The sequence below is a fragment of the Salmo salar genome, chromosome 09 (assembly GCF_965601325.2).
Source record: "Salmo salar chromosome 09, fSalSal1, whole genome shotgun sequence".
Classification (NCBI taxonomy): domain Eukaryota; kingdom Metazoa; phylum Chordata; class Actinopteri; order Salmoniformes; family Salmonidae; genus Salmo; species Salmo salar.
In genome coordinates this window covers 94,065,001-94,197,500 of record NC_138299.1, presented here as the reverse complement: position 1 = coordinate 94,197,500, position 132,500 = coordinate 94,065,001, and the positions used below count along the sequence as shown (strand labels likewise).

At 44.3% G+C, this 132,500-nt stretch overlaps 4 protein-coding genes across 5 annotated transcripts; 2 read left to right on the top strand and 2 right to left on the bottom strand.

The window, feature by feature from the left end:
* Window positions 1–14,901: 14,901 nt before the first annotated feature.
* LOC106612185 (ankyrin repeat and SOCS box protein 12-like) lies at window positions 14,902–19,181 on the bottom strand. Its single transcript, XM_014213130.2, has 5 exons — window positions 19,016–19,181; window positions 17,263–17,422; window positions 16,543–16,725; window positions 15,797–16,325; window positions 14,902–15,586 (listed from the first exon to the last, which is right to left on the bottom strand). The coding sequence occupies exons 2-5, from the start codon at window positions 17,416–17,418 to the stop codon at window positions 15,453–15,455; spliced, it is 1,002 nt and encodes a 333-aa protein (XP_014068605.1). The 5' UTR covers window positions 17,419–17,422; window positions 19,016–19,181; the 3' UTR covers window positions 14,902–15,452.
* Window positions 19,182–22,789: 3,608 nt separating this feature from the next.
* LOC106612177 (zinc finger C4H2 domain-containing protein) lies at window positions 22,790–34,686 on the bottom strand. 2 transcript variants are annotated; one of them, XM_045724160.2, is made up of 5 exons: window positions 34,512–34,686; window positions 33,336–33,507; window positions 24,768–24,940; window positions 24,513–24,675; window positions 22,790–23,435 (listed from the first exon to the last, which is right to left on the bottom strand). In XM_045724160.2, the coding sequence occupies exons 1-5, from the start codon at window positions 34,562–34,564 to the stop codon at window positions 23,322–23,324; spliced, it is 675 nt and encodes a 224-aa protein (XP_045580116.1). In that variant the 5' UTR covers window positions 34,565–34,686; the 3' UTR covers window positions 22,790–23,321. The 2 variants fall into 2 exon arrangements, with proteins under 2 accessions (XP_045580116.1, XP_014068596.2); XM_014213121.3 differs by having other exon boundaries at window positions 34,341–34,682.
* A 10,970-nt stretch (window positions 34,687–45,656) lies between these two features.
* On the top strand, window positions 45,657–57,964 carry LOC106612182 (moesin a). The gene is made up of 14 exons (XM_082955519.1): window positions 45,657–45,683; window positions 45,935–46,018; window positions 46,341–46,436; window positions 46,552–46,674; window positions 51,906–52,057; window positions 52,449–52,532; window positions 52,711–52,857; window positions 52,985–53,081; window positions 54,905–55,068; window positions 55,154–55,284; window positions 55,410–55,570; window positions 56,131–56,223; window positions 56,377–56,589; window positions 57,287–57,964. Exons 1-14 carry the CDS (start codon window positions 45,657–45,659, stop codon window positions 57,449–57,451), a joined length of 1,737 nt encoding a protein of 578 aa, XP_082811645.1. The 3' UTR covers window positions 57,452–57,964.
* Window positions 57,965–59,307: 1,343 nt separating this feature from the next.
* LOC106611952 (progesterone receptor) lies at window positions 59,308–105,594 on the top strand. The gene is made up of 9 exons (XM_045724163.2): window positions 59,308–60,545; window positions 62,644–62,777; window positions 63,447–63,563; window positions 82,841–82,969; window positions 83,188–83,397; window positions 96,784–96,928; window positions 97,266–97,396; window positions 97,481–97,632; window positions 103,785–105,594. The coding sequence occupies exons 1-9, from the start codon at window positions 59,680–59,682 to the stop codon at window positions 103,950–103,952; spliced, it is 2,052 nt and encodes a 683-aa protein (XP_045580119.2). The 5' UTR covers window positions 59,308–59,679; the 3' UTR covers window positions 103,953–105,594.
* The last annotated feature ends 26,906 nt before the right edge of the window (window positions 105,595–132,500 follow it).

Sequence of the window (132,500 nt, the reverse complement as noted above, 5' to 3'; positions counted from 1 at the left end):
AGGTAGGCAAGTTGAGAACAAGTTCTCATTTACAACTGCGACCTGGCCAAGATAAAGCAAAGCAGTTCGACACATATAACAACACAGAGTTACACATGGAGTAAAACAAACATACAGTCAATAATACAGTAGAAAAATAAGTCTATATACAATGTGAGCAAATGAGGTGAGATAAGGGAGGTAAAGGCAATAAATAGGCCATGGTGGCGAAGTAAATACAATATAGCAATTAAAACAATGGAATGTTAAACTTAATTAATTAATTAATTAAAGTTTAAAAAAAAAAAATTAAATAAAAAGTAGTACAATAAAATAACAATAATGAGCCTATATACTGGGGGTACCGGTTAGTAATGAGACTATATACTGGGGGTACCGGTTAGTAATGAGACTATATACTGGTGGTACCGGTACCGAGTCAATGTGCGGTGGTACAGGTTAGTAATGAGGCTATATACTGGTGGTACCGGTTAGTAATGAGACTATATAGTGGGGGTACCGGTTAGTAATGAGGCTATATACTGGTGGTACCGGTTAGTAATGAGACTATATAGTGGGGGTACCGGTTAGTAATGAGCCTATATACTGGGGGTACCGGTTAGTAATGAGACTATATACTGGGGGTACCGGTTAGTAATGAGACTATATACTGGTGGTACCGGTACTGAGTCAATGTGCGGTGGTACAGGTTAGTAATGAGGCTATATACTGGTGGTACCGGTTAGTAATGAGACTATATAGTGGGGGTACCGGTTAGTAATGAGGCTATATACTGGTGGTACCGGTTGGTAATGAGACTATATACAGGGGGTACCGGTTAGTAATGAGACTATATACTGGTGGTACCGGTTGGTAATGAGACTATATACAGGGGGTACCGGTTAGTAATGAGACTATATACTGGTGGTACCGGTTAGTAATGCGACTATATACTGGGGGTACCGGTTAGTAGTGAGGCTATTTACTGGTGGTACCGGTTGGTAATGAGACTATATACAGGGGGCACCGGTAAGTAATGAGACTATATACTGGTGGTACCGGTTGGTAATGAGACTATATACAGGGGGTACCGGTTAGTAATGAGACTATATACTGGGGGTACCGGTTAGTAATGAGGCTATGTACTGGTGGTACCGGTTGGTAATGAGACTATATACATGGGGTACCGGTTAGTAATGAGACTATATACAGGGGGTACCAGTTGGTAATGAGACTATATACAGGGGGTACCGGTTAGTAATGAGACTATATACTGGTGGTACCGGTTAGTAATGAGACTATATACAGTGGGTACCGGTTAGTAATGAGACTATATACTGGGGGTACCGGTTAGTAATGAGGCTATATACTGGTGGTACCGGTTGGTAATGAGACTATATACAGGGGGTACCGGTTAGTAATGTGACTATATACTGGGGGTACAGGTTAGTAATGAGGCTATATACTGGTGGTACCGGTTAGTAATGAAACTATATACAGGGGGTACCGGTTAGTAATGAGACTATATACAGGAGGTACCGGTTAGTAATGACACTATGTACTGGGGGTGCCGGTTAGAAATGAAACTATATAAACTATATAAATAAGTAAAATCAGCAGGGGATCAAATACTTTTTTCCCTCACTGTACTGGGGGTACCGGTTAGTAATGAGACTATATACAGGGGGTACAGGTTAGTAATGAGACTATATACAGGTGGTACAGGTTAGTAATTAAACTATATACTGGGGGTACCGGTTAGTAATGAAACTATATACAAGGGGTACAGGTTGGTAATGAGACTATATACAGGGGGTACCGGTTAGTTATGAGACTATATACTGGGGGTACCGGTTAGTAATGAAACGATATACAGGGGGTACTGGTACCGAGTCAATGTGCGGTGGTACAGGTTAGTAATGAGACTATATACTGGGGGTACCGGTTAGTAATGAGACTATATATTGGGGGTACCGGTACCGAGTCAATGTGCGGTGGTACAGCTTAGTAATGAAACTATATACAGGGGGTACCGGTACCGAGTCATTGTGCGGTGGTACAGCTTAGTCGAGGTAAATTAGTCGAGGTTAGACACACCTACAACTTGTTTATTCATCAACACCAGCCCTTTCACACCACCGTCAACTATTTTCCTCATAGTTTGGACTGTAAAAATAGCAAAGATATTTCTGACACACCCCAGGACCTATAGCGCTACTACCAGCACTAAGATTTACCACTGGGTTAGGCTTGTTAAAATAGAGCCCTGGATGTGTGTCAGAACTGTGTTGATCTGTGTTTGGTTTGGTGTGTCACGGTACTGTACTGTTCTGTGTGTGTGTTACATCGTGGTTTGACAATAACTGTGTGTGTTACGTGGTTGGCACAAGGTGAAGTACTGCTCTTGAATTTTCAGATTCATTGTTAGATATCATCTTGAGAAAGAGGGCCTTGTTTTATGGACATGGTTTGAAAATGATAAAGGTATATCATTCATTAGAGTTTTGTTTACTGTAGAGATAATGTAACAAGATGCCATGGCAACTGATAAGAAATCAGAACTACTATGATTACCAATGGCATTAGAACATGTTGATCTAGTATGTTCCATTTTACTCTCAAGGCTCTCCGAGATCTCCATAGAGAAACAGTGTCTCTAATCAGTTAACAACACAACGACACTGTGTTTTTCAAGATGCCATGGCAACTTTTCAATTTTCCATCATCAAATATTGATTATTCACGGTTTGATATTGGCTGTGGAGTAGTTGTTGTGATGCTCCTAGATTGTCGTCCAACAGCTTTCTGTTCTTTTCAATCTATTTTGATCGCGCTTACTTTCCTTAGTCTTGGGGTGCTATTCAATCAAACATGTAATCAGCAAAGCCGGAATAACACTTGTCTCTCCATCGCCAGTGGAAACGCCGGATTTCATATTTGTGCTGGAAGAATGTTATTTTTCCGGGTCCTCGTGTTTGCCTGATTCAGGGATTGTTTGAATAGCATCTCTAGTTTTCACTTGTGTCATTACTAGAGCAGAGATGTGTATTTTCCATCCTCCAGCATCATCATATGATCATATATCATATCTGTCTAATATTATATGCTACAACAATAACACAGTGATGAACAACGTAGTACATAGTTGTAGTTGCCTGTTTGTTGTGAAAGCATGACTAAATGTTGTGTACAATGTTCTGTTTCTGATCCGATACTGACCATGTTTCTCTGGTTATCCACTTCTCCACCCCTTGACTTCTGCTCTCTGCCTCTGCCCCCTACTCTGCTCCTCCTTCCTGCCCCCTACTCTGCTCCTCCTTCCTGCCCTGTTCTCTGCTCCTCCTTCCTGACCCCATACTCTGCTCTCTGCCTCTGCCCCTACTCTGCTCCTTGTTCCTGCCCCGTACTCTGCTCCTCCTTCCTGACCCGTACTCTGCTCCTCCTTCCTGACCCCTACTCTGCTCCTCCTTCCTGACCCCTACTCTGCTCCTCCTTCCTGACCCCTACTCTGCTCCTCCTTCCTGACCCCTACTCTGCTCCTCCTTCCTGACCCCTACTCTGCTCCTCCTTCCTGACCCGTACTCTGTTCCTCCTTCCTGACCCATACTCTGCTCCTCCTTCCTGACCCGTACTCTGCTCCTCCTTCCTGACCCCTACTCTGCTCCTCCTTCCTGACCCGTACTCTGTTCCTCCTTCCTGACCCGTACTCTGCTCCTCCTTCCTGCCCCGTACTCTGCTCCTCCTTCCTGACCCGTACTCTGTTCCTCCTTCCTGACCGCTACTCTGCTCCTCCTTCCTGACCGCTACTCTGCTCCTCCTTCCTGCCCCGTACTCTGCTCCTCCTTCCTGACCCCTACTCTGCACCTGCCTTCCAGGTGTGAACAGATGCGTGCCCCCTCCTACCCCCCTCCCCAGGACCCCCTACCCCTGGGACCCCTTGGCACAAGCAGAGGTTTTTGAATTCAGTCAATCCAAATGAGGTCAGTCTCTTTTCTGGCTCAACAATTTTACTTGATTAACACCTTTAAGAAATAGAGAAACAGACCCTTTCCAAGGACCATCTATTTTTTCTGAGAAACACTCAAACTAAAATGTTTGGAGGATTACATCATCGTCATCCTGTGAAGAAGAATTGAGGAGGAAAAAAGAAGCACTGAAGGAAGGACCAGTGATGTTTCATTGTGAGTTTCATTGTGAGTTGTCACCCAGGAGACGAGAACTATGGATTCTAACTTCTTCACTTCATTCTAATTCCACTGTTCTTAGTTCTGAGTTCCAATGCTTCTCTCCTCCAGTAAACACAACTGTTCCCTACTGAACTGTACTGTACAGGAATCTACTACTGTTCCCTACTGAACTGTACTGTACAGGAATCTACTACTACAACCCTCAACCCCACCATCGTCATCTGAATGTCCTGGATTCATGGAGATAGCTTTTATTTTGTTCTTTTCAGGCTCTGGCGTTTTTCCATATTTGAAGTAAGCATATTTAATGTTCCTTTACCAGAACTAGTGAGTCCACCTACCTACAGTACAGTATGATTGTGTAGATGACAGGTGTTGTGTTGACGTGTGTGTCTGTGAGGATTATGTTGTTGTGATTGTGGCCTGAGGTGCACTGTAACTATGAGGCTGAAGTGGCATCCTATTCTCTACATAGTGGGGTAGGGTGCCACTTTGACTGACAGGAGAGCCGTTGGCTGGTTCTGGTGTCTCTCTCTCTCTTTTCTCTATCCCCTCTGTCTATCTTTCTGAAATAAACAATACAAAATTAACAGTAAACAGTACACTCACAAAAGGAATAGAGACGTTTCATATGTCATATTATGGCTCTCTCTCTCTCTCTCTCTCTCTCTCTGTCTCTCTCTCTCTCTCTCTCTCTCTGTCTCTCCCTCTCTCTCTGTTCCCTCCCTCTCTCTCTGTTCCCTCCCTTTCTCTCTCTGTGCCGTCTCTCTCTCTGTTCCCTCCCTCTCTCTCTCTGTTCCCTCCCTCTCTCTCTGTTCCCTCCCTTTCTCTCTGTTCTCTCCCTCTCTCTCTGTTCCCTCCCTTTCTCTCTGTTCTTTCCCTCTCTCTCTGTTATCTCCCTCTCTCTCTGTTCCCTCCCTTTCTCTCTCTGTGCCGTCTCTCTCTCTGTTCCCTCCCTCTCTCTGTTCCCTCCCTTTCTCTCTGTTCTCTCCCTCTCTCTCTGTTCCCTCCCCCTCTCTCTGTTCCCTCCCTCTCTCTCTGTTCCCTCCCCCTCTCTCTGTTCCCTCCCCCTCTCTCTGTTCCCTCCCCCTCTCTCTGTTCCCTCCCCCTCTCTCTGTTCCCTCCCTTTCTCTCTGTTCTCTCCCTCTCTCTCTGTTCCCTCCCCCTCTCTCTGTTCCCTCCCTCTCTCTCTGTTCCCTCCCCCTCTCTCTGTTCCCTCCCCCTCTCTCTGTTCCCTCCCCCTCTCTCTGTTCCCTCCCCCTCTCTCTGTTCCCTCCCTCTCTCTCTGTTCCCTCCCCCTCTCTCTGTTCCCTCCCCCTCTCTCTGTTCCCTCCCCCTCTCTCTGTTCCCTCCCCCTCTCTCTGTTCCCTCCCTTTCTCTCTGTTCTCTCCCTCTCTCTCTGTTCCCTCCCCCTCTCTCTGTTCCCTCCCTCTCTCTCTGTTCCCTCCCTTTCTCTCTGTTCTCTCCCTCTCTCTCTGTTCCCTCCCCCTCTCTCTGTTCCCTCCCCCTCTCTCTGTTCCCTCCCTTTCTCTCTGTTCCCTCCCTCTCTCTGTTCCCTCCCTCTCTCTCTGTTCCCTCCCCCTCTCTCTGTTCCCTCCCTCTCTCTCTGTTCCCTCCCTCTCTCTCTGTTCCCTCCCTCTCTCTCTGTTCCCTCCCCCTCTCTCTGTTCCCTCCCTCTCTCTCTGTTCCCTCCCTCTCTCTCTGTTCCCTCCCTCTCTCTCTGTTCCCTCCCCCTCTCTCTGTTCTTTCCCTCTCTCTCTGTTCCCTCCCTTTCTCTCTGTTCTTTCCCTCTCTCTCTGTTCTTTCCCTCTCTCTCTGTTCCCTCCCTCTCTCTCTGTTCCCTCCCTCTCTCTGTTCCCTCCCTCTCTCTCTGTTCCCTCCCTTTCTCTCTGTTCTTTCCCTCTCTCTCTGTTCCCTCCCTCTCTCTCTGTTCCCTCCCTTTCTCTCTGTTATCTCCCTCTCTCTCTGTTCTCTCCCTCTCTCTCTGTTCCCTCCCTCTCTCTGTTCCCTCCCTTTCTCTCTGTTCTCTCCCTCTCTCTCTGTTCCCTCCCTCTCTCTGTTCCCTCCCCCTCTCTCTGTTCCCTCCCCCTCTCTCTGTTCCCTCCCCCTCTCTCTGTTCCCTCCCTCTCTCTCTGTTCCCTCCCTCTCTCTCTGTTCCCTCCCCCTCTCTCTGTTCTTTCCCTCTCTCTCTGTTCCCTCCCTCTCTCTCTGTTCCCTCCCTCTCTCTGTTCCCTCCCTCTCTCTCTGTTCCCTCCCTTTCTCTCTGTTCCCTCCCCCTCTCTCTGTTCCCTCCCCCTCTCTCTGTTCCCTCCCTCTCTCTCTGTTCCCTCCCTCTCTCTCTGTTCCCTCCCTCTCTCTCTCTGTGCCATCTCTCTCTGTTCCCTCCCTCTCTCTCTGTTCCCTCTCTTCTTTTTGACTATGTTTTTGTTTAATGAGGCTCATCTAGTTGGATGTCTGCCATTATCCATGATGTTACGGCAGGTCAGGGAAGTAATCAATAGCCGTAACATCAATACAACCTTTACATATTCTACTACGCACCAAACACTGTTGACAGGGTAAAATCATCGCGTCCAACCACAGAGGCTGAGTGTTGGGTCACAAAGGGTTTCCTTTGAACCAGTTAAAACAGACAGACCAGATGAAGCATCACTGTGTACTGAGCTGTAGACAGGTAGAACGTCTGTCTGTCTCACCTGTCTGTCTGAGTACTGAGCTGTAGACAGGTAGAATATCTGTCTGTCTCACCTGTCTGTCTGAGTACTGAGCTGTAGACAGGTAGAATGTCTGTCTGTCTCACCTGTCTGTCTGAGTACTGAGCTGTAGACAGGTAGAATGTCTGTCTGTCTCACCTGTCTGTCTGAGTACTGAGCTGTAGACAGGTAGAATGTCTGTCTGTCTCACCTGTCTGTCTGAGTACTGAGCTGTAGACAGGTAGAATGTCTGTCTGTCTCACCTGTCTGTCTGAGTACTGAGCTGTAGACAGGTAGAATGTCTGTCTGTCTCACCTGTCTGTCTGAGTACTGAGCTGTAGACAGGTAGAACATCTGTCTGTCTCATCTGTCTGATTCCTTGACTGAAATGACAAAAATCACAAAATGATATGACAGATTAAACACGTCTTTCATTTGGTTCAGCTGTAAAATAATTAACATTCACAATGAACCAAATATGTTTTTTTTATAGCTTTGTTTAATCTCCATATGTTGAGAAAAGCACAGCCAACCATTCCCTTGTTTTAGACATAACTAAGAATACTGCACTAACAGGGATGGCATCAAACTGCTGTCAGCTTTCAGTTCAAGTTCTGAAGTGTTTTTCAGGGGGAGAATGTTGTACACTAGAGAGAAATAACCACTAGATGTCTACGTTTATAGGTCTACGTTTTGTTCTTTCAAAGTTAGAATTTTAAGTGCATAAAATCTCTCATATTAATGATTTTCCAAAAGAAAGTGTAAGCCATGTTCATACTTAGAAACAAATACAAGAACACTTTTTATATCAGATGATACCAGTTGATGGAAATCAAGTACAGTATACCAACTTGTGCAATGTGATATATCGTTGTATCTCCAATACTCACGACAATGTGATATAAAACAATTATTAGAGTTATATTATATTATAGTTGTATGTCATTTTGTTTGCCTTATAGGCCCTATATGAATTAATTATTGAAAAATTGGTGTGTAATTTATGTTTTTATTTCAGTAAAAAAAAGTTAATAAAATGATGATTTGATTTCTGGTATCTCTAGAAAGTGTTCCTAGAATAATTGCTTGAGATCAGTGGTGTCCAAGCCTCCTCCTGGAGAGATAACTTCCTCCTGGAGAGATACCATCCTCCTGGAGAGATTCCCTCCTCCTGGAGAGATTCTCTCCTCCTGGAGAGATACCTTCCTTCTGGAGAGATTCCCTCCTCCTGGAGAGATTCCATCCTCCTGGAGAGATTCCCTCCTCCTGGAGAGATACCCTCCTGCAGGATTTTATTCCAACCCTGCTCCTACACACCAGACTACTAACCAGCTGGTCCCCAAGACCTTGATTATCTTGAATCAGGTGTGTTAGAGCAGGGCTGGAACAAAAGCCTGCAGGAGGCTAAATCTCTCCAGGAGTTAGGTTGGCCACCCCCTACAGTAGGTTTTACTACTTTACTAGCCAGGTTGCCAGATTGGTTTTTACTTCATCTGCTATTATAACACAGAGGAGTAAGCTGAAGCAGAACAGATCTGGCAACATGGCTAGTCGATAACCTCATGTCCAGCAGAAAATATCCCTCCCCCAGTCCAGCCCCACCAGAGCCCTAATGCACAGTAGTAGATTTACCATATGTTACATAGATGATGATACACTACTTGGAAAAGCCAAGAATCCATCGTACTAGTAAATGTTGGGTAAGATATCTTCACATAGCCCCGAGCCACGTTCCACTGTTGAAGCAGAAACAGTGACAGACATCTAACTGTGCCCCACCAAAGATGCTTTCTAACAGAGATGCTATCTAACAGTGATGCTATCTAACAGAGATGCTATCTAACAGTGATGCTATCTAACAGAGATGCTATCTAACAGTGATGCCCTAACAGAGATGCTATCTAACAGAGATGCTATCTAACAGAGATGCTATCTAACAGAGATGCCCTAACAGAGATGCTATCTAACAGAGATGCTATCTAACAGTGATGCCCTAACAGAGATGCTATCTAACAGAGATGCTATCTAACAGTGATGCCCTAACAGAGATGCTATCTAACAGAGATGCTATCTAACAGAGTTGCCCTAACAGAGATGCTATCTAACAGAGATGCTATCTAACAGAAATGCTATCTAACAGTGATGCCCTAACAGAGATGCTATCTAACAGAGATGCTATCTAACAGTGATGCCCTAACATAGATGCTATCTAACAGAGATGCCCTAACAGAGATGCTATCTACGAGAGATGCTATCTAACAGAGATGCTATCTAACAGTGATGCCCTAACAGAGATGCTATCTAACAGAGATGCCCTAACAGAGATGCTATTTACGAGAGATGCTATCTAACAGAGATGCTATCTAACAGTGATTCCCTAACAGAGATGCCCTAACAGAGATGCTATCAAACAGAGATGCCCTAACAAAGATGCTATCTAACAGTGATGCTATCTAACAGTGATGCTATCTAACAGAGATGCTATCTAACAGAGATGCCCTAACATAGATGCTATCTAACAGAGATGCCCTAACATAGATGCTATCTAACAGAGATGCTATCTAACAGTGATGCCCTAACATAGATGCTATCTAACAGAGATGCTATCTAACAGAGATGCCCTAACAGAGATGCTATCTAACAGAGATGCCCTAACATAGATGCTATCTAACAGAGATGCTATCTAACAGTGATGCCCTAACATAGATGCTATCTAACAGAGATGCTATCTAACAGAGATGCCCTAACAGAGATGCTATCTAACAGAGATGCCCTAACAGAGATGCTATCTAACAGAGATGCTATCTAACAGAGATGCCCTAACATAGATGCTATCTAACAGAGATGCTATCTAACAGTGATGCCCTAACATAGATGCTATCTAACAGAGATGCTATCTAACAGAGATGCCCTAACAGAGATGCTATCTAACAGTGATGCCCTAACAGAGATGCTATCTAACAGTGATGCCCTAACAGAGATGCTATCTAACAGAGATGCCCTAACAGAGATGCTATCTAACAGAGATGCTATCTAACAGAGATGCCCTAACAGAGATGCTATCTAACAGAGATGCTATCTAACAGAGATGCTATCTAACAGAGATGCTATCTAACAGTGATGCCCTAACAGAGATGCTATCTAACAGAGATGCCCTAACAGAGATGCTATCTAACAGAGATGCCCTAACAGAGATGCTATCTAACAGAGATGCTATCTAACAGAGATGCTATCTAACAGTGATGCCCTAACAGAGATGCTATCTAACAGAGATGCCCTAACAGAGATGCTATCTAACAGTGATGCCCTAACAGAGATGTTATCTAACAGAGATGCCCTAACATAGATGCTATCTAACAGAGATGCTATCTAACAGAGATGCTATCTAACAGAGATGCCCTAACTGTGTCTTCCAGCATCCCACAAGTGATTACTGGATCTAATCCATGTCTCATGCAGCAGAGATGAATCAGGCATGTGTTCTCTTTCCCCCTCCAGTGTATGACTTCTCATCTCTCTGGGCCCATCCAAAATGGCACCCAATTCCCTATAGGGCTCTGGTCAAAAGTAGCGCACTATATAGGGATTAGGATACCATTGGGGTTGCAGCCTCTGTGCCTGTGAGCGGGAATTCCCAGTTTTAGAGAAACCGGCAAGACAGAAACATGACGGGCGGTAGCCTGGGAGCCAAACTGAATATCGTTCTGAATATTAACTCTGAATATCCACTAAATATCACGCTAAAAATCACTCAAAATATCACTCTGAATATCACTCTGAATATAACTATAAATATCACTCAAAATATCACTCTGAATATCCCTCGAAATATCACTCTGAATATCCCTCTAAATATGACTCTAAATGTCACTCTGAATATCACTCTGAATATCACTCTAAATATCACTCTAAATGTCACTCAAAATATCACTCTGAATATCCCTCTAAATATCACTCTAAATGTCACTATGAATATCACTCTGAATATCACTCTGAATATCACTCTGAATATCACGTTGAATATCACTCTAAATATCACTCTGAATATTGCGTTGAATATCACTCTGAATATCACTCTAAATATCACTCTGAATATCACTCTAAATATCACTCTGAATATCACTCTGAATATCGCTCTGAATATCCCTCTAAATATCCCTCTGAATATCACTCTGAATATCACTCTGAATATCACGTTGAATATCCCTCGAAATATCACTCTGAATATCCCTCTAAATATCACTCTAAATGTCACTCTGAATATCACTCTGAATATCACTCTAAATATCAATCTAAATGTCACTCTGAATATCACTCTGAATATCACTCTGAATATCACGTTGAATATCACTCTAAATATCACTCTGAATATTGCGTTGAATATCACTCTGAATATCACTCTAAATATCACTCTGAATATCACTCTAAATATCACTCTGAATATCACTCTGAATATCGCTCTGAATATCCCTCTAAATATCACTCTGAATATCACTCTGAATATCACTCTGAATATCACGTTGAATATCACTCTGAATATCGCTCTGAATATCCCTCTAAATATCACTCTGAATATCACTCTGAATATCGCTCTGAATATCACTCTAAATATCACTCTGAATATCACTCTGAATATCACGTTGAATATCACTCTAAATATCACTCTGAATATCACTCTGAATATCACGTTGAATATCACTCTAAATATCACTCTGAATATCACTCTGAATATCACGTTGAATATCACTTTGAATATCACTCTGAATATCCCTCGAAATATCACTCTAAATATTACTTTGAATATCACTGAATATCACTCCGAATATCACTCTGAATATCACTCTGAATGTCACTCTGAATATCACTCTGAATATCACTCTGAATGTCACTCTGAATATCACTATAAATATCACTGTGAAAATCAATATAAACATAATGGTGGGAGATGACTCTTTAGTTAGTCAATATTTGGTTTATTTACATTTATTTTATTTTCCAATTCAACGTCCACAGTTTTGAGAAGCTAACAGAACAGTCATATTACCTGTGACTAGCAGCTAGCTACATGTGCATACTGTATAAACAACAGATCATATATTATATTACAATATTGGTATTTTGCGTTGGAGACAGCCTCAGTACCAGAGACCCAGTTCTATCCTCAGTACCAGAGACCCAGTTCCATCCTCAGTACCAGAGACCCAGTTCTATCCTCAGTACCAGAGACCCAGTTCTATCCTCAGTACCAGAGACCCAGTTCCATCCTCAGTACCAGAGACCCAGTTCTATCCTCAGTACCAGAGACCCAGTTCCATCCTCAGAACCAGAGACCCAGTTCTATCCTCAGTACCAGAGACCCAGTTCTATCCTCAGTACCAGAGACCCAGTTCCATCCTCAGTACCAGAGACCCAGTTCTATCCTCAGTACCAGAGACCCAGTTCTATCCTCAGTACCAGAGACCCAGTTCCATCCTCAGTACCAGAGACCCAGTTCTATCCTCAGTACCAGAGACCCAGTTCCATCCTCAGTACCAGATACCCAGTTCCATCCTCAGTACCAGAGACCCAGTTCTATCCTCAGTACCAGGTAGATGCATGATGTTTATGGCATCCAAAGTTCTGCATGACATGAGATGAACTCTTTGAAGATTTGGTTTTCTCTTTTAACAACCAACCTGCTTGTCATTACTTTACAACCTTCCACTGTTTCATTCCATGTAATGATCTGATGTTTTCTCTAGGCCATAATATACTGTTTCCCTCTCCCAGGGGATTATATTTATTCATGGCAGACAACAGTAGAGAATATCAATCCACTGACATGCCATAATAATAGTATTATAACACTGGATTGTGGTTTGCTATCAATCAATAATGAATTAATTGATTGGTGGTTAACACTATTAGCATAACACTGCTGTAGTTGATACTTTGATAAATATTTGTTTAATTTGATCAGTTAGTTCTCTGCCATGCACTGACCATTGATAGAATATCCTACCACTCCTGCAGAACAGATTCAAGGTAAAACGGGTCATTGTTTTCCTATGGCAACAGCACACCAAATAGTAGATCTATCTACTGTATATGGTGTTAGCATGTATTTATGCTGAACCAATAAGAAACCTGGTAGAAGGAGCTATATGTGACCATCATCGTGGATATATTCATGTCAGCAGCTCTACTCAACACAGTCATGGATTCTTTGAAGTGCATTTAGGAGACACACTATTTATTTACCTCCCAATAAATGCACAAATATTTATGAAATGTAATATGGTATATTATGTTGATATTAACATTATATGTTTGTTGTTGGTTTAGACATGGACAGTATAAGCCCTCGATTCTGTTGTTGGCCGGGTGAGTCTATATTTAGGGCTGAAAGGAAGTAGAAATCTGTAGCAGACATTATACATACGATGCACTGGTTTTGTCCCAAATGGCATCCTATTCTCTATATAGTCCCTATAGGCCCTGATCAAAAGGAGTGCACTATACAGGGAATAGGGTGCCATTGGGACATACACACAGTCATCATTACAAATCCTTGTTGCTTTTCTCTAGTTGGTTATACAGTAGTATGTGGTTTCAGAACAGTCAGGGTACTAATGTATGGACACTGAAACAGATAACAAGACAAGTAACAAGTTTAGTTGGAGCTACTAGGCTTTTCACTGTACATTCACATTGTCATCTGGGGGGTTGGGGGTGACGACTCTGGTATGACTTCTATTTTATCTGTCAGTCTGAAATGTCATCACCATGTTTGTACAGTACAAACAGCAGGGACATATATTTTCTCTCTGGCCTTCGATTATGTTTGTTTTGATTGGTTGTAGAAATAGAAAAACCAACTCTGAAACTAAGTAATGCCTATTCAAATGCTGAAACTGTGAATGTGGAGTGTGGAGAAGTCTATATATTTTGATGTAATCAAAGAGCACTGGGAATTATTACATTGTATTTCACTGTAAAAACTGAACCACTTCTGATATAACTGTAGTTGAAATTAAAACCTCTATATACTGAACTGTGTCGTAAGGTCAATGGAGATGTTAGACAGGATATCCTCATCCTGTAATGTGATGTCATATCCTGTGTGTGTACGAATTCTTCTGTTCAAATAAGGCAATGTCTTCTTCCTGTTTGTTTGCTGCTCCTTTGACTGACTGGGTTTAAACCTGTTTTTTTTTGGTACTGGTATTTTATTAGGGTCCCTATTAGCTTTTGCAAAAGCAGCAGCTACTCTTCCTGGGGTCCACACAAAACATGAAACATAATACAGAATGACATAATACAGAACATCAATAGACAAGAACAGTTCAAGGACAGAACTACATACATTTTTTAAAAGGCACACGTAGCCCACATATCAATACATATACACAAACTATCTAGGTCAAATAGGGGACAGGCGTTGTGCCGTTGCTTATTTGTTTTTTGCAACCAGGCTAGAACCTGGGTTTGACTGACTGGGTTTGAACCTGGGTTCGACTGACTGGGTTTGAACCTGGGTTCGACTGACTGGGTTTGAACCTGGGTTCGACTGACTGGGTTTGAACCTGGGTTTGAACCTGGGTTTGACTGACTGGGTTTGAACCTGGGTTCAACTGACTGGGTTTGAACCTGGGTTTAACTGACTGGTTTTGAACCTGGGTTTCACTGACTGGGTTTGAACCTGGGTTTGACTGACTGGGTTTGAACCTTGGTTTGAACCTGGGTTTGACTGACTGGGTTTGAACGACTGGGTTTGAACCTGGGTTTGACTGACTGGGTTTGAACCTGGGTTTAACTGACTGGGTTTGAACCTGGGTTTGACTGACTGGGTTTGAACCTGGGTTTGAACCTGGGTTTGAACCTGGGTTTGAATGATTGGGTTTGAACCTGGGTCTTTTGCACTCCACAAGACTATGTCACTGAGCTAAAGCCCCAGAATTTACTCAGGGAACTAACTTCAGTCTTCAGCAAGGTCACTCATAATGTGAGCGAGATTCCACAAATTACATTGTTTTTAGCTTGACTAAAGATTACTTTCAAACGGTGAGCAGTGATTTTATAGATGGAGAATACATTTACAGTGGTAGTGTAACACCTAGAGGTTACTCATGGTTTTACACTTACAAAACGTTTCTCCTGAAGCGCTGTGCACTCATATAACTGCCCAGGAGAGGGCAGTGTCTTCACCATGGTTTCAGTAGACTTCAACCAATTTCCAATGATTACATTTACGCACAGTTTGCTGAATTCAATCACAGAGATTAAGTTAAATAAATATGTCTCTTCTAATTAAACCTCTACAACTACTCAAAGGCAAAATTGGCATAATTATTATTCACACTTCCAATAAAAACAGAACAAACTGGACTTTGCAGCCCATGATGCACTCAGTAGAGACAGAAGAAGGTATGAAATTATCACACTTTTTGTTTACGTTTTGCAGAAATCCTCCTCCATATTGCTTTCACCTAACATGTGTTTTCAGAACAGTGGAGATGAAGCAGAGAAATCCACTATTGAGACACAGCCATATAGGGTATCCATTTGTGACATAATCTTCATCATACAGAGTTCAGAGGTCAGGAGATAGAGGTCAGGTGAGATGTTTCAGGTAGTTCCTCAGTATCTGGGGAATGTCCAAGCGGTCTATGGACGTCATTTTATTAACCATGGGGAGGTATCTCCGAATCGCAAGCCGTGTCTGTGACATCAGAGTATTGGGACAAACTGGAAACAAAACAGAGGAGAGGTTCCTTATTAATTCAGTGAAATTCGAGAAACGCTCCGATGTTCTCATCATTAACAACCATCAATCAGTTAGAGATACAGAACAGACTGAATATGTGAGAGTCAAATATGTAACAAATGTATAACTTTGGTGCAACAAACGTAACGAATCTGTAACAACTGTTTAACAAGTGTGTGTGATGTTCTCACCTCTCTCCTTGAGCAGCAGCACCACCGCTTCCTTCTGCTTGGTGCTCTTGTCAATAATCAGCGTGGGCAGATACACGTCTGCCCCAAAGTCTATGAGCAGCTGTATATATTCCACTCCACAGTCATACCTCAGACACATCTCCAGCACCGTCTTGGGCTCTTTGATCCTGGCCAGCATCTTCTCTGACTTACAGTTATAGTTAGGATTGGCCCCGTGGAGCAGTAGCAGCTTAAAACAGTCCAGGTGTCCATATACAGCGGATATGTACAGGGGTCCCCTGCAGGCTGTGGCGTTGGAGGCCCACACAGGGACTTTTGGCCAGACATCGACCTCGGCTCTGAACTGAAGCAGCTCCCTGAGGACCTCCACGTCTCCCTCGTGGGCGGCGGTCAGCACCGGGGAACAGTTGTTGTACGGGCTGCCATTGGGGTCGGCTCCAGCCTTTAGTAAGACCACAACACAGTCCAGGTGTTTACCACTGACCGCTGTAAACAGAGGGGTCTGGGCCTTCACATCTAGACTGTCCACCTGCAAAACCAATCAATCACCAAAAAATAATTAATCAATAGGCTAAATTACATTTATTTAGAAAGCCCTTTTTTTTACATCAGCAGTTGTCACAACGTGCTTGTACAGTAGCATAGAGTAAATGACCGTTGTTTAAACCACCGTATAATAAACCATGTCGGGAGTAGGCGTCTGGGTGGGAGAAGCTAGCCCAAAGTCTTCTATCGGCATATCTCACCTCCGCTCCATGCTCCAGCAGCACTTCCAGACACCTCAGGTGGCCGTGTGCTGCGGCAGTCCGTAGGGGGGTAACAGGGATCCCCCAGCCGCTTCTGCTGTTGATACACCTTCTGTAGCTCTCCTGGGACAGCAGCTCAGCTAACACCACCACGTCATCACTGCTCACTGCCTGGTTCAGAGCCTGGGGAACAGAGCAGTATTATACCTCCACTTACCACAGACACAGTGTTATTGGGCTGCACTTCTGGGTAGTGTTCACTACACTCAAAACAAAACACAAACAGGGAGATACTATCTGAACTTGTTCAATAAGATATTTTTACTTTATTTATCTAGGCAAGTCAGTTAAGAACAAATTCTTATTTTCAATGATGGCCTAAGAACAGTGGGTTAACTGTCTTGTTCAGGGGTAGAACAACAGATTTTTACCTTGTCACCTCAGGGATTCGATCTTGCAACCTTTTGGTTACTAGTTCAACGTGCTAACCACTAGGCTACCTGCCACCCCATCAATACTATATGCTCGTTGACGTTTTCTGTTGGACATCATTTTGAAACTCTTTGCTACGGAGTCTCCTAATGAATACGACCCTAGTTAGGTCACACCCATGTAGACTTGGGAAGTCACCCCAGTGGGTGTGATGCTGTGGAAGTCTACTGATGCTGTCTCAGTGATAGGTTGCTAAGTTACAAAGCACTGCAAGCTCATTGGTTGTACCTGGCAATGCTCATTTTCCTCCTCGTCCTCTTCCTTGGACTGAAGCAGAGAGAAGATCTTGGAGACATCCATTAGACTCATCTTGAGAGGGTTGGTGGCTGTGTTGATACTGTCTAGGACCATACTGTTACTATAGCTATAACAGTTACAACTCATCCATCTGAGGAGAGAGAGAGAGAGAGAGAGAGAGACAGAGCGAGACAACGGTAGAGAGAGGCAAAAAGAAAGAGAACAAGAGAGAGAGAGAACGGTAGAGAGAGAGAGAGAGAGAGAGAGAGAGAGCAAAAAGAAAGAGAACGAGAGATAATGGTAGAGAGAGAGAGGGAGAGGGGGGAGGGGGATATAAATCATTCAATTAATGAATAAACTTTATAGATCCTAGTAGGGAAAATTGGTGTTGTCACCAGCATCAGGCACAGACATGGAGAATACAGACACACTTGCAGGGCTAAACTGACTGGGTTTGTACCAGCCAGGGCTCATCTGTGCTTCCGGACAGGAATAGATAAAAGATAATAGACCGGGAATAGACAGAGACAGGGAATAGATAGAGACAGGGAATAGACAGAGACAGGGAATAAATAGAGACAAGGAATAGATAATAGACAGGGAATAGATAGAGACAGGGAATAGATAGAGACAGGGAATAGATAATAGACACGGAATGGATAGAGATAGGGAATAGATAGAGACAGGGAATAGACAGAGACAGGGAATAAATAGAGACAAGGAATAGATAATAGACAGGGAATAGATAGAGACAGGGAATAGATAGAGACAGGGAATAGATAATAGACTGGGAATAGATAGAGACAGGAATAGATAGAGACAGGGAATAGATAATAGACAGGAATAGATAGAGATAGGGAATAGATAGAGACATGGAATAGATAGAGACATGGAATAGATAGAGACAGGAATAGATAGAGACATGAATAAATAATAGTCAGGAATAGATAGAGACAGGGAATAGATAATAGACAGGGAATGGATATTAGACAGGAATAGATAGAGACAGGGAATAGATAGAGACAGGGAATAGATAGAGACAGGAGTAGATAGAGACAGGGATAGATAGAGACAGGGAATAGACAGAGACAGGGAATAGACAGAGACAGGAGTAGATAGAGACAGGGAATAGATAGAGACAGGAGTAGATAGAGACAGGGAATAGATAATAGACAGGAATAGATAGAAACAGGGAATAGATAAAAGACAGGGAATAGACAGAGACAGGGATAGATAGAGACAGGGATTGATAATAAACAGGAATAGATAGAGACAGGGAATAGATAATAGACAGGAATAGATAGACAGGGAATAGATAATAGACAGGGATAGATAGAGAACATATAGAGCCCAATGCACAGTTACATATTAACCTTTTTTCAAATTCTGTTAATTTACTCTCAGACATCTGCAAATGTTTTATTAGGAGCCAAGTGGGATGAACACTTGTTGAAATAGAAATTTCTATATAAGAGTTAAATTAGTGAAAGTCTTTGTCATATGAGTTAGCAGAAAGGGCATAATGTTGAGATGGATTAAGAAAATGAAATGTTTCTGGATATTTTTCTCTATTTGCGTAAACAACTATCATGGAAAATATGATAAAAGACAACAGATTTGGGGACTGTTAAAAACATCCATCCCAGACAGAATCCTATTCCCCATTTAACTCCTTCTATAGCTACCATGATCCAAAGACCCAGAGCCACACAGCAAATGGTGGTTAACAATGCTTTCCACTTACCTCCCCCACAGGGTCACCAACCAGTGATCTCTCTGCCAACAATGTTACTCAGGACCTTGGTAGTAAACACTTTCCACTCTTTAATAACTCCATGGTCCGTTGGTCACGTGGAAGAAGAGGAGACTCCAAGAGGAATGTGTTGCTGTATCCACACAGGGACTAGGGTCTGAGAGCTGAGGCGGGGGTGTGTGTGTGTGTGTGTGTGTGTGTGTGTGTGTGTGTGTGTGTGTGTGTGTGTGTGTGTGTGTGTGTGTGTGTGTGTGTGTGTGTGTGTGTGTGTGTGTGTGTGTGTGTGTAAAACACAGCTGACCAGAGAGGGGGTCTGGCTGGGTGCTGCTGGGGGGATAATTTTAGGCCCACAGATAAACTTACCTAAACTTCCATTCTTGGAGAACTGTGAGGGTTATAATTAGACTGGTGATAAGACTGGTGACACTGACACTCAGGCTTTGAGTTGGGTTGGTGGGCAGGGGCCTTGGTGGGTCACGGCCCTGGTGGAGTTGTGAGGGTTATAATTAGACTGGTGATAAGACTGGTGACACTGACACTCAGGCTTTGAGTTGGGTTGGTGGGCAGGGGCCTTGGTATTCCCTGGTGTTTCACTGTATCCTGAGTAAAGATTACATGATATGGCAGCACTTCTAGAACTGATGGTCAGTAGTAGAAATACACGGCTAGACTACCGTACCAGAAAACATGTCATCAGATGTATTATGTGTGATCTGAAATCAGATAGACTTACTACAATCTATTTTCATTTTGGCTTGCCATACTCACAGAAAGTAACCACTTAGGTTACTCAGATCTTTAATACAGTGTCAGTGTGTATTTGAATCCTATAAGAGAAATGCTTTGTGCTGTATTGTGTCTACGAGTAACAGGCCTGTCTTCACCTCCATTTCTTTAGTTTACACTGTGACTGGAAACCATCTTATAGCCTGTGTGCAGCTGTCTGACTGTCAGAGAGGCTGCTGTAGACTGTCAGCTGTTCACACAGCCCTGCCCTACCCTCAGAACCTTGATCAGCTGTTCACACAGCCCTGCCCTACCCTCAGAACCATGATCAGCTGTTCACACAGCCCTGCCCTACCCTCAGAACCATGATCAGCTGTTCACACAGCCCTGCCCTACCCTCAGAACCATGATCAGCTGTTCACACAGCCCTGCCCTACCCTCAGAACCATGATCAGCTGTTCACACAGCCCTGCCCTGCCCTACCCTCAAAACCATGATCAGCTGTTCACACAGCCCTGCCCTGCCCTACCCTCAGAACCATGATCAGCTGTTCACACAGCCCTGCCCTGCCCTACCCTCAGAACCATGATCAGCTGTTCACACAGCCCTGCCCTGCCCTACCCTCAGAACCATGATCAGCTGTTCACACAGCCCTGCCCTCAGAACCATGATCAGCTGTTCACACAGCCCTGCCCTACCCTCAGAACCATGATCAAGAAGAGCTCTGCACAGGTATGGCATGCATCTTGCATTCTTTTCCAGCATGCCACTAGATCTACACATTCCATTTTGGAGGTGAAATCTGTTTCCGCCTCTCAAAAAACACAGGGAAGGAAAATCATTTGATGTAACCATTGTTTTCTTATAGCTTAGATGACTTTGTCCTTATAACTGAACTGAAAGTGTAGCCAATTAGTTTAGTTATGCCTGTCTACATTATACGTTTCTACAATAAAATATATGCAGGCAATAAAGTATACTATAGTATAATATTATAACGTATCATGATTAACATTACATTTTGTCATATAAAATAATGTAAGCAGGCAGATAACTGAGGTTTGCCAAAAGTGTTTCAAAATGTGAACTTTTCATTTTTTGGACCCTCTTCATCTATCCCACTCCACTACACCAGGTGGCGCTGAATAATCATTGTTAGCGGCACTGCGCTTGCAAGAAAAAAATGGTTGCTCTGTTGTAGTTTTGGGTGTGTAGCTGGCTAGCTAAAGTATTTTTATTCTAATAGCTAGCTAAATCATCACAAAGTTTGGGGATACACAATTGCGTCAACATTTTCTTTCTTTCACGAACAAGGTTAGATTTGTACTTGTACTTTGTAGTTTTGTGCACTTTACTATATTCATTGAGGCTAAACGTTAGATAAAATAAAATTATAATAACAAACGTCTGCAGCCGTAAAGCTAGCTAGCTAGCATCAATCTGACTTTCGACAACGCCTCTCGTTACGTCATTCAGTTGTACGTCAGTTGATCAGAAAATCCTGACAGTAATATCACATAGTGGCCACTGTTTTTGATATGAGGTCGGTTTATTCAACCTTTGAAAGCTGAAGTTACGTTAAAGAACTCGTACTGTTAAACAAATGCGGCGCCATGTTGGCGGAAGTTGTGTTCCCTAGACTGGAAGTGGCATTTCCGGTGGCGTGAAAAGGGTATTTTTCTTGGCCCTAGGCATGGAGGTGAACTAGGCACAGGAGATCTACTGCAGGAGAATAACACAGGTCAACAATCAACTGAACCCAGAAACTGGAAGGAGAGAGAGGCAGGGGTAGAGCAGCCCTCAGGGGGAGGCAGGAGTTGTAGAGTGAGACCTGTAGGAGGATGATCATACAATGTACACAGAATACAGAAATTACAGCAGCAAGTGAGAGGAGAGAGAGGCAGAAGGAAAAAAGGCACTTTGTCAGGGTATAGGAACTATATATGTTCTGTTGGGTCTCCTCTGGCTTAGTCTCATTGTATTTATCAGCCGTATCGCTCTATGGGGGCTGTAGCAATGTGTGTGTGTGCAGCCCTGTCCCTGAACAGGGTACAACACACACACACCTCTGCCACAGGGTACAACACAACACACCTCTACAACAGGGTACAACACACCTCTACAACAGGGTACAACACAACACACCTCTACAACAGGGTACAACACACCTCTACAACAGGGTACAACACACCTCTACAACAGGGTACAACACAACACACCTCTACAACAGGGTACAACACAACACACCTCTACAACAGGGTACAACACACCTCTACAACAGGGTACAACACAACACACCTCTACAACAGGGTACAACACAACACACCTCTACAACAGGGTACAACACACCTCTACAACAGGGTACAACACACCTCTACAACAGGGTACAACACACCTCTACAACAGGGTACAACACACCTCTACAACAGGGTACAACATAGCTCTACAACAGGGTATGACACACCTCTACAGCAGGTTACAACAGAGGAAGACAGACTGCACATAGAGTGCAGGCTCTTCATATGTAGTGTTCCTTCATGCTTCTGTCTTGTCAATACATTCCCATCTTAGCTATGTTATTATTTTCAGTTTCTAGCATTTCAGGACAATCTAAACACCCAGCAAGTCCCTGAAAAAAAAGATGTTGTGAAGTAACCTGTGTTCTCATGTGTTGTCAGACGCTGTGTGTCTGTTCAGAGAGTTGCTAAAGGGCCTCCCCAAGCCCTCTGACGCCCCAAGTATGATATGGGAACAACTGCTTCCCTGGGGAGAGCACAGAGCAATCTGGGGTTACCTTGGCGACAGAACAGGAATCTGGGGTTACCCTGAAGACAGTACAATAACTGAGCTAAAGATATCCTCATGCTGGCCGTGTGACTGAGCATATCAGAAATGGCACCCTTTTCCCTATGTAGTGAACTACTTTCGCATCGAGACAGCTGAATGTGGAAGTGGATTGCAGCCTGTGACCTACAGTGCCACTGATCATCTCTATTATAATGACATTCATCTTCGTCTAGGAGAAAATACAATTCCAACTGCAGTACAAAACAGACATTTATTTTTGAATTCTTGTATTAAAGTTTCACATTACAACACTGTTAAAAACAAATAAGCGTCATGGTTTTCTCAGTCCTTGACTGTTCCTTATGTGTTCAGTAAACATTAGAACAACTTCCTGGGTTATACACTGCAACAATGAACCCACTTTCATATCATCACAAACAGTTACAACACAGTCATTATAGTTCAGCCATGGAAAGTGTTCATGCAATGCAAACATGCGAAATACAGAGTAACAAGTAAATTCAGTCAGTTTTACATTTCTAATGCCTGAACCAATCACAACATGGGTACAGTTACAGTATAATGGTTTGTATTATTGCATATAACATGGTTAAGGTCTATTAAACCTTAACAATGACATTTCAACACTTTAGTACCATTAAAATAACACAACACTTAGGATAATGATGATAATACTAAACGTAGGTTCCATGGCATGGAGAAGGTTATGAAGATATGTATTACTGAATTACAGATGTGAAATGTAGCAGTATGAGGTGTGTGTCTACTCGTCAGGCTTCCTCTTGGGTTTCTTGGGGTTGCGGGAGCGACTCTTGGCCTTACACAGTGGACAGATAGGAGCGTTACGATGGATCTGCTGGTGGCATGACAGACAGGCCTGGAGAGAGGACAGGGAGGACAGAGAGGACAGGGAGGACAGAGAGGACAGGGAGGACAGAGAGGACAGAGAGGACAGGGAGGACAGAGAGGACAGGGAGGACAGAGAGGACAGGGAGGACAGAGAGGACAGAGAGGACAGAGAGGACAGGGAGGACAGAGAGGACAGGGAGGACAGAGAGGACAGGGAGGACAGAGAGGACAGGGAGGACAGGGAGGACAGGGAGGACAGGGAGGACAGAGAGGACAGAGAGGACAGGGAGGACAGAGAGGACAGGGAGGACAGAGAGGACAGGGAGGACAGGGAGGACAGGGAGGACAGGGAGGACAGGGAGGACAGAGAGGACAGGGAGGACAGGGAGGACAGGGAGGACAGGGAGGACAGAGAGGACAGAGAGGACAGAGAGGACAGAGAGGACAGGGAGGACAGAGAGGACAGGGAGGACAGAGAGGACAGAGAGGACAGGGAGGACAGGGAGGACAGAGAGGACAGAGAGGACAGAGATGTTATAGTGTGTCATTACTCATCAGTACAGTGTCATTATTGTGTAGGTACAGACGGGGGAGGAGGGTGTGTACCTACATAGGAGGGTGTGGACCTTCATAGGAGGGTGTGTACTGTGGACCTTCATAGGAGGGTGTGGACCTTCATAGGAGGGTGTGTACTGTGGACCTTCATAGGAGGGTGTGTACTGTGGACCTTCATAGGAGGGTGTGTACTGTAGACCTTCATAGGAGGGTGTGTACTATGGACCTTCATAGGAGGGTGTGTACTATGGACCTTCATAGGAGGGTGTGTACTGTGGACCTTCATAGGTGGGTGTGTATTGTGTACCTTCATGGGAGGGTGTGTATTGTGTACCTTCATGGGAGGGTGTGTATTGTGTACATTCATAGGAGGGTGTATACTATGGACCTTCATAGGTGGGTGTGTATTGTGTACCTTCATGGGAGGGTGTGTATTGTGTACCTTCATGGGAGGGTGTGTATTGTGTACCTTCATGGGAGGGTGTGTATTGTGTACCTTCATGGGAGGGTGTGTATTGTGTACCTTCATGGGAGGGTGTGTATTGTGTACCTTCATGGGAGGGGGCTGTTGTCTGAAGGTGGCAGTCTGGCGGGCGTCTTGTTTCCGGGAGACCTGGAGCTGTTGGGCCGCGGCAGCCGCTGCTGCAAGGGATTCTGGGATTGTGGGCTCATGAGGCTCCTTCTGCCACTCAGCCTTCTGTTTCTCAAAGTAACTATGGCAACAGAGATAGAAGATAGGACAGAGAACAAGTTGATGTGTGTGTGAGGGCCTGTGTGACCGTGTGTGTATAATATGTGTACTGACTCCAGAGAGAGTTTCTCCTCCTCTTCGTTGAGGTTGGGCAGTCTGTGCAGGCCCAGGGTCATCCTCAGGGCGTCTACATGTTCCTTCAGGGGTTTGTACTCATCATGGAGCCTCCGCGTTGTCTCCAGCAGCTTGTTCAAGTCATTCTCCGACTGCTTTATAGTGCTCTCCATCTGGGGAGAAGGAGAGAGATGGAAGGGGAGAGGAGGAGAGAATGGGAGAGAGAAGGAGGGAGGAGAGAAGAAGGAGGGAGGAGAAGGGGAGAGAGAGGAGGTAGAGAGAGAGAGGAGAAAGAACCTTTAATAGTTTATTTTTCTGTAATTCTCAACCCAATTTCAGCCTTTGCCCAATCCCTTCACATTTTCCAAAAGTGCTTTCAGGTGAGAAGTTGTGGGTGAGGGAGTTGTCCAAACACAACTCTGGACAGTTATCTGACAGTGTTGAGGTACAGAGTTCCTGACATCTATTACCAAACACAACTCTGGACAGTTATCTGACAGTGTTGAGGTACAGAGTTCCTGACATCTATTACCAAACACAACTCTGGACAGTTATCTGACAGTGTTGAGGTACAGAGTTCCTGACATCTAGTACCACTTGTAGTGTAAATTAGACATCTAGTACCACTTGTGGTATATACGCATTAGCTCTTTTTCCAGTAGTCAAATGAACTCACAGATTGCTCATTGGGTACTGTATAAAAACCTACAACTACTACCAGGGTGAACCCTCTCACAGGTACACTTTCACTTTTCAGAATTGGAAGTGTGTGGGCATGGGATGACTATTGTAAATAAAAAAATCTGCCCCTTGTGTCACGACTACTGCCGAGGGTAGTTGCTCTCCCTGTTCGGGTGGCGCTCGGCGGTCGTCGTCACCGGCCTACTAGCTGCAATCGATCCCCTTTTCGTTTTTCTGTTAGTCATGTCTTTATTAGTTGCACTTGTGTTCTATTATGTAATTAGTGGTGTTATTTTAGCCCGCCTCTCCACCTGTTCTGTGTGCGGGCTTGTTACGTATTTTCACTGTGTTCGTGTTGTGTATCGTGTTGTTGGACTTTGGGTTTGTTACGCCCTGTTGTGTTTGGGCATTTTCCTCTTTTGTGGTAGTTATTAAATATATATTGTACCAAACATTTTTCTGCCTCCTGCGCCTGACTCCACACCCACGACGTCCAAGCGTTACAGAAGCCCGCACCAACAACATGGAGTCAGCAGAAGCAGCCACCACTCCTCTACCATCGATGGAAGAACGGGTCCTCCATCACACCACCGTCCTCCATCGGATTGGGTCAGCCATGGACCAGATGATGGAGAGGATGGATCGATGGAGGAGGAGTGATCTCCTCCCTTCACCTCCGGCTCACCCGACGAGTCCACCTACTCCACTCCCTTCCCCGTCTGGATCTGGGGCACTACGTCTTACGCCTCCGAGGGAGTACGATGGAGCAGCGGCAGGGTGCCAGGGATTTCTATTACAACTAGAGTTATACCTGGCGACCGTGAGGCCGGCTCCCTCGGGGGAGGAGAGTGTGAGCCTCCTCATCTCCTGCCTGACGGGTCGAGCACTGGAGTGGGCCAACGCTGTTTGGAATGGACCAGACCCATTAAGGAATAACTACTCTGAGTTCACCCGCCGTTTCAGGGCCGTATTCGATCACCCCCCAGAAGGACGAGCGGCGGGTGAACAACTGTTCCACCTCAGACAGGAGATGAGGAGCGCGCAAGACTTTGCCCTAGAGTTCCGGACCTTGGCGGCTGGGGCTGGGTGGAACGACAGGGCCCTAATGGACCACTACAGGTGTAGCCTCCGGGAGGATGTCCGCAGGGAGCTAGCGTGTCGGGATACTACACTCTCCCTAGATGAACTCATCAACATGTCTATACGACTGGACAATCTGCTGGCTGCCCGCGGGCGTTCAGAAAGGGTCCTGTCAGTTCCATCTCTTAACCTACCTACGCCCATTCCTATGGAGCTAGGGGGAACCGCGTCAAGGGGAACCGGAGGAGGGCGCCCCTCCTGCACCAATTGTGGTCGACAAGGACACACGGCTGACCGGTGCTGGGTGGGTCCCTCTGGGAGTCGAGAAGGCAGGCAGAACACTCCTCGTTCATCCCAGGTGAGTCAGCACCACACTCACCCAGAATCCTCTGTTGGTCACATGTTTGTCTTAATTTTTTTTCTTGATTTTGCTCCCTTTTCCCAGCATAAGGCGCAAGTCGATTCAGGTGCAGCTGGGAACTTTATGGATAGCGGACTCGCCCTTAAGTTAGGAATTCCGCTGGTACCGTTAGATTCCCCTTTCCCCGTGCACTCCTTAGATAGCTGGCCATTAGGGTCAGGGATGGTCAGGGAGGCCACGGTGCCACTGGACATGGTAATGCAGGGGAATCATAAGGAACTAATTCGTTTTTTTCTTATCGATTCACCTGCGTTTCCAGTGGTGCTGGGGGTGCCCTGGCTAGCCAGTCACAATCCCAAGATTTTGTGGAAACAGGGGATTCTCCAGGGATGGTCAGAGGAGTGTTCAGGTAGGTGTCTGGGTGTTTCCATCGGTGCCACGTCGGTGGAGAGTCCAGACCAGGTTTCCACTGTGCGCATTTCCCCTGTGTATGCCGATTTGGCTCTCGCCTTCTGTAAAAAGAAGGCGACTAAATTACCACCTCATCGACAGGGGGATTGTGCGATAGACCTCCAGGGTAACGCTGCGCTTCCCAAGAGTCACGTGTACCCATTGTCCCAGGAGGAGACGTTGGCTATGGAGACATATGTCACGGAATCTCTGGTGCAGGGGTACATTCGGCCCTCCGTTTCACCCGTCTCCTCGAGTTTCTTTTTCGTGAAGAAAAAGGGGGGAGGTTTGCGTCCGTGCATTGATTATAGAGGTCTCAATTCCATTACAGTGGGGTTCAGTTACCCGCTACCTCTCATTGCTACGGCGGTGGAATCATTTCACGGAGCGCGTTTTTTCACGAAACTGGATCTCAGGAGCGCGTATAATCTGGTGCGTATTCGGAAGGGAGACGAGTGGAAAACCACATTTAGTACCACATCGGGCCACTATGAGTACCTCGTCATGCCATAAGGGTTGTAGAATGCTCCAGCCGTCTTTCAATCTTTTGTCGATGAGATTCTCAGGGACCTGAGAATGAGTGATTGTGTATATCAACGATATCTTGATTTACTCCTCCACACGCGCTGAGCATGTGTCTCTAGTACGCAAGGTGCTTGGTAGACTGCTGGAGCATGATCTATATGTCAAGGCTGAGAAGTGTGAGTTCTTCAAAAGAGCCGTCTCCTTTCTGGGTTATCGCATTTCCACCTCAGGGATGGTGATGGAGTGTGACCGCATTAATGCCGTGCATAATTGGCCGACTCCAACCACGGTGAAGGAAGTGCAGCGGTTTTTGGGTTTTGCCAATTACTACCGGAGGTTTATCCGGGGTTTTGGTCAGGTGGCGGCTCCCATTACCTCACTATTGAAGGGGGGAACGGTGCGTTTACGGTGGTCAACAGAGGCGGACAGAGCCTTCAACCAGTTGAAGGCGCTGTTTGCTGATGCGCCCGTGTTGGCGCACCCGGACCCCTCTTTGCCGTTCATAGTGGAGGTGGACGCATCCGAGGCTGGGGTGGGTGCCGTTCTATCACAGCGCTCGGGTGCGCCACCGAAACTCTGCCCCTGCGCTTTCTTCTCTAGGAAGCTCAGTCCGGCGGAGCGGAACTATGATATGGGGGACCGGGAGTTGTTAGCTGTGGTCAAGGCTTTGACTGTGTGGAGACATTGGCTTGAGGGGGCTAAACACCCTTTTCTCATCTGGACTGACCACCGGAACCTGGAATATATCCGGGCAGCCCGGAGACTGAATCCGCGTCAGGCATGGTGGGCCATGTTTTTCACCCGATTTCAGTTTAGGATTTCGTATAGACCAGGCTCCATGAACACCAAGGCTGACGCGCTATCCCGCCTCTATGACACTGAGGCCCATCAATCCTACTCCCATCCTTCCAGCTTCTAAGCTGGTAGCACCAGTGGTATGGGAGGTGGACGCGGACATTGAGCGGGCGTTACAGATGGAGCCTGCGCCTTCTAATTGTCCTACAGGTCGTAAGTACATTCCACTTGGTGTCCGTGATCAATTGATTCGATGGGCTCATACGCTACCCTCGTCGGGTCATCCTGGGGTGGCGAGGACAGTGCAAGGCCTTAGGGGGAGGTACTGGTGGCCCACCTTAGCTAAGGACATGAGGTTTTATGTCTCTTCCTGTTCGGTATGCGCCCAGAGCAAGGCTCCTAGGCACCTGCCTAGAGGGAAGTTACCTGTCGGTGGACTTTCTTACCGATCTTCCCCCGTCTCAGGCGAATACCACGGTTCTGGTAGTTGTGGATCGGTTTTCTAAGTCCTGCCGTCTCCTCCCATTGCCCGGTCTCCCTACGGCCCTACAGACTGCGGAGGCTCTATTCACCCATGTCTTCCGGCATTACGGGGTGCCGGAGGACATCGTTTCTGATCGGGGTCCCCAGTTCATGTCCCGTGTATGGAGGGCGTTTATGGAGCGTCTGGGGGTCTCGGTCAGCTTGACCTCCGGTTATCGCCCCGAGAGCAATGGGCAGGTGGAGAGAGTGAACTAGGAGGTGGGTAGGTTTCTGCGGTCGTACTGTCAGGACCGGCCAGGTGAGTGGTCGAGGTACTTACCATGGGCTGAGTTGGCGCAAAACTCACTCCGCCACTCATCCACGAACATGTCGCCTTTCCAGTGTGTGTTAGGCTACCAGCCGGTCCTGGCACCATAGCATCAGAGTCAGACCGAGGCTCCAGCGGTGGAGGATTGGGTGCAGCGCTCCAAAGACACCTGGATGGCTGTCGAGGAATCCCTGAAACAAGCAGGATGACGACAGAAGAGGGGCGCTGACCGCCACCGCAGTGAGGCCCCCATATTCGCACCAGGAGACAGGGTCTGGCTCTCGACCCGAAAGCTCCCCCTCCGCTTGCCCTGCCGAAAGCTGGGTCCGCAGCATGTAGGGCCCTTCAAAGTCCTGAGGAGAATAAACGAGGTGTGTTATAGATTACAACTCCCTTCTTATTATCGTATTAACCCCTTGTTTCATGTGTCTCTCCTCAGGCCGGTGGTAGCTGGTCCCCTACAAGACGGTGAGGTGCCGGAGGTCCCTCCGCCCCCTCTGGACATCGAGGGGGGCCCAGCGTATACAGTACGCACCATTCTGGACTCAAGACGCCGGGTGGGGGGCCTGCAGTACCTCGTGGACTGGGAGGGGTACGGTCCGGAAGTGAGGTGCTGGGTGCCGGTGGGGGACATACTGGATCCATCACTGTTAGAGGATTTCCATCGCCTCCATCCGGATCGCCCTGCGCCTCGTCCTCCGGGTCGCCCCCGAGGCCGGTGTCGGCGCGCTGCAGGAGCCGCGCGTCGGGTGGGGGGTACTGTCACGACTACTGCCGAGGGTAGTTCCTCTCCCTGTTCGGGTGGCGCTCGGCGGTCGTCGTCACCGGCCTACTAGCTGCAATCGATTCCCTTTCCCTTTTTCTGTTAGTCATGTCTGTATTAGTTGCACCTGTGTTCTATTATGTAATTAGTGGTGTTATTTTAGCCCGCCTCTCCACCTGTTCTGTGTGCGGGCTTGTTACGTGTTTTCACTGTGTTCGTGTTGTGTATCGTGTTGTTGGACTTTGGGTTTGTTACGCCCTGTTGTGTTTGGGCATTTTTCCTCTTTTGTGGTACTTATTAAATATATATTGTACCAAACATTTTTCTGCCTCCTGCGCCTGACTCCACACCCACGACATCCAAGCGTTACACCTTGTGAGATTACAGCACACAACCATTGAACTATGAGCCAACTGTTTTAGCAGGTTGCAACGCCAATCAGCCGTAGCAGTTGAGAAAAAATACAATGAGTTGATTTGACCACCATTGTCATCTATTTCTTGTTACGATGGCTGTAGCTACGAATATAAACATGATTTTCATAACTTACAGTGGCAAGAAAAAGTATGCGAACCCTTTGGAATTACCTGGACTTCTGCATAAATTGGTATCTGATCTTTATCTAGGTCACAACAATAGGCAAACACAGTCTGCTTAAACTAATAACATACGTTTTCATGTCTTTATTGAAAACAATGTGTAAACATTCACAGTGCAGGGTGGGAAAAGTATGTGAACCCTTCGATTTAATAACTGGTTTGGCAGCAATAACCTCAACCAAACGTTTTCTGTAGTTGCGGATCAGACCTGCACAATGGTCAGGAGGAATTTTGGACCATTCCTCTTTACAATACTGTTTCAGTTCAGCAATATTCTTGGGATGTCTGGTATGAACTGCTCTCTTGAGGTCATGCCACAACATCTCAATAGGGTTGAGGTCAGGACTCTGACTGGGCCACTCCAGAAGGCGTATTTTCTTCTGTTGAAGCCATTCTGTTGTTGATGTACTTCTGTGTTTTGGGTCGTTGTCCTGTTGCATCACCCAACTTCTGTTGAGCTTCAACTGGCGGACAGATAGCCTTTCATTCTCCTGCAAAATGTCTTGATAAACTTGGGAATTCATTTTTCCATCGATGATAGCAAGCTGTCCAAGCCTTGAGGCAGCAAAGCAGCCCCAAACCATGATGCTCCCTGCACCATACTTTACAGTTGGAATGAGGTTTTGTTGTTAGTGTGCTGTGCCTTTTTTTCTCCACACATAGTGTTGTGTGTTCTTTCCAAACCACTCAACTGTAGTTTCATCTGTCACAGAATATTTTTCCAATAGCGCTGTGGAACATCCAGGTGCTCTTTTGCAAACTTCAGATGTGCAGCAATGGTTTTTTGGACAGGAGTGGCTTCTTCCGTGGTGTCCTCCCATGAACACCATTCTTGTTTAGTGTTTTACGTATCGTAGACTCGTCAACAGAGATGTTAGGATGTTCCAGAGATTCCTGTAAGTCTTTAGCTGACACTAAGATTCTTCTTAATCTCAATGAGCATTCTGCGCTGTTCTCTTGCAGTCATCTTTGCAGGATGGCCACTTTGTTTTACCGTGGACTGATGAACATCAAGGCTTTTAGAGATACTTTTGTAACCCTTTCCAGCTTTATCCACGTCAACAATTCTTAATCTTAGGTCTTCTGAGAACTCTTTTGTTCGAGGTATGGTTCACATCAGGCAATGCTTCTTGTGAATAGCAAACTCAAATTTAGTGAGTGTTTTTTATAGGGCATCTCCAATTTCATCTCATTGATTGGACTCCAGGTTAGCTGACTCCTGATTCCAATTAGCTTTTGGAGAAGTCATTAGCCTTGGGGTTCACATATTTTTTCCAACTTACACTGTGAATGTGTAAATTATGTATTCAATATAGAAAAGAAAAATACAATAATTTGTGTGTTACTAGTTTAAGCACTTTATGTTTGTCTATTGTTGTGACTAAAATGAAGATCAGATCAAATTTGATGACCAATTTATGCAGAAATCCAGCTAATTCCAAAGGGTTCACATACTGTTTTTCTTGCCACTGTACATCATTTTTTTTCTTCATAAAAGCACATAGATGTGTATGAAACGGTAAACAAAAACGTAGAATTTGGTCATATGCGGAAATGTGCCTTACTGCCTTTTGAATGTTGTGTAACGTCAGTAGTCTGGTCAAGGAAGCATCATGCTAAATATATTGGCACACTCCACTTACCAAGACCATTGCCAAATAAGGCACACAGTTACCTGCTTTTATAGTAAGCCTTGAGGTGGTACCACCCAGCACATCTAGAAAAGAGTGTATTTCATACCAAACCCCTCCCTTGAGATGATGTATAGGAACCTTCTCAAGGTGCCTCTACATCACGATTCCAGTGGTAGAATTGAACCGCAAACTATATTTACTACTAAAAGACCAAAATACACTGAGTGTACAAAGTATTATGAACACCTGCTCTTTCCATGACACAGACTGACCAGGTGAAAGCTATGATCCCTTATTCATGTCACTTGTTAAATCCACTTCAATCAGTATGGATGAAGGGGAGGAGACAGGTTAAAGAAGGATTTTTAAGCCTTGAGACAACTGAGACATGGATTGTGAATGTGTGCTATTCAGAGAGTTAAGACACAAGATTGAAATGCCTTTGAATGGGGTATGGTAGTAGTTTGTGTCAAGAACTGCAATGCTGCTGGGGTTTTCACGATCAACAGTTTCCCATGTGTATCAAGAATGGTCCACCACCCAAACGACGTCCAGCCAACTTGACACAACTGTGGGAAGCATTGGAGTCAACATGGGCCAGCATCCCTGTGGAACCCTTTCGCCACTTAAAGTTCATGCCAGAAAATGTGAGGCTGTGCTGAGGGCAAAAGTGTGGCGGGGTGTAACTCAACATTAGGAAGTTGTTCTTAATGTTTTGTTCACCGTGTATATCACTTTTGCAATGAACTTAAAAATTAAGAACTGAATGGATGTGTTTCACTATAACTAAGCCTAAAACATCTGGTTTTCCATGAAAAAAAACAGATCAAATAGTCAAATAGTGGTTTCTGCCTCTCCCTCTCACACACTCTCTCGCTCTCTCTACGCACCACATTGATATCAGCGTGTATGAGTCGTAGCTCCTCCACATGGGCCATCTTCTCCTGCATTAGGAGGTCCATCTCCTGTTTGTATTCCTTCAGATGTTTCTCCTCAGACTCTAGGGACTCAAACTCTGACTTCAGACGAGACTTGATCTTCTGCATCTGTACCGTCTTATTCCTGAAATGACAGAAAACACAGTTTAACCAATGCATTACTAGTTAGTTATCACTGTAAAACAGTAGTTACCAATGTTACACAGTAGTTATTACCAATGCACTAGTTACCAATTATACAACATTAGGTAGTTAACCTACCACCGGGCTATTTACCAATGCAGTAGTTACCAATTACACAACATTATGTAGTTACCTACCACTGGGCTATTTACTAATGCACTTATTTTGATTACAGGGCAGAGGGCACAAAGACAACGTTCTGTCAGTTCAACTTCCTGTCACTCAATCATGCTTCACAAACCAATTGCCCTAAGGTATCTTCTATTGTTTCTCCATTATTTAACCTGGTTAGTCTCTTCAGATAAATATCTATTTTTCAAGAGACCTGTTTTCTGTTGCAATCGATTAGTTTATTGTGAAATAAGGAGAGATACTATTTGTCATGGGAATAAGTAATATAATGCATGCATATCCGACATAGAGATGGACGTGCACCACATGACATAGTTATAAGTGGTGTAATTATAATTGTTTTATACTGATGTCACTGATGCGAAGCTATACAGCGGCACATCTGTTACAATGTGTACATTTGTAACTGGTTCCAACAGAATGAACCATGGTTAGCCAATTAACTACCTGGCTAATGACAGAAAGCTAGCTAGCTAAGTAGCCTGATAGCCGCTAATCTGGCAAAGCACTTCGCATCTGGATTTTTGTTGATGCAAACAGCTGGATTGATTATATATAATGCACAGCTACCAAGCTATTCTGTAACATGTTTTTTGTAGATCCTTCAAAACAACAGTAGAACGGTCACCTCCGCTTGCTAACCTTGCTCGAGGCTATGTCGGCACATATAGCTAGCTTCCTCGCCCAATAACAAAGCCAAGACGCTAATATCAGCTGGCGAGCGCATTCTTCTGTCTGATCTTTTCCTGAGCCATCCAGCTACATTTACCAGATGTGGTTTCTTTGAAGAAGAATATATACACTTTCTTTTACCGTATTTCCATAATGTTTTCTAGTTTGCACATTATGTCCTGTTCGTCCCCCATGGTTTTGTCTTTAAACCCTGATAAATTAGATCTTATGGAAGGCCAGGGTGGTCTGCCTCCTTGCTGATAAAAACAATACCGTCAGCTGTAACATTCGCTGTGAATCACCACGCATGCGCGGAGAAACAGTGGCTAAGTGTATTGTACTTCCGTGACCCCAGCTGGAAACTGTTATATTGTCTCAGAGACAGACAGACACTGTCTGATTAAAAACGGATTACATTGTTGTTATAGCCTTTTAATAGAAACGGTTGCATTGTTGTTATAGCCTTTTAATAGAAACGGTTGCATTGTTGTTATAGCCTTTTAATAGAAACGGTTGCATTGTTGTTATAGCCTTTTAATAGAAACGGTTGCATTGTTGTTATAGCCTTTTAATAGAAACGGTTGCATTGTTGTTATAGCCTTTTAATAGAAACGGTTGCATTGTTGTTATAGCCTTTTAATAGAAACGGTTGCATTGTTGTTATAGCCTTTTAATAGAAACGGTTGCATTGTTGTTATAGCCTTTTAATAGAAACGGTTGCATTGTTGTTATAGCCTTTTAATAGAAACGGTTGCATTGTTGTTATAGCCTTTTAATAGAAACGGTTGCATTGCTTGAATGTAATCCTCTTGATGATGGTGTAAACGGTCTAAACTCTACATTACTCATAGTGTAAAGATGCTTATATATATATATATATATATATATATATACACTGCTCAAAAAAATAAAGGGAACACTTAAACAACACAATGTAACTCCAAGTCAATCACACTTCTGTGAAATCAAACTGTCCACTTAGGAAGCAACACTGATTGACAATAAATTGCACATGCTGCTGTGCAAATGGAATAGACAACAGGTGGAAATTATAGGCAATTAGCAAGACACCCCCAATAAAGGAGTGGTTCTGCAGGTGGGGACCACAGACCACTGTTCCTATGCTTCCTGGCTGATGTTTTGGTCACTTTTGAATGCTGGCGGTGCTTTCACTCTAGTGGTAGCATGAGACGGAGTCTACAACCCACACAAGTGGCTCAGGTAGTGCAGCTCATCCAGGATGGCACATCAATGCGAGCTGTGGCAAGAAGGTTTGCTGTGTCTGTCAGCGTAGTGTCCAGAGTATGGAGGCGCTACCAGGAGACAGGCCAGTACATCAGGAGACGTGGAGGAGGCCGTAGGAGGGCAACAACCCAGCAGCAGGACCGCTACCTCCGCGTTTGTGCAAGGAGGAGCAGGAGAAGCACTGCCAGAGCCCTGCAAAATGACCTCCAGCAGGCCACAAATGTGCATGTGTCTGCTCAAACGGTCAGAAACAGACTCCATGAGGGTGGTATGAGGGCCCGACGTCCACAGGTGGGGGTTGTGCTTACAGCACAACACCTTGCAGGACGTTTGACATTTGCCAGAGAACACCGACATTGGCAAATTCAACCGCTGGCGCCCGGTGCTCTTCACAGATGAAAGCAGGTTCACACTGAGCACGTGACAGACGTGACAGAGTCTGGAGACGCCGTGGAGAACGTTCTGCTGCCTGCAACATCCTCCAGCATGACCGGTTTGGCGGTGGGTCAGTCATGGTGTGGGGTGGCATTTCTTTGGGGGGCCACACAGCCCTCCATGTGCTCGCCAGAGGTAGCCTGAATGCCATTAGGTGCCGAGATGAGATCCTCAGACCCCTTGTGAGACCATATGCTGGTGCGGTTGGTCCTGGGTTCCTCCTAATGCAAGACAATGCTAGACCTCATGTGGCTGGAGTGGGTCAGCAGTTCCTGCAAGAGGAAGGAATTGATGCTATGGACTGGCCCGCCCGTTCCCCAGACCTGAATCCAATTGAGCACATCTGGGACATCATGTCTCGCTCCATCCACCAACGCCACATTGCACCACAGACTGTCCAGGAGTTGGTGGATGCTTTAGTCCAGGTCTGGGAGGAGATCCCTCAGGAGACCATCCGCCACCTCATCAGGAGCATGCCCAGGCGTTGTAGGGAGGTCATACAGGCACGTGGAGGCCACACACACTACTGAGCCTCATTTTGACTTGTTTTAAGGCCATTACATCCAAATCCAGACCTCCATGGGTTGATAAATTGGATTTCCATTGATTATTTTTGTGTGATTTTGTTGTCAGCACATTCAACTATGTAAAGAAAAAAGTATTTAATAAGATTATTTCTTTCATTCAGATCTAGGATGTGTTGTTTAAGTGTTCACTTTATTTTTTTGAGCAGTATATATATGCTTCTGCCACACACCCTATATATATTTTTTACAAAATAACAACTACATGTTGTAATGATCGGACTCTTTTTTTTCAATTTTTGCCTAAAATTACATACCCAAATCTAACTGCCTGTAACTCAGGACCTGAAGCAAGAATATGCATATTCTTGATACCATTTGAAAGGAAACACTTTGAAGTTTGTGGAAATGTGAAATTAATGTAGGAGAATATAACACATTAGATCTGGTAAAAAATAATACAATGACAAAAACTTACGTTTTCCCCAAAAAATCATCTCCATCTTTGAAATGCAAGAGAAAGGCCATTATATAACTTAGGAGTCTAGGCGCAATTTAGATTTTGGCCACTAAATGGCAGCAGTGTATGAGCAAAGTTTTAGACTGATCCAATGAACCATCGCATTACTGTTCAAAATGTTGTATCAAGTCTGCCCAAATGTGCCGAATTGGTAAATTGATACATTTTCAAGTACGTAACTATAGAGAACATACATTTTTATAGTTTACACACTCCCAGGAATGTCATAAATGATGGATAATTAGCTTCCATATGGAAAAGACACTAACCTTCACACATCTAGATGGGGGGGGGGGGGGCGGAAGACACATCCGGGGTTCAAACTGTAGAACCCAGTACCTACATTTGAATATGAAAATTGATTTTATCAGACAAAACACTACTCTACATTTTTATTTCTGGGACCCTAAGGATGACAAATCAGAGCAAGATTACTGAAGTACATTATTTACCTTCAGATGGGAATGTATCAAACCAGTTACCATGATAAAAGTTTTTTGTTGTTGTGCACTCTCCTCAAACAATAGCATGTCATTTTTTCACTGTAAATTGGACAGCGCAGTTAGATTAACAATAATTTAAGCTTTCTGCACATATGTCCTGGGGAAATGTTCTTGTTACTTACAGCGTCATGCAAATCACATTAGCGCACGTTAGTTCAACCGATCCCGTAGAGTTTAAAAAAGAACAATGAAAGAGACATACAGTTGAAGTTGGAAGGTTACATACACCTAAGCCAAATACATTTAAACTCAGTTTTTCACAATTCCTGACATTTAATCCTAGTAAAAATTCCCTGTTTTAGGTCAGTTAGGATCACCACTTTATTTTAAGAATGTGAAATGTCAGAATAATTGTCACGTTCGCCGTAAGAAGGAGACCAAAGTGCAGCGTGGTAAGCGTACATCTTACTTTATTTGATGAACACCAACAAAAACAACAAAATACAAAAAAAACGAACGAAACGTTCTGCAGGGCTAAATACAGCGCAATGCAAAAACAAGATCCCACAAAACCTCAGTGGGAAAAGGCTGCCTAAATATGATCTCCAATCAGAGACAACGAAAGACAGCTGCCTCTGATTGGGAACCATATCAGGCCAACATAGAAATACAAAACATAGATATACATAATCTAGAATGCCCACCCAAATCACACCCTCACCTAACCAAATCGAGAAAATAAAAAGGCTCTCTACGGTCAGGGCATGACAATAATAGTAGAAAGGAGGCTTTATTTCAGCTTTTATTTCATTCATCACATTCCCAGTGGGTCAGAAGTGTCAGATCTGCTTCTGCCACACACCCTAGTTTCCTTGACCTGCAGCCACTCCTCCAGTACACTCTCTCTCTCCCCATCTCTTTCTGTTTGTTTGTGATTGTGTGGTTGGAGACAGGTGTGCTGGAGCCAGAGTGGATCCTCACCAGCTGCAACCCGTTCCATAATCAAGACCTCTACAAATACTCAGTCCTGCCACTTCCACTCTGCCAGATCGTAATCTCTGCTCAGTCAGTTTATGATTCTAGCTATTTGTGATTATTCAAGATCCTGTTACCCTGCTGTGTCTGTTTCCCTGCCTGATGCTGTTTATCCTCTCACTGCAGTTTTGCTGCTCTGACTCTGTCTCCTGTTCCACATCTCACCACCCTGCTACCCTGTTCTGGACTCACCACACCACCACTCTATTGGATTCCTCTCCGGACCTGTTTCCCCTGTCCCAACCCATTACACTCCAACCTCAGCCTCCACATCTAGTTTCCTACCACTCATCTGAGCTAAACCGGATCTGCACTCCATATCTCCCTGTGTTACAATAAATACTTTGGTTCATTCATCCCTGTTTCTTGGTCTGAGTCTGCTCTTGGGTTCCCCTGTGCTGCTCCACCTAACAAGAAGTTTACATACACTCAATTAGCATTTGGTAGCATTGCCTTTAAATTGTTTAACTTGGGTCAAATGTTTCGGGTAGCCTTCCACAAGCTTCCCACAATAAGTTGGGTGAATGTTGGCCATTTCTCCTGACAGAGCTGGTGTAACTGAGTCAGGTTTGTAGGCCTCCTTGCTCGCACACGCTTTTTCCATTCTGCCCACACATTTTCTATGGGATTGAGGTCAGGGCTTTGTGTTGGCCACTCCAATACCTTGACTTTGTTGTCCTTAAGCCATTTTGCCACAACTTTGGAAATTTGCTTGCGGTCATTGTCCATTTGGAAGACCCATTTGCGAACAAGCTTCAACTCCCTGACTGATGTCTTGAGATGTTGCTTCAATATATCCACATAATTTTCCTCCTCATGATGCCATCTATTTTGTGAAGTGCACCAGTCCCTCCTGCAGCAAAGCACCCCCACAACATGATGCTGCCATTTGGCTTGCATCATTTTTCCTCCAAATATAACGATGGTCATTATGGCCAAATAGTTTTAATTTTTGTTTCATCAGACCACAGGACATTTCTCCAAAAAAGTATGATCTTTGTCCCCATGTGCAGATGCAAACCGTAGTCTGGCTTTTTTATGGCGGTTTTGGAGCAGTGGCTTTTTCCTTGCTGAGCGGCCTTTCAGGTTATGTCGATATAGGACTCGTTTTACTGTGGATATAGATACTTTTGTACCCGTTTCCTCCAGCATCTTCAAATCAAATCAAATCAAATGTATTTATATAGCCCTTCTTACATCAGCTGATATCTCAAAATGCTGTACAGAAACCCAGCCTAAAACCCCAAACAGCAAGCAATGCAGGTGTAGAAGCACAGTGGCTAGGAAAAACTCCCTAGAAAGGCCAAAACCTAGGAATAAACCTAGAGAGGGACCAGGCTATGAGGGGTGGCCAGTCCTCTTCTGGCTGTGCCGGGTGGAGATTATAACAGAACATGGCCAAGATGTTCAAATGTTCATAAATGACCAGCATGGTCAAATAATAATAATCACAGTAGTTGTCGAGGGTGCAACAAGTCAGCACCTCAAGAGTAAATGTCAGTTGGCTTTTCATGGCCGATCATTGAGAGTATCTATACCACTCCTGCTGTCTCTAGAGAGTTGAAAACAGCAGGTCTGGGACAGGTAGCACGTCCGGTGAACAGATCAGGGTTCCATAGCCGCAGGCAGGACAGTTGAAACTGGAGCAGCAGCAGGGCCAGGTGGACTGGGGACAGCAAGGAGTAATCATGTCAGGTAGTCCTGAGGCATGGTCCTAGGGCTCAGGTCCTCCGAGAGAGAGAAAGAAAAAGAGAAAGAGAGAATTAGAGAGAGCATACTTAAATTCACACAGGACACCGGATAAGACAGGAGAAATACTCCAGATATAACAGACTGACCCTAGCCCCCCAACACATAAACTACTGCAGCATAAATGCTGGAGGCTGAGACAGGAGGGGTCAGGAGACACTGTGGCCCCATCCGATGATACCCCCGGACAGGGCCAAACAGGAAGGATATAACCCCACCCACTTTGCCAAAGCACAGCCCCCACACCACTAGAGGAATACCTTCAACCACCAACTTACCATCCTGAGACAAGGCCGAGTATAGCGCACAAAGATCTCCACCACGGAACAACCCAAGGGGGGGCGCCAACCCAGAGAGGAAGACCACGTCAGTGACTCAACCCACTCAAGTGACGCACCCCTCCTAGGGACGGCATGGATTAACACCAATAAGCCAGTGACCCAGCCTCTGTAATAGGGTTAGAGGCAGAGAATCCCAGTGGAGAGAGGGGAACTGGCCAGGCAGAGATGGCAAGGGCGGTTTGTTGCTACAGTGCCTTTCCGTTCACCTTCACACTCCTGGGCCAGACTACACTCAATCATAGGACCTACTGAAGAGATGAGTCTTCAGTAAAGACTTAAAGGTTGAGACCGAGTCTGCATCTCTCACATGGGTATGCAGACCATTCCATAAAAATGGAGTTCTATAGGAGAAAGCCCTGCCTCCAGCTGTTTGCTTAGAAATTCTAGGGACAATTACGAGGCCTGCGTCTTGTGACCGTAGCGTACGTGTAGGTATGTACGGCAGGACCAAATCGGAAAAGATAGGTAGGAGCAAGCCCATGTAATGCTTTGTTGGTTAGCAGTAAAACCTTGAAATCAGCCCTTGCCTTAACAGGAAGCCAGTGTAGGGAGGCTAGCACTGGAGTAATATGATCACATTTTTTGGTTCTAGTCAGGATTCTAGCAGCCATATTTAGCACTAACTGAAGTTTATTTAGTGCTTTATCGGGGTAGCCGGAAAGTAGAGCATTGCAGTAGTCCAACCTAGAAGTAACAAAAGCATGGATACATTTTTCTGCATCATTTTTGGACAGAAAGTTTCAGATTTTTGCAATGTTAAGTAGATGGAAAAAAGCTGTCCTTGAAACAGTCTTGATATGTTCTTCAAAAGAGAGATCAGGGTCCAGAGTAACGCCGAGGTCCTTCACAGTTTTATTTGAGACGACTGTACAACCATCAAGATTAATTGTCAGATTTAACAGAAGATCTCTTTGTTTCTTGGGACCTAAAACAAGCATCTCTGTTTTGTCCGAGTTTAAAAGTAGAAAGTTTGCAGCCATCCACTTCCTTATGTCTGAAACACAGGCTTCAAGCGAGGGCAATTTTTAGGGCTTCACCATGTTTCATTGAAATGTACAACTGTGTGTCATCCGCATAGCAGTGAAATTTAACCTCTCTGGGCTAGTGGGACGTCACCGTCCCACTCTATTCAACAGCCAGTGGAACAGCGTGGCGCGAAATACAAAAACCTAAAAAATGCAATCATTTCAATTTTCCAAACATATGACTATTTTACACAATTTTAAAGATAAGACTCTCGTTAATCTAACCACATTGTCCGATTTCAAAAAGGCTCTACAGAAAAAGCAAAACATTAGATTATGTTAGGAGAGTACATAGCCCAAAATAATCACACAGCCATTTTCCAAGCAAGCATATATGTCACAGAAACCCAAAACACAGCTAAATGAAGCACTAACCTTTGATGATCTTCATCAGATGACACTCCTAGGACATGATGTTGTACAATACGTGCATGTTTTGTTCAATCAAGTTCATATTTATATCAAAAAACAGCTTTTTACATTGGTGTGTGATGTTCAGAAAATGTATCCCCACCGATAACTTCCGGTGAATTTACTAAATTACTCATCATAAACGTTGACAAAATACATAACAATTATTTTAAGAATTATAGATAAAGAACTCCTTTATGCAATCGCTATGTCAGATTTTAAAATAGCTTTTCGGCGAAAGAACATTTTGCAATATTCTGAGTACATAGCTCAACCATCACGGCTAGCTATTTTGACACCGGCTAACTTCGGGGCACACTAAACTCAGAATTAGTATTAGAAAAATTGTATTACCTTTGCTGATCTTCGTCAGAATGCACTCCTAGGACTGCTACTTCCACAAGAAATGTTGTTTTTGTTCCAAATAATCCATAGTTATGTCCAAATACCTCCGTTTCGTTCGTGCGTTCAGGTCACTATCCAAAGGGTAACGCACGAGCGCATTTCGAGACAAAAAATTCAAAATGTTCCATTACTGTACTTTGAAGCATGTCAAACGCTGTTTAAAATACATTTTTATGGTATTTTTCTCGTGAAATAGCGATAATATTCCAACCGGACAATAGTGTATTCATTCAAAGAGGAAAAGAAAAAACAGCGTGGTCTCATGAACACGCATATCCAATCTCTTAGTCACCAGGCAGACCACTGAGAAACTGAGCTACTGTACTCTGCCCAGAGACAGGAGACGCCCCAATCTGCTTTCTGGAGGCTTTAGAGAGCCAATGGAAGCCTTAGAAAGTGCTACGTAACCCCACAGATACTGTAGTTTTGATAGAGAACCAAAAGAAGAACTACAAATTCTCAGACAGGCCACTTCCTGCTTGGAATTTTCTCAGGTTTTTGCCTGCCATATGAGTTCTGTTATACTCACAGATATCATTCAAACAGTTTTAGAAACTTCAGAGTGTTTTCTATCCAAATCTACTAATAATATGCATATTCTCGTTTCTGGGCAAGAGTAGTAACCAGTTTAAATCGGGTATGTTTTTTATCCGGCCGTGAAAATACTGCTAGTTTTTAGAGAACAGATTTTTGTCCTCTGATGTCCTTGGGTAGGCAGAGGGAGTCTGGAAGGGCATCAATGAATCTTTGGGTTGTCTGAGAATTTATAGCACGACTTTTGATGCTCCTTGGTTGGGGTCTGAGCAGATTATTTGTTGCGATTGCAAACGTAATAAAATGGTGGTTCGATAGTCCAGGATTATGAGGAAAAACATTAAGATCCACAACATTTATTCCACGGGACAAAACTAGGTCCAGAGTATGACTGTGGCAGTGAGTAGGTCCAGAGACATGTTGGACAAAACCCACTGAGTCGATGATGGCTCCGAAAGCCTTTTGGAGTGGGTCTGTGGACTTTCCATGTGAATATTAAAGTCACCAAAAATTAGAATATTATCTGCTGCGACTACAATGTCCGATAGGAACTCAGGGAACTAAGTGGTCCTTTGCTGTTGTTCTGGGATTGATTTGCACTTTTCACACCAAGTACGTTCAACTCTAGGAGACAGAACGCGTCTCCTTCCTGAGTGGTATGACAGCTGCGTGGTCCCATGGTGTTTATACTTGCGTACTATTGTTTGTACAGATGAACATTGTACCTTCAGGCGTTTGGAAATTGCTCCCAAGGATGAACCAGACTTGTGGAGGTCTACACATTTTTTTCTGAGGTCTTGGCTGATTTCTTTTGATTTTCCCATGATGTCAAGCAAAGAGGCACTGAGTTTGAAGGTATGCCTTGAAATACATCCACAGGTACACCTCCAATTGACTCAAATTATGTCAATTAGCCAATCAGAAGCTTCTAAAGCCATGACATAATTTTCTGGAATTTTCCAAGCTGTTTAAAGGCACAGTCAACTTAGTGTATGTAGACTTCTGACCCACTGGAATTGTGATACTGTGAATTATAAGTGAAATAATCTGTCTGTAAACAATTGTTGGAAAAATTACTTGTGTCATGCACAAAGTAGATGTCCTAACTGACTTGCCAAAACTATAGTTTGTTAACAAGACATTTGTGGAGTGGTTTAAAAACAAGTTTTAATGACACCAACCTAAGTGTATGTAAACTTCCGACTTCAACTGTACATAGAACTAGGAATAAATGCCTTGAGTGTTGGGTTTAGTAAGTACTTTTACCTTGGCTAGTGGCAATGTGGTCTAGTATTAAGGCAGTACTACAGTATATTATCCACATTGTCTTATCATATATCTCATTTGAACTCATCGTATTCTAAAGGTGGATGTGTAATCAGTGTCTTGTGTGCCACTTTGCGGTGGACCTGTGAGGGTCAAGTGTTAGTACACCACCCTAATCCATCTTGAGTTAGATTCCTGGGCTGCCATTGGATTATTCCTGAGAACACAACAATGGATTTTTTGAATTCACCATAATCCCATTGAATATTGCAAGCACTTTCATATGACTCTGTGGAGAGGAAGCTAATGCCTAAAGAAGGACCTCTCAGGAACTTAATAACATAGTAGATTAAAGACCTACAAATGTCTTCTGTGAGTATCCATTTATTCTCTTTATCCTACAACATCTAGATTGAAGTTAAGATGTGGCTGTCTGTGTAAGATTAGGGTGAGATTGTGTACATTTAGCATTTGACAATAAGACAAGGCCAACTTTTTCCCATAGTCATGTCTCTACTCTCTGTGAGACAGAATAATGGGCTACAAAAGTTGATTCTAGGACAGATCTGTTCTGGACACAGTGCTTGGTTTCTTGGCTGTTTTTGTTGTTTGATGGATTTGTGATTTTGTGAGTTGTGATTTTCAGCCATTTGAAAGGCTTACCATGTTACTACCCTGAGTTATACCGTGTTTGTTAAAAGTGAAGTGTTTGTTTGTTAACCACTCAAATCAGACACAAATGTTTTTTAGAATTTTGAGCTTCAACACAACAGTACATCGTTCTGTGTGATACTTGTAGTACTAGGATTTCACTAAATTTTGAAACTCAATCTTTTATATCTTAGCACTTTTGAGTAATATAAACATTTTACTTGTAGAAACATTCCATATTTTTTGTGGTTGAAGTATTCTGGCCAGAATAGACCGATATGATCAACATTAAACATACGAGAATTGGACTTATGGGCCTCCCTAGTTGGCCTGGCCCGCTCTGATCTCTGCTGTTTCGTAACTTTATTCCAGTTTGCTCCATAATCAGTGTTAAAAACCACCTCAGAAAACCTAGCAGGGGCTACCTGGGGAAGATTAGAATTTATTAGAAAAACATTATTGTCCACACAATGTGGAAACTTTCACTAACATGATTGACATTAAAACAATGACCGCAACAATAGAAACCTACACTACAGTTCTGTGTGGATCATGGGATCCTAGAATAAACCTTCCCCTGTTCTGAGAATACTCTCAACTCTATTTTGTTCTGAGAATTCTCCCTAAACAATATTTCACGTTTAAAAATACCTTGTGGGCTTCATGTTTTGATTGTAGTCGCCTACAACCACTTGCGATTGGATGATCCTGCAGGTTGAACAGAAAAATGTAAGAAACATAATTATATTATATTTTTGGGGCCTTTTACCTCACAAAAAACCTAGCACACCATTTTACAATCATAGTAAGAGACATACAATTTGCTTAGCCCCTTAGTACATTGCATGCCTATCCCCTATTATAAGCCATACTACCCATTATACTAACCATTACTCTAGCTATGTGTTGTAATAGGCTATTAAGTTCTCTCTCCTCCCATTCATACTCCAGTTTGTGTCTATGTGAATGCCCTCTGGTAGATCAATGTTCGCGTCACCACCATGGACGCTGAGCTGGAGTTCGCCATCCTGTCCAGCACCACTGGCAAACAGCTCTTCAACCAGGTACATACATACATACATACATACATACAGACAGACAGACAGACAGACAGACAGACAGACAGACAGACAGACAGACAGACAGACAGACAGACAGACAGACAGACAGACAGACAGACAGACAGACAGACAGACAGACAGACAGACAGACAGACAGACAGACAGACAGACAGACAGACAGACAGACAGACAGACAGACAGACAGACAGACAGACAGACAGACAGACAGACAGACAGACAGACAGACAGACAGACAGACAGACAGACAGACAGATCTCTGTTTCCCACACTATGGACAATCTTCTTCTTCTTCATTGTTGTGTAGATAGTGAAAACCATCGGGCTGAGAGAGACCTGGTTCTTTGGCCTACAGTACCAGGACAGCAAAGGCTTCTCTACCTGGCTCAAACTCAACAAGAGGGTGAGTACATCCTCACTACTCTGCTCAGACAGTAACAACATACAGAACTGTCTCACACACTTCCACGTTCATTCATTCACTTATTTACTCACTCATGTTGTTGCAATGTTCCCAGGTGACAGCTCAGGATGTACGCAGGGAGAACCCTCTGTTGATAAAGTTCAGGGCCAAGTTCTACCCTGAAGACGTAGCTGAGGAACTGATCCAAGAGGCCACGCAACGACTTTTCTTCCTGCAGGTCATACTCACAAGCGCACACACACATGAGCTGGCCAGACACACACACATACTGTACATCAAATCAAAAATGATTTGTCACATTCACAGGATACAACAGGTGTGAACAGTACAGAGAAATGTTTACTTACAAGCTCTCCTCAACAATGTTCAACCCAATCAAAGTTGCCCATCTCTGTTGTAAATAATCAGAATTCATGTAAACATTCGAGTTGATCTCTTGGCACAACTTATGGGGTATGTTGAGCATAGGGACAGGGGAAGTTGAGCAGCCTTGGGGGTAAGTCAAATCAAATCAAATTTATTTGTCACATACACATGGTTAGCAGGTGTTAATGTAAGTGTAGCGAAATGCTTGTGCTTCTAGTTCCGACCATGCAGTAATATCTAACAAGTAATATAACCTAACAATTTTACAACAACTACCTTATACACACAAGTGTAAAGGAATGAATACGAATATGTACATAGAAATATATAAATGAGTGATGGCCGAACGACATAGGCAAGATGCAGTAGATGGTATAGAGTACAGTATATACATATGAGATGAGCAATGCAGGGTATGAAAACATTATATGAAGTGACATTGTTTAAAGTGGCTAGTGATACATTACATCAAGATGGCAAGATGCAGTAGATGGTATAGCGTACAGTATATACATAAGAGATGAGTAATGTAGGGTAAGTAAACATTATATAATATAAAGTGGCTAGTGATAAATTGATTACATCAATTTTACCATTATTAAAGTGGGTGGAGTTGAGTCAGTATGTTGGCAGCAGCCACTCAATGTTAGTGATGGCTGTTTAACAGTCTGATGGCCTTGAGACAGAAGCTGTTTTTCAGTCTCTCGGTCCCAGCTTTGATGCACCTGTACTGACCTCGCCTTCTGGATGTTAGCGGGGTGAACAGGCAGTGGCTCGGGTGGTTGTTGTCCTTGATGATCTTTATGGCCTTCCTGTGACATCGGGTGGTGTAGGTGTCCTGGAGGGCAGGTAGTTTGCACCCGGTGATGCGTTGTGCAGACCGCACTACCCTCTGGAGAGCCTTCCGGTTATGGGCGGAGCAGCTGCCGTACCAGGCAGTGATACAGCCCGACAGGATGCTCTCGATTGTGCATCTGTAAAAGTTTGTGAGTGTTTTTGGTGACAAGCCGAATTTCTTCAGCCTCCTGAGGTTGAAGAGGCGCTGCTGCGCCTTCTCCACCACACTGTCTGTGTGGGTGGACCATTTCAGTTTGTCCGTGATGTGTACGCCGAGAAACTTAAAACTCTCCACCCTCTCCACTACTGTCCCGTCAATGTAGACAGGGGGCTGCTCCCTCTGCTGTTTCCTGAAGTCCACGATCATCTCCTTTGTTTTGTTGACATTGAGTGTGAGGTTATTTTCCTGACACCACACTCTGAGTGCCCTCACCTCCTCCCTATAGGTTGTCTCGTTGTTGTTGGTAATCAAGCCTACCACTGTAGTGTTGTCTGCAAACTTCATGATTGAGTTGGAGGCGTGCATGGCCACGCAGTCATGGGTGAACAGGGGGTACAGTAGAGGGCTGAGAACGCACCCTTGTGGGGACCCAGTGTTGAGGATCAGCGGGGTGGAGATGTTGTTACCTACCCTCACCACCTGGGGACGGCCCGTCAGGAAGTCCAGAACCCAGTTGCACAGGGCGGGGTCGAGACCCAGGGTCTCGAGCTTAATGACGAGTTTGGAGGGTACTATAGTGTTAAATGCTGAGCTGTAATCGATGAACAGCATTCTTACATAGGTATTCCTCTTGTCCAGATGGGTTAGGGCAGTGTGCAGTGTGATGGCGATTGCGTCGTCTGTGGACCTATTGTGGCGGTAAGAAAATTGGAGTGGGTCTAGGGTGTCAGGTAGGGTGGAGGTGATATGGTCCTTTACTAGTCTCTCAAAGCACTTCATGATGACGAAAGTGAGTGCTACAGGGCGGTAGTCATTTAGCTCAGTTACCTTAGCTTTCTTGGGAACAGGAACAACGGTGGCCCTCTTGAAGCATGTGGGGACAGCAGACTGGGATAAGGATTGATTGAATATGTCCGTAAACACACCAGCCAGCTGGTCTGCGCATGCTCTGAGGACGCGGCTGGGGATGCCATCTGGGCCTGCAGCCTTGCGAGGGTTAACACGTTTAAATGTTTTACTCACGTCGGCTCCAGTGAAGGAGAGTCCGCAGGTTTTGGTAGCGGGCCGTGTCAGTGGCACTGTATTGTCCTCAAAGCGAGAAAAAAAGTTGTTCAGTCTGTCTGGGAGCAAGGCATCGTGATCCGCGCCGGGGCTGGTTTTTCTTTTGTAGTCCGTGATTGACTGTAGACCCTGCCACATACCTCTCGTGTCTGAGCCGTTGAATTGCGACTCCACTTTGTCTCTATACTGACGCTTAGCTTGTTTGATTGCCTTGCGGAGGGAATAGCTACACTGTTTGTATTCGGTCATGTTTCCGGTCACCTTGCCCTGATTAAAAGCAGTGGTTCACACGTTCAGTTTTGCGCGAATGCTGCCATCAATCCACGGTTTCTGGTTGGGGAATGTTTTAATTGACGCTGTGGGTACAACATCACCGATGCACTTGTTAATGAACTCGCACACCGAATCAGCGTATTCGTCAATGTTGTTGTTCGACGCAATGCGGAACATATCCCAGTCCACGTGATCGAAGCAATCTTGAAGCGTGGAATCCGATTGGTCGGACCAGCGTTGAACAGACCTGAGGGTGGGAGCTTCCTGTTTTCGTTTCTGTCTATAGGCTGGGAGCAACAAAATGGAGTCGCGGCCAGCTTTTCCGAAGGGAGGGCGGGGGAGGGCCTTATATGCAGTGCGGAAGTTAGAATAACAATGATCCAGGGTTTTGCTACCCCTGGTAGCACAATCGATATGCTGATAGAATTTGGGGAGCCTTGTTTTCAGATTAGCCTTGTTAAAATCCCCAGCTACAATGAATGCAGCCTCAGGATATGTGGTTTCCAGTTTACATAGAGCCCAATGAAGTTCTTTCAGGGCCGTTGATGTGTCTGCTTGGGGGGGATATACACAACTGTGATTATGATCGAAGAGAATTCTCTTGGTAGATAATACGGTCGGCATTTGATAGTGAGGAATTCTAAGTCAGGTGAACAAAAGGACTTGAGTTCCTGTATATTGTTATGATCACACCACATCTCGTTAATCATAAGGCATACACCCCCGCCCTTCTTCTTACCAGAGAGATGCTTGTTTCTGTTGGCGTGATGCGTGAAGAAACCAGGTGGCTGTACTGACTCAGATAGCGTGTCTCGAGTGAGCCATGTTTCCATGAAACAAAGAACGTTGCAGTCTCGGATGTCTCTCTGGAATGCTACCCTTGCTCGGATTTCGTCTACCTTGTTGTCAAGAGACTGGAGATTGGCGAGTAGTATGCTCGGGAGCGGTGCGCGATTTGCCCGTCTACGGAGCCTGACCAGAAGACCGCTCTGTCTGTCCCTTCTTCTACGGCGTCGTTGTTTTGGGTCGCCGGCTGGGATCCGATCCATTGTCATGGGTGGTAGGCCAAACAGAGGATCCGCTTCGGGAAAGTCGTATTCCTGGTCGTAATGTTGGTGAGTTGACGTTGCTCTTATATCCAATAGTTCCTCCCGACTGTATGTAATAAAACCTAATATTACCTGGGGTAACAATGTAAGAAATAATACATAAAAAAAACAAAATACTGCATAGTTTCCTAGGAATGCGAAGCGAGGCGGCCATCTCTGTCGGCGATGGTGTCCTGTGACAGTGGTTGCTGGTAGGTCAAAGTTGCATTCATGGAATGAGGGTGTGGTGTATGGTATATCTTAAATGTATGCCTACATTCATATTGAGGCCCAGAGGCCCAGGTACATGTTCGTTATCTTTTTTGGCAATGTACTGTCGTGGAATTCTAATCAATAATGAGGAGAGACAAGGTCAATCACCAATCAGGATATTACTTTACTCAAAAGATATTAATAAAACAGCGAGTGAGAATGGACGACCCAACACTTTTGTGTAGCTCTGACATAGAACGAATACAAATATATTTTATAGCAAAGATACTCCCTCTTAGACTACATGACAAACAACAGATGTGTGGAATGGGTCAAAAGGTGAGACTTGATATATGAGAAAGGAGTTTCCCCCAGCCAGATAGCATTTGCTGTGAAGACTGTTCTTATTGTATAGAAACCAGAGTTTGGCCCGAGACAAGGTTCCTCATCACTATCCTATCATACCCGAGCCGTCTCTCCCCTGTACCTTACATTACACAAACTCATTCTAGGAAATGCATGCTGTAGGTTTTATCATCAACCAATTAAATCAATTGTCAGTGAATAAGCCTCAGAGGCTCCTCTCAGGTCACACAGACACAGATGAGGGAGTACTAATAGAAGCCTATTCTATTGCATAAAACAACCACTCGATGCAACATAATCTTGCAATTTCTCCACCATAGACTGAATGACATTGAAGAGGTACAATGTTTTTATCCCTTGCTGCTGCTCTAATGGACTTATTGCCTTCTCTCACTTCCTTGGCTGCTCTCTGAAGAACCTCAAGGGGGACTAGAACTCTGCTTGTTTTACGTTTGTATACACGGGGCATGAGGATGTTTGCTCTTTAACAATAAAAAAAGTACTATCTTGAGTTCATATGCATGATACATTGCAAAAATACTATGCATATTATACATAAAACGGACAAAATGTAATCATCATTTGTATGGGGTACGGTGGCCATTGGCTCAACTTACTCCATGACCATTGGCTCAACTTACCCTAAGGCAAACATTTTGACTATATTAACCCATACAGCTACAAGGATGCACTTTCATGCTAGGTTTAGGACCTCATATTGTAGCTTATAGAGACCCCAACTGATCTATAGAACATCTTAAAACGATCTATTTTGATTTAGATACAAGCATCATGAAACCTATAGCACAATACTTACATTTGACTTTGTGCAAAATAAATGCTGGCCATAACTTGCTTACCACTTTTTCCATGTGGTATCTTCCTTCACAGACTCCAAGAAATGATGACCTCTTCCTAAATATTTGGTCACATGATTCATTTTATGTATGGTTTCCTAGAAACAAGGGTGGCTCCACTTACCTCACTCTCCCCTACACATACATGTATGTGTATAAGGATGTACACAGGTCAGACACACACACACACACACACAAGCTGGTCACACACTGTTTGTCACTGCAGGTGAAGGAGGGTATCCTGAATGATGATATCTACTGTCCTCCGGAGACGGCTGTGCTGTTGGCCTCCTACTCTGTTCAGACCAAACATGGAGACTACAAGAAGGACTACCACTTTCCTGGTTACCTCAGCAGGGACAAGCTGCTTCCCCAGAGGTGTGTCGTCTCTCCCCGTCCCCCTGTGTGACATACCTCAGCCCACAAACAGAAGCTAAACTGGTGAAACTGTCCACTGAATTTGTTGATGTTCTATGATAATTTTGAAGAGAGATCTATTCCAAGTCTCCCTGAACGTTCCTCTAATTGTTATCTTTCAAACTTAGATCAATGTTGCGGTCAATTCCATTTAATTTAGCAGACACTCTTATCCAGTGAGACTTACAGGAGCAATTAGGGTTAAGTACCTTTCTCAACAGAATTTTTCACCTAGTCAGCTAGGGGATTTGAAACAGCAACCTTTTGGTTACTGGCCCAACGTTCTTAACCGCTAGTTTACCGTCCTCTCTCTACCCCCTAATTGAACCCTTCTTGTGTCCTCTACCCCCAGGGTACTGGAGCAGCACAAGCTGAACAAGGAGCAGTGGGAGAATAGGATAAAGGTGTGGCATGAGGAGCACAAGGGGGTGCTGAGGTAAGACCACATGTCCTCTCTACTCACAGTCCAATCCAAGTTAACACTTCTATTGCACTGATTGTATGTAGAACGTGCTAAGCATTATGTTAGCTGCATTCTCACAGATTGTCTGTGTGTGTCTGTATCGGTGTCTGTATCTGGTCCTGTACATGTGTTTGTTTCTGTCTGTCCCCAGGGAGGATGCCATGGTGGAGTATCTGAAGATAGCTCAGGATCTAGAGATGTATGGAGTCAACTACTTCAGCATCAAGAACAAGAAGGGTTCAGAGCTGTGGCTGGGGGTAGACGCTCTGGGCCTCAATATATACCAGAACACTGACAGGTAGGAACCTTTATTTAGATCTGAATTCGCCATATGTTCATCATGATATTAGACTACTTTTCAAGTCTGAAAATATTGGATAAACTTTGATTTTGGAGTGAACTATTCTACAGTGTTTTCTTTATAGGATGACCCCTAAGATCGGCTTCCCATGGAGTGAGATCAGAAACATTTCCTTCAACGACAAGAAGTTTGTTATAAAGCCCATGGACAAGAAAGCCCCGGTACATCACCTCTGTTTCTTTGTCTGCTGTATATTTGGTTATAATTCAAACCTCTGATACAGTGAGGGAAAAAAGTATTTGATCCCCTGCTGATTTTGTACATTTGCCCACTGACAAAGAAATGATCAGTCTATAATTTTAATGGTAGTTTTATTTGAACAGTGAGAGACAGAATAACAACAAGAAAAAATCCAGAAAAATGCATGTCAAAAATATTATAAATTGATTTGTATTTTAATGAGGGAAATAAGTATTTGACCCCCTCTCAATCAAAAAGATTTCTGACTCCCAGGTGTCTTTTATACTGGTAACGAGCTGAGATTAGGAGCACACTCTTAAAGGGAGTGCTCCTAATCTCAGCTTGTTACCTATATAAAAGACACCTGTCCACAGAAGCAATCAATCAATCAATCAATCAGATTCCAAACTCTCCACCATGGCCAAGACCAAAGAGCTCTCCAAGGATGTCAGGGACAAGATTGTAGACCTACACAAGGCTGGAATGGGCTACAAGACCATCGCCAAGCAGCTTGGTGAGAAGGTGACAACAGTTGGTGCAATTATTCGCAAATGGAAGAAACACAAAAGAACTGTCAATCTCCCTCGGCCTGGGGCTCCATGCAAGATCTCACCTTGTGGAGTTGCAATGATCATGAGAACGGTGAGGAATCAGCCCAGAACTACACGGGAGGATTTTGTCAATGATCTCAAGGCAGCTGGGACCATAGTCACCAAGAAAACAATTGGTAACACACTACGCCGTGAAGGACTGAAATCCTGCAGCGCCCGCAAGATCCCCCTGCTCAAGAAAGCACATATACATGCCTGTCTGAAGTTTGCCAATGAACATCTGAATGATTCAGAGGACAACTGGGTGAAAGTGTTGTGGTCAGATGAGACCAAAATGGAGCTCTTTGGCATCAACTCAACTCGCCGTGTTTGGAGGAGGAGGAATGCTGCCTATGACCCCAAGAACACCATCCCCACCGTCAAACATGGAGGTGGAAACATTATGTTTTGGGGGTGTTTTTCTGCTAAGGGGACAGGACAACTTTACCGCATCAAAGGGACGATGGACGGGGCCATGTACCATCAAATCTTGGGTGAGAACCTCCTTCCCTCAGCCAGGGCATTGAAAATGGGTCGTGGATGGGTATTCCAGCATGACAATGACCCAAAACACACGGCCAAGGCAACAAAGGAGTGGCTCAAGAAGAAGCACATTAAGGTCCTGGAGTGGCCTAGCCAGACTCCAGACCTTAATCCCATAGAAAATCTGTGGAGGGAGCTAAAGGTTCGAGTTGCCAAACGTCAGCCTCGAAACCTTAATGACTTGGAGAAGATCTGCAAAGAGGAGTGGGACAAAATCCCTCCTGAGATGTTTGCAAACCTGGTGGCCAACTACAAGAAACGTCTGACCTCTGTGATTGCCAACAAGGGTTTTGCCACCAAGTACTAAGTCATGTTTTGCAGAGGGGTCAAATACTTATTTCCCTCATTAAAATGCAAATCATTTTATAACATTTTTGACATGCGTTTTTCTGGATTCTTTTGTTGTTATTCTGTCTCTCACTGTTCAAATACACCTACCATTAACATTATAGACTGATAATTTCTTTGTCAGTGGGCAAACGTACAAAATCAGCAGGGAATGAAATACTTTTTTCCCTCACTGTAGTACCTGTTTGTTAAGTACAGAATAAAGGTCACTTTATTTTTTCAAGAGGCACTGATAACTACAAGAGGCACTGATAACTACAAGAGGCACTGATAACTACAAGAGGCATTGATAACTACATTTGTGGTGACTGGGTCTGTTTCAGGATTTTGTGTTCTACGCCCCTCGTCTGCGGATCAACAAGCGTATCCTGGCGCTGTGCATGGGGAACCATGACCTGTACATGAGGAGGAGGAAGCCAGACACCATCGAGGTCCAGCAGATGAAGGCCCAGGCCCGCGAGGAGAAGACTAAGAGACAGATGGAGAAGTGAGGACAGACAGAGGGTGAAAGAGAGCGAGAATGATAATGTTGTTAGCAGGTGTTTACTCATCCCTCATATCCCTCGTTCCAGAGCTCTGCTTGAGAGCGAGAAGAAGAAGAGAGAGAATGCGGAGAAGGAGACAGAGAAGATCGCCAGAGAAACCATGGAGCTGATGGGCAGACTGAAACAAATTGAGGAAGAGACCAAGAAAGCTCAGAAAGGTCAGACTCTTTCTGTTGTCTGACAGTGTGTGTGCTGTATGGGTGTGCATGCATGATTGTGTGTGTTCATATTCTGTGTGTGTGTGTGTGTGTGTGTGTGTGTGTGTGTGTGTGTGTGTGTGTAGAGCTGGAGGAGCAGACTCGCAGGGCCCTGGAGCTAGAGAAGGAGAGGACGTTTTCCCAGGAGAAGGCAGAGCGTCTGGAGAAGGAGCGCAGGGCAGCGGAAGAGGCCAAGGCATCCCTCCTACAGCAGTCAGAGAGCCAGATGATGAACCAGGAGAACCTGGTACACACACACACACACACACACACACACACACACACACACACACACACACACACACACACACACACACACACACACACACACACACACACAGACAGTCAGACAGCCACACACAGACAGGCAGACACCACACACAGATACAAGCACAGACAGACAGCCACACGCACACAGACAGACACCACACACAGACACATGCACAGACAGTCAGACAGGAACACACACACAGACAGACACCACACACAGACACATGCACAGACAGTCAGACAGGAACACACACACAGACAGACACCACACACAGACACATGCACACACAGAAAGACAGACACCACACACAGACACATGCACAGACAGTCAGACAGCCACACACACACAGAAAGACAGACACCACACACAGACACATGCACAGACAGTCAGACAGGAACACACACACAGACAGACACCACACACAGACACATGCACACACAGAAAGACAGACACCACACACATACACATGCACAGACAGTCAGACTGCCACATACACATTAGGAGGCTCATGTATTATTGTAAGGTTCTCTTTCCAGGCCACTGAGCTGGCTGAGCTGACCTCTAAGATCACCCTTCTGGAGGACGTAAAGAAGGAGAAGGACGACGATACAAAGAGATGGCAGAAAAGGGTGAGAGAGAATAAATGAATGTGTGTGTGTGTTGGCGCAACCCTCTATCTAACCACAGTGCTTCAATTTGAGCGAGCGTGTGTGTGTGTGGTGTGAGTGGTGTGTGTGATAGCGTTATCCACTGTGAGCGGTCATGTGTGTGTTTGTCGTCAGACGGTCATGGTGGAGGTTGATTTAGAGCGGGCCAAAGAAGTTCTGAAGACTAAAGACATCCAGGACTGTGTGCAGGGGGACCACGACGAGACCGACGAGAGCAGCGCCGAGGCCAGCGCCGAGCTGACATCACCAGGCATGATCAGAGACCGCAGCGAGGAGGAACGCATGACGGAGGCTCAGAAGAACAAACGGCTACAAAAACACCTCAAGGTCAGAAACACCTAGGGGAACTCTAGTAACTTTTTTCCCATTAGTCCCACAAAATGTTTTGCATTGTCAGCAGTCAAGTTTTCAAGAAGCAAAGTGTTACTGGCTAACAGTCAAGTTTTCAAGAAGCAAAGTGTTACTGGCTAACAGTCAAGTTTTCAAGAAGCAAAGTGTCACTGGCTAACAGTCAAGTTTTCAAGAAGCAAAGTGTCATTTGGACACATAATCGTGATGATGTGAAATGAATCAAAAGTAACACTTCCTGAAAGTCCAATATCTTGAAAACTTGGCTGCTGACATGCTAATCATTTTGGAACTGTATCATCAGTGTACTAATGAAGCAAATACCACAAGATAGTTTTTGAGTGGAGTTCCCCTTTAACCCATAAGCCATGAACTTTAACCCTAACCCATGACCTTAATTCATGACCATAACAGAGGCCCAGAAGAATGAATGGCTATACAAAGGTCAGACCATACCTTAACATATAACCCTAACCTAACAATAACCCTTTATACCTGGTTGGGTTCCATCCTGACTAAATGTAAAAATGTCCTCCTGCTCTGAGCTCTGAGCTGAGAGATATGGTTCTGAGACCACATGCGTTACACATGTCCTACACATTGTTTCCAATGTTTTAGTACATTATGTTGATGCTCCTCCAGTTTATTTGTGTCCTTGTTGTCCGTTTGTCCTCAGGTCCTGAGTACTGAGTTGGCCGGCGCTCGAGACGACAGTAAGAATACTCCCAATGACCTGATCCACGCGGAGAACGTTAAGGCCGGCCGGGACAAGTACAGGACCCTCCGTCAGATACGACAGGGCAACACCAAGCAACGCATCGACGAGTTTGAGTCCATGTGAAAGAGAATGAGTGAGTGAGTGAGTGAGTGAGAGAGAACAAGAGTCTGTACTGAATCTATGTATTTGAATGGAAGTCATATAGGCAGGTACAGTGTAATTATAACGTCAACATTGCTTTATTGACTTTGTCAGCACCCACTGCCTCTCCCCAGTAGCGTTTTGTCTACCGTGACTAAAGGTTGCCATCTACTGGCTGTAAAGTATTACATTTATGTTTGCTAAAGTAAAGTTCTGTCGACTACAGACTGTAGGCTACTAGTACAACAATCAAAGTGAGTGATGATATTGTTACTACATTATCATTTCTGCTGCTTTTGGATTTTGCGATCTTGAAATGCATCTATGCAAAACAATCCTTAGCTGATACACTATAAAAACAATATTTCTCTGTATGCATAGTTTAGTGAGAGGAACGGTTTTGAGGTTATTTACAATATTTACAATGGATGTCATTTCGCAGATATAAATGAGTGTTTCGCTATGAGTCAAATAAATACCATTAACAACATTGAATATGTGTTGAGTGCTGTGCATATAGCTACTGTCTCACTCTGGTCATCTGTTATGATTGTCACTCTGGTCATCTGTTATAGGCTCTTATGATTGATGTGTGTGTGTGTGTGTGTGTGTGTGTCTGCAGTGTGTGTGTGTGTATGTGTGTATGTCTACAGTGTGTATGTGTGTCTGCAGTGTGTGTGTGTGTGTATGTGTGTATGTCTACAGTGTGTATGTGTGTGTCATCAGTGTGTGTGTCATGTGTTTGTCTGCAGTGTGTGTCATGTGTCTGCAGTGTGTGTCATGTGTTTGTGTGTCTGCAGTATGTGTGTGACATTTGTTTGTAAGGAGTGTGTTTTTTTAGTAGGCCTGTTATGACTGATAGCATACAGTAACCGCTGTAAAAAAAAAAAAAATATATATATATATATATATATATATATATATATATATATATATATATATATTGATTCAATGTAGAATTGTAAGGCAACCAGCTGCAATAGGATTGTGAGTTTGTTCAACAAAAATGTTCTTGAGCAAAACTCACAACCCTGCCTGACATTGAATCAACATCTCTTTTAGTTTTTTTTTACAGTGTTATGAAATCTGAGGTCTACTATGCTGGAAGACAAGATCCCTCTCTAAGGAAAATACAGTTATCTTCTGTGGGAAATAGGCCATTGAACAGCTCAGTTACAAGAGCAGACTCCCAGTTAGTGAATTCATCTTAAGATAGTTTAATATTTAACCATTATTTAACTAGGCAAGTCAGTTAAGAACAAATTCTTATTTTACAATGACAGCCTAAACCTTCCCCTAACCTGGACGACGCGGGGCCAATTGTGCGCGGCACTATGGACTTCAGATCACGGCCGGTTGTGATACAGCCCGGGATCGAACCAGGATCTGTAGTAATGCCTTGCGCCACTCAAGAGCACATATAGTTAGGTGGGACAACCAGTCTCAGTCATAGTAAGTACATTTTTCAGGAAAAGAAGTTATATTGTAAGATAGGCTACATAAGTTCATAATGCTGTCATAACAGATGCCATATAATTGTTAGTCATTTTATGACAGCTGACATGTTGCTGTCATGTGACAAACAGAACAACAGATGTGCCATAGCTCTCAATCCCTGTTTGTAAACAGATTACAGGAGTGTCTGTGGGTCAGAAAAATACGGACAACTCACCAATGTTGTGTTATTGCACCGGAGGAAGAGTGCACACGTCTGTTTTGACTGTGAGATAAGACGAACCAACAACACTCAGTCTTTCTACAACTTTATTAAAAATATATTTTAAATATACTTTACTGTCAGAATTGTAACGGTCAAATAAGTAACTGATAGACGTAGAACACGGTGTTACAAACAGACAATAATAACACCGTAGAGAATGCACTTTACCCTACACGAGTCACAACTTGGACCCGCGCCAGCCTTTCCCTCCCCGAGGTCACAACGAATGAGCGAAACGCAGAGGCGTAGTAGGGATTTGTTGTTCATGTAGTGCAGTCTCCCGTAGTTCAGCTCGGGGAGGTTATAGGTGGTGGCCCGAAATAACGACATAACAGGAGTCTCTGGTTCACGGTTACGTTAGGACTTAACATAGTTGCGTCTACTCTCACCACGGAAAAAAATGTAGTAGCTCCCCGTGCTTTAGGCCTACTGTGAAAAACGGAGACCTCGAGAGCAAACTTTTTTTGGAACTGTCCGCGACTGGGAAGAAATGAAAACAACAATGCAGAGTGGCACCAATATATCAGATACAGCCAAGGAGTTAAGTGACGCGGTGTCAGTGTCTTTAGGTTTGAGTTCGCAGTTAAACGAGATAGTGGATAATGGACGGAGCGGCCCTGTCTTCTCTGCAGACAGCGGCCCAAATCATGGAAACCATTTTTCAGTCTCCGAGGAGTCATCTCCAGAGTTTGGAGCTGGCGCAAGTATGACCGCAGAGTTAACCACCCAGATGCCGAGGAAAACGATAATTAAATCAAATGATCTCGGGCCATCGTTCGAAGTACATCAAGACATTTATGGACAAAATTATGTCGGTTTTTTACAGACCCTTGAGCTCGAAAGGGACAGCGCATGGAAGGTGACGAGGCCTCTCCACGAGTTGGAAATGGCCCGAGGTCTCCGTAAAAACTCGGACATGTTCGTGAATCTGGATAACGCTAATGCACTCTCGGTGCCCTCTCAGTTTGACGAACTGCTACCGTTAAGTTCTCCATTCCGTAAAGACGCCCCAAACACGTTATTCGGTAGGGATTTTACGGATCCATCGACCGTCAATGGCCTCATCAAAAGCAGCCTTAACAAAACCGAACCAGTGAACGAGGGACCCTGTCCGGTGGCGGGTGGATCTTGGTTCTGTAAATATTTGGACAACGGAAATTGCATGTCTTGTGGAGCACGTAAAGCCTGTCCCCCTGGGGTTAATTATCAGGACTATGACCCAGGGATGCCACAGGAGGGTCATGTCCAGGAGCAAAGTTACCAAAGTGTGATGCATGAAAGCGGTCTTCAACAAGTGTATCACTCCGCTATCAAGGAGGAGAGTTCTGGATGGATGGGTGCTGACCCCAGACTGAGGTAGATATACTCTTTATAATACATTTTATTTCAATTGTTTCTTTGTTTGTTTTCACATAAGACCAAGCTGACCAGAGGCAAATCAATGGAGCTTCTCTAACTATGTAATCATAACAAAACAACAGTAATATCAGATGTTATAATATGTCAAATTCAATTAAGCCAAAAGGCACGAGGGGTTGTGGTATATGGCCTTATCTGTGGCATATCTGGTTAGAGTTAGAGCGTTGGATTTGTAACTGAAAGGTTGCAAGATCGAATCCCTGAGCTGCCAAGGTAAAAATCTGTCGTTCTGCCCCTGAACAGGCAGTTAACCCACTGTTCCTAGGCTGTCATTGAAAATAAGAATTTGTTCTTAACTGACTTGCCTAGTTAAATAAATATACCACAAACTCCTGAGCAGTAAAAATAAACGTTTTGTCATACCCATGGTATACTGTCTGATACCATACCTGTCAGCCAATCAGCATTCAGAGCTCAAACCACCCAGGTTATAATAACATTTATGCTATCTGTTATAATGATCTAATTCCCTTCACAAGCTGCCACTGAGACTCACTACAATGTCCCCATGCTGGAGAGGACAGACTGCAAGTGATAGGTTATTGCCACTGTCCTTTCCATCATGGCCGGTCTCGTGACTACTACCGAGCAGTCTGGCTCTGACACAACTGTTTACCTTCCTAACCAGTGTTTATTTAATGAGTATTAGAGTAATAGGCTTCCGGCTGACTTTCCGCTGGCCTTCAACTAACCAGGTGCAATGTATTTAGTCTCAATCCACACGGCAAAGTAGGACATTAGGCAACACTCACCACTTAAAGATGCACTGTGCAGAAATCGCTCAGCCATTTCCTGGTTGCTAAAATTCTAATAGTTTGCTTAATTTCAGTTAATGTGATAAAACAAGCAAGTCTAGTGTAGAAAATAACTGTATCATCTAAACCGTTGTGAAATATATTTTCCATAACCATAAATATTGTATTTTCAGCTGTTTGAAGCTGGTGTACAAAACCGAAAGTAAAAAGCACAAAAACGAAACTTAAGCACGGGAAGCATAGAAATAGTGCACATAGAACATATCTACCGCTTCTTAGACTTGCTTTCAATGAGAATGTCAGATCTATAACTTACATTTCAATGTGAATTTGGTCAGGTTGCCCAAAAAGTTATATATTACAGCTTTAATAATAATATCACACTTATTGCCAAGGCTGTGGGGTGGTGGGTCAGTCAAAGATCTAGTAGCGGATATTGATCAAGTTGAATTAATTCACATTCAAGGACCATTTAATTTATAGAAAGGCTATCCAAGGTCAAACCAACTTTGACACAGTCGCACACCAGCTTACTGACAGTAATTGGCTAAATAATTTGTCTACCTCTTTCCACCTGCAAACACACACGAGGTACCCACATCAAACCACACCCCGAAACCAACTCACGTTTGAATTCAGTCATGGCCCCTAGCATTTCTTAATGAACCAAATTTAAAATGAGGCCAAATCAGGAAGTGCAGTCGCCCTTTAAACGGGTAGCTGGCTAATTTAAATGTAAAGTTTGTCAGACTTGTTATACCTCAAAAGTAGTGTAATGTTGATCTGAGCCTGTATTCCACACCATATGGTTAACAGATTCTGCTGCTAACTGAATTAGAAAGAATCTGCATGACTCAATCCCACATCAATAGGCAGGTAGGCAGGTATAGGCAGGTAGGCAGGTATAGGCAGGTAGGTGCGTTTCAGATGTGAGGGTGTAGCTGTAAGATCTGAAAGAGTGTTAGGTGTGTGTTGTGTGATTTCAGGTGAATGTGTATGTGTGTACATTTGTGTCTCTGTGTGTGTGTGTGTGTGTGTGTGTGTGTGTGTGTGTGTGTGTGTGTGTGTGTGTGTGTGTGTGTGTGTGTGTGTGTGTGTGTGTGTGTGTGTGTGTGTGTGGTTATGAAGTGTAGCTGTAAGATCTAAAAGAGTGTTACCCACATGTTAGGTGTGTGTACAGATATGTGTGTGTTTACAGATGTGTATATATGTTGCCAGTGAGAGTGTATCTGTAAGATCTGAAAGAGTGTTAGGTGTTTACAGATGTGTGCTTGTTTCAGATGTGAGGATATGTTGCCAGTGTATTTCTCTGACCGGAGGGTGTGTAAGGTATGTGGAGACGAGGCGTCAGGCTGTCACTATGGAGCTGTTACCTGTGGGAGCTGCAAGGTGTTCTTCAAGAGGGCTGCAGAGGGTGAGCCATACACACACGCATGCATGCACTCACATATATCACTTTGTTTACATTCATTTTACTAGGCAAGTCAGTTAAGAATAAATTCTTAATTACAATGACGGCCTACCCCAGCCAAACCCTAACCCGGACGACCCTGGGCCAATTGTGCGCCGCCTTATGGGACTCCCAATCACAGCCGGTTGTGATACAGCCTGGAATCGAACCAGGGTCTGTAGTGACGCCTCTGGCACTGAGATGCAGTGCCTTAGACCGCTGCACCACTCGGGAGCCCCACGCACACACATACACACGCACACGCACGTTTGTTTTACTATCCTTGTGGGGACCAAACAAACGATTCCCATTCAAAATCCTATGTTCCCTAACCATAACTCTTATACCTAACCACTAACCCTAATTGTAACCCCTAACCCTAATTGTAACCCCTAACCCTAATTGTAACCCCTAACCCTAATTGTAACCCCTAAGCCTAAAATAGCCTTTTCCCTTGTGGGTACTGGAGAAATGTCCCCACATTTCCCCTTGTTTTACTATCCTTGAGAGGACTTCTGGTCCCCACAAGAATAGTAAAACCAAAAACACCCTCGCAGGCGCACACACACAAACATACAGGAAATGGGATATCCAATTCCCCTGTAGCGGCCTTGTTTGTTATTGTGTCCCCAGGCAAGCAGAATCACCTGTGCGCCAGCCGTAACGACTGCACCATCGACAAGCTGAGGAGGAAGAACTGTCCTTCCTGTCGTCTCAGCAGATGCTTCCGGTCTGGAATGAGCCTCAAAGGTAACAACTTTTACTATAACATACATGACTGTTACATGGAGAGAAAGAGATAATGAAAAAGAGGGGGAGAAGTGTCACGGCCGTCGTATGAATTGGACCAAGGCGCAGCGGGTATGTGAATGCTCATTTTATTAAACACGAAACAAAACAAGAAACCGATGAACGGACGACAAACAGTCTTGTAGGCTCACACAGCAGTACAAAGAACAATCTCCCACTATCCCCAAAACAAACAAACTCCTAATTATAGGACCTTCAGTCAGAGGCAACGATAACCAGCTGCCTCCAATTGAAGGCCCCAATCCCAAATACTAAACATAGAAATAAACACCCTAGAAACAGACATAGAACTGTACAACATAGAACTAAACCAAAAACCCGGAAACATAAATAAAACGCCCCTCTACATAAACACACACTCACAACCATATAAAACAAATGCCCCCTGCCACGTCCTGACCAAACTATAATAACAAATAACCCCTTTACTGGTCAGGACGTGACAAGAAGAGGGGAGCAGAGATAAAGAGGGGAGGATGGCTAGACACACCTACTTGTATTTTGGTTACAGGGTCTTTGAAAAAGCAGGAATCATGACTAGGTCTTTAGGTAGGTTTTAATTGACCATGTGTTTTACTCCCTATCCAGTGACTTTCATTGGTAGAAGATTCGAGCGACAAATTCAGCTGCTTTTCAGGCTGCCTTTGGGGAGTTTTGACAGCATGTAGCTATCCTTGTGGGGACCAGAAGTCCTGCCACACACAAGAGTGAGAGAAGCAGTCTGTGCAACAGAAGTCACAGCATTGGTGCACACACAGGCAGAGAAGCACCAAGGGGAGGGGGTGTGCGGTGAGAGAGGAGGGGAAACGTTATGTCGGGGAGTGCAGCTGTGCCGCAGCAAGGCAAAATGGTGCTGTGAAGTCGTGGCAACAGCAAAACGTCATCTAGAGAGAATTCAAGTGGCCAATAGCAGATATCACTGAACAATAGTTGGCAACACTGTTTGTAACATTGTGTAGTGATTTCAGATGTGGCACCACAGGTCCCAGAGTGGTGGGGGAGTTGTTTTCCTGGGGCTCAGAGTTTTCCTGATCTGGTAGTAGGCTAACCTAAAGGGTACTACACAGAACACAGAATACTCAAACGGCGGCGACGTAGCATAGAGTCGCAATGTTGTTTTTTTGTTATTAAAGGGGAGGCTCCTTGTAGTGCGCACTGACATTCGAGCTGTGTAGGCAATGAAGTTTGCTTGGTTCCTTGATCTGATCAGCAGTATAGGCTATGCATCAAAGAAGCCTATTTTGCGTTGATAAGAAAATTGAATCTACTGTTCAAACAATAAACCAAACATTGTAGCCTTGTTAGAATCTACCCAAAAATGTATTTTGTTTGTTTTGTTCAGTTATAACTTGTGATTACAGGCTATTGTGAAATGGTAGAAACTGCTGTAGGCTACTGTAGTCCTCTAGCTTTCTTCTCCTTGATCAAAACATGCTCTTCTATTTTTAGCTGATGTGGGAATACATACACAAGCAGCATATCCAACTGGGATAACGTTTTAGGTTACACCGGCAAGTAGAAGAATATTACCCGGGTATATGTTTGTATTATTAATCATATTCCGTTTTTTTTTTTTTTACATACAAAAATAAAATCCCACTCCACCCACGTACACACAAGTAGATCAACGGAGTGGAGCTTGTCGTAACCTTAACCAACTCCAGATCCCTATTTGTAGTGAATGTCATAGTAATAAATCAGCTGTAAGGTCATTAAAACAACTCCTGGAAAAACTCCTGGCCCTAGGAAGGATGAAAACCCTTTTCACATAGAGAACAACTGGGATTGGTTGAGACTAACAGGGCTGAGCTGGCTGTGTATGGTGTTGTATGGCCTTTACATCTGTAATTAAAAAGATACTCATACAGTGTGTCATCACTATTGTGTTAATTGTTTAATTTAAGCCAATCATTTTGGATTAAAAAGGCCTAGGTAGCCTAGCTACACGAAGTTTGATCACATTCACATTTTCTCAGAACACAAATAAATTGGCCTATTTTAGGCTATAAATGCATAGCTTAGGCTATAAAAACATGTAAGTTTCCCCTGGCTCAGATGGGATCAGAGGGCATAGGCTTCTCTAGGCTACCTGGATCTGTACTTACATATTTCATAATTATCATTATGTTGTTTTATAAGATATGCATTTTACCACAAATTCCACAAAATTCTCATCAAGGCCAAAATCCCAAACTAGCAATAAACAAATCAATTGCCAATATTTTTTACATTGCTACCCGAATGAAAATGCCTGATATAAAAATTAACACTGAAAATAAAAATATAAAAAATTAAATTATACAATTATAATTCAATTAAATTGGACTTTTTCTAAATTTGAGCTTGTTAGCCATTTCAATAATGAAAAGGCCAGATGGGGTAAAGGGGTTGTTTGAGAATAAGAACCTCATTCTGAAGGCATTTAAGTAGATAAATTAAATTCTACTACTCCTCTAGATATGCATCATGGTTTCTACAGGAAGTTGAAAAAGTGTTACGCTAATGATTTGCACGTAATAAATATTCTAGTTTAATGTAAACTTCAACTAGTATAACATTTTTATGATTTATGGATTGGGTTGCACATTTTGGGGAATATTCAGAGGTGGAAACTTTATGTGGGAATTAACGGAAATATATGCAAATTAATAGTAATACCATTTACATTTACATTTTAGTCATTTAGCAGACGCTCTTATCCAGAGCGACTTACAGTAGTGAATGCATACATTTCATACATATCATACATTTTTTTCTCCGTACTGGAGAAATGTAGATGTTTTTTTGCATTGGCTATATTTACCATATCATATGGAGACAGAAACATAAACCTTTTACCTTATCATAAGTAGACATAATTGCAAATGATTAAATCCTTCCAATAGAAATTAAAAAAAACTATTTAGTTTCTCATTGAACTTTAATCAAATGACTCTTCACATTTGATGATTTCACTGAACAACAAAATAAAGGGAATAATCAATGATCCCCAATGATTAATTGCATCGCACAAAAACATTTTCAACATACATCTGTAAAATGATTGTCTAGAAACTAAAGCTTTGGTTGGCTTCCTCTCAGCCTTCCATGTCTTCTCCCTGGACCTCCTCAATGTCCACCTCTTGAACGTCAGATGCTGAGGCCCCATCTTCACTGTCAGGGAGTGACAGTTATGCACTTGGCCAGATGATTCTGCATCTTTGTTGCTTTCTTCACATGGAGATCATCCCCCCCAAAAAACAACATAGAAATAGAAAACTAGAACCTAAACATAGATATACAAAACATAGAAAAACACAAAACACCCCCTGTCACGCCCTGACCTACTCTACCATAGAAAATAACATCTTACTATGGTCAGGACGTGACAGTACCCCCCCCACCCAAAGGTGCAGACTCCGAATGCCACTAAAAAACTAAAACAAAAGGGAGGGTAGGGTGGGTAACTCCTGTCTATGGCGGCTCTAGTGCAGTCCACATAACCTTATCCTCCAGCGGATCCTCCAGCAGAGGCGGCTCCGGTTCGGGGCGTAACCCCCGCTCCACCTGCTGATCCCTCTGCTTCAGTACCACCGGACCGTGGATCGTCGGAGGAGGAACCGGACTGTAGATCATCGCCGGAGGCTCCGGACTGGGGAGCGTCGCTGGAGGCTCCGGACCTGGGGAGCGTCGCAGGAGGCTCCGGACCCGGGACCGTCGCTGGAGGCTCTGGACCGGGGGCCGTCGCTGGAGGCTCCGTGCCATGGATCATCGCTACAGGTTCCGCGCCATGGATCATCGCTACAGGTTCTGCGCCATGGATTATCCCTGGAGGCTTTGTGCCATGGATCATCACTGGAGGCTCCGGGCCATGGATTATCACTGGAGGCTTCGTGCCATGGATCATCCCTACAGGCTCCGGGCCATGGATCATCCCTACAGGCTTCTTGCCATGGATTATCCCTACAGGCTCCGGGCCATGGATTATCCCTGGAGGCTTCGCGCCATGGATCATCCCTACAGGCTCCGGGCCATGGATCATCACTGGAGGCTTCGTGCCATGGATCATCACAGGAGGCTTCGGACCATAGATCATCACTGAAGGCTTCTTTCGTGGAGCTGGAATAGGTCTCACCGGACTAGGGAACGTTGCTGGAGGCTCCGGACTGGGAAACGTCGCTGAGAGTTCTGGACTAGGGAACGTCGCTGGAGGCCAGGTGCGCAGAGCAGGCAGAGGGTATATTGGGCCGTGGAGGCACACTGGAGGTCTGGAGCTTATGGCTAGCACAACCCGTCCTGGCTGGATAACCCCTGTAGCCCGGCAAGCGCGGGGCGTTGTAACAGGTCGCACAGGTTTGTGCTGGTGAACTGGGGGTACCGTGCATAGAGCTGGCGCAGGATAACCTGGGCCGAAGAGACGCACCGGAGACCAGGAACGCTGAGCAGGCACAATCCTTCCTGGATGAATGCCAACTCTAGCACGGCAACTGTGGGAAGCTTGCACCGGGCTGTAGCTGCGCACTGGCGACACAGTGCGCATCCCCGCATAACATGGTGCTTGCTCGATCACTCGCCCCCCACGGTAAGCACAGGGAGTTGGCTCAGGTCTCCAACCTGACTCTGCCAATCTCCCCGTGTGCCCCGGGGGGGCTGTCTCTCGCACTTGCCTTGTGGTTGGTATAGCGCCTCATAATAACGCCGCTCTGCTTTTGCTGCCTCAATCTCCTCCCTCGGGCGGCAATACTCCCCAGCCTGACTCCCGGGTCCTTTCCCTTCCAGAATTTCTTCCCAGGTCCATTCCTGATCACACTGCTTGGTCCTTTGGTGGTGGGTAGTTCTGTAACGGCTGTCGTAGAGAGGGGACCAAAGCGCAGCGTGTTGAGTGCTCATGATGAATATTTATTTTAACTCAGAACACTAAAGAAAAAATAACAAAGAGAAAACGAAAGCGCACAGTTCAGTCGGGTACATAAACTAAACTGAAGACAACTACCCACAAACACAGGTGGAAAAAACCCCCACTTAAGTATGATCTCCAATTAGAGACAACGAGGACCAGCTGCCTCTAATTGGAGATCATCCCCCCAAAAAAAACATAGATATACAAAACATAGAAAAACACAAAACACCCGCTGTCACGCCCTGACCTACTCTACCATAGAAAATAACATCTTACTATGGTCAGGACGTGACAGTCAAGCCATAATTTTTTCTGCGTCTCCCGAATGTTCTTCTTTGTGATCTGAACACCTCAAACTTAGATTCGTCTGTCCATAACACTTTTTTCCAATCTTCTTCTGTCCAGTGGCTGTATTCTTTTGTCCATCTTAATATTTTCTTTTTATTGGCCAGTCTGAAATATGGCTTTTTCTTTGCAACTCTGCCTAGAAGGCCAGCATCCCGGAGTCGCCTCTTCACTGTTGATGTTGAGACTGGTGTTTTGCGGGTACTATTTAATGAAGTTGCCAGTTGAGGACCTGTAAGGCGTCTGTTTCTCAAACTAGACACTCTAATGTACTTGTCCTCCTGCTCAGTTGTGCACCGGGGCCTCCCACTCCTCTTTCTATTCTGGTTAGAGACAGTTTGCGTTGCTCTGTGAATGGAGTAGTACACAGCGATGTACGAGATCTTCAGTTTCTTGGCAATTTCTCGCATGGAATAGCCTTCATTTCTCAGAACAAGACTAGACTAACGAGTTTCAGAAGAAAGTTCTTTGTTTCTGGCCATTTTGAGCCTGTAATCGAACCCACAAATGCTAATGCTCCAGATACTCAGCTAGTCTAAAGAAGGCCAGTTTTATTGCTTCTTTAATAAGGACAACAGGCCACATACGTCTTGTGTCTGACCCGTTGAATTGCGACTCCACTTTGTCCCTATACCGACATTTCGCTTGTTTGATTGCCTTGCGGAGGGAATAACTACACTGTTATCAGAGCGTGCAACAGGGTACTACTGTCTACACTCGGTTTGTTGTTAACATTAAAACATTTTCATTAAATCAATTTTAATCCGAACTAAAGTTTTGTTACTAAGGATTCCACAACGTGGTTAGCCTTTATGGCTGGGACTGCAAGTTTGTGTTCATTTTTTTTGCGTGGATTCCGCGAGTGCTAGCTGGCTGTACTACAGACACCTGTCGTCGTCGTGGGAAAGACTCATTGTTATCTTTTCGTAAAACAACTGGTTGCAGTATAGAGCCAATCTGGATACCAAGGAGATCCAGCTTTACGCTATGGAGGAACAACATACTCCTTCGTGAAAAGATCCGACCACCTCACAAAATAACTTTAACTCGACAAAAAAAAGAAAAACAGATTAATCTACAGACACGGACGATTTACTTACCATTGAGGTAGAGGCTAGTGCTCTGGCTGGAATCCATGCAACAATGGAAAAGTGAGGAGGTAACAGGGCTGAGGGGGAGTTTGGAGTTCAGCCAGAGTGAAATTCTCAAGCTCCAAAGAGAAAAAAAGACACTCACAGCCAAGGTAAAAATACACGATTCCAACATGGATTGTCTACTCAGCGAAAACAGGGTGATGAAGGAGACGCTACTAGACATACAAAGTCATGGCATGCGTGAAAATCTATTTTTTTCTGGTATTCCTGAGGACGCATCCAATAATGGAGAGGGCGCGATCAGAGAATTCATGCAATCCGCCTTGAAACTTCCTATAGAGACTGTAAACAAGGTGGCTTTCTACCGAGTACACAGACTTGGAGTGACAAGACCAAGGGTCCCCGACCGATCATCACAAAATTTGAACACTACCAACAAAAGGAGCTGATCAAAAGCAGAAGAAGGGAGCTTAAAGGGACCAAATTCGGTCTCAATGACCAATTTCCAAGGGAGATAAACAAACGTCGTAAGAGACTGTATCCGGTACAAAGACAACAAAGCAAGGATGGTAGGCGTGCCTTTATCATTGTGGACAAACTCTTTATAGATGGACAGCTATTCTGAGACAGCTCCATAACACCGTGGCTGTACTAAATTCTACAGGGACTTCAGGTTACGAAAAAAAAAGAAGGTATGGGAACTGTTTAAATATCTGAACATTATGAAGTGGATATGAACACACATGTACTCAACTACATGCTTGCTTACACATACGGACTTATACATACACACACACCCACCTGATCTCACTCTCTTCTCTCACTCTCTATTTCTCTCTTGTCGAGAACTGTTTTATAATTTAATGTGTTTATTGTTTGTCTATCTTTTTTTTAATGTATTTGTCTACAAGTTTATATATGTTTACAACAAGCAAGGGGAAGATATCAGAATAGGGCCATTGGGGAATAATAACATATTGTACGGAATACATTTGTACTGTAGTGAAGCCATCTCTGGAGTAATGCAAGGTCTCTTTCATGATCATGTGAAACGTCAATTGCTATGGAAATGCTGGGATGTATTTTTCAATTATGTTATAGGTAATTACAGTGAGGGAAAAAAGTATTTGATCCCCTGCTGATTTTGTACGTTTGCCCACTGACAAAGAAATGATCAGTCTATAATTTAATAATGGTAGGTTTATTTGAACAGTGAGAGACAGAATAACAACAAAAAAATCCAGAAAAACGCATGTCAAAAATGTTATAAATTGATTTGCATTTTAATGAGGGAAATAAGTATTTGACCCCCTCTCAATCAGAAAGATTCCTGGCTCCCAGGTGTCTTTTATACAGGTAACGACCTGAGATTAGGAGCACACTCTTAAAGGGAGTGCTCCTAATCTCAGTTTGTTACCTGTATAAAAGACACCTGTCCACAGAAGCAATCAATCAATCAGATTCCAGGCGTCACAAAAACCAGAAATACAGCTAAAATTAATCACTAACCTTTGATCTTCATCAGATGGCTCTCATAGGACTTCATGTTACACAATACATGTATGTTTTGCTCGATAAAGTTCATATTTATATCCAAAAACCCCATTTTACATTGGCGTGTAATGTTTAGAAATGTTTTGCCTCCCAAAACTTCCGGTGAATGAGCACATCAATTCACAGAAATACTCATCATAAACGTTGATAAAATATTAAACTGTTATTCAAAGAATTATAGATACACTTCTCCTTAATGCAACCGCTGTGTCAGATTTAAAAAAAAAACTTTACAGCGAAAGCACACTTTGCAATAATCTGAGTACAGCGTTCAGACACGAAACCAAACCCGCCATTTTGTGGAGTCAACAAAACTCAGAAATAATATTATAAATATTCACTTACCTTTGATGATCTTCATCAGAATGCACTCCCAGGAATCCCAGGTCCACAATAAATGTTTGTTTTGTTCGATAAAGTCCATCATTTATGTCCAAATACCTCCTTTTTGTTTGCGTGTTCAGTCCACTACTCCAAATGCAGGAAGCGCGCGCAAAATGTCACGACGAAAAGTCAAAAAAAGTTCTATTTACATTTGTAGAAATATGTCAAACGATGTATAGCATCAATCTTTAGGACGTTTTTAACATAAATCTTCAGTAATAGTCCAACTGGACAATTCCAATGTCTTCAGAAAAGAAAAGGAACACAGCTAACTCCCACGTGAGTGCGCGCCTCTAAGCTCATGTCATTTTCTCACTCATCAACCTCCAGGCCCTCTTGTTCGCTCCATATTCACAGTAGAAGCATGAAACAACATTCTAAAGACTGTTGACATCTAGTGGAAGCCGTAGGAAGTGCAAAATGAGCCCTAAGTCACTGTATACTGTATAGGCAATCACTTGAAAAACTACAAACCTCAGATTTCCACACTTCCTGGTTGGATTTTTCTCTGGTTTTTGCCTGCCATATGAGTTCTGTTATACTCACAGACATCATTCAAACCGTTTTAGAAACTTCAGTGTTTTCTGTCCAAATCTACTAATAATATGCATATCCTACCATATCCTACTTACCTGCTGCCTGAGTAGCAGGCAGTTTAATTTGGGCACGCCTTTCATCCGGACGTCAAAATACTGCCCCCTACCCTAGAGAAGTTAACTAAGACAAAATAATTTAACAGAATTTTTCCGGTATAATATAGGTTCAGCAAATCCCCTTATTGTTTGGGATACCTTTAAATGTACCTTCAGGGGTCATTCAATTCAATATTCATCAATAATAAAAAAGAAGTTTCTGGCTAAAGAAACAAGACTAACAAGGGAAATCCATGAACTGTTAGTACAGGTAGATAGCAATAAAAACGATACTACAGAGATACAAAATAAGTTGGAGGAAAAACAAAAAGAACTTGAGGAACTTATTCAAGAACGATCTAATGTAATCTATTACAAAAATAAAGCAAACTGGATGGAATATGGAGAAAAATGAACAAAATTCTTCCTGAATCTCCAATACAGGAACGCTAACAAAAAGAATTTGCAGAAACTCGTTATTGAAGACGGAGTCATCTATGATTCTCTGAATTATATTTTAAAAGAGGAAGCTAATTATTTTAGGCAGATGTTCTCTTTTCCGTCTCATTCTCTCCCACTGAATGAAGATTACGGTAAGGAATTCCTTCCAAATAATATAAAAAATGGAAAATTAACAAATGTTCAGAAAGATCCGTGCGAAGGCCAAATTACAGTGGAATACATTTTTGAGGCTATTAAATCCTTTCAGTCTGGAAAAACCCCAGGGCTTGATGGCATATCGGTAGAGGTATATCAAATATGTTTTGATATACTTAAAGCTCCATTGTTAGATTGTTTTAACTACTCCTATAGAAATGGTAGTCTGTCAGGTACTCAGCAGGAATGTCTGATTTCTCTATTATTAAAACAAGACCCAGATGGCAAATATAAAGACCCAGTCTATATAAAAAAACTGGAGGCCCCTTACACTTCAATGTTGTGATGCAAAAATACTAGCAAAATGCATAGCACGCAGAATTAAAAGGGTTTTGCCAGGTATTGTTCATCCTGATCAGACAGGTTTTTTTCATGGACGATACATTGGAGATAATATACGAAAACGACTAGAAATAATAGAACATCATGAAACATATAAGAAGCCAGGAATGGTATTTATAGCAGATTTTGAAAAGGCATTTGATAAAGTAAGACTTGATTTTATTTATAAATGCCCGGATTCTTTTCAATTTCGGTAATTCTCTTATAAAATGGGTAAAAATAATGTTTAGCAACCCCAGGTGTAAAATAGTAAATAACGGCTACTTCTGAGAGAGTTTTGAATTGTCAAAAGGAGTTAAACAAGGGTGTCCGCTGTCACCATATCTATTCGTTATGGCCATCGAAATGCTAGCTATTAAAATCCGATCCAATAACAACATCAGAGGATTAGAAATTCAAGACTTAAAAACAAATGTGTCCATGTATGCTGATGACTCAAGTTTTATGTTAAGTCCGCAAGCTAGATCCCTGTAATGTCTCATTAAAAATCTAGATAACTTTTCTGTACTCTCTGGACCAAAACCTAATTATGATAAGTGTACAATATTACGTATTGGATCCATAAAAAATACAACTTTTACATTACTCTGCAGCTTACCTATAAAATGGGCTGATGGTGAAGTAGACATACTCGGTATTCATATCACAAAATATATAAATAAGCTCTCCACAGTGAATTTCAATAGAAAACTTGTAAACATGGACATGATCCTGCAACCATGGAGAGGTAAATACCTGTCTATTTATGGAAAAATTGACCTGATTAACTGTCACGTCCTGACCAGTAAAAGGGGTTGTTTGTTATTGTAGTTTGGTCAGGGCGTGGCAGGGGGTGTTTGTTTAGTGTGTTTTGAGGTTTTTGGGCAATGTTCTATGTTAGTATATTTCTATGTCTGTGTCTATTTAGTCTATTTCTATGTTCAGGGTTTTTGGTTTGGCCTTCAATTAGAAGCAGCTGTTCTTCATTGCTTCTAATTGGAGGTCATATTTAAGTAGGGGTTTTTGTCACTGTGTTTGTGGGTAGTTGTTCCGTGTATAGCGTTTAGCCTTACAGGACTGTCTTCAACGTTTATTTTATAATAGTATTTTGTTTGGGTTTTTCCTTCTAATAAAGAAGATGAGTATACACATTCCCGCTGCGTTTTGGTCCACTCAATACGACGAACGTTAGGGAACTACCCACCAACAACTGACCAAGCAGCGGAGGACGGAGCAGCAGAGATATCTGGAGTATTGGACATGGGAGGAAGTTTTGGACGGGGCAGGACCATGGCACCAGGCTGGGGAGTACCGACTCCCTAAGGAGGAGCTGGAGGCAGCCAAGGTGGAGCGGCGCCGTTACGAGGTACCGCTCCAATCGCACGATTGGCAAGTGCGAGAGGCAGCCCCAAAAACCTTTTTTTGGGGTGGGGGGGGGGGGCACACGGGGAGTGTGGCTACGTCAGGCAATAGACCTGAGCCAACTCCCCGTGTGTATTATGGGGAGCGTTTGGCGGTGAGAGCGCCGGTCTATGCGGAAGTGCGCACGATCTCGCCCATGCGCACGCACAGTCCGGTGCGAGCGATACCAGCCCCCCGTAAGTGCTGTGCTAGAGTGGGCATCCAGCCTGGGAGAAGTGCGCCGGCACAATACATCTGGACACCAGTGCGTTTCTTGGGTCCAGGCTACCCTGCGCCTGCTCTACACACGGCAGCCATCAGTACTCTGCACAGCCCAGTTCGCCCTGTGCCAGCATTCCGCCCGTATAGGGCTACCGTTACAACCCAGCCAGGACAGGTTGTGCAGGCTGTGCGCTCCAGACCTCCAGTGCTTATTCATGGCCCAGTGTATCCAGTTCCTGCTTCTCGCACTAGCCTTGAGGTGCGTGTCTCCAGTCTGGTACCTCCAGTACCAGCCCCACGCACCAGGCCTCCAGTGCGTCAGCCTAGTCCAGTATGTCCTGCTCCTGCTCCTCGCACTAGCCCTGTGGTGCGCATCCCTAGTGTGGTGTCTTCAAAGCCAGCCACACGCACCAGGCCTTTAGTGTGCAGTCCCCGTCTAGAGCTTCCGGCGACAGTGCCCCGTCTAGAGCTTCCGGCGACAGTGCCCCGTCTAGAGCTTCCGGCGACAGTGCCCCGTCTAGAGCTTCCGGCGACAGTGCCCCGTCTAGAGCTTCCGGCGACAGTGCCCCGTCTAGAGCTTCCGGCGACAGTGCCCCGTCTAGAGCTTCCGGCGACAGTGCCCCGTCCAGTGCTTCCGGCGACGTCCTACAGTCCGGAACCGACAGAGATGGCCCACAGTCCGGAACCGGCGCAGCCAGAGTCGCCCTCCGGTCCGGGACCGGCGCAGCCAGAGTCGCCCTCCGGTCCGGGACCGGCGCAGCCAGAGTCGCCCTCCGGTCCGGGACCGGCGCAGCCAGAGTCGCCCTCCGGTCCGGAACCGGCGCAGCCAGAGTCGCCCTCCGGTCCGGAACCGGCGCTCCCAGAGTCGCCTTCCAGCCCGAGGTCTCCAGCGACGCGCCTTAGCCCAGAGACTCCTGGAGGGGTATACAGGCATGAGCTTTCAAGGGGGGTGGGCAGGCTAGTTTATGGACCTAAGCCAGAGCCTTGAGCCACCTCTATAGTAGAAGGATTGGGGAGGGGGGGGGGGGGTGTAGCACAAGAACCGTCGGTGACGGTGGCCACCCTCCCTTCCCTCCCTTTAGTTTGGGATTATTTTTGTTTTGGGGTTACTTTTTTTCTTTTTGTTTGAGGTGCATCCGGGGTCTACACCTTTTGGGGGGGGGGGGGGGTACTGTCACGTCCTGGCCAGTAAAAGGGGTTGTTTGTTAATGTAGTTTGGTCAGGGCATGGCAGGGGGTGTTTGTTTAGTGTGTTTCGGGTTTTTTTGGGCAATGTTCTATGTTAGTATATTTCTATGTCTGTCTATTTCTATGTTCAGGGTTTTTGGTTTGGCTTTCAATTAGAAGCAGCTGTTCTTCGTTGCTTCTAATTGGAGGTCATATTTAAGTAGGGGTTTTTGTCACTGTGTTTGTGGGTAGTTGTTCCATGTATAGCGTTTAGCCTTACAGGACTGTCTTCGTCGTTTATTTTGTATAAGTATTTTGTTTGTGTTTTTTCCTTCTAATAAAGAAGATGGGTATACACGTTCCCGCTGCGTTTTGGTCCACTCAATACGACGAACGTTACATTAACTCCTTAGTCATATCTCAATTTACTCACTTACTTATGGCGCTGCCTACTGCTGATGATTCATTTTTCAAAACATATGAGCAAAAAATATTTCGTTTTTTCTGGGACGCTAAACCAGACAAAATAAAACGAGCGAATCTATATAATGACTATGAATTGGGTGGGTTGAGATTATTAAATATAAAAGCACTAACCTTTCTCTAAAAGCTTCACTCATTCAAAAGTTTTATTTGAGCCCTACATGCTTCTCAAGTAGATTACTAAGAAAAGCTCATCCATTGTTTAAAAATTGCCTTTTTGCCTTTGTGCAGGTTGCCATGTCTCATTTTCGATTAATTGAAAATGATACTTTTTTCAAAGTATCTGTCTGGCTACAATTTCAATTTCATCCCCCTGAAAAGATAGAACAAATATTATGGCTGAACTCAAATGTGCTGGTTGATAAAATACCTGTATTTATGGGAAAGATGTTTGAAAATGGTATTTTGTTCTTAAAGGATGTTGTAAATTGTAATGGTAGAGTTATGTCCTTCAAGGAGTTATCAGAATTGTACGGAATTGTCTGCTCAATCCAAGAGTACAACCAATTGATTACAGCATTGCCCCAAAAATGGAGGAGGTGGGTGGCAGCGGGAGGAGGTAGGTCTTTCTGCCCAATATAAAGGATCAAAACTGGCGGAGGAATAAAAATAGCATAAATAGGAAAGTATACCAGTTTCATTTGAGGACCAGGATGTTTACAACTGTGCCATACAGATTGCAAAATATTTGGGAAGAGATTTTTGATGTACCGATTCCATGGTACAGGGTGTATGAGTTGATATATACTGCTCAAAAAAATAAAGGGAACACTTAAACAACACATCCTAGATCTGATTGAAAGAAATAATCTTATTAAATACTTTTTTCTTTACATAGTTGAATGTGCTGACAACAAAATCACACAAAAATAATCAATGGAAATCCAATTTATCAACCCATGGAGGTCTGGATTTGGAGTCACACTCAAAATTAAAGTGGAAAACCACACTACAGGCTGATCCAACTTGATGTAATGTCCTTAAAACAAGTCAAAATGAGGCTCAGTAGTGTGTGTGGCCTCCACGTGCCTGTATGACCTCCCTACAATGCCTGGGCATGCTCCTGATGAGGTGGCGGATGGTCTCCTGAGGGATCTCCTCCCAGACCAGGACTAAAGCATCCGGCAACTCCTGGACAGTCTGTGGTGCAACGTGGCGTTGGTGGATGGAGCGAGACATGATGTCCCGAATGTGCTCAATTGGATTCAGGTCTGGGGAACGGGCGGGCCAGTCCATAGCATCAATGCCTTCCTCTTGCAGGAACTGCTGACACACTCCAGCCACATGAGGTCTAGCATTGTTTTGCATTAGGAGGAACCCAGGGCCAACCGCACCAGCATATGGTCTCACAAGGGGTCTGAGGATCTCATCTCGGTACCTAATGGCAGTCAGGCTACCTCTGGCGAGCACATGGAGGGCTGTGCGGCCCCCCAAAGAAATGCCACCCCACACCATGACTGACCCACCGCCAAACCGGTCATGCTGGAGGATGTTGCAGGCAGCAGAACGTTCTCCACGGCGTCTCCAGACTCTGTCACGTCTGTCACGTGCTCAGTGTGAACCTGCTTTCATCTGTGAAGATCACAGGGCGCCAGTGGCGAATTTGCCAATCTTGGTGTTCTCTGGCAAATGCCAAACGTCCTGCACGGTGTTGGGCTGTAAGCACAACCCCCACCTGTGGACGTCGGGCCCTCATACCACCCTCATGGAGTCTGTTTCTGACCATTTGAGCAGACACATGCACATTTCTGGCCTGCTGGAGGTCATTTTGCAGGGCTCTGGCAGTGCTCCTCCTGCTCCTCCTTGCACAAAGGCGGAGGTAGCGGTCCTGCTGCTGGGTTGTTGCCCTCCTACGGCCTCCTCCACGTCTCCTGATGTACTTGCCTGTCTCCTGGTAGCGCCTCCATGCTCTGGACACTACACTGACAGACACAGCAAACCTTCTTGCCACAGCTCGCATTGATGTGCCATCCTGGATGAGCTGCACTACCTGAGCCACTTGTGTGGGTTGTAGACTCCGTCTTATGCTACCACTAGAGTGAAAGCACCACCAGCATTCAAAAGTGACCAAAACATCAGCCAGGAAGCATAGGAACTGAGAAGTGGTCTGTGGTCCCCACCTACAGAACCACTCCTTTATTGGGGGTGTCTTGCTAGTTGCCTATAATTTCCACCTGTTGTCTATTCCATTTGCACAACAGCATGTGAAATTGTCAATCAGTGGACAGTTTGATTTCACAGAAGTGTGATTGACTTGGAGTTACATTGTGTTGTTTAAGTGTTCCCTTTATTTTTTTGAGCAGTGTATAAAACAACCCACGATTCAAGACTTTTCAGCTAAAATTATTATATAGAATTCTTGCCACCAACAAAATGTGGAATATTTGGGGCATAAAATCATCGAAGCTCTGCAGATTTTGTTGTGAGGATACAGAATTAATAGACCGTTTATTTATTTCAGGTAGCCTGTTTCTGGTCTCAGGTTCAGGAAAGGCTGAAAATGCATAACATTGATCTAAAATTGACCCTAGAAATAGTACTGTTAGGAGATCTGGAGAGACCGGGTCAGTCAATTACTAATATACTAATACTCTTAGTAAAAGTATCTTCAACACGCAATCTGCAGATTCTATTCGATTAGATAGATTGAAATTGTACGTTAAACATCATAGCATAGTTGAAAGATATGTGTTGCGTACACACACGAAGTTGATGGGATGGGCTGAGGGAATCTGAGGGTTGGTATGTGGAATTGGAGACAAGTGGGAGTGGAGTTGCTGTGTGAGAGAGAGAATGATGGTCAAAAGATAAAGGAGGAAAAAAAAGTCTAAATAAAACATTATAAAAGTACATTTGAATGACACTAAGTGGCAGTGTTTTTACAACAAATGCCGGTTTGCCTGAGGCTGATGCCGTGCAGGTGTTTGTACACATGCATACACACACACTCGCATTCAAATAAACACATACAAGAACACACACATACATGTAATAGTGCCATACATACACACAAACATATACAGTTGGCATTGCTGTTATGATTTCAGTTGTCCTTGATGTCCTTTGTTTTAAATTAATTATTTGGTTTTATTTTTTTGCATTGTTTGCTGTTTTCTTCTGTCTTTTCCTTTTTTCTCTTTAGTTCATTCTCTTGGTTGTTGGTGCATTGGGGGGGTTCTTGGGGGTGGGGAATGGAATGAATTGTATTTTTATTTATTTTTCTTCGGGGGGGACTGTAGGAGGGGTCTTGAATGGTTGAGGGACAGCTATTGGGGAACTGTGGGGGGATCTTGGAGGGTTCGGGTTTCACAAGGTTGTGATCATGAAAAAGGAAACTATGACATATATTTTATATCACTATCATGCACACGCACCCTCACACATAAGGATGGCTCTGTTGCGGAAAGACTGATAGATGTTTGATAGTGTCTTGATGCTGTATTGTTCGTCCTTCATGTTCTAATACTTTAATGTTACATCTTCCTTGTGTTTTTTTGTAATAAATAATAAATAACATTTAAATTAAAAAAATAAGGTCAACAGTTTTCAGCTGTGCTAACATAATTGCAAAAGGGTTTTCTAATGATCAATTAGCCTTTTAAAATGATAAACATGGATTAGCTAACACAACGTGCCATTGAAACACAGGAGTGATGGTTGCTGAATTTTCGGCCTCTGTACACCTATGTAGATATTCCATAAAAAATCTGCCGTTTCCAGCTACGATACTCATTTACAACATTAACAATGTCTACACTGTTATTTTTTAATGGACAAAAAATTAGCTTTTCTTTCAAAAACAAGGCCATTTCTAAGTGACCCCAAACTTTTGAAAGGTAGTGTATATTCACCCCCACCCAGTATTGTAATCAAAACTTACCAGAAAGCATGTAGTCCTTGGCACAGACAGTTTAGTAGTGTGGGCTCAATAGCATCTCATTAGTGTGCAAGATCTTGAGAATCAGCCGTACATGTGATGGAAGAGTGCACTGCACATGTGATGGAAGAATGCACTGTGCATGCATGCAGAGGGTTGCAATTCCATTGAATTGGGGATAGTTTAACCAAAATATGCCACAAGACCTAGAATTGCCTTATGTGTATCCCACAAAAAAATGTTCACTGTTTTATAAGCTAACTTTTTGTTGAATTTAAGCAAAATTCCCCAAATTCACGGGCTTAACTTCCCATGGAAAATTTCTGGAAATTTACCAGGAAGTTTCCGACCCTTTGCAACCCTATTTATGGACAAACTGCAGCAACATATTTTGTGTTTTATTCAAATCAGTTAGGTTTTTCTAAAGTACAATTTTATAAAATGACCCAATAATTTCATCCAGATGCATTGCGGTAATGAGAATATGGGAAAATGTACAAAATTCAGGCAAAAATGTATTAAAAACTAGACATCTTAGTCCTCAGAATGATAGTTGATTTTTGCAGATGCATCATGGTTTTGTAATTCAATTTGCTACAGACATGTTTAAAACTGATTTCATGACAATCACCCATCTGCAGCTGTGGTTGTTATCAGTAGACTAAAGTTGATCAGATTAGATCAGATCTTGAGGCATTCAGATTTTATTTTTGGGTGGCAGGTATGGGCTTCCATATAAAACAGCTCATTGCAGCGGAGTCACTTATACCCATGTTTTCAGTCACAATTTGCCTTTTCCACATGTAATGATTTGCATGATATTGCTACAAATGAAGCCTGGTTAGTTGTAAGGTTGGCCTTTTGTACTTTTATATTTGTATGAGAGGGTTAATCCTTAATTTTTTATATGTTTACAGTACTTAATAAAAACATGCTGTTATAGCAACTCTGGACTTTTGTCTTGAAGCTAAAATGTAATGAGTGTAGCCTACAGACAAGAAAATAAACCTTTTAATTGTCTGCACATACAGTGCATTCGGAAATTATCTCTCAGTACTTTACTTCGTTCATCTTTCCCTCGATCCTGACTAGTCTCCCAGTCGCTACCGCTGAAAAACATTCCCATAGCATGATGCTGCCACCACCATGCTTCACCGTAGGGATGGTGCCAGATTTCCTCCAGACGTGACGCTTGGCATTCAGTCCAAAGAGTTCTTTCTTGGTTTCATCAGACCAAATAATCTTGTTTCTCATAGTCTGAGAGTCTTTAACTCCAAGCGGGCTGTCATGTGCCTTTTACTAAAGAGTTGTTTCTGTCTGGCCACTCTACCATAAAGGCCTGATTGGTGGAGTGCTGCAGAGATAGTTGTCCTTCAAGGAAGGTTCTCCCATCTCCACAGAGGAACTCTGTCAGAGTGACCATCAGGTTCTTTGTCACCTCCCTGACCAACGCCCCCCCCCCCCCCCCCGATTCCCCAGATCTGTGCCTCAACGTAATCCTGTCTTGGAGCTCTACGGACAATTCCTTCCACCTCATGGCTTGGTTTTTGCTTTGACATGCACTGTAAATTGTGGGACCTTATATAGACAGGTGTGTGCCTTTCCAAATCATCTCTGATCAATTGAATTTACCACAGGTGGACTCCAATCAAGTTGTAGAAACATCTCAAGGATGATCAATGGAAACAGGATCAACCTGAGCAGAATTTCGAGTCTCATAGCAAAGGGTGTGAATACTTATGCAAATAAGATATTTCAGCTTTTTTTATTTTTAATACATTTGCAAACATTTAAAAAAAAATGTTTTCGCTTTGCCATTGTGTGGTATTGTGTGTAGAATGTTGAGGAAAATAATATATTTTATCCATTATAGAATAAGTAACGTCTGAATACTTTCTGGTTGCGCTGTACATGCTTGTGAATTGTTGCATTATCAAGTAGTGCAATATTTCAGAAGAAAAGTCTCTGTCAGTGTTAAATAGTTTGCCTTCTGGCTAGTGGCTACTGTGATATTTACGGTCAATTTGAGCTGCAGACCAAGAATGTCACATGGCCAGCCACCATGAAAGTTTAAGGCAATGATGTAATGTGAATGGAAAAATAACTTTCTTTTTCGCCACCCCGCTCCTCAGACTCCTTCATATCTCCTAGTGGTAATGAGGCCTTTCTCTCTGTCCTACTTCTGTGTGTGGTGCATTTCAGGCCGGAAGCTGAGGGGAGCTGGCCCACTGAAAGGAGGAGTGGAGGGGGGAACACAGGCACCTGGCAGAGAGAGGACTGGAGAGAGGACGGGGGGACTACAGTTATCCACCGTTTCCCCACAGGCTAAATGTGAGGATCAATATTACCATATGTAAAATATTTTTCTTAACCAGAATGCTATTTTTTAAAGTGAGCCCTGACTAAGAAAGCAGTTACAACTCAATTCAGAATTTACCCCAAACCTGGATGAAAGGCAGCACATATTCAGTCTCAACTGGTCTCATTTTGTCTCTCATCTCATGTCTCAATTCAGCTTGCCTTGTCTCATCTCATGTCCCTCTCTGCAGGCTGTGATGCCCGGCAGGCTCCCGCTCTTGGCCTCTCCCCCAGCCTGCGCCCCTCCCTCCTCAACGTCCTGAGTTCCATCGAGCCAGGAATGGTCAATGCAGGCCATGACACCTCCCAGCCAGACTGTTTCGCCTCCCTTCTGTCCAGCCTCAACGAGCTGGGAGAGAGACAACTGGTGTCTGTGGTGAACTGGGCTAAAGCCATGCCAGGTAAACCACTCTTCCTGTATCCTACTGTTACCTAACCACTACATGGTACCAACTCTCTAACCCTGTATCTTACTGTTACCTAACCACTACATGGTACCTGTTAACTCGAAATGACACAACGACAAGGTTCCAGTTTAACAAAGTTTACTATACCGTATGAACACACTACAAGGTAGCCATTGCACTCTAGGCTAGGTCCATCAACGAACAGACATCCTGCGCAGGCGCACTCTTGACTGAGTGATAGCCCTGTAATAACAGAAATATAGGGATACTTAAAACATGAACTTAACAGTCTCCCCCTTTTCTTTAAAGACAAATTAAACATCAACAACATAATTAAATGTCCAGGTATTATTCAAGTTCCCCATTACAAATGGGTTGTGTGACAGTTTTTATTTGTATTACTCAAGCTGCCACTTTCCATTACTGAGAGCCTGTAGGAGCACAAGACCGGATGCTCCTTTTTCAGTCAGACAGTCAGCAAGCTGTTCCTTTGTGGTCGACCACAGAATCCGCTGGATTCTCTGTGCTTGAATAAGTTCCTTGATGCTGCTAATCTCAAGATGAAGTCTTTACTCTGTGACAGACTTGGCTGACTTCACAGCATCAACTAATGAGTAGTTGTCAGTGACACAAACTACAAGTAGAATGTGCCGTTTTGTCTCACCAGTGTTAAGCTCTGAGAACAGAGTTGCAAGAAAGATAGCATTGTCAATTCCATCCGCAAGAGCAAGTGTTTCTCCAGCAAGTGTGCTTCGGACAACCCTTCTGATCCTTTTTGACTGCCAACAGATGGGTGAGAATCTTCCTCCTTCACCCATTAACACGATTAGATGTCCACCTTGTGTACCTCCATCTGTAAGGTTCCCTAGGGAAGCATCACTGAAGACAACTAGTTTCAAAGAGTCATCTTTTCCAACATGCTGAAACTTTAAAGTCACTTGTGATTTCAGTTTACGAACAACTTTGTTTGCCTCATGAATGGTTTGTACAGTGGCGTGTTTTGTGTTAGATGCCAAGTTGCAACCATCAAACATTACATCAGGTCTACTCTGTCTAGCAACCCATAAAATTTGTCCTATCTTTGACCTCAATTGATCAGCTTCAATTCCACAGAGGGGAATTCCTTTGTACGGCTCGTGAAGAATCCATGTGAATGGATCGAAGATTCTTGATATAGCTCTCCTGTTGCATCAGTATTGTCCCATCAACTGTAATAAACTCTATGCCAACATAACAAAAATGATCATGCTCCTCACAGCTGACCTGGAAAACAGATTTGAGGTTTGGAATCACAGTTGTAGCAAAGGTCTGTGAGCCACCCCAGATAAAGTCATCAACATGACAGGCAAGTAGTCCAGTGACACTGCAGTCTTGATCAAGCCAATAGAAGACTGCAGGATCCACTTGTGACAGTTTTCCACCTGTATTCAGCATTGTTGCCTTGACTTTGTTGTACCAGTAGAGTGATGCATCTGCCAGTCCATACACACACTTTTTTAGTTTCCACAGTGTTCTTTTGCTCTTAGCTTCAGGCGGAGGTCTGATGTCAATGTCCCTTGACAGCTCTGTTCCCTGCAAAAATGCAGATTTGATGTCTATGGAATTAAGTTTCCATTTTTTCTGGCAGATCACTGACATCAGCAATCTGAGTGACTCTGAGGCGCATGTCGGTGAGTCTTTTGGGAGTTGTTTAGCAGCCAGCTCCTCTAAACCTCTAGCCACTAGATGAGTCTTTTGGGAGTTGTTTAGCAGCCAGCTCCTCTAAACCTCTAGCCACTAGGTGAGTCTTTTGGGAGTTGTTTAGCAGCCAGCTCCTCTAAACCTCTAGCCACTAGGTGAGTCTTTTGGGAGTTGTTTAGCAGCCAGCTCCTCTAAACCTTTAGCCACTAGATGAGTCTTTTGGGAGTTGTTTAGCAGCCAGCTCCTCTAAACCTCTAGCCACTAGATGAGTCTTTTGGGAGTTGTTTAGCAGCCAGCTCCTCAAAACCTCTAGCCACTAGATGAGTCTTTTGGGAGTTGTTTAGCAGCCAGCTCCTCTAAACCTCTAGCCACTAGATGAGTCTTTTGGGAGTTGTTTAGCAGCCAGCTCCTCTAAACCTCTAGCCACTAGATGAGTCTTTTGGGAGTTGTTTAGCAGCCAGCTCCTCTAAACCTCTAGCCACTAGATGAGTCTTTTGGGAGTTGTTTAGCAGCCAGCTCCTCAAAACCTCTAGCCACTAGATGAGTCTTTTGGGAGTTGTTTAGCAGCCAGCTCCTCTAAACCTCTAGCCACTAGATTAGTCTTTTGGGAGTTGTTTAGCAGCCAGCTCCTCTAGCCACTAGATGAGTCTTTTGGGAGTTGTTTAGCAGCCAGCTCCTCTAAACCTCTAGCCACTAGATGAGTCTTTTGGGAGTTGTTTAGCAGCCAGCTCCTCTAAACCTCTAGCCACTAGATGAGTCTTTTGGGAGTTGTTTAGCAGCCAGCTCCTCTAAACCTCTAGCCACTAGGTGAGTCTTTTGGGAGTTGTTTAGCAGCCAGCTCCTCTAAACCTCTAGCCACTAGATGAGTCTTTTGGGAGTTGTTTAGCAGCCAGCTCCTCTAAACCTCTAGCCACTAGATGAGTCTTTTGGGAGTTGTTTAGCAGCCAGCTCCTCTAAACCTCTAGCCACTAGGTGAGTCTTTTGGGAGTTGTTTAGCAGCCAGCTCCTCTAAACCTCTAGCCACTAGATGAGTCTTTTGGGAGTTGTTTAGCAGCCAGCTCCTCTAAACCTCTAGCCACTAGACGTGCTTTAGGCACTATTCCAGTTAAGGATTCTTTAAGGGTACACACCCACCTTGTTGAGACACATTTTTTGGCCAATGTCTTTAACTTCCATGTTGAATTTCTCTGCCATTTCTCTTATTTCATTATTATTGAATTCTCCTCCATTGTCACTGTACAATTTCTGGGGCGGGCCATGCACACATATCCAGGAATGAATGAAGTGCTTGACGATGTCACTGGGTTTCTTTGTATTCACAATGCTTCCACCACTAAAGTGTGTGAAGTGGTGGATTATGTGAAGGTACCACACACTTGGTCCTAACTCATGTAGATCTACAGCCACTGTTTCATTGTATTTGGAAGCTAGTGGCAAACCAACAGCTGGTTTGGGCTTAGGTTTACTGTATTTTTGACATGTCTCACAACTGTTAACTATCTGCTGTAGAATGGAAATACTCATCATTATTCCCTGAACTGCTGAGTAACTTCTGAAGTCTGTCAACTGTAGCATGTCCAAACTGTTTGTGAAGCTTTTACAATACTTTGTGTTTGTCTTTTGTGTTCATGTTCTCTGTGACTGTCAGAATCTCATTTTTGCATGGACTCTGTGTGATGTCTTTGTCTAAAATGTTTACACAATAGTGGCCTGAGGTAGTACGTTCAAGAGTCACTGGTTGTTTAAACATCACTGCCTTGTCATTTTTATGTCTAGTAGAGCCCCTGCCTTTTTGAGGGAAGCTTTGCTTAATAGTAAGGGGACATCTGCAGGGACCACCTCTGTTTCAATGTGACACTTAGTCTGACACATTTTTGCTGGTATCTTAACTCTCTTGGTAGAATGGACAATTCTCCCATCTCCAAATTTGAAAGCTCTGTTGCTTGGTGTGTCAATCATATTTTGTACTTCTTTCATATTTAGTTCACTGACATAGCTATCAAGCCATTTTTCACCACACACTGTCCGTGTACATGCAGTATCAATCACAGCAGATCCTAAGGATTCAACTATAAAAATCTCAGTATCAGAAGCAGATTCATTTGAAAACAGTGTAATGTTACACTGCTCTATATCTGTGTTTACATTTTCCTCTGTTAGTTTAACTTGTTCATTTTTATGAGGACAGTCTTTAACCGAATGGTAAGTGCTTTGACAAATAGCACATTTTGATCTCCTTCCATATTTGTCCAGTGGATTTGTGCCGGGAAATGGCGCCATCTTCTGGTTGTCTTGAGAACGTGACTTTTTGGCGCCTTATGTCTGCTGCTCAGTGTAATATGCTGCGTCACTCACTTGCATTCCGGCGCGACAGACGTCTTTTCACCAAAAATGATTTTTAGTGCCGACTTCATTGATGCAAAAGTCAGTACAGTACAAGCAGTCAAAGCCAACTGTTTCTCCCTACCATCCAGACAGGCAGTATCTAGCAACTTGAAAGCTAACACTGCATCCGGGAGAACCATGTCGTACTTGCGCATCCTATTGTACCTCTGTTCAAAATCAATGATGTAGTCCGTCTTTGCAACCGAAATATCTCTCGTAACACTGTCAAAGTTTGAATATGCCTCGTAGGCACGGTCTTTCTTTTCTTTAAGAAATACAGAATCCAGTGCTCTGATCAAAGTTCCCATACCATCATCATTGTTCAAATCCTCAACGGATATTTCCAGTGCTGTATCTCTCGCTCTTCCCTCGAGCGATAATACCACCGCAAGTGCTTGCTTTTTCGCGTCCAGATTAGTAACCCGTGTCCAGATTCCAAGTTCATTTTCCCAACTTTTGTATGACCTCTTCTCGTCGAAGCGAGGTGGCACATTGGTAGCAGAGGACGGTTAATAAATACAATGTTAACTCGAAATGACACAACGACAAGGTTCCAGTTTAACAAAGTTTACTATACCGTATGAACACACTACAAGTTAGCCATTGCACTCTAGGCTAGGTCCATCAACGAACAGACATCGCAGGCGCACTCTTGACTGAGTGATAGCCCTGTAATAACAGAAATATAGGGATACTTAAAACATGAACTTAACAGTACCAACCCTCTAACACTGTATCCTACTGTTACCTAACCACTACATGGTACTAACACTGTATCCTACTGTTACCTAACCACTACATGGTACCAACCCTCTAACACTGTATCCTACTGTTACCTAACCACTACATGGTACTAACACTGTATCCTACTGTTACCTAACCACTACATGGTACCAACCCTCTAACCCTGTATCCTACTGTTACCTAACCACTACATGGTACCAAACCTCTAACCCTGTATCCTACTGCATTTACATTTACATTTAAGTCATTTAGCAGACGCTCTTATCCAGAGCGACTTACAAATTGGTGCATTCACCTTATAATATCCAGTGGAACAACCACTTTACAATAGTGCATCTAAATCTTTTAAGGGGGGGTTAGAAGGATTACTTTATCCTATCCCAGGTATTCCTTAAAGAGGTGGGGTTTCAGGTGTCTCCGGAAGGTGGTGATTGACTCCGCTGTCCTGGTGTCGTGAGGGAGCTTGTTCCACCATTGGGGTGCCAGAGCAGCGAACAGTTTTGACTGGGCTGAGCGGGAACTGTGCTTCCTCAGAGGTAGGGAGGCAAGCAGGCCAGAGGTGGATGAACGCAGTGCCCTTGTTTGGGTGTAGGGCCTGATCAGAGCCTGAAGGTACGGAGGTGCCGTTCCCCTCACAGCTCCATAGGCAAGCACCATGGTCTTGTAGCGGATGCGAGCTTCGACTGGAAGCCAGTGGAGAGAGCGGAGGAGCGGGGTGACGTGAGAGAACTTGGGAAGGTTGAACACCAGACGGGCTGCGGCGTTCTGGATGAGTTGTAGGGGTTTAATGGCACAAGCAGGGAGCCCAGCCAACAACGAGTTGCAGTAATCCAGACGGGAGATGACAAGTGCCTGGATTAGGACCTGCGCCGCTTCCTGTGTGAGGCAGGGTCGTACTCTGCGAATGTTGTAGAGCATGAACCTACAGGATCGGGTCACCGCCTTGATGTTAGTGGAGAACGACAGGGTGTTGTCCAGGGTCACGCCGAGGCTCTTAGCACTCTGGGAGGAGGACACAAGGGAGTTGTCAACCGTGATGGCGAGATCATGGAACGGGCAGTCCTTCCCCGGGAGGAAGAGCAGCTCCGTCTTGCCGAGGTTCAGCTTGAGGTGGTGATCCGTCATCCACACTGATATGTCTGCCAGACATGCAGAGATGCGATTCGCCACCTGGTTGTCAGAAGGGGGAAAGGAGAAGATTAATTGTGTGTCATCTGCATAGCAATGATATGAGAGACCATGTGAGGATATGACAGAGCCAAGTGACTTGGTGTATTACGAGAATAGGAGAGGGCCTAGAACAGAGCCCTGGGGGACACCAGTGGTGAGAGCACGTGGTGCGGAGACAGATTCTCGCCACGCCACCTGGTAGGAGCGACCTGTCAGGTAGGACGCAATCCAAGCGTGGGCCGCGCCGGAGATGCCCAGGTCGGAGAGGGTGGAGAGGAGGATCTGATGGTTCACAGTATCAAAGGCAGCAGATAGGTCTAGGAGGATGAGAGCAGAGGAGAGAGAGTTAGCTTTAGCAGTGCGGAGAGCCTCCGTGACACAGAGAAGAGCAGTCTCAGTTGAATGCCCAGTCTTGAAACCTGACTGATTAGGATCAAGAAGGTCATTCTGAGAGAGATAGCAAGAGAGCTGGCCAAGGACGGCACGTTCAAGAGTTTTGGAGAGAAAGGAAAGAAGGGATACTGGTCTGTAGTTGTTGACATCGGAGGGATCGAGTGTAGGTTTTTTCAGAAGGGGTGCAACTCTCGCTCTCTTGAAGACGGAAGGGACGTAGCCAGCGGTCAAGGATGAGTTGACGAGCGAGGTGAGGTAGGGGATAAGGTCTCCGGAAATGGTCTGGAGAAGAGAGGAGGGGATAGGGTCAAGTGGGCAGGTTGTTGGGCGGCCGGCCGTCACAAGACGCGAGATTTCATCTGGAGAGAGAGGGGAGAAAGAGGTCAAAGCACAGGGTAGGGCAGTGTGAGCAGGACCAGCGGTGTCGTTTGACTTAGCAAACGAGGATCGGATGTCGTCAACCTTCTTTTCAAAATGGTTGACGAAGTCATCCGCAGAGAGGGAGGAGGGGGGGGGAGGGGGAGGAGGATTCAGGAGGGAGGAGAAGGTAGCAAAGAGCTTCCTAGGGTTAGAGGCAGATGCTTGGAGTTTAGAGTGGTAGAAAGTGGCTTTAGCAGCAGAGACAGAAGAGGAAAATGTACAGAGGAGGGAGTGAAAGGATGCCAGGTCCGCAGGGAGGCGAGTTTTCCTCCATTTCCGCTCGGCTGCCCGGAGCCCTGTTCTGTGAGCTCGCAGTGAGTCGTCGAGCCACGGAGCAGGAGGGGAGGACCGAGCCAGCCTGGAGGATAGGGGACAGAGGAAATCAAAGGATGCAGAGAGGGAGGAGAGGAGGGTTGAGGAGGCAGAATCAGGAGATAGGTTGGAGAAGGTTTGAGCAGAGGGAAGAGATGATAGGATGGAAGAGGAGAGAGTAGCGGGAGAGAGAGAGCGAAGGTTGGGACGGCGCAATACCATCCGAGTAGGGGCAGAGTGAGAAGTGTTGGATGAGAGCGAGAGGGAAAAGGATACAAGGTAGTGGTCAGAGACTTGGAGGGGAGTTGCAATGAGATTAGTGGAAGAACAGCATCTAGTAAAGATGAGGTCAAGCGTATTGCCTGCCTTGTGAGTAGGGGGGGAAGGTGAGAGGGTGAGGTCAAAAGAGGAGAGGAGTGGAAAGAAGGAGGCAGAGAGGAATGAGTCAAAGGTAGACGTGGGGAGGTTAAAGTCACCCAGAACTGTGAGAGGTGAGCCATCCTCAGGAAAGGAACTTATCAAGGCGTCAAGCTCATTGATGAACTCTCCAAGGGAACCTGGAGGGCGATAAATGATAAGGATGTTAAGCTTGAAAGGGCTGGTAACTGTGACAGCATGGAATTCAAATGAGGAGATAGACAGATGGGTCAGGGGAGAAAGAGAGAATGTCCACATGGGAGAGATGAGGATTCCAGTGCCACCACCCCGCTGGCTCGATGCTCTAGGGGTACGCGAGAACACGTAGGCAGACGAGGAGAGAGCAGTAGGAGTAGCAGTGTTCTCTGTGGTAATCCATGTTTCCGTCAGCGCCAGGAAGTCTAGGGACTGGAGGGTAGCATAGGCTGAGATGAACTCAGCCTTGTTGGCCGCAGACCGGCAGTTCCAGAGGCTGCAGGAGACCTGGAACTCCACGTGGGTCGTGCGCACTGGGACCACCAGGTTAGAGTGGCAGCGGCCACGCGGTGTGGAGCGTTTGTATGGCCTGTGCAGAGGGGAGACAACAGGGATAGACAGACACATAGTAGACAAGCTACAGAAGAGGCTACGCTAATGCAAAGGAGATTGGAATGACAAGTGGACTACACGTCTCGAATGTTCAGAAAGTTAAGCTTACGTTGCAAAAATCTTATTGACTAAAATGACGAAAATGATACAGTACTGCTGGCTGGTGGAGTAGGCAAGCTAGCAGTGGCTGCATTGTTGACTTTGAACGTGTAGCTGGCTAGGTAACCTACTGTTACCTAACCACTACATGGTACCAACCCTCTAACCCTATATCCTACTGTTACCTAACCACTACATGGTACCAACCCTCTAACACTGTATCCTACTGTTACCTAACCACGACATGGTACCAACCCTCTAACACTGTATCCTACTGTTACCTAACCACTACACTGTATCCTACTGTTACCTAACCACTACATGGTACCAACCCTCTAACCCTGTATCCTACTGTTACCTAACCACTACATGGTACTAACCCTGTATCCTACTGTTACCTAACCACTACATGGTACCAACCCTCTAACCCTGTATCCTACAGTTACCTAACCACTACATGGTACTAACACTGTATCCTACTGTTACCTAACCACTACATGGTACTAACCCTGTATCATACTGTTACCTAACCACTACATGGTACCAACCCTCTAACCCTGTATCTTACTGTTACCTAACCACTACATGGTACCAACCCTCTAACCCTGTATCCTACTGTTACCTAACCACTACATGGTACCAACCCTCTAACACTGTATCCTACTGTTACCTAACCACTAACACTGTATCCTACTATTATCTAACCACGACATGGTACCAACCCTCTAAACCTGTATCCTACTGTTACCTAACCACGACATGGTACCAACTCTCTAACACTGTATCCTACAGTTACCTAACCACTAACCCTGTATCATACTGTTACCTAACCACTACATGGTACCAACCCTCTAACCCTGTATCTTACTGTTACCTAACCACTACATGGTACCAACCCTCTAACCCTGTATCCTACTGTAACCTAACCACTACATGGTACCAACCCTCTATAACTGTATCCTACTGTTACCTAACCACTAACACTGTATCCTACTGTTATCTAACCACGACATGGTACCAACCCTCTAACACTGTATCCTACAGTTACCTAACCACTAACACTGTATCCTACTGTTACCTAACCACTACATGGTACCAACCCTCTAAACCTGTATCCTACTGTTACCTAATCACTACATGGTACCAACCCTCTAACACTGTATCCTACTGTTACCTAACCACTACACTGTATCCTACTGTTACCTAACCACTACATGGTACCAACCCTCTAACCCTGTATCCTACTGTTACCTAACCACTACATGGTACCAAACCTCTAACCCTGTATCCTACTGTTACCTAACCCCTACATGGTACCAACCCTCTAACCCTGTATCCTACAGTTACCTAACCACTACATGGTACTAACACTGTATCCTACTGTTACCTAACCACTACATGGTACTAACACTGTATCCTACTGTTACCTAACCACTACATGGTACTAACACTGTATCCTACTGTTACCTAACCACTACATGGTACCAACCCTCTAACACTGTATCCTACTGTTACCTAACCGCGACATGGTACCAACACTGTATCCTACTGTTACCTAACCACGACATGGTACCAACTCTCTAACACTGTATCCTACAGTTACCTAACCACTAACCCTGTATCCTACTGTTACCTAACCACTACATGGTACCAACCCTCTAACACTGTATCCTACTGTTACCTAACCACTACACTGTATCCTACTGTTACCTAACCACTACATGGTACCAACCCTCTAACCCTGTATCCTACTGTTACCTAACCACTACATGGTACCAAACCTCTAACCCTGTATCCTACTGTTACCTAACCACTACATGGTACCAACCCTCTATAACTGTATCCTACTGTTACCTAACCACTACATGGTACCAACCCTCTAACCCTGTATCCTACTGTTACCTAACCACTACATGGTACCAACCCTCTAACACTGTATCCTACTGTTACCTAACCACTACATGGTACCAACCCTCTAACACTGTATCCTACTGTTACCTAACCACTAACCCTGTATCCTACTGTTACCTAACCACTACATGGTACCAACCCTCTAACACTGTATCCTACAGTTACCTAACCACTAACCCTGTATCATACTGTTACCTAACCACTACATGGTACCAACCCTCTAACCCTGTATCCTACTGTTACCTAACCACTACATGGTACCAAACCTCTAACCCTGTATCCTACTGTTACCTAACCACTACATGGTACCAACCCTCTATAACTGTATCCTACTGTTACCTAACCACTACATGGTACCAACCCTCTAACCCTGTATCCTACTGTTACCTAACCACTACATGGTACCAACCCTCTAACACTGTATCCTACTGTTACCTAACCACTACATGGTACCAACCCTCTAACACTGTATCCTACTGTTACCTAACCACTAACCCTGTATCCTACTGTTACCTAACCACTACATGGTACCAACCCTCTAACACTGTATCCTACAGTTACCTAACCACTAACCCTGTATCATACTGTTACCTAACCACTACATGGTACCAACCCTCTAACACTGTATCCTACTGTTACCTAACCACTAACACTGTATCCTACTGTTACCTAACCACTAACACTGTCTCCTACTGTTACCTAACCACTACATGGTACTAACACTGTATCCTACAGTTACCTAACCACTAACACTGTATCCTACTGTTACCTAACCACTACATGGTACCAACCCTCTAACACTGTATCCTACTGTTACCTAACCACTACATGGTACCAACCCTCTAAACCTGTATCCTACTGTTACCTAACCACTACATGGTACCAACCCTCTAACACTGTATCCTACAGTTACCTAACCACTAACCCTGTATCATACTGTTACCTAACCACTACATGGTACCAACCCTCTAACACTGTATCCTACTGTTACCTAACCACTAACACTGTATCCTACTGTTACCTAACCACTAACACTGTCTCCTACTGTTACCTAACCACTACATGGTACTAACACTGTATCCTACAGTTACCTAACCACTAACACTGTCTCCTACTGTTACCTAACCACTACATGGTACCAACCCTCTAAACCTGTATCCTACTGTTACCTAACCACTAACACTGTATCCTACAGTTACCTAACCACTACATGGTACTAACACTGTATCCTACAGTTACCTAACCACTAACACTGTCTCCTACTGTTACCTAACCACTACATGGTACCAACCCTCTAACCCTGTATCCTACTGTAACCTACCCACTACATGGTACCAACCCTCTAACACTGTATCCTACAGTTACCTAACCACTAACACTGTCTCCTACTGTTACCTAACCACTACATGGTACCAACCCTCTAACCCTGTATCCTACTGTTACCTAACCACTAACACTGTATCCTACAGTTACCTAACCACTACATGGTACTAACACTGTATCCTACTGTTACCTAACCACTACATGGTACTAACACTGTATCCTACTGTTACCTAACCACTACATGGTACTAACACTGTATCCTACTGTTACCTAACCACTACATGGTACCAACCCTCTAACACTGTATCCTACTGTTACCTAACCGCGACATGGTACCAACACTGTATCCTACTGTTACCTAACCACTACATGGTACCAACCCTCTAACACTGTATCCTACTGTTACCGTACCACTACATGGTACCAACCCTCTAACACTCTATCCTACTGTTACCTAACCACTAAGCCTGTATCCTACTGTTACCTAACCAATACATGGTACCAACCCTCTAACACTGTATCCTACAGTTACCTAACCACTAACCCTGTATCCTACTGTTACCTAACCACTACATGGTACCAACCCTCTAACACTGTATCCTACTGTTACCTAACCACTACACTGTATCCTACTGTTACCTAACCACTACATGGTACCAACCCTCTATAACTGTATCCTACTGTTACCTAACCACTACATGGTACCAACCCTCTAACCCTGTATCCTACTGTTACCTAACCACTACATGGTACCAACCCTCTAACACTGTATCCTACTGTTACCTAACCACTACATGGTACCAACCCTCTAACACTGTATCCTACTGTTACCTAACCACTAACCCTGTATCCTACTGTTACCTAACCACTACATGGTACCAACCCTCTAACACTGTATCCTACTGTTACCTAACCACTAACACTGTATCCTACTGTTACCTAACCACTAACACTGTCTCCTACTGTTACCTAACCACTACATGGTACTAACACTGTATCCTACAGTTACCTAACCACTAACACTGTATCCTACTGTTACCTAACCACTACATGGTACCAACCCTCTAACACTGTATCCTACTGTTACCTAACCACTACATGGTACCAACCCTCTAAACCTGTATCCTACTGTTACCTAACCACTACATGGTACCAACCCTCTAACACTGTATCCTACAGTTACCTAACCACTAACCCTGTATCATACTGTTACCTAACCACTACATGGTACCAACCCTCTAACACTGTATCCTACTGTTACCTAACCACTAACACTGTATCCTACTGTTACCTAACCACTAACACTGTCTCCTACTGTTACCTAACCACTACATGGTACTAACACTGTATCCTACAGTTACCTAACCACTAACACTGTCTCCTACTGTTACCTAACCACTACATGGTACCAACCCTCTAACACTGTATCCTACAGTTACCTAACCACTAACACTGTCTCCTACTGTTACCTAACCACTACATGGTACCAACCCTCTAACACTGTATCCTACAGTTACCTAACCACTACATGGTACCAACCCTCTAACCCAGGTGTGATAGAGAGAGCTGGGGGACAGACAGCTGGTCTGTGTATGACTGATACCAGTGCTGTAGCCTCGGTTCTAGTTTTCTATGTCCTTCCCACCAGAGGGGGCTCTACTCATAACGTATTTTATTCTCCCTGCACTGTGAGTTTCAGAGAGCTACATGTAGAAGACCAGATGTCAGTGATCCAGTCTTCATGGCTGGGGTTGATGGTGTTCTCTCTGTGTAGGTTTCAGAGAGCTGCATGTAGAAGACCAGATGTCAGTGATCCAGTCTTCATGGCTGGGGTTGATGGTGTTCTCTCTGTGTAGGTTTCAGAGAGCTGCATGTAGAAGACCAGATGTCAGTGATCCAGTCTTCATGGCTGGGGTTGATGGTGTTCTCTCTGTGTAGGTTTCAGAGAGCTGCATGTAGAAGACCAGATGTCAGTGATCCAGTCTTCATGGCTGGGGTTGATGGTGTTCGCTCTGGGCTGGAGATCTTACACTAATACAGACGCTAGAGAGCTCTACTTCGCTCCTGACCTCATCTTCAACGAGTGAGTACTATTGTCTTGCTGAATACAATATTGAAGACAATCTCTCTCTGTCTCTAGACAATAAACAAGGGAAATATTTGAAATGTTGTATTATTGGTTATATAACAACACTCTCAATCAATTTCACTCCCTCTCATCCTAACTCCCTCTCTCTCTCCCTCGCAATTCTATTTATTAGCATGGGAAACACATGTTACCAAATGGAAGAGACAATAAAAAAATTGAAATAAACAAGGGAAACATTAGTAAACATTACTCTCTCTCTCCTCACCCTCTTTCTCTCCCTCGCTTTCTCTCCGTCTGTCTCTCTCTCTCCTCTCTCCACCCCCCAACCCAGTCAGAGGATGCGTGTGTCCAGTATGTATGAACACTGTGTCCAGTTCCGTCTGCTGTCCCAGAGGTTCTGTATGCTCAGAGTCACCCAGGAAGAGTTCCTCTGTATGAAGGCTCTGCTCCTCTTCAGCATCAGTGAGTCACATCACTGACACACTGAAACTAAGTGACTGTATCATTATCTGGTTCAATATTTGCTTATTGCTTTGTGTCTTTTAGTCCCTGTGGAGGGTCTGAGGAATCAGAAGTGTTTTGACGAACTGAGGATCTCTTACATCAAGGAGCTGGTTCGTCTGGCCAGCCAACACGGAGAAAAACACCACACACAACGTCTGTTCCAGCTAACACAGCTACTGGACTTCCTACACCCGGTAATATACACTAACCCTGACCTCTAACCCCTAACCAACACCTGTTCCAGCTAACACAGCTACTGGACTTCCTACACCCGGTAATATACACTAACCCTGACCTCTAACCCCTAACCAACACCTGTTCCAGCTAACACAGCTACTGGACTTCCTATACCCAGTAATATACACTAACCCTGACCTCTAACCTTTAACCAACACCTGTTCCAGCTAACACAGCTACTGGACTTCCTACACCCGGTAATATACACTAACCCTGACCTCTAACCCCTAACCAACACCTGTTCCAGCTAACACAGCTACTGGACTTCCTATACCCAGTAATATACACTAACCCTGACCTCTAACCTTTAACCAACACCTGTTCCAGCTAACACAGCTACTGGACTTCCTACACCCGGTAATATACACTAACCCTGACCTCTAACCCCTACACAACGCCTGTTCCAGCTAACACAGCTACTGGACTTCCTACACCCGGTAATATACACTAACCCTGACCTCTAACCCCTAACCAACACCTGTTCCAGCTAACACAGCTACTGGACTTCCTATACCCAGTAATATACACTAACCCTGACCTCTAACCTTTAACCAACACCTGTTCCAGCTAACACAGCTACTGGACTTCCTACACCCAGTAATATACACTAACCCTGACCTCTAACCCCTAACCAACACCTGTTCCAGCTAACACAGCTACTGGACTTCCTACACCCGGTAATATACACTAACCCTGACCTCTAACCCCTACACAACGCCTGTTCCAGCTAACACAACTACGTCCGGTAATTTAACGATAATAATAATGATAATAATACATTTAATTAGTATAGCGCTTTTCATTACAGCAAGAATCTCAATGACGCTCTTAAAACAGCAAAATCTTTCAGTTAGCCTCGTTAGCCTATTGACAGTTCTAGCTGGAAGGTCTTTCACAGTCATCCACAGTCTTTCAGTCATCCACAGAGGCAGGTGCCAGTCCAACAGGTCACAACCTGTGTCCGATCCACTCTACATGTGCACTTACCTCACCCGTGCCGTCCACGTCTCTACCGACCGAGGCCCAGATGAAGGGTTGAGGCCCAGATGAAGGGTTGAGGCCCAGATGAATGGTTGAGGCCCAGATGAAGGGTTGAGGTCCAGATTATACTTTTTTTTTAAATGTCACCTTTATTTAACTAGGTAAGTCAGTTAAGAACAAATTCTTATTTACAATGACAGCCTACACCGGCCAAACTCGGACAACGCTGGGCCTATTGTGCACCGCCGTATGGGACTCCCAATCACGGTCGGTTGTGATACAGCCTGGATTCGAACCAGGGTGTCTGTAGTGACGCCTCAAGCACTGAGATGCAGTGCCTTAGACCCCTGCGCCATTCGGGAGTCCAAGGTTTAAGGCCCAGATGAAGGGTTGAAGCCCAGATGAAGGGTTAAGGCCCAGATGAAGGGTTGAGGCCCAGATGAAGGGTTGAGGCCCAGATGAAGGGTTGAGGCCCAGATGAAGGGTTGAGGCCCAGATGAAGGGTTGAGGCCCAGATGAAGGGTTGAAGCCCAGATGAAGGGTTGAAGCCCAGATGAAGGCTTGGGGCCCAGATTAATGGTTGAGGCCCAGATTAATGGTTGAGGCCCAGATGAAGTGTTGAAGCCCAGATGAAGGGTTGAGACCCAGATGAAGGGTTGAGACCCAGATGAAGGGTTGAGACCCAGATGAAGGCTTGGGGCCCAGATGAAGGGTTTAAGCCCAGATAAAGGACGGGCTGAGATGTGGATGAGCAGGGGTGAAACGATGCTTAGATCCAGGGGGGAAACAAGTTAGAAGTCAGGTCACCTCTTCCCTTGGTAAAATCCTCTGAAAAACATGTAGCACCAACCTGGGTGAAGCAATGCAGCCGCTAAGCTTTATGGAATGAAGCTGACTACAGTCAAAAGCGATAGTCCACCTTGGAGAATTTTGAAGATGGCAGAGGATCTCTAAGGTTTTCCCCAGTAGTTTATTTCAAGCCTCTGCCATCTCTTGTTGTTTCAAATAAAGTTGGTAGCTAAATAGCTAGCTTCTCAGTTCAGTTGGTAAAATAACTGACTTGCCGGTCTTGCACTGCCGTGGATCAATATATTGTAATGAATCCGGCAGGAAGTGCGGCTCAAACCCTCAACCTTCTGGCCTGAAGCCCAGAGCGTAAAAACATGATCTTCTTGCAGTCGATATCCGCACTTATAAACCCAGGGTTGCTACAATATATACAATCAAAACTTACTTAGCTAACAAAATAAGAAGTTGATTAAAAAAGAAAACAACTAAAACTTCAAATATGTACAATATTTACAGAGCTCTCTGCGCCATGGTAGCCACAGAACTGACCTATCCCTGACCTCTAACCCGTAACCCGTACACAACACCTGTTCCAGCGGATTACCTTCACCTGGTAATATACTACCAAGGGCCAGCCTAGCTTTTTGGGGGCCTGTCATGACAAATAATGTCCCCTGGCCAAATAGTGTCCCCTTCTGCGTCACAATGGAATTCGATAAACTATTAGTGTCCGTTGCTATATCAACGGTGGGATTACCTAATTACAGCCTAAATGACATTCTTTTCATCATCGCTATGCAAACAAGGCGGATTTCCGCAGCAATTTCGCTGTTTAAACAAGTTTTATTTAGCTGACAAAATGAAAACATTAATTCAAACTACTTTTGGGTACCTTGTTAACATTACAACATGAAATCCATGTTTTAAACATTACTACGTTTCGGAAATGTCAAATAAAACGTGTAATCTGCTTGACACATTAAAGTTACTTACCTGACAGACCAGGAAGTCAGCTAATTTCCACTCCATTCATATGCAAATCTGTTTGATTCATACACTGGCTTGTCTGGCCATCATGTTTAATTTGAACCTGCCCTTCCCTTATCTACACTGAAATACTATATTTTAACTAGACCTCTTTTAGGATTCATTTTTTCTATCTCACATAGCTCATTAGTACTCCCTCGTGGTTGAATATATATATATATCTATTGTAGGTCCTACGATACAACAATGAATAATGTAGAACAGATAAATAACATCAAAGGATACTTTACAACTTTCAATAATGAACACCTTGTGAAACAACTGTGAAAACCAACCTGGCAATATTTAAGATTTTAAAATATAAACTTCGATAGTTTTTGGTACAGTTGTGTCATTCATTTATCTTCACAGATTTTTTGTACACTAACATGGCAATCATAGACTAAAATAGTGAATTCTGGTGTGTGGAATATAGAGGAGGGGGTTGCTGTGTGGGTGGGAGGTTCTGCCTGTCACCTGTTCTCAACAGAAGTCTCAGAAGGGAGACTTGAAGAGGGAGACTGCAAAGTCCAGGCGCTGATGCTCTCTTTGTTCTGAGTGTTTACAGTGCTAGTGTTTTCAGTTCATCTGTGTATCTCACATATTATGTGCCCAGTCTGATAGAGAATGATAGACTATGATAAAGTATGATAGAGTATGATAGAGTAGGACAGAGTATGATATTGGAGAAGTACATTTTTATAGGCTTAGCATAACTACTATTTCTTGCTTTTCTTCTTGTTTCTGTCAACCAAAGCTGAACATACTTTGTCTATTGGGCTTCGCTGATGTGTAGGGCGTCAGGGCTTTCACTGGTCGACCGTCCAAGTGCTCCAACTGTAGCAGATTGTTGGCTTCCACCGAGGAAACCCTAGGAAGGCAAAAGAGGAAAATATCAGTGTTAGGGGAACTAAAACTAACTTCAGGTTATTTTGTGTGCAAATGCAAATAGTTATTATCTGAGATTTTCTGTATTCACTTTAACTGATGGTGACCCCAGCTAGGAGTGAAAGAGCAGCGAGGTTTCCCAGGTGTCACCTTTCTTTCGTCCATCTTACAAACCTAGTAATTCGCCCTGATGTATTAGCACTCAGTCCCCTTCCTGATTCTGCTCCGGTAGCTCTCCTTCTGTTTCTCCTGCGCCTTGTCCATGTTCAGTCTCACCTTGATTGATAAAAGGAATAAATGCTATTCTATTTCGTATTACAAATACATTTCTTACATATCTCTTGGAGGGACAGAAAATAAATTGACAGCGGACAATCATTTTTACCTGGTCAAAAACCTCCAGATCCACCTCAGTCCATGCCTGAAGGTACTGTAGTCCTCGAGCGTTCTGAACTGGTTCCACAGCTTCCATCAGGTGGGGTTTCAGTGCTCTGAAAGTACCTTATGTAAAAATAGCAATAGACAAACAACAACAGTATATACAATAATTGTATATACAATTGCCTCAGTCAACAGCTGCGACTCGCGTCCGTACTCGGTGGAGGCCTGGATTCTGCTGTTGTGAGCAAAGAGAATGACCTTCCAGTAGTTCTCCCATCCTTCCTGGTACCAAGCAAAGGACTTTCCCATGGCAGTCTTGAGAGTCTGGTTGGTCCATTCACCAAACCTGGAGGAGGGGCTAGGATAGGGATATCTATTGACAATGTAAGATATTGAAATATGTCTGTTTATGTACCACGGAAAAACAAATTGTAATAAAATAAATTAAACAAACCATTGGTGACAGAATATAACCTACAACATCCGTAACTTGTTCCAGCGTTCATGACCCCGGTCACTCAAGATGACCGTGGGTGTTGAAGATGTCCATCATTGCTTTGGAGGTGGACTCGCCTTGATGGGTATCATACAAAACAGAAATCCATTTTTTGTTCCAAGCACCTTTTTTAATGGGTTACAGAAGGGAATTTAGAGTTAAGCACATACTCTTCCTGTACTGACCTTAATGGGTATTGCCTCCACCCACTTGGTAGAGTGATTGGTCGCCGTCAGACACCAGCTGTTGCCATTCCTGGATTTCGTGAAGGGTCCAATGAGGTTCACCCCTAACATGTAAAGTGTTAGAGAGAAGATTACTTTATTCTTACCCGTATCTGTGTCATACAGTATGCAGATTTTCATATTTGTAAGGATACTGACACACACTATAATATTGAATTCTGCTGTGGTCAAATAAAGAAACCATTACAAAACAACCTATCAGGGCAAAATTTGAATTGGGACACTTACCAATCATGTGCCATGATGAAACAACTTTGATGGGCTTCAACTCCGGCACCACAGTCTTCGCCCTCTCAAACTTCTGGCAGGCTAGACAGGTACTGACCTTTAAGCACAAATTGAAACATTGTGTGCTCTCTGATATGACATTCATTGAAATCATAATCATTTCAGATATAATAGAATGTGAATGATAAACAAAAGGTTATTTCACTTGCCCATCTGTCCATCTCCTTGACAATTCCCTGTCAGAAGAAGCGTTGGTTGATTTTGGCAATCATGCGCTTCGCTCCGAAATGGCCAGCATGCATCTTGGTCAGCACGGCCTCCTTCTCCTCCGACCCTCCTGTGCGGCTGGCCATCCTTCCCCCGTAGGTAGATATGATTGCCTAACAAGTTGGAAGAGAAGAGGTGTTGAAATACTCTAGTCTAAGTACATTTACACTGCTGTTTTTCTCTCTCTGTTTCTCTCTTCATCTGTCTCTGTCTTCCATTATTTTCCCACCTCTCTCCCTCTCTCCTCACTTTCATCCTTTCTTTCTCACTTTCCTCCTCCCCCCTCTCTGTGTCTGTCTAGCGAAGACACCTAGTTAAGGGCATTTGGAATAACCATAATATCTTACACCTATCCATTTGATTGATCAGGTTTAACTTATAGCTAGACACCTTAATATGACGCATCCTTCCTTCGCGACCGCTACGAGGTAAAATGGAGAACAAACAACCAGCATAGCAACGGACGCTTTGGTTAGTTACGTAATCCGGTCAGAATTTTGCACGTTCTAGCAACAGATCTTGTGTGTTCTACTATTATAACTCTCAACAGTAAGTTTAGACCCCGACTGAGTTCCTAAAGTATTTTTGGGGGTTGGGGGCCGTAGCGGCTGGGGGCCCTAAGCAACCGCTTATGTCGCCTATGCCCAGAGCCGGCCCTGCTACTACCCCTAACCACTAACCCCTGACCTGTTCAACCCCCCCCCCCCCCCCCCCCCCCCCGCTTTGGTGTTACTGACAGTTGACACTCTCTCTCTCACTCTCTCTCTCCCCCCCCTCTCTCCCCCCTCACTCTCTCTCTCGCTCTCAGATTGTGAGGAAGCTGCACCAGTTCACCTATGATCTGTTTATCCAGGCCCAGTCTCTACCCACCAGAGTCAGCTATCCAGAGATGATCTCTGAGATCGTCAGCGTTCACGTGCCCAAGATACTCACAGGCATAGTTCAGCCAATCCTCTTTCACAATGCACCTTGCTAGAGGGTCATCCTATCACAATGCACCTTACGAGAGGGTCATCCTATCACAATGCACCTTGCTAGAGGGTCATCCTATCACAATGCACCTTTCTAGAGGGTCACTCAGTCGGAGTGTCAACTTAATGTTGAGAGTTAAAATAGAATACACGAGGTGACATTTTTAAATTTGGTAATGCTTCAGCAGTTTTTCTCTTGTAATGTCAGTCTCTGAAAGTTACTCAATTAGCTCATGTCAGCAAACATTTATTTAGATTGGTAAGTTTAGCCTAGCCAGCTGTCTACACCTTGTAGTAATCATGGCCAACTAATGACCAGGCAAGCATGTACCCAGGCGCCTGACCTCCAGGGGGCCTCCATTGATTTTGTCAAGTCACTCTCACTCAGATATCATATGAACATGGCATAAGTCATGGCAAAATGTGTAGAATTGTAGGAAATTTGCTTTAAAACTGATCATTTCTCTCCACCCCATGACAATATTTGTAGAATTGTTGGAAATTTGAGTTAAATCTGCAAGATCTTCTGGCTGCCCCATGTGAAGAAAAATTTGTAGAATTTCAGAAAATGTGACTTGAAACCACAACATTTTCTCTACGCCCCATAGCTAAATGCATTGAATTTCAGGAAATGTACTTTAAAACTTAAATTTGCTTTATATTTGCCATCAAGAGGGGGACCACTAAAATGTTTTACCCGCATGGTGTGGGGCCCCAAAAAGCTAGGGCCAGCCCTGGTTCAATATATCACAAAACATCTTCCTAGAGGACCAACCATTGACTGTACATGAATGGACAAAGCCGTCGATGATGTTACACCATTAATTCCTATGTGAAGACTCAATGTCGCATTTGAAGGTTAAGAAGTGGGTTTAAGCTTGCTAAAATGGCGTCTCATGGGGATATGTATGTCGACATAACATGCACAGTTTGAGCTACTCCAGGAAGGGACGTTGCAGGCTAGCTCAGTGCTGCCTGCAACGAACTTGAGTATCTCAAGTTGAAGGCCGACCGGGGTACTGCAGGCTAACATAGCAACTGAATTATCCATATAACGTTGTACAATTGTATTTTTTTTTATATAATCGGTTCAAGGACATACATCTGTTCTAATATAAGCAATTATTGGTAACATGGTTATGTTTGAATGCTATTTGTTGGGTTTTTTCTCTAATATTGACAACGAAGATCACCATTTTCCCATTCACTATGATGGGAGATCCTGCTTTCTGGAAACAACAGCCTGCAGTACCACAGTCGGCCTTGAACTTCATGGCTTCAATAAGAGGGGTCAGTTGGTCTCCCCAGGGACCAACCCATACCCTTTCTTTGCGTTGATTACGTTAGACCCCCTGATGTCAAGCTAGGGTTTGATCCTGAATGTACATTTAAGACTGTTGTTTTTCTCTCTTTTCAGTTTACTGTTATATACTCTTTCATAGTTTCAGTAAATGTAGTAGTATGTTAAACAGTCAAAATAAGACATAATTCTTCTGAATAACACATCATTCATACTCTACAGACATTTATATATAACACAATATCTGTAAATATAAAATGCATTATACATTGCATATTCTATAAAAACAAATCAGACTTCTTTAAAACTCTTTAAATTCTAACAAATAAAACAACCTATATTCCACATCACTGGGGTCTTTATTTAGCATCATGTGATTTGTATGTAAGTGTTCTATGTGAGAGGGAAACCGACATACAGGCTGTATCCAAAATGACATCCTATTCCTTTTAGTGCACTACATTTGAGTAGGACCCATAGGGCTCTGGTCAAAACTAGTGCACTATGTAGGGAATAGGGTGCCAATTTCTGAGTCAATCACAGTAATTTTCCATTAAAAGCTTATATTTCTCCCTCAGGTAAGGTGTTACCATCTATTGACGTATTGAGCTTCATCAATACTTTATGCTATCTGAGTTCACATTTCTACTTACCAAATAAATACCTTACCTCACTATTCCAAAAGGTGTGTTCTATTCAGTGAGGTTATATTTTCACGACGTTGCAGAAAGGAAACAAAGCCAACACAATTCCCTATTCTACTTGAGAAACACAATACATTTCTATCTCTTTCTGGAAGAAAAAAAAAGTTGCATCCTGAACAGGCCCCAGTGATCATCTGCTTATGGGACTTGTAGTTTTTATTTCTCAGCCCAAAAAGAGCCCACATCAAACATGATTAACAACAACTGAGTAGAGCAGTTCAGTGTTCAACTACAGCCATCTAGTGGACGGCCCTGTTACTGCAACAAGCGGTGAATGAAGACCAGCTGGCAGTGACGTAGGACTGGGTTACGACAGACAGTCTGCCACGTTGATACCAACCACATTAGTTCTACATGCTGGAACAATCTTATATCATCATGTGCTGGGAAGAGGAATGAGAGATGATGAACTCCTTATAATGAAAACCGTCTTTTCTGATCTCATAACTTTCTTAATGTATTATTCATGAACATGCCTCAACAATCTGTCTTTCCCTCAATGTTTTATGTTGAAATCCTCACATGTTGATGAAACCGGATAAGAATATGGTTTAGGGCAGGCTCAACCCCTAAGCTGTATTCCAATGTCCACACTAGTACGACTCTTAGTATGAAGCATGTACTCCAAGTGATATGGTAGTATGGAGATTGGAACAGGGCCTAAATAGTCTAGTTCAACAGCCACTTTGTCTACAAGGTATTGTCCTAAATGGAACCCTTTATAGTGCACTACTTATCCTATCCCCTATATAGTGCACTACTTTTGACCAGGCGTCTGGTTAAAGTAGTGCACTATACAGTGAAAGTGGTCTAATGTGGGACGCAACTTCTGACCCGTCTAAACCAGAACCAATGTCACATTGAATCGCTCTGATTCCTGTGGGTTTTTAAAACAGTCCATCTAGACTATCTGGTTGTATAAAAAATTAAAAACATTCTTTCTGTTAGTGAAATGTTTTAGTACATCTCTCCACAGCGAGGAGTGACATGACTCTGACTGAATGCCACTAGTCTGTTTTAGTTCATTGGATTGGACGTCCGAAAGACCCGGCTGTAAAAAGCCCAAATCTGTCTGAGTAACATCCTGCACTGCGGCCATGTTAAGTACACACACACACTGTCACACAGACACACACACACATATTCAGTTCCTGCTCTAACCAACTCTCTTAACAACTATTTGTCTCCTCATAAAAAAAATTTAAATTTTTATTTCACCTTTATTTAACCAGGTAGGCAAGTTGAGAACAAGTTCTCATTTACAATTGCGACCTGGCCAAGATAAAGCAAAGCAGTTCGACAACATACAAAAACACAGAGTTACACATGGAGTAAAACAACATACAATCAAGGATGCAGTAGAAGAAAAAAAAAGAAAAAAATAAGACTATATACAATGTGAGCAAATGATGTGAGATAAGGGAGGTAAAGGCAAAAAAATGCCATGGTGGCAAAGTAAATAAAGTATAGCAAGAAAAACACTGGAATGGTAGATTTGTAGTTTGAAGAAAGTTCAGAGATAAAATATAAATAATATGGTGCAAAGGAGCAAAATAAATAAAATAAATAAATACAGTAGGGGAAGAGGTAGTAGTTTGGGCTAAATTATAGATGGGCTATGTACAGGTGCAGTGATCTGTGAGCTGCTCTGACAGCTGGTGCTTAAAGCTAATGAGGGAGATAAGTGTTTCCAGTTTCAGAGATTTTTGTAGTTCGTTCCAGTCATTGGCAGCAGAGAACTGGAAGGAGAGACGACCAAAGGAGGAGTTGGCTTTAGGGGTGACCAGAGAGATATACCTGCTGGAGCGCGTGCTACAGGTGGGTGCTGCTATGGTGACCAGTGAGCGGAGATAAGGGGGGACTTTACCTAGCAGGGTCTTGTAGATGACCTGGAGCCAATGTGTTTGGCGACGATTATGAAGCGAAGGCCAGCCAACGAGAGCGTACAGGTCGCAGTGGTGGGTAGTATATGGGGCTTTGGTGACAAAACGGATGGCACTGTGATAGACTGCATCCAGCTTGTTGAGTAGGGTATTGGAAGCTATTTTGTAAATGACATCGCCGAAGTCGAGGATTGGTAGGATGGTCAGTTTTACGAGGGTATGTTTGGCAGCATGAGTGAAGGATGCTTTGTTGCGAAATAGGAAGCCAATTCGAGATTTCACTTTGGATTGGAGATGATTGATGTGAGTCTGGAAGGAGAGTTTACAGTCTAGCCAGACACCTAGGTATTTGTAGTTGTCCACAAATTCTAAGTTAGAACCGTCCAGAGAAGTGATGCTGGACAGGCGGGCAGGTGCAGGCAGCGATCGGTTGAAGAGCATGCATTTAGTTTTACTTGTGTTTAGGAGCAGTTGGAGACCACGGAAGGCGAGTTGAATGGCATTGAAGCTCGTCTGGAGGGTTGTTAACACAGTGTCCAAAGAAGGGCCAGAAGTGTACAGAATGGTGTCGTCTGCGTAGAGGTGGATCAGAGATTCACCAGCAGTGAGAGCAACATCATTTATGTATACAGAGAAAAGAGTTGGCCCAAGAATTGAACCCTGTGGTACCCCCATAGAGACTGCCAGAGGTCCAGACAGTAGGCCCTCCGATTTGACACACTAAACTCTGTCAGAGAAGTAGTTGGTGAACCAGGCGACGCAATCGTTTGAGAAACCAAGGCTACTGAGTCTGCCGATGAGGATGTGGTGATTAACAGAGTCAAAAGCTTTGGCCAGGTCAATGAATACGGCAGCACAGTATTGTTTCTTATCGATGGCGGTTACGATGTCGTTTAGGACCTTGAGCGTGGCTGAGGTGCACCCATGACCAGCTCTGAAACCAGATTGCATAGCGGAGAGGGTGCGGTGGGATTCGAAATGGTCGGTAATCTGTTTGTTGACTTGGCTTTCGAAGACCTTAGAAAGGCAGGGTAGGATGGATATAGGTCTGTAGCAATTTGGGTCAAGAGTGTCACCTCCTTTGAAGAGGGGGATGACAGCAGCTGCTTTCCAATCTATGGGAATCTCAGACGACACGAAAGAGAGGTTGAACAGGCTAGTAATAGGGGTTGCAATAATTTCGGCAGATAATTTTAGAAAGAAAGGGTCCAGATTGTCAAGCCCAGCTGATTTGTAGGGGTCCAGATTTTGCAGCTCTTTCAGAACATCAGCTGAATGGATTTGGGAGAAGGAGAAATGGGGGAGGCTTGGGCGAGTAGCTGTGGGGGGTGCAGTGCTGTTGAATGCAGTAGGGGTAGTTAGGTGGAAAGCATGGCCAGCCGTAGAAAAATGCTTATTGAAATTCTCAATTATAGTGGGCTTATCGGTGGTGACAGAGTTTCCTATCCTCAGTGCAGTGGGCAGTTGGGAGGAGGTGTTCTTATTCTCCATGGACTTTACAATGTCCCAGAACTTTTTAGAGTTGGAGTTGCACGAAGCGAATTTCTGTTTGAAAAAGCTAGCCTTGGCGTTTCTAACTGCCTGTGTGTATTGGTTTCTAACTTCCCTAAAAAGTTGCATATCGCGGGGGCAGTTCGATGCTAATGCAGAACGCCACAGGATATTTTTGTGTTGGTTAAGGGCAGTCAGGTCTGGGGAGAACCAAGGGCTATATCTGTTCCTGGTTCTAAATTTCTTGAAAGGGGCATGCTTATTTAAGATGGAGAGGAAGGCATTTAAAAAAAATAACCAGGCATCCTCTACTGACGGGATGAGGTCAATATCCTTCCAGGATACCAGGGCCAGGTCGATTAGAAAGGCTTGCTCGTTGAAATGTTTCAGGGAGCGTTTGACAGTGATGAGTGGAGGTCGTTTGACCAATGACCCATTACGGGTGCAGGCAATGAGGCAGTGATCGCGAGATCTTGGTTGAAAACAGCAGAGGTGTATTTAGAGGGCACGTTGGTTAGGATGATATCTATGAGGGTGCCAGTGTTTGCGGCTTTGGGGTTGTACCTGGTGGGTTCATTAATAATTTGTGTGAGATTGAGGGCATCAAGCTTGGATTGTAGGATGGCTGGGGTGTTAAGCATGTCCCAGTTTAGGTCACCTAGTAGCACGAGCTCTGAAGATAGATGGGGGGCAATCAGTTCACATATGGTGTCCAGAGCACAACTAGGGGCCGAGGGGGGTCTATAGCAGGCGGCAACGGTGAGAGACTTGTTTTTGGAGAGGTGGATTTTTAAAAGTAGAAGTTCAAATTGTTTGGGTACAGACCTGGATAGCAGGACAGAACTCTGCAGGCTATCTCTGCAGTAGATTGCAACACCGCCCCCTTTGGTCGTTCTATCTTGTCTGAAAACGTTGTAGTTAGGGATGAAGATTTCAGAGTTTTTGGTGGACTTCCTAAGCCAAGATTCAGACACAGCTAGGACATCCGGGTTGGCAGAGTGTGCTAAAGCAGTGAATAAAACAAACTTAGGGAGGAGGCTTCTAATGTTAACATGCATGAAACCAAGGTTATTACGGTTACAGAAGTCATCAAAAGAGAGCGCCTGGGGAGTAGGAGTGGAGCCAGGCACTGCAGGGCCTGGATTCACCTCTACATCCCCAGAGGAGCAGAGAAGAATAAGTATGAGGGTACGGCTAAAAGCTATAAGAATTGGTCGTCTGTGACGTCCAGAATAGAGAGAAAAAGGAGCAGGTTTCTGGGGGCGATAAAATAGCTTCAAGGTATTATGTACAGACAAAGGTATGGTGGGATGTGAGTACAGAGGAGGTAAACCTAGGCATTTAGTGATTATGAGAGAGATATTGTCTCTAGAAACATCATTGAAACCAGAAGATGTCATAGCATGTGTGGGTGGAGGAACTGAGAGGTTGGATAAGGTATAATGAGCAGGGCTAGAGGCTCTACAGTGAAATAAGCCAATAAACACTAACCAGAACAGCAATGGAGAAGGCATATTGACATTAAGGAGAGGCATGCTTAGCCGAGTGATCAAAGGGTCCAGTGAGATTCAGACAGCTAGCCGGGCCATAGTTAGCAAGCTGGTGGAAGATGGGAGGGAGGTCTGTTTTTAGCCACCTCGTGCGTTTCCGTCTGTGGGTTAGTGGGGTTCCGTGTGGAAGGGGGGACCAGTCCAAGTTGGCAAAATAGTTAGTTATAGTGGCCCAAGAAAAGTGTCCGATAGACCTATTCAGATCGCAGCCGAAAAGACAGCTAACGATTAGCGGGCCGCAGATGGGCGATCAGGTTACGTCGCGACGGAGGGGCCAGTTGGATAACTCCCTCGGGCAGATAACGTCGGTGGTCCAGTCGTGAAGACCCGATGGGGCTCCGCATCGGCAGTAAAACGGGTCAGGATAGGTGAGTTGTAGCCCAGGAGACACTTCAGCTGGCTAGCTCAGGAATAGCCCAGGAGTGGCTGACGGAACTCTTCAGCTGGCTAGCTCCGTAATAATGTGTGTTAATTCCGTGACCGACGTTGCCAATAGTCACTCAGGTAGCAGCTAGTTAGCTGCAAGATCCAGGTGTAAATGTCCAGAGCCTGCGGTAGAAATCGGGGAAAGGAGAGAGAATAGGTCCGGTATGCTCTGGTCTGAGTCGCGCTGTACAAAAACTGGCGATAGCTTTTCGAGCTAATGGATAGCTGAGGACAGCTAACCGTGGCTAGCTGAACTTCAACGTTAGCCAGTGAAAATGGCTAACCTCTTGCTAGCTTCTGTTGTGGAATTCAGATGAGGTAAATAATACTTTATTTTTTAAATTGGTGAGGCGGGTTGCAGGAGAGTGCTTTGAGGTTGAGTTTTTAGAATTAAAAAAAATATATATATATAAAAAGATAAGTGAAGAAAAAAAAATATGTAAATATATATATACACGGGACACGACAAGAGGAGGGTAGAGGACGTCTGAACTGCTACGCCATCTTGGAAAAAAACAACATAAATGACGTAGAACTGAGTGATCGAGAGCTGAAATATCACTTCTCTAAATATATTATTTGCAACATTGCCCTTGTGGTTTGACTTAAAAAGGACAGGCTACTCCTACATTTTAAATGATCAAAAATACATGTGTTGACGTCGACATTTGAACTTTTAGTTGTGATTCCATTTGGTTTGTGTGTGATTGTGATCCTCCAGCCATTTGTACATCAATATATTTCCACTGTAGTGGAAGTACTGGGGAGTAGAGACAAGGCTTGCGACATCACAGTCATAAATAGCCCTACTCATTTACATTCCTACCGGATGTATATTTCTCCCCAATGCACACCAAAGAACATACAGTAGAAACAGAATCAATGTCCAAATGTATATCCAAGGAGTAGTTGTGACTGGTTATGCGTTAGGTTGCAACATAGTCTCATGAGCTATATCATCCATTTCAATGTACAGCAGTTGTATATTATTTTTGTTGTTGTTGCAGTAAAATGATTTGTATGTAAGATTGTCACAAGTCACATTCCTGTGAGATTTCCTGTGCGGTTGGGCTATTGTAGGTAATGTGCTAACAGAATGTTCCACAACATAATTGATTAGGGGAATGCTTAGGATAGTAAATCTCACTAGACAACGTGGTCAACCTCCTGGGCCACTTGACTTGGGGCACAAAAAAATAACACTTATACACCAAAGCAGCAGCACATAAAACAATACTAGGATTAACTTCTACACTCTGAATTCCACAACATATTGGCTGTGTCAGAAATAGCAGCCTATTCACTATATAGTGCACCAATGGGCCCAGGTCAAAAGTAGCGCACTATATGGTGAATAGAGAGCCATTTGGGACGCAGATCCTGGTTTATCAGCCAGTTGTAGAGGTGTAACTCTACACTATGTGGCCAGGGCTCACAGGGCTGTGGTTGAATGGTAATAAACAGGACTATTAACACAACCCAGTCCATTAACAACCAATGAATGGACTATTACTATTTTACCAGACAGCCCTTCTCATCTCATTGTGGTTTTAAAGGAGGATGTCCCAGGAGAGAGAGAGAGTGTGTGGTTTAAAGGAGAATGCCCTCGGAGAGAGAGAGAGAGAGAGAGAGAGGGGCTGTGTGTGGTTTAAAGGAGAATGTCCTCGGAGAGAGAGAGAGAGGGGCTGTGTGTGGTTTAAAGGAGAATGTCCTAGGAGTGTGAGAGAGAGAGAGAGAGAGAGAGAGAGAGAGAGAGAGAGATGGAGTGTGGTTTAAAGGAGGATGTCCTAGGAGTGTTTGAACATGAGCTGCTTTCAGCTGTAGCAGTAAGAAGCCGGTGTAATAGTCTGGATGGAGGGTAGAGGAGGAGGACAGAGGACTGGTGTAATGGTCTGGATGGAGGGTAGAGGAGGAGGACAGAGGACTGGTGTAATGGTCTGGATGGAGGGTAGAGGAGGAGGACAGAGGACTGGTGTAATGGTCTGGATGGAGGGTAGAGGAGGAGGACAGAGGACTGGTGTAATGGTCTGGATGGAGGGTAGAGGAGGAGGACAGAGGACTGGTGTAATAGTCTGGATGGGGGGTAGAGGAGGAGGACAGAGGACTGGTGTAATGGTCTGGATGGAGGGTAGAGGAGGAGGACAGAGGACTGGTGTAATGGTCTGGATGGAGGGTAGAGGAGGAGGACAGAGGACTGGTGTAATGGTCTGGATGGAGGGTAGAGGAGGAGGACAGAGGACTGGTGTAATGGTCTGGATGGAGGGTAGAGGAGGAGGACAGAGGACTGGTGTAATGGTCTGGATGGAGGGTAGAGGAGGAGGACAGAGGACTGGTGTAATGGTCTGGATGGAGGGTAGAGGAGGAGGACATAGGACTGGTGTAATGGTCTGGATGGAGGGTAGAGGAGGAGGACAGAGGACTGGTGTAATGGTCTGGATGGAGGGTAGAGGAGGAGGACAGAGGACTGGTGTAATGGTCTGGATGGAGGGTAGAGGAGGAGGACAGAGGACTGGTGTAATGGTCTGGATGGAGGGAAAGGGAGTAGGACAGAGGAAATGGAGAGAGAAAACGGGGAGGTGATTCTAGTTCCGACCATGCAGTAATATCTAACAAGTAATCTAACAATTTCACAACAACTACCTCATACACACAAGTGTAAAGGAATGAATAAGAATATGAACATAAAAATATATGGATGAGTGATGGCCGAACGGCATAGGCAAGATGCAGTAGATGGTATACAGTACAGTATATACATATGAGATGAGTAATGTAGGGTATGTAAACATTATATAAAGTGGCATTGTTTAAAGTGGCAAGTGATATATTTATTACATCCAATTTTTCATTATTAAAGTGGCTGGAGTTGAGTCAGTATGTTGGCAGCAGCCACTCAATGTTAGTGATGGCTGTTTAACAGTCTGATGGCCTTGAGATAGAAGCTGTTTTTCAGTCTCTCGGTCCCCGCTTTGATGCACCTGTACTGACCTCGCCTTCTGGATGATAGTGGGGTGAACAGACAGTGGCTCAGGTGGTTGTTGTCCTTGATGATCTTTTTGGCCTTCCTGTGACATCGGGTGGTGTAGGTGTCCTGGAGGGCAGGTAGTTTGCACCCGGTGATGCGTTGTGCAGACCTCACTACCCTCTGGAGAGCCTTACGGTTATGGGCGGAGCAGTTGCCGTACCAGGCGGTGATACAGCCCGACAGGATGCTCTTGATTGTGCATCTGTAAAAGTTTGTGAGTGTTTTTGGTGACAAGCCGAATTTCTTCAGCCTCCTGAGGTTGAAGAGGCGCTGTTGCGCCTTCTTCACCACACTGTCTGTGTGGGTGGACCATTTCAGTTTGTCTGTGATGTGTACGCCGAGGAACTTAAAACTTTCCACCTTCTCCACTACTGTCCCGAGGGGAGGAGGAGGTGAAAAGGGAGAGAGGACTGGGGAGATGGTCTGGAGAAGGTGGAAAGGGAATAGGGAGGATTAGATGGAGAGCAGGGTTGGAGAATAACAGATTACATGTAATCTGATTACAAAAAATGTCATCAGTTGTGTTCCAATAAAAAATATCGTAATCAAATTACAGATTGTTTTCAAAAATGACATGATTACTTCTTGGATTACTTTTAAATTCAGAAAGGATGTTTGCAACAAAAAAAATAACATTATGACACCTTTCTGTTTTCTCAAAAAGGCGCAAGTTTAAGTTTGTCCCACCTTAGCAAGTCAGAGACTACTATGATGACACACCAAATGATGACCACCAATCAGAGACCACTATGATGACACCAAATGATGACCACTAATCAGAGACCACTATGATGACACACCAAATGCGTTTGATGGATGCTTTTTGTCTTCTATCGCTTCTTAAGGAGAAAGTAATCAGATTACATTACTGAGTTTGGGTAATCCATAAGTTACATTACTGATTATAATGTTGGACATGTAACTGTAACAGATTACATTTAGAAAGTAACCTACCCAACCCTGAGAGACAACCTGATTGCAACATGAGGAGAAAGACAATTTTCTGCAGCTGGTCTCAGTCTGGGGCGTGTTGAGACAGAGTTAGGATGTGGGCAAAGGCACGAGGCCCTATGAACTCATTCACACTAGAATGTCCGCTTACTGGTTCCTATTCTATGAACTGAAGAAGGAGGGAGAGCGGGAAGAGAGAGAGAGGAGGGAGGAGAGGGAGATGGAGAAGGAGGGAGAGCGGGAAGAGAGAGGGAGGAGGGGAGGAGAGAGAGATGGAGAAGGAGGGAGAGCGGGAAGAGAGGGAGAGTGGGAAGAGAGAGAGAAGGCCCATTATGACCTCAGTAAGTCCCAGTGGAACATGTATTTGTCTTTACTTGAAAGTATGATTTATTTTCCTAGCTGTAAGAGTAGGGTTATGTTTGGCACTGAAACAGGTTTGGAAGAATAGCAGAAAAAATAAACGTTTCAAGGGTTTTTTAATGTTTGATGTTTGCCTGGAGACTGAATAAGGAGTTATCATTCTCTCTTGATGAGTTTCGCTACTTACATTTGAAATAATTGCATTATATCTGAATCATAACCACATAGTTATCCAGGAGAAAGAAAGATGGAGAGAGAGTCAGAGGGATTGAGGAAGATAAGAGAGGAAGTGAAATAGAGCAAAAGGGAGAGAAAAAGAGAGAAGGAATGAAAGGAAAGAAAGGGAGAGAGAGCGAGAGGGATTGAGGAAGAGATGGAGAAGAGAGGCCAGCAGTTGTATCAGATTTCCTTCACTGGGTGTAGCTGTGGTCTTAGATTTCTCTCTGGGCTGCTGATTAACGTCTGTGTGCGTGTGTGCGTGTGCGTGTGCGTGTGTGTGTGTGTGTGTGTGTGTGTGTGTGTGTCTGCGTGTGCGTGTGTGTCTGCGTGTGTGTCTGTGTGTGTGTTTGTGCCCGAGCACGAGGCGAGGAACTTCAGATTTAATTTCCCCCAGCACCAGATATTACACCCCTCCCCCCTCCTCCCTCTCTCATTGTGTTTTTATTGGAATGGGGTGTTTGTGATGCAATAAAACATGGGGGATGTGTTAGTGTGGAATTGTTCATCTATACATTTGTCTCTCTCTTGTCTGAGGCTGGGATAGGAGCCGTGCTCTCTCAGTGCTCGGGTACGCCACCAAAGCTCCGCCCCTGTGCTTTCTTTTCGAAGAAGCTCAGCCCGGCGGAACAAAACTATGATGTGGGGGACCGGGAGCTGTTGGCTGTTGTCAAGGCTCTGAAGGCGTGGAGACATTGGCTTGAGGGGGCTAAACATCCTTTTCTCATCTGGACTGACCACCGCAATCTGGAGTACATCCGGGCAGTGAGGAGACTGAACCCTCGCCAGGCAAGGTGGGCCATGTTCTTTACCCGTTTTGTTTTCACCCTGTCCTACAGACCAGGTTCCCAAACCGCTAAGGCAGACGCACTGTCCCGGATGTACGACACAGAGGAGCGGTCCATAGATCACACTCCCATACTTCCGGCCTCTTGCCTGGTGACACCGGTGGTGTGGGAGCTGGACGCGGACATAGAGCGGGCGTTACATACAGAGCCCACTCCCCTCCAGTGTCCCGCTGGGCGTCTGTACCTTCCGTATGCTGTCCGTGACCGTTTGATCTATTGGGCCCACATGTCACCCTCCTCTGGTCATCCTGGCATCGGTCGGACGGTGCGTTGCCTTAGTGGGAAGTACTGGTGGTCCACCTTAGCTAAGGACGTGAGGGTTTATGTTTCCTCCTGCTCGGTGTGCGCCCAGTGCAAGGCTCCCAGGCACCTGCCCAGGGGGAAGCTACACCCCTTACCCGTTCCACAACGGCCGTGGTCACACCTGTCGGTGGACTTCCTCACGGATCTTCCTCCCTCACAGGATAACACCACGATCCTGGTCGTTGTGGATCAGTTTTGTAAGTCCTGCCGTCTCCTCCCTTTGCCCCGTCTCCCTACGGCCCTACAGACTATGGAGGCCCTGTTTACATACGTCTTCTGGCACTACAGGGTGCTTCAGGATATAGTGTCTGATCGAGGTCCCCAGTTCACGTCAAGGGTCTGGAGGGCGTTCATGGAACGTCTGGGGGTCTCGGTCAGCCTCACCTCGGGTTTTCACCCCGAGAGTAACGGGCAGGTGGAGAGAGTAAACCAGGATGTGGGTAGGTTTCTGCGGTCTTATTGCCAGGACCGGCCGGGGGAGTGGGCGGCGTTCATCCCCTGGGCAAAGATGGCCCAAAACTCACTCCGCCACTGCTCCACTAACCTCTCCCCCTTCCAGTGCGTACTGGGGTATCAGCCGGTTCTGGCACCTTGGCATCAGAGCCAGATCGAGGCTCCCCGATTACCGTATTAACCCCTCGTTCCATGTGTCTCTCCTCAGGCCGGTGGTGGCTGGTCCACTCCAGGAGTCTGAGGTGCGGGAGGTTCCTCCGCTCCCTCTGGACATCGAGGGGGCCCCGGCGTATGCTGTTCGAGCCATACTGGACTCGAGGCGTCAGGCGAGGGGCCTTCAGTACCTCGTGGAGTGGGAGGGGTATGGTCCGGAGGAGAGATGCTGGGTGCCGGTGGAGGACGTTTTGGAACCTTCGTTGCTGCGGGAGTTCCACCGTCTCCATCCGGATCGCCCTGCGCCTCGTCCTCCGGGTCGTCCCCAAGATCGGTGTCGACGCGCAGCTGGAGCCGCGCGTCAAGGGTGGGGGGGGTACTGTCACGACTTCCGCCGAAGTCGGCCCCACTCCTTGTTTGGGCGGCGTTCGGCGGTCGACGTCACCAGCCTTCTAGCCATCGCCGATCCACTTTTCATTTTCCATTTGTTTTGTCTTTGTTTTACACACCTGGTTTCAATTCCCCAATTACATGTTCATTATTTAACCCTCTGTTTTCCCCATGGTTTTTGTGCGTGATTGTTTTATGTATGTTCGGTCCATTATTGTGGGCTCGGTTTTACGGCATGTTATTGGAATATTTGAGTAAAGTTATTGTGTTACTCATCTCTGCTGTCCTGAGCCTGCGACTCCTCTGCACCAGCTACACCCAGACCACTACAACAATTGTATTTTATTTTATTTGTCTACAACACCCGAGCAAAACCGAAACCTTCTTAAAGGTAACAGCACTCTCTGTTGCCCCTAGTGACCGGTTTCCACATCATCTCCTGACATCCTCAGACATGGATGGATGTCGAATACTGACTTGTATCACGGGTGACCTGGCTGCATATTGTCCTTCTACAGAATTACTACTGCAAGCTGATGCATGGCTGATCATTACAATACTATGTGTGTGTGTATGTATGTTTTTGGGGGTCAACACACGTTTACATTTTAACAGAGGCAGAATATGCTTACCTTTGTCTGAGGTCTAGGCTTCCTTTTGAACAGGGAAGATCAGAACACACATAGGCTATGTTTACACAGGCACCCCAGTTTAGACCTTTTTTTCCCACTTATTTTTATTTTTACCAATCAAATCAGATATTTTCACATCAGGTCTTTTCCAGGGCTGATCTGATCGGTCAAAATATAAATTATTGAAAAAAATCAAATCCAAATTGGGTTGCCTGTCTAAACGCAGCCATACACACACACATTTTCACACACCTAGTTGGATCCGGTCTATCTCTCTGAGGATCATATTGTTTTACCAAATTATCAAATGATTGAATTATTAATGCGACTGCAAAAAACTATCGTCTCTTGTCACTTTTGATTCCGACAGGATCTTCACACGTCTGCCCTCGAACACACACACAAACACACGCACGCACACATGCACGCACGCACACACACACGCACGCACACACACACAAACACACGCACACACAATACAATTTGATACCACCCTCCTAAGATCCTCATACTAATCCAATAATGCAGCATCTGCAGAAGAATGAGCTTCTTTTCTTGTGTGATATAGAGAATACTGAGTTAGCAGCAGGTCAATAGAGTTATAGTGGACTATAATGAGTTAACAGCAAGACAATAGAGTTATAGTGGAGTATAATGAGTTAACAGCAGGAAAATAGAGTTATAGTGGAGTATAATGAGTTAACAGCAGGACAATAGAGATGTAGTGGAGTATAATGAGTTAACAGCAGGACAATAGAGTTATAGTGGACTATAATGAGTTAACAGCAAGACAATAGAGTTATAGTGGAGTATAATGAGTTAACAGCAGGACAATAGAGATATAGTGGAGTATAATGAGTTAACAGCAGGACAATAGAAGGAGTTATAGTGGAGTATAATGAGTTAACAGCAGCACAATAGAGTTATAGTGGAGTATAATGAGTTAACAGCAGGACAATAGAGTTATAGTGGAGTATAATGAGTTAACAGCAGCACAATAGAGGGAGTTATAGTGGAGTATAATGAGTTAACAGCAGGACAATAGAGTTATAGTGGAGTATAATGAGTTAACAGCAGGACAATAGAGTTATAGTGGAGTATAATGAGTTAACAGCAGGACAATAGAGTTATAGTGGAGTATAATGAGTTAACAGCAGGACAATATAGTTATAGTGGAGTATAATGAGTTAACAGCTGGACAATAGAGGGAGTTATAGTGGAGTATAATGAGTTAACAGCAGGACAGTAGAGTTATAGTGGAGTATAATGAGTTAACAGCTGGACAATAGAGGGAGTTAAGAGAGAGATGTATTGTTCACCAGTTATGGTCCCAATGAAGTCATTATAATCTAACTCACATGACCACATTATGTTTATATTGCATCGTCTTGTGGTGTGTGTGTGTGTGTGTGTGTGTGTGTGCGTGCGTAAGTGTGTGCGAGCGTGTCATCAAATGTGATTTGCATTTATTACTTGTCGTAATCAGATAGCATATTAATATGATAATGTGAAATATCTTGCAGAGCTATACATTAAAATAGTGAGGCAGAGACTGTTCCTGTGAAACTGAATGATACATACTAAGAGGTCTGTGCTCTGGGTAGAAACCATGAAAAGGCCAGGGCGCGATTGCATAAAACATCTTAATTTATTTTTCCCCTTATCTTTTCCCTTAAAGTTTCCTTAACTTTAAGTCAGTTGCAGAAAACATTTTAAGGTGAATTTCTCCCTTATATTACTCGCTAATGTCCAGTCTCTAGATAACAAGGTAGATGAAATTAGGGTAAGGGTTGCTTTCCAGAGAGACATCAGGGATTGTAACATACTCTGTTTCATGGAAACTCTCGGTATATACTGTCGGAGTCGGTACAGCCACTGGGATTCTTTGTGCATTGCGCCGACAGAAATAAACATCTCTCTGGGAAGTTGAAAGGCGAGGGTGTATGTTTCATTATTAACGACTCATGGTGTAATTGAAACAACATACAGGAACTCAAGTCCTTTTGTTCACCTGACCTAGAATTCCTCACAATCAAATGCTAACCATCTTATCTCCCAAGAGAATTCTCGTCGGTTATTGTCACAGCCATGTAGAGTATCCCCCCTCAAGCCAATACCACGATGGCCCTCAAAGAACTTCCCTGGACTTTATGCAAACTGGAAACCATATATCCTGAGGCTGCATTTATTGTAGCTGGGGATTTTAACAAAGCAAATTTGAGAACAAGGCTACCTAACTTCTATCAATATATTGATTGTAGCACTCTCGCTGGCAAAACACTGGATCACTTCATACAAGGTCCTGCCCCGACCTCCTTTCGGCAAATCTGACCAGGACTCCATTTTGCTCCTCACTTCCTATAGGCAGAAACTCAAACAGGATGTACCCGCGATAACAACTATTCAACGCTAGTATGACCAGTCCGCTACCAAGGACTGTGGGCTCTCCTTCTCTGTGGCCGACGTGAGTAAGACATTTAAACGTGTTAAGCCTCGCAAGGCTGCCGTCCCAGACAGCATCCCTAGCCACGTCCTCAGAGCATGCGCAGACCAGCTGGCGGGTGTGTTTACGGACATATTCAATCTCTCCCTATCCCAGTCTGCTGTCCCCACATTCTTCAAGATGGCCAACATTGTTCCTGTACCCAAGAAGGCAAAGGTAACTGAACTAAATGACTTTCGCCCCGTAGCACTCACTTCTGTCATCATGAAGTGTTTTGAGAGACTAGTCAAGGATCATATCACCTCCACCTTGCCTGATATCCTAGAACCACTTCAATTTGCGTACCGCCCCAAAAGGTCCATAGATGACACAATCGCCATCACACTGCACACTGCCCTTTCCCATCTGGACAAGAGGAATACCTATGTAAGAATGCTGTTCATTGGCTACAGCTCAGCATTCAACACCATAGTACCTTCCAAGCTCATCATTAAGCTTGAGGCCCTGGGTCTCAACCCCGTCCTGTGCAATTGGGTCTTGGACTTCCTGACGGGCCGCCCCCAGGTGGTGAAGATAGGAAACAACATCTCCACATCGCTGATCCTCAACACTGGAGCCCCGCAAGGGTGCATGCTCAGCCCCCTCCTGTACTCCCTGTTCACCCATGACTGCGTGGCCATGCACGCCTCCAACTCAATCATCAAGTTTACAGACAACACAACAGTAGTAGGCTTGATTACCAACAACGATGACACAGTCTGCAGGGAGGAGGTGAGGGCACTCGGAGTGTGGTGTCAGGAAAACAACCTCTCACTCAACGTCAACAAAACGAAGGAGATGATCGTGGAATTCAGGAAACAGCAGAGGGAGCACCCCCCTATCCACATTGACGGGACAGCAGTGGAGAAGGTGGACAGTTTTAAGTTCCTCGGCGTACACATCACGGACAAACTGAAATGGTCCACCCACACAGACAGCGTGGTGAAGAAGGCGCAACAGCGCCTCTTCAACCTGTGGAGGCTGAAGAAATTTGTCCTGTTGCCTAAAACCATAACAAACAGATGTACAATTGAGAGTAACCTGTTGGGCTGTATCACAGCCTGGTATGGCAACCACACCGTCCACAACCGCAGGGCTGCACAATGCATCACAGAGGGCAAACTAACTGCCCTCCAGGACACCTACAGCACCCGATGTCACAGGAAGGCCAAAAAGATAATCAAGGACAACAACCACTCTAGCCACTGCCTGTTCACCCCACCACAATCCAGAAGGCGAGGTCAGTACAGGTGCATCAAAGCTGGGACAGAGAGATTGAAAAACAGCTTCTATCTCAAGGCCATCACACTGTTAAACAGCCATTACTAACACAGAGGCTGCTGCCTACATACAGACTTGAAATCATTGGCCAATTTAATAAATGGATCACTAGTCACTTTAATAATGTTTACATATCTTGCATTACTCATCTCATATGTATATACTGTATTTTATACCATCTATTGCATCTTGCCTCTGCCGCTTGGTCATTGCTCATCCATATGTATATATTCTTATTCCATTCCTTTACTTAGATTTGTGTGTATTAGGTAGTTGTTGTGGAATTGTTAGATTACATGTTAGATATTACTGCACTGTCAGAACTAGAAACACAAGCATTTCACTACACTCACATTAACATCTGCTAACCATGTGTATGTAACCAATAACATTTTATTTATTTATTTCACCTTTATTTAACCAGGTAGGCAAGTTGAGAACAAGTTGTCATTTACAATTGCGACCTGGCCAAGATAAAGCAAAGCAGTTCGACAACATACAACAACACAGAGTTACACATGGAGTAAAACAAACATACAGTCAATAATACAGTAGAAAAATACGTCTATATACAATGTGAGCAAATGAGGTGAGATAAGGGAGGTAAAGGCAAAAAAAGGCCATGGTGGCAAAGTAAATACAATATAGCAATTAAAACACTGGAATGGTAGATTTGTAGTAGAAGAAAGTGCAAAGTAGAAATAGAAATAATGGGGTGCAAAGGAACAAAATAAATAAAATAAATAAATACAGTAGGGGAAGAGGTAGTTGTTTGGGCTAAATTAGAGATGGGCTATGTACAGGTGCAATGATCTGTGAGCTGCTCTGACAGCTGGTGCTTAAAGCTAGTGAGGGAGATAAGTGTTTCCAGTTTCAGAGATTTTTGTTGTTCGTTCCAGTCATTGGCAGCAGAGAACTGGAAGGAGAGACGGCCAAAGGAGGAATTGGCTTTGGGGGTGACCAGGGAGATATACCTGCTGGAGCGCGTGCTACAGGTGGATGCTGCTATGGTGACCAGTGAGCGGCGATAAGGGGGGACTTTACCTAGCAGGGTCTTGTAGATGACCTGGAGCCACTGGGTTTGGCGACGATTATGAAGCGAAGGCCAGCCAACGAGAGCGTACAGGTGGCAGTGGTGGGTAGTATATGGGGCTTTGGTGACAAAACGGATGGCACTGTGATAGACTGCATCCAGTTTGTTGAGTAGGGTATTGGAGGCTATTTTGTAAATGACATCGCCGAAGTCGAGGATTGGTAGAATGGTCAGTTTTACGAGGGTATGTTAAGCAGCATGAGTGAAGGATGCTTTGTTGCGAAATAGGAAGCCAATTCTAGATTTAACTTTGGATTGGAGATGTTTGATGTGAGTCTGGAAGGAGAGTTTACAGTCTAACCAGACACCTAGGTATTTGTAGTTGTCCACATATTCTAAGTCAGAACCGTCCAGAGTAGTGATGCTGGACAGGTGGGCAGGTGCAGGCAGTGATCATTTGAAGAGCATGCACTTAGTTTTACTTGTATTTAGGAGCAGTTGGAGGCCACGGAAGGAGAGTTGTATGGCATTGAAGCTCATCTAGAGGGTTGTTAATACAGTGTCCAAAGAAGGGCCAGAAGTATACAGAATGGTGTCGTCTGCGTAGAGGTGGATCAGAGAATCACCAGCAGTGAGAGCAACATCATTGATGTATACAGAGAAAAGAGTCGGCCCGAGAATTGAACCCTGTGGCACCCCCATAGAGACTGCCAGAGGTCCGGACAACAGGCCCTCGGATTTGACACACTAACTCTATCAGAGAAGTAGTTGGTGAACCAGGCGATGCAATCGTTTGAGAAACCAAGGCTATTGAGTCTGCCGATGAGGATGTGGTGATTGACAGAGTCGAAAGCTTTGGCCAGGTCAATGAATACGGCAGCACAGTATTGTTTCTTATCGATGGCGGTTACGATATCGTTTAGGATCTTGAGCGTGGCTGAGGTGCACCCATGACCAGCTCTGAAACCAGATTGCATAGCGGAGAAGGTGCGGTGGGATTCGAAATGGTCGGTAATCTGTTTGTTGACTTGGCTTTCGAAGACCTTAGAAAGGCAGGGTAGGATGGATATAGGTCTGTAGCAATTTGGGTCAAGAGTATCCCCTCCTTTGAAGAGGGGGATGACAGCAGCTGCTTTCCAATCTATGGGAATCTCAGACGACACGAAAGAGAGGTTGAACAGGCTAGTAATAGGGGTTGCAATAATTTCGGCAGATAATTTAAGAAAGAAAGGGTCCAGATTGTCTAGCCCGGCTGATTTGTAGGGGTCCAGATTTTGCAGCTTTTTCAGAATATCAGCTGAATTGATTTGGGAGAAGGAGAAATGGGAAAGGCTTGGGCGAGTAGCTATGGGGGGTGCAGTGCTGTTGACTGCAGTAGGGGTAGCCAGGCGGAAAGCATGGCCAGCCGTAGAAAAATGCTTATTGAAATTCTCAATTATAGTAGGTTTATGGGTGGTGACAGAGTTTCCTATCCTCAGTGCAGTGGGCAGTTGGGAGGAGGTGTTCTTATTCTCCATGGACTTTACAATGTCCCAGAACTTTTTTGAATTTGTGTTGCAGGAAGCAAATTTCTGCTTGAAAAAGCTAGCCTTGGCTTTTCTAACTGCCTGTGTATATTGGTTTCTAACTTCCCTGAAAAGTTGCATATCACGGGGGCTGTTCGATGCTAATGCAGAACGCCACAGGATGTTTTTGTGTTGGTTAAGGGCAGTCAGGTCTGGAGAAAACCAAGGGCTATATCTGTTCCTGGTTCAACATTTTTTTAATGGGGCATGCTTATTTAAGATGGTGAGGAAGGCATTCAAAAAAAATAACCAGGCATCCTCTACTGACGGGATGAGGTCAATATCCTTCCAGGATACCAGGGCCAGATCGATTAGAAAGGCTTGCTCGCTGAAATGTTTCAGGGAGCGTTTGACAGTGATGAGTGGAGGTCGATTGGATTGGATTTGATTTCATCAACGGCTACAAAGCTAGCTGGCTAGCTAGCTAACTACTCTGTAAGTTAGTTTGACGTGCTAGAAAGTACTAGAAACAAGTTGAGAAGAAAGTAACTAAAAGAAATGTGTTTTATTATCTTCAGAATCAATTTTCGATCTTCCAAAATAAATTCTCTTTGACAAGACCAATCCGTGAATCAGGTAATCTCCATGGTAACCAGAGACTCTTTCTGCCATACACGCCTTCAAACTACCTTAAAACCCCTCAAGTATGCCCTTACCTAGGGAAAACGTTGAGGGACTCTATGCACACCCTTAAACAATTCCCTGAGGTACGGGGAAATGATTCCTTAAGGTAAATACTTAGGAGAAACTCTTAAGATGTTTTATGCAACTGGGCCCAGTACAAATGGCACAACAACAGATAGGTAACAGTGAGTGTTCCTGCTTGAGCAGTTTTCAGCAGCTGCATGAACAACCTTTTTTTGCATCCCACAGGATTCTGTAGTGCACTATATAGTGAATAGGGTTTGGGGCATAGCCCATGTTTAATTTCATGTTTCCATCTCCATAAAGAAACCATCAACCTTATGTTAGTGATGTAGAAAATGAGGGGTGTGTGTTTTACCATTTGCACGTTCCTTGTCATGGTCTTTCCTCAGAGCACACCAACGGTACTTTAAAGGAAAAAGGAACATGCTGATTGCTCGAACTAACATAGACATGTTCAACAATGAATTTCCAGAAAAGGATATTACACAGGAATAGATATTGGGAAAGGACAACATTTGAATGGTTTTCACACTGAGTTCCTGACTAAAGATACTTCAATCAAACATGTTTACGTCATCATGTTCGTTGTGGATTACACAAGTTTTCCATCTTGAGCAAGAATGCCCGATATATAATATATTAATCTCCTCTCCCTTCTCATCATCCTCTTCCTCCTCCCTTCATTTTTTCTCCTTTTCTCTACTCCTACCCTCACTTATCTCCTCTCCCCGTTCTCTCTCCTCCTCATCTCTTATTTTCTCTTCTTCGCTTTATCTCTCTTATTCTCCCCTCCTTTCTCTCCTTTCCTCTCTCCTGTCCTCTCCTCCTGTCCTCCCTCCTGTCCTCTCCTCCTCCTCTCCTCCCTCCTGTCCTCTCCTCCTCTCCTCTCCTCCTGTCCTCCCTCCTGTCCTCTCCTCCTCCTCTCCTCTCCTCCCCAGTCCTCTCCTGCTGTCCTCTCCTCCTCCTCTCCTCCCTCCGGTCCTCTCCTCCTCCTCTCCTCCTGTCCTCTCCTCCTCCTCTCCTCCCTCCGGTCCTCTCCTCCTCCTCTCCTCCTCTCCTCCTTCAGGTCCTCCCTCCTCTCCTCCTCTCCTCCCTCCGGTCCTCTCTTCCGGTCCTCTCCTCCTCCTCTCCTCCTCCTCTCCTCCCTCCGGTCCTCTCCTCCTCCTCTCCTCCTGTCCTCCCTCCTGTCCTCTCCTCCTCCTGTCCTCCCTCCAGTCCTCTCCTCCTCTTCCTCTCCTCCTCCTGTCCTCCCTCCTCTCCTCCTCTCCTAATCTCCTCCCTCCGGTCCTCTCCTCCGGTCCTCTCCTCCTCCTCTCCTCCTTCTCTCCTCCCTCCGGTCCTCTCCTCCTCCTCTCCTCCTCCTCTCCTCCTCTCCTCCCTCCGGTCCTCTCCTCCGGTCCTCTCCTCCTCTCCTCCTCCTCTCCTCCCTCCGGTCCTCTCCTCCTCCTCTCCTCCCTCCTGTCCTTTCCTCCTCCTCTCCTCCCTCCTGTCCTCTCCTCCTCCTCTCCTCTCCTCCTCCTCTCGTCCTCCTGTCCTCCCTCCTGTCCTCTCCTCCTCGTCTCCTCTCCTCCTGTCCTCCTCTCCTCCCTCCGGTCCTCTCCTCCTCCTCTCCTCCTCCTCTCCTCATCCCATCTTACATTCATTAGTGCTTGTAAATAAATGAGGATGGAAAAAAATAGTTTTATGTTGTGTTTTAGTTTTCCTCTAATTTATTGTTTTAGGCTTTATGGGAAAACAACCCAAAACTAAAACTGACAAATGGAATGGTTTTCTGTTTGACTGTCTGTCTGCATCCCAAATGGCACCGTATTTCCCATATAGTGCGCTAGTCTTGGGCCCACAGGGCTCTGGTCAGAAGTAGTGCACTATATAGGGAATAGGGTGCCATTTTGGAGTAATCACATCTATAGGACAATGAGGCAATACTTTCAGCGTCAAGATAATTGTACTTTTCAGTGCATTATGCGATATATCTTAGAGTCACACACACACACACACACACACACACACACACACACACTGCATTATTTAGAGTTTATTGCATAAAGACTACTGTATCGGAGACAGTGAAGTGGGCTGTTATTGCTTTTTCTTCATACATGACTAATGGCAGTTTAGTAAGAATTCATTTCTGTCTTCAGTTTGGTAATCATGCAAAAGCAACATTTAAGTTCCCCTTGTGTATGTAGAGTTGTTGAGTTGAAGAACCATGGAGAAGCACTGTGGTTAGGTGTGGGCGTTTCTATAGGTCATGACCTATAGTCACCTCCTTACAGCCTTACTCTGAATGGTGTCTCTGTCTCAGTCTTAGTCGATAGTGGCATAGGAGGAAGAATACCTTTGAACTGTACTCATGGGGGAGCTCACATTTTCACGTGCATCAGAACTGAAAACAATGTTTTGGCGAGTCCCCCAGACACTGCCTATGTCCGAAATGACACCCTATATAGTGCACTACTTCTGTCCAGGGCCCATAGTGCTCTGTGCAGGGAATAGGGTGCTATTTTGGACAAATACACAGGTTTTTTTTCCACTAGCGGTCCGGCTACAGAAAAGCTGTTAGGTATTAACCACTATAACACTCAGTACATAATACTGAACACACAGAGATATTAAGATATAACCAGCCCAGCTCACTGAGCTCTATAACACACACAGATATATATACACACACACACACATACGCGCAGGCACACACACATCCCCACACATGCCCAGAGCTCGTGTAAGTCTCACACCCAGCATAGAAGATACATCCGTACATTAATAGAGTTGTAACGTATATTTCATTCCTCCTACATTCCTAACACTGCAGTAAGCAGCCTCTGGGGTGGGAGAAACCATGTCATTCCTAACACTGCAGTAAGCAGCCTCTGGGGTGGGAGAAACCATGTCATTCCTAACACTGCAGTAAGCAGCCTCTGGGGTGGGAGAAACCATGTCATTCCTAACACTGCAGTAAGCAGCCTCTGGGGTGGGAGAAACCATGTCATTCCTAACACTGCAGTAAGCAGCCTCTGGGGTGGGAGAAACCATGTCATTCCTAACACTGCAGTAAGCAGCCTCTGGGGTGGGAGAAACCATGTCATTCCTAACACTGCAGTAAGCAGCCTCTGGGGTGGGAGAAACCATGTCATTCCTAACACTGCAGTAAGCAGCCTCTGGGGTGGGAGAAACCATGTCATTCCTAACACTGCAGTAAGCAGCCTCTGGGGTGGGAGAAACCATGTCATTCCTAACACTGCAGTAAGCAGCCTCTGGGGTGGGAGAAACCATGTCATTCCTAACACTGCAGTAAGCAGCCTCTGGGGTGGGAGAAACCATGTCATTCCTAACACTGCAGTAAGCAGCCTCTGGGGTGGGAGAAACCATGTCATTCCTAACACTGCAGTAAGCAGCCTCTGGGGTGGGAGAAACCATGTCATTCCTAACACTGCAGTAAGCAGCCTCTGGGGTGGGAGAAACCATGTCATTCCTAACACTGCAGTAAGCAGCCTCTGGGGTGGGAGAAACCATGTCCAGGGACTCAATATGTTTAAATTGATCAGGGGGAGAAACCATAGTTGTGTTCCAAATAACACCCTTTATAGTGCACTATTTTTTGCCTGATGGTGCTCTAGGGAATAGGGTTCCATTTGGGATGCAGACATGTCTAGGTACCCAATAGGCTTAAACAGCCAGATGTGAACTAGCTACAGTGAACTAGGTTTAAACAGCCAGATGTGAACTAGCTACAGTGAACTAGGTACAGTGAACTAGGTTTAAACATCCAGATGTGAACTAGTTACAGTGAACTAGCTACAGTGAACTAGGTTTAAACAGCCAGATGTGAACTAGCTACAGTGTACTAGTAGGTTTAAACAGCTAGATGTGAACTAGCTACAGTGAACTAAGTTTAAACATCCAGATGTGAACTAGTTACAGTAAACTAGCTACAGTGAGCTAGGTTTAAACAGCCAGTTAAACAGCCAGATGTGAACCAACTACAGTGAACTAGGTTTAAAAAGCCAGATGTGAACTAGCTACAGTGAACTAGATTTAAACAGCCAGAAGTGAACTAGCTACAGTGAACTAGGTTTAAACAGCCAGATGTGAACCAACTACAGTGAACTAGCTACAGTGAACTAGGTTTAAACAGCCAGTTAAACAGCCAGATGTGAACCAACTACAGTGAACTAGCTACAGTGAACTAAGTTTAAACAGCTAGATGTGAACTAGCTACAGTGAACTAGGTTTAAACAGCCAGATGTGAACTAGCTACAGTGAACTAGGTTTAAACAGCCAGATGTGAACCAACTACAGTGAACTAGCTACAGTGAACTAGGTTTAAACAGCCAGTTAAACAGCCAGATGTGAACCAACTACAGTGAACTAGCTACAGTGAACTAAGTTTAAACAGCTAGATGTGAACTAGCTACAGTGAACTAGGTTTAAACAGCCAGATGTGAACTAGCTACAGTGAACTAAGTTTAAACAGTCAGATGTGAACCAACTACAGTGAACTAAGTTTAAACAGCCAGTTAAACAGCCAGATGTGAACTAGCTACAGTGAACTAAGTTTAAACAGCCAGATGTGAACTAGCTACAGTGAACTAGCTACAGTGAACTAAGTTTAAACAGCCAGATGTGAACCAACTACAGTGAACTAGGTTTAAACAGACAGATATTAACTAGCTACAGTGAACTAGGTTTGTATCAAAGCTGAATTTTAACAGAGAGGCGCATTATATGCACTGCTAGGTGTTGGTCCTATAGCCCCTATACTGTAGGTTCCTATACAGTATGTTATTAAAGGACAGGTGAATATTGCATACATGTGAATGCTCTTCTTAGATCATAATTCAAACTGCCTGCTTCTGTCAGTGGACTGAACTAGGGTCCCCTGAGGATAGGAGACGGATAGTCTGCTGGGTAGTCTCAAACCAGACCCTAAGCCAGAGCATTTGAAAATTGTGTGAGGTAGTCTACAGAGACACATGTAGGCTCGGCCTTAATTTATATCCTCTCTGATACCTCTTGCCTAATTTATGTCCTCTCTGATACCTCTTGATGCATGGCAAATGGCCCAGCAGCAGAGGACAATGCCCAAGGACTAGTCAGTCCTTCCCCCGTCAAGGAGCCAAATGTATCTCTCGCTCACACAGTATCCAGATAACTGATTACTGGAATGTGTGATGGAATAATACTACTGCATTCAGGTCTGGTATATATAACTACATCTTGTCCTCTGAGGATAACTTTGATGCTCTCTATGTGGATATGTGATCTCTGTTGGGAACTTGTATCTCTACAGGGGAACTCTGAATTACTTTATGCAAAGGGCTCTCATTGTCTCTAGGAAATCTGTCTTATTTACATTGGTCTCATCTCTCACACAATCCTTTAGATACTGTCCCACCCTGTGGAGATTGGGTCTGGGTGCTCAGGTTTCTGTAAACTTGGTATATAATCGTTTCTCTTCTCCTAGGCTTCTAGGCCTCTGACCTAGTAGGCATCTCTTTGTTCATGTTTTGTCTTCTAAGTTAACCTTAGGATCTATAAGTTTAGAAGTATGCTTTGTTAATGTCAGTATTGCTTTGTTAACGTCAGTATTACTTTGTTAACGTCAGTATTACTTTGTTAACGTCAGTATTGCTTTGTTAACGTCAGTATTGCTTTGTTAACGTCAGTATTGCTTTGTTAACGTCAGTATTACTTTGTTAACGTCAGTATTGCTTTGTTAACGTCAGTATTGCTTTGTTAACGTCAGTATTGCTTTGTTAACGTCAGTATTGCTTTGTTAACGTCAGTATTGCTTTGTTAACGTCAGTATTACTTTGTTAACGTCAGTATTGCTTTGTTAACGTCAGTATTGCTTTGTTAACGTCAGTATTGCTTTGTTAACATCAGTATTACTTTGTTAACGTCAGTATTGCTTTGTTAACGTCAGTATTGCTTTGTTAACGTCAGTATTACTTTGTTAACGTCAGTATTACTTTGTTAACGTCAGTATTGCTTGTTAACGTCAGTATTGCTTTGTTAACGTCAGTATTACTTTGTTAACGTCAGTATTACTTTGTTATCGTCAGTATTGCATTGTTAACGTCAGTATTACTTTGTTAACGTCAGTATTACTTTGTTAACGTCAGTATTGCTTTGTTAACGTCAGTATTACTTTGTTAACGTCAGTATTGCTTTGTTAACGTCAGTATTGCTTTGTTAACGTCAGTATTGCTTTGTTAACGTCAGTATTACTTTGTTAACGTCAGTATTGCTTTGTTAACGTCAGTATTGCTTTGTTAACGTCAGTATTGCTTTGTTAACGTCAGTATTGCTTTGTTAACGTCAGTATTACTTTGTTAACGTCAGTATTACTTTGTTAACGTCAGTATTGCTTGTTAACGTCAGTATTGCTTTGTTAACGTCAGTATTACTTTGTTAACGTCAGTATTACTTTGTTATCGTCAGTATTGCATTGTTAACGTCAGTATTACTTTGTTAACGTCAGTATTACTTTGTTAACGTCAGTATTGCTTTGTTAACGTCAGTATTGCTTTGTTAACGTCAGTATTACTTTGTTAACGTCAGTATTACTTTGTTAACGTCAGTATTGCTTTGTTAACATCAGTATTGCTTTGTTAACGTCAGTATTACTTTGTTAACGTCAGTATTACTTTGTTAACGTCAGTATTGCTTTGTTAACGTCAGTATTACTTTGTTAACGTCAGTATTACTTTGTTAACGTCAGTAATACTTTGTTAACGTCAGTATTACTTTGTTAACGTCAGTAATACTTTGTTAACATCAGTATTACTTTGTTAACGTCAGTATTACTTTGTTAACGTCAGTATTACTTTGTTAACGTCAGTAATACTTTGTT

Coding starts and splice junctions, on each gene's coding strand:
- LOC106612185 (XM_014213130.2), bottom strand. CDS start 17,418: ATGAGTTGTAACTGTTATAGCTATAGTAACAGTATGGTCCTAGACAGT. Junction 16,326..16,542: donor TGCTGGAGCATGGAGCGGAG/GTGAGATATGCC, acceptor TTGGTTTTGCAG/GTGGACAGTCTAGATGTGAA. Junction 15,587..15,796: donor GCTGCTGCTCAAGGAGAGAG/GTGAGAACATCA, acceptor TTTTGTTTCCAG/TTTGTCCCAATACTCTGATG.
- LOC106612177 (XM_045724160.2), bottom strand. CDS start 34,564: ATGGGGGACGAACAGGACATAATGTGCAAACTAGAAAACATTATGGAA. Junction 24,941..33,335: donor TACACGCTGATATCAATGTG/GTGCGTAGAGAG, acceptor CCTTCTCCCCAG/ATGGAGAGCACTATAAAGCA. Junction 23,436..24,512: donor AACAGCCCCCTCCCATGAAG/GTACACAATACA, acceptor TCCTCTCTCCAG/GCCTGTCTGTCATGCCACCA.
- LOC106612182 (XM_082955519.1), top strand. CDS start 45,657: ATGATCCTGCAGGTTGAACAGAAAAAT. Junction 46,675..51,905: donor AACGACTTTTCTTCCTGCAG/GTCATACTCACA, acceptor TTGTCACTGCAG/GTGAAGGAGGGTATCCTGAA. Junction 55,571..56,130: donor TGATGAACCAGGAGAACCTG/GTACACACACAC, acceptor TTCTCTTTCCAG/GCCACTGAGCTGGCTGAGCT.
- LOC106611952 (XM_045724163.2), top strand. CDS start 59,680: ATGAAAACAACAATGCAGAGTGGCACCAATATATCAGATACAGCCAAG. Junction 62,778..63,446: donor CTTCAAGAGGGCTGCAGAGG/GTGAGCCATACA, acceptor TTGTGTCCCCAG/GCAAGCAGAATCACCTGTGC. Junction 83,398..96,783: donor CTGGGCTAAAGCCATGCCAG/GTAAACCACTCT, acceptor CTCTCTGTGTAG/GTTTCAGAGAGCTGCATGTA.